Source organism: Bos javanicus, chromosome 5 (assembly GCF_032452875.1).
Source record: "Bos javanicus breed banteng chromosome 5, ARS-OSU_banteng_1.0, whole genome shotgun sequence".
Classification (NCBI taxonomy): Eukaryota; Metazoa; Chordata; class Mammalia; order Artiodactyla; family Bovidae; genus Bos; species Bos javanicus.
This window is the reverse complement of record NC_083872.1, coordinates 75,310,241-75,451,942: the sequence shown is the minus strand read 5'-3', so window position 1 is coordinate 75,451,942 and position 141,702 is coordinate 75,310,241. Positions and strand designations below refer to the sequence as shown.

General features: G+C 50.0%; 1 protein-coding gene and 1 pseudogene across 1 annotated transcript; one reads left to right on the top strand and one right to left on the bottom strand.

Moving 5' to 3' along the window:
- Nucleotides 1-12,140: 12,140 nt before the first annotated feature.
- On the bottom strand, nt 12,141-35,119 carry LOC133248750 (large ribosomal subunit protein uL22-like; annotated as a pseudogene).
- A 15,062-nt stretch (nt 35,120-50,181) lies between these two features.
- On the top strand, nt 50,182-136,340 carry MYH9 (myosin heavy chain 9). The gene is made up of 41 exons (XM_061417352.1): nt 50,182-50,392; nt 80,932-81,283; nt 85,075-85,231; nt 98,398-98,425; nt 99,421-99,514; nt 103,619-103,711; nt 104,193-104,256; nt 104,988-105,086; nt 105,447-105,590; nt 106,318-106,413; nt 107,177-107,295; nt 108,080-108,232; nt 109,402-109,575; nt 110,245-110,418; nt 112,256-112,370; nt 114,763-114,956; nt 115,284-115,405; nt 116,416-116,485; nt 118,259-118,419; nt 119,245-119,353; nt 120,364-120,495; nt 120,952-121,158; nt 121,711-121,848; nt 122,559-122,682; nt 122,936-123,107; nt 123,527-123,739; nt 124,477-124,621; nt 125,873-126,079; nt 126,285-126,389; nt 126,655-126,807; nt 127,890-128,138; nt 128,277-128,489; nt 128,647-128,859; nt 129,147-129,308; nt 130,832-130,960; nt 131,851-131,939; nt 132,040-132,163; nt 132,382-132,590; nt 133,250-133,358; nt 133,463-133,635; nt 134,795-136,340. Exons 2-41 carry the CDS (start codon nt 80,951-80,953, stop codon nt 134,925-134,927), a joined length of 5,898 nt encoding a protein of 1,965 aa, XP_061273336.1. The 5' UTR covers nt 50,182-50,392; nt 80,932-80,950; the 3' UTR covers nt 134,928-136,340.
- Nucleotides 136,341-141,702: the final 5,362 nt, after the last annotated feature.

The following is a 141,702-nucleotide window of genomic DNA, read 5'->3' as shown; positions in this document are numbered from 1 at the left end:
TTACAGCTGAGGAAAGGGAGACTCAGAGAGGTTAAGAGACTTGCTCAAGGTCACACAGCAGGTAACAGAGTTGATATTTGTTGTTTTTTTTTTTTTTTTCAGCCTTTAAAAACATCTAAATCCTATCACTTGTGACAATATGGATGTGCCTTGAGGACATTATGCTAAGTGAAATAAGCCAGACACAGAAAGGTAAATACCATATGACCTCACTCCTATGTGGAATCTAAAAATGTTGGACCTACAGAAGTAGAGAGTAGAATGCTGGTTGCCAGGAACTGAGGGGCAAGGGCGATGGGGAGTCAGTGGTCAAAGAGTACCAAATGTCAGTCATGTGGGATGAATAAGTTCTGGGGATCGAATCTATAGCATAGTGATTATAATTAATAAAACTATATTGTACACTTGAAATTTGTTGAGAGTAGATCTTGTGTCCTCACCACAAAAAAAGTTAACTGTGTGAGGTGATAGGTGTGTTAATTAACTTGACTGTGGTAATCATTTCACAATAAATGCCTATTTCAAAACATCACGTTGTCCACTTTTTAAATAGTTTTTAATTGGAGTATAATTGCTTTACAATGTTGTGTTAGTTTCTGCTGTACAACAAAGTGAATCAGTTGTGTGTATATATATATATCTCCTCCCTCTTGAACCCCCCTCTCATCTCGCTACCCTCATCCCACTCCTCTAGGTCATCACAGAGTACTGAGTTGAACTCGCTGTGCTATACAGCTGCTTCCTACTGCTACTGCTAAGTCACGTCAGTCGTGTCTGACTCTGTGCGACCCCATAGATGGAAGCCCACCAGGCTCCCCCGTTGATATTTGGACCTAGTTCTTCTACCTGGCTTTTTCCGCTTTACCCAGAGTGTCACAGTGTGGAAATGCAGAGGCAAGGAGAGGGGGTGGCCTGTTCAGGTGGTGGCCAGAACAAGCTGGGGCATATGGGCTGGGGCAGGGTCATGCTGAGCATTAAAGGTCAAGGGAGCGACCAGTGAGGGTTTGGCTTTCATCCTGTGGGCCACAGGGACTGCAAGTTTATTCCTGCTTTGGATCCTTACACAACTAAAGTAGTCTCAGGGAGGGGCCTTGTTGCAAGCATTCAGTTTTCTCATCTGAAAAATGGTACAAATATATTGATTTACTATGCTCAGTCGCTCAGTCATGTCTGACTCTTTGCAACCCCATGGACTGCAGCTCACCTGGCTCCTCTGTCCATGGGATTTCCCAGGCAAGAATACTGGAGTGGGTTGCTGTTTCCTCCCCTAAGGATCTTCCCAACCCAGGGATTGAATCTGCAAAGGTCTCCTGCATTGGCAGGCATACTCTTTACCACTGAAACACCTGGGAAGCTCAAATATATTGATGAGTATTAATAATCCCAGTGGAAAGTTGGAGTCAAACATACCTGGTTAAAATCCCAGTGCTACCCCTTCATGGCTGGGGGATGTTGGCAAATAATGAGATTATTTACCTTTTCTGTGCTCAGTGTCCAGCTGGGGAAAATGGGACTGAAGACATTCTTCTTGCAGGACCCTTGTGAGGCTCAAAAGGGACAAGTTCCATAAAGCACCAACAGTAGAAGTATCTGACAGGGTAGCTATTATTGTTATTATAGTTGTTGTTGTTATAACCACTAGTTGGGTCTTCTGAGGAGTCATACCTAGCACCAAACATGCTAGCCAGGGAGCTCCTGGGGATTCTGTGAACCTTCCTCCCCCTGAAGGGGCTTCCCTGATAGCTCAACTGGTAAAGAATGATTCCTGGTTGGAGAGATCCCCTGGAGAAGGGAATGGTACTCACTCCAGTATTCTAGCCTGGAGAATTCGCAAAGAGTCGGACACAGCTGAGTGACCTTCACTTTCACCTTTCTCCCCCTGCAGAACCTGGGGCCCTGTGCTTCAGGATTCCTGAGTGCTCCTGTGCACAAAAGCTCAGGCTTGGAGTAGTTGTTCTCGATCCCCATGATTATCCTACTGAGAATCATGAGAAGAAAACTGACTGGGAGATAGGAGACCCATGGCCTAACCCCTGTTCTGCCCTGACTTGCTGTGTGATCTTGGGTGAGTCATTTCCCTCTCTGGGCCACAAATAGAGAGGTAGTCTGGACAACTCTAAGAATCTTTCATTTCTCATCCTGGGAACTGAGGCCTGGAGATAGAAATCTTTCATTGCATCCAAACCCTTGTGCATGCACGATCCATGTGCAGGCCTCGGAATGGATGCCCACCGAGTTCAGGGGCTCAATCCACGAAGCCCACAAAGACTTAATAATAAAGAGTTCCCATAATCCAGCAAGGGAGGCTATATTCAGCAATGAAAATGGCCCTTTATGGGTTCATATGAAATGCTTGCAAAGACCTGTTAAGGAAAAAAGCAAAGTGAAGGACAGTGTTGGGTATCCTTATATGAAAAAGGGAGAAGGAGAGCAAGGATGTTTGTAGAAGCACCTGGAAAGAAACACGGCTGCTTCTGGGGCAGAGGGACAGGCGGCAGGAACAGGAGCATGGGAGGCTTTTCACGGTGCCCCCTTGGTACCCTTTGAATCTTGTTGCTGTTTAGTTGCTCAGTTGTGTCTGACTCTTTTGCTCCCCTATGGACTATAGCCTGCCAGGATCCTCTGTCCATGGGAATTTCCAGGCAAGAATACTGGAGTGGCCTGCAATTTTTTCCTCTAGGGGATCTTCCCAACCCAGGGATCAAACCTGTGTCTCCTGGACTGACAGGCAGATTCTTTTTCACTGAGCCACCTGGGAAGCCCTTTGAGTCTTGTATCACGGGAATATGTTATCTAGGCAAACAAATTAAATAAGTAACTTAATCAGGCAGTTTTGTCATGACCCAGCTCCCTGCACGCTTAACCTCCTGCATTCTAGAAATACTCCAGGGCTTGTGTTGTCTTTATCAAAATTCCTTTAGGCCTTTGACTCCTGTCTCAGCCTGACTGCAGCATCCGCCAGTCTGTGGGAGTGGGGTGAGTCACAGACACCCCGGCCAGCTGTTTGCCATGTGCAGACCTTCCTGGGAAGAGCCCTTTCCCAGCTGTGGCCCCCATCGCTGCAAAGACTTTCTTTGTCTTTCTTTTCTTTTTAAATCTTCCTCAAGGTTATACCTTTTTTTTTAAGATTTATTTATTTATTTGGCTGCACTGGGTCTTAGTTATGGCATGGGGTATCTTTAGTTGTGACACGCAAAAAAATAAACTCTTAGTTGTAGCAAGTGGGATGTAGTTCCCAGACCAGGGATAAAATCCAGGCCCCCTGCACTGGGAGCTCAGAGTCTCAGCCACTGAACTGCAGGGAAGTCCTTCATATGTAGTTAGTCGCTCAGTTGTGTCCAACTCTTTGCGATCCCATGGACTATAGCCCACCAGGCTCCTCTGTCCTTGGGATTTCCTAGGCAAGAATACTGGAGTGGGTAGGCATTGCCTTCTACAGAGGATCTTCCCAACCCAGGGATGGAACCCAGATCTCCTGTATTGCAGGCAGATTATTGTAGGGGTGGGATGGATAGTCATTCTATACGTGTGTCTGCAGGGAGGTGCCGCCAGGGAAGGCTTCTTGGAGGAGGTGGTACCTCAAAAAAAAGTACTTTTCTGAAACAAAGCCAGAATCTTTGGGAATTAATCAGTAGGTCCTGAGTGAGCAAAGTGATGTACAGATCTCAGAGCTAAGTGCAAAGGTGAAGGCAGATCAAAGAGACACAAACATAGGGGCTTTCCCTCAAAGCACTTATACAGGGAAGAAAATAGTACATCTCCTAGAGGCTGCGTGGGAGGCTCTGTTCATGACCATGCCTGGGGCACAGGCAGGGCAGCTAAGGAATGGTTACACAGCCTACGTGGGAAGGGTCTTTATGCATCCTTACATCTCACTCTCATTTTTCAGGTGAGGTTTCAGGCCCAGAGAAAGATAGGGAATTGTCCAGGTCACACAGAGAGTTGCCAGCAAAGCCACAGCCAGGCTTCGGGCCCCTGACTCCCAGCCCAGGGCTCTCTCCACAGGCCCCACTGCCTCCCACAGGGCTGCAGCTCAGGCCGGCACTGGGGAAGGCTTCCAGAAACAGGAGTTGCAGGCACTCAGACTCCAGGCAGTCCTTTGACAGGTAGTGCAGACGGGTGGCACTAAGCGCTGTCCCAGGAAGGGTCCCTACTTTATAACCTGGGGTGACCCTGCCCTGGTTGGGCTCCACTCACAGCAGCCTGCCAGGGCAACCTGGGGAAGGTAGGGCCACCTGATAAATGCTCTCTCATGGGCCCTCCCAAGGGAACAGGAGGTAGGAATCCTGCCTGTTTACAAGCAAGCAAATGAAGGTTTAAGGAAACGTCCGAGGCCCCTAGGCAGTGATGACCCAGCACAGCAGGGCCTGTGCTGTTTCCAGGACACCACTCGGCCTGTGTTCAGGGATCCATGGCCCTCCCACCAAAACATACAGACATTTTTAACAAGAAACCTGGAAGCCCCCCATGAGCTTTCTTTCTTCCTGGTTACCAGGAGCATCCCCTAAAATGCAGGAGGTACCTCTGAGGGCATTATCAACCATTTCTACTCGAATATAAATTGGTTATCAGACCCTGAGAATGCAGGGCCCTGTGCCAAATAACAGGTGAAGAAGGAGAGGTCCCTGGGCAGGGCCATGCCTAGTGGCTGTGTGGAGCTTCCCCCAGGAGTGCCTGAGCCCTGGGCCCTGGGCCCTGTGTCCCGGTGGCACTGGGAAGGGAGGTGTCCAGGGTGGAGGTGCAGGGTGATGTGGAAAGAGTATTGACTTTTCTCAGATTCCAACCTGAACTCTGTCATCTACCTGTGTGACCTTAGGTGAACCAGTTGCCTCCCTGAGCCTCACAACCTCACCTGGGCCACAGGGAAACTATTACTGGGTCTACCTTGAGGTGGAGGTCCTTGAGAAGACGCTCCATCCCAGAGTTCTCAAACTTGCCCGAACATTAGAAGCCCCTCGAAGGCTCCTTAAAACCTGAAGGTGCTCACCTAGAGTTTCTGCCTTAGTTAGTCTGGGGAGGGACCTAACTAACTAAGTGCTCTGACAAGTTCCCAGGTGGTCCTGATGCTGCTTGTGGTGCTCCCATATAAAAGATCCCTCTGAGAACAGATTTGTGGTGCCCAGAGGGTGGGGGAAGTGGAATGGGGGTGGGGTGGATTGAGCGTTTGGGATTAGCAGACACAAGTTTGTATGTAGAGAATGGATAAACGTCAAGGCCCTACTGTATGGCGCAGGGAACCATCGTTGATATCCTGTGATGAACCATCATGGAAAAGAATATATACACGTGTGTGTGTGTTTGTATGTATGAATAAAACCATCACTTGGCTATACAGCAGCAATTAACACAAATTGTAAATCAACTATACTTCAATAAAATACTTTTTTAAAAAAGGTCTCTATGAAACAAGGAGATCAGGAAAGGGGGCAGATGCAGAACAGAGCCTAGAAAAAAATGCCAAATACAAGCAATATTTTGCAGGGACTTCACAGCCTTGTCACAACGGCTGGATAGAGGGTACCCGGGAGGCAAAGAAGAAGTGGTTACAGGGTCAAGGTTTAAGGGTCAAGGCCCTGAGCTCTCTCCAATAACCTCTCCTTTAATCCCCTATCTACTCTGTAACACTGTGATGAAAGAAAGTGAAAGTGAAGTTGCTCAGTCGTGTCCAACTCTTTGCGACCCCATGGACTGTAGCCTATCAGGCTCCTCCGTCCATGGGATTTTCCAGGCAAGAGTGCTGGAGTGGATTGCTATTTCCTTCTCCAGGGGATCTTCCCGACCCAGGAATCAAACCCGGGTCTCCCTCATTGCAGGCAGACGCTTTACCGTCTGAGCCACCTTTGTGACCCTATAACACTGTTGTGAGCAGGTCTTTTGCACCAACTTCATATGTGAAGTAAGCACGCTGGGAGAGGTTATGGGGCATGTCCAAGGTCATACATGCAGCAAGCTGGGAATTAAATTGGAAGCCAGACCTCTGACCCCTGGATGCTTTCTAACACAGCACACTACCTCTCCTAACAGTCATCCAATGGATCTAAAAATATATTAAGAGCTGTGCAAATCTGTGGGAGTGGTTCTTTTCCCCTCCGGCTGGCCTGGAAGCCCCCACCTCTACAGAGATTTCTCTTTCCCCTCAGGCTTTGATCGATTCTTGCCACCCTGCCCCCTAGCCCCTTGTCCTTATGTGTCCTCTCTCTTCTTGGAAAGAGACTGTGACCTTTAATGCTCTCCCGCCCTCAGGACCCGGTACAGTGCCAACACCCAGGAGATGCTCAGTGAGCTTGGAGCTCTCCTCCCCAGATCCCCCAGCCCCAGCCTAGCCCCCTGCTCTCCACTTTCCTGGTAAAGGTTGTCTTCTGAGCCCCTCAGAAGTGAGATCGTCCATCCTGAGCCCTGGGAGCCTGCTCAGGGTCCCTGAGTGGAGCGGGTGGGAGGGACACTACAGCCCCCAAGGCCAGCTGACAGGGTCAGAGGGGAAACTATGCTTCCTGCTGGGCCCCTGGGGAGCCTCGTTTCTCAGAGAGGCTGCCTGGGTCTCCGTGCTGGAGCTCCAGTGGGGGCGGGGACGCAGAGGGGGAGGAAGGAGCAGGAGGAGACAAGGAGGGAGAGAGGACAAGGGGCAATGAGGAGAGGAGAATGGGACAGAGGGAAGGGAGGTGGAGGGACTCAGGAGAGAGAAAGAGAAAAGGAGGTGGAAGAGAGGACCAGAGACAGAAGGTGACAGATGGTGGGAGAGCATGAGATGCAGAGAGGAGGATGCGAGAGAAAAGAGAGAAACAGAAGAGGGAAAGCAAGTGAGACACAAAGCGGTAAGAGGTGTGAAAAAAAGGGAGACTTAGACAAAGGGAAACAGTCAGACAGAAACCCCAGAGAAACAGACCCGGCAGGTGAAGCCCAGAGAAAATACCTGAATCCCTCCAACCTTGCAGATTTTCTTTTGGGTTTTCTCTGTGTCTTTGCTGTGAGGCTTCAGGCCTAGGGTTAGCACCACATCAAGCTGACCAATAAACATCACCATCATGGCCACTGATGGCCTGGTCAGTACCAGTCCAGTCATAGAGCCTGGAAGAAGCTAGCTGGGCCCTGGGGGAAGTGATCAGCTCTCACAAGCGATGGGGAAGCCCCTGGGGCCCTGACTTGTAACAGACCGTTGGGAAAGCCCCTGCCCACCCCTCCCCCAAGCACATCCAGAAATTCTTTTCTTTCCCATTATAGTTTATTACAAGATATTGAATATAGTTCCCTGTGCTATACAGTAAGACTTTGTTGTTTCTCTCTTTTATGTATAGTAGTGTGTATCTGCTAATCCCAAACTCTTAATTTATCCCTCCATGCCCCTTTCCCTTTGGTGATAACCATAAGTTACACACACACACATACACACACACAATGGTATACTACTCAGTTATGAAAAAAATGAAATCATGACATTTGCAGCAAAATGAAGTCAGAGAAAGGCAAATATATATTACTTATTTGTGGAATCTAAAATTTGACACAAATGAATTTATTTACAAGATGGAAACCAACTCACAGACACAGAGAACATACTCATGGTTGTCAGGAGGGAGGGGCTGTAGGGGAGGGATGAACTGGGAGTCTGCGATTAGCAGGTGTAAAAACTAGTACACAGAGAATGGATAAACAACAAAGCCCTACAGTGTAGCACAGGGAAGTGTAGTTAATACCCTGTGATAAGCCAGGATAGAAAATAATTTTTAAAAGAAAGTATATATACACCAACCATTCAGGCTTTATTGTGGAAAGAGTCTGGGCTTTGACGGCAAGCCACTGTGCGTAGTCGCTCAGTTGTGTCTGACTCTGTGATCCCATGGACTGTAGCCAGGTTCACATCCAGACTCTAATTAATGTACTTGCTGGGTGACCTCAGGCAAATGACTACCCCTCTCTGAACTTTGCTCTCCTGAATGGGACTGAGCCCCAAGGAGCTATTGCGCTCATCTGTGTGCTCACCTGCAAGGAGCTTTCAGGGGTTTCATGTCTCCTTCCACAGACAGAAACAGCTCTGCGAGATTTTAGTAACGAGACTTTACTGAAGGTTGTGTGTGGCCGTGAAGAAGAGTCACGGTGCACAGAAGCAGGAAATTGAACCAAAATGCCCATTAATCCTCTTTTTTTAAAGAATTCTTTAAAAAGTTTTTGGCTGTGCTAGGTCTTCACTGTGGCCCTCAGGGCTTTCTCTAGTGCCCCGAAGCATGTGGGACCTTAGTTCCCTGACCAGGGATTGAATCCATGCCCTTTGTGCAGAGTCCCAGCCACTGGACCTCCAGGGAAGCCCCTGGTCTCTGGTTTCTGAAACCTTTCTACGTATCTGTCCTGTGACCCTGCTGTGTGGATGCTGTTGGAGGGACAGAGACTTAGAGGATGCAGACACTAGTGAGAGGCTGCTCCGCAAGTCAACAGCTGGACTCCCTCCCAGCTGCAGTCCTGGACTGCATGCATTGGGACCCAACCTCAGGGCACCACCTAAGGCTCCCGCATCTGGCTTAAAGTTTTTGGGGTGCTCTGTAGTGGCCCCGAGTGGAGTTGGGTGTCCTCCTTGGAGAAGGTGCTTGAAGCCATGGGAACTGGGGAAGGGCTTGAAGTGGGTGTCCTCCGCCTCTACCACAGGCCTGATAAGAAAGTGACCACAGTCCTTTTTGGGTCACTTTCTTGGTCAAAAGAGGAACATGGTCCTGAGTGAAAAGGGAAGATATGACGAGAACTGCCCCAAAGTGACTTGGTCAGCTCAGAGGATGGTACAGCAAGTTATCATCACAGGGCCCCGCCTTCTGCCACCACGGTTCCAGGGGTTCCTGTTTACTCCCTCCCTTTTCAGCTCTCCCACAAGATCCAGGTGCAGGCCCAGCGCTCCATGGAGGTCCCCACAGGACACTGCTCTCCCTCACACTCAGGTCTTCTTGCTTTGCCCCTGGGGGATCCTGACTTGATTGGAAGCAGATGGAGACACTAAGATGAGGATCTGAATACCCATCAGTTGTTTGGATTGTGTTCCAGGCAACTTGGGTGAAAGTGAGACCGAGAAGACAAAGTGAAGTCGCTCAGTCGTTTCTGACTCTTTGCAACCTCAAGGACTATAGCCTACCAGGCTCCTCCATCCAGGAGATTTTCCAAGCAAGAATACTGGAGTGGGTTGCCATTTCCTTCTCCAGGGGATCTTCCCCACCCAGGGATTGAACACAGGTCTCCCACATTGCAGGCGGATTCTTTACCAGCTGAGCCACAAGGGAAGCCCAGAGAAGACAAGACAAACTATAAAGTACCCGCTATTGAGCCAGGTGACTGGGGATCACCAGGTGCCAGTGTAGAATGAAGACCTCCCAGCCAGCCTTCCAAAAGCTCAGGGGGCTGGACTGTTTAACTACCAATTCCCATCAGAGGGCATTCATTTATAGGCACTTCCAGCCTTCCCCTGAGCTCTGGGGAACCTTGCAGTAGAATTTACAGGTGGTAAGTAAATCCCACTGGGGTTCACAATATTGGGGTGCCTAGGGTGCCTGCCACAGTGTCAGATCTTGAACAAAGGGTCTCCTGTGAAACAGAAAACTTTGTAAGTAAGATGTAAGCCAAACCCCCATTTCACAGATGGGCTGATAGAGTCCTAGAGATGGTAAGGGATTGGCCTAAGGCACAAGAAGGAAAGAACCAGGACGAGAACCCAGAAACCAGGTCTCTGGTCTAAAAGTCCCTTACTCTTTTTTTTTTAACACTGAATTTTGAAATAATTAGAGACTCACCCAGCCTCCCCCTACATTAACATCTTGCCTAACTAGAGTATATTATCAAAACCAGGAAGCTGACTTTACTACAATCCACAGAGCTTATTCAGATTTGACATGCATTCATGTATGTGAAAGTGAAAGTGTTAGTCTCTCCATCGTGTCCGACTCTTTGTGACCCCATGGACTGTAGCCTTCCAGGCACCTCCATTCATGGGATTTTCCAGGCAAGAATACTGGAGGGGATTGCCATTTCCTTCTTCAGGGGACGTTCCTGATCCAGGGATCGAACCCTGGTCTCCTGCATTGCAGACTCTTTACTGTCTGAGCCAACAGGGAAGCCCACTGTGATAACTGTCTGCAATTTTTCGCAGGTGTAGTTTCATGCAGCCACCACCACAATCAAGATACTTAATTGTTGACTTCCCTGGTGGTCCACAGAGAAGGCGACGGCAACCCACTCCAGTACTCTTGCCTGGAAAATCCCATGGATGGAGGAGCTTGGTAGGCTGCAGTCCATGGGGTTGCGAAGAGTCAGACACAACTGAGCGACTTCAGTTTCACTTTTCTCTTTCATGCATTGAAGAAGGAAATGGCAACCCACTTCAGTGTCCTTGCCTGGAGAACCCCAGGGACGGGGAGCCTGGTGGGCTGCCGTCTAAGAGTCGGACACGACTGAAGCGACTTAGCAGCAGCAGCAGCAGCTGGTGGTCCAGTGGTTAGGAATCCACCTGCCAATGCAAGGGACATGGGTTTGATCCCTGGTCCAGAAAGATCCCACATGACTTGGGGCAACTAAGTCTGAATGCTGCAACTACTGAAGCCCACAAGCCCTAGAGCCCATGCTCTGCAACAAGAGAAGCCTGTGCACCACAACTGGAGAGCAGTTTCTGTGTGATGCAACTATAGAGACCCAGCGAAGTCAAAAATAAACAAATATTTTAAAAAGATATACTTAACTGTACCATCACCACATGACTCTCCTTTACAGCCACCACTGCTGCTCATTTCTACCCCCTGGCGACCTTCATGCTCCATCGCTAGAGTGATTTTCATTCACAGGTATCATATAATTGGAACCAAGCATCACACATCCTCTTGAAATGTTTTTTTTTTTTTTCACTCAGAATCATTTTCTTCACATTTAACCAAGTTGTGTGTATCAATAGGCCATCTCTTTTTATTGTTGTGTAGTATTAAACACACATGGATGGAATGGATGGGCCACAGAAGTTTAGCCATTCATCCATGGAGGGACATTTGGCCATTTTTGGACTATTGTGAATAAAACTGCTGCTATGAACACTCACATACAAGCTTCTGCCTTGTGGGAGGTGGAATAATGTTTCCCAAAGACGCCCACGTCCTTATCTCTGGAACTTGTGAATATGTGACCTTACATGGCAAGAGGACCTTGACAGATGTGATTAAGTTAAGGACCTAAGTCATCAAAGTCTTAGCTGGACACATGCTGCTGCTGCTGCCGCTAAGTCACTTCAGTCGTGTCTGACTCTGTGCGACCCCATAGATGGCAGCCCACCAGGCTCCGCCGTCCCTGGGATACTCCAGGCAAGAAAACTGGAGTGGGTTGCCATTTCCTTCTCCAATGCCTGAAAGTGAAAAGTGAAGTCTCTCAGTCGTGTCTGACTCTTAGAGATCCCATGGACTGCAGCCTACCAGGCTCCTCCATCCATGGGATTTTCCAGGCAAGAGTACTGGAGTGGGGTGCCATTGCCTTCTCCGCTGGACACACAGCTATGCCCATTTCCCAGAGTCCCTTGCAGTTACACCTGACCGTGTAGCTAGGTTAAGGATGTGATGTGAGTGAAAATGATGAGTGCTACTTCTGGGAACTTATGCTAGTTAGCTAGTTGTTGTTGTTCAGTAACTCAGTCGTGTCCGACTCTGTGACCCCATGGACTGTAGCACACCAGGATTCCCTGTCCTTCACCAGCTCTCAAAGTTGGCTCAAACTCATGCCCATTGAGTTGGTGATGTCATCCAACCAGCTCATCCTCTCTTGCCCCTTCTCCTCCTGCTTTCAATCTTTCCCAACATCAGGGTCTTTTCTAATAAGTCAACTCTTCGCATCAGGTGGCCAAAGTATTGGAGCTTCAGTCTCAGCATTTGTCCTCCCAATTAATATTCAGGACTGATTTCCTTTAGAATAGACTGGTTTGATTTCCTTGTAGTCCAAGGGACTCTCAAGAGTCTTCTCCAACACTGCAGTTCAAAGCATCGGTTGTTCGACGTTCAGCCTTCTTTTTGGTCCAACTCTCACATCCATATGTAGCAACTGGAAAAACCATAGCTTTGACTAAAGGGACCTTTGTTGGCGAAGTAATATCTCTGCCTTTTTTTTTTTTAACTTTTATTCGCATTTGTTTTTTGTGGCATTTATTCCTGGGCCATAAGTTTTTGTTGCTTCAGTTTCTTCTGGGGTATCTTTTTCTTCTGTGCCACCTCCTCTTCTGGTTTAGGAACAATCTAAAGTAAGGGTCATCTCAATGCGGCAGGGAGAGCTCATGTAGGGTTGATCCGACCGTGAGCTCTGTAAGTCCTGGACCGCATTTTGGGGGTTTGTTCACCGGGATGTGCTCAATGACCAGAGAATCTACATCTAAACCCTCAAGTTCAACATTACTCTCTGCATTTTTGAGCATGCGCAGTAAAAATTCAGCACTCTTTGGGCCAGCGACCCTGCATCCAGCCCCACTGTTTGGCCTGTGCACACCTACCAACTCCACTGTTGTAACGACGGAGTGGCACAGAGTGCTTCTTTAAAGTGATATCCTTCAGATATTTGGTGGCTTTTCAGATATGCATACCCTTTATGGCCTGGTCAGTCTCACGAGTGTTCTTAAAGTGAACATGAAGATTTGAACCTCTTGATTTGCATGATTTTGTGGGGTTTTCTGGGACGAGTGAATAGCACTCCAATTTTAGAGGTCACCTCAGGCCGCTTAATGGAAAAGCTTGTCTCTGCTTTTTAATATGCTATCTAGGTTGGTCATAGCTTTTCTTCCAAGGAGCAAGCGTCTATTAATTTCATGACTGAAGTCACCATCCGCAGTGATTATGGAACCCAAGAAAATAAAGTCTGTCACTGTTTCCGTTGTTTCTCCATCTATTTGCCTTGAAGTAAAGAGACCGGATTCCATGATCTTAGTTTTTTGAAAGTTGAGTTTTAAGCTAGCCTTTTCACTTTCCTCTTTCACCTTCTTCAAGAGGCTCTTTAGTTCCTCTTCACTTTCTGCCCTAAGGGTGGTGTCATCTGCATATTTAAGGTTATTGATATTTCTCCCTGCAATCTTGATTCAGCTTGTGCTTCATCCAACCCAGCATTTCACATGCTGTATTCTGCATATAAGTTCAGGGAAGCCCTAGTTAGCTTGTACTGAGTAACAAATTTCTCCTACTCTTAGCAGCTTAAAACAGTAGACATTTATTATCCCATACAGTTCCTGTGAGTCAGTTTTTTAATGGCTTAGCTGCATGGTTCTGGCTCAGAGCCTCTTATGAAGTTGCTGTCAAGGTGTTGGCTGGGTCTGCAGTGGGCTTCTCTGGGGTTGGAGGATCTATTTACAAGATGCTTCCCTCATGCTGGCTGTTGGTAGAAGGCCTCAGTTCCTCACCTGGTGAGCCTCTCCAAAGGACACAGCAGCTGGCCTCCCCCAGAGCGAGTGATCTGAGAGAGAGCAAGGCGGAAGCTGCAATGGCATTTATAACCTTGCCTGAGAAGTCATATTCCATGTTTCCATGATATCCTATTAGTTATAGAGGTCATTCCTGTTCGATGTGTACTCAGGAGCACGAACAACAGAAGCAGAAATCCTGGCGACAATCTTGGAGTCTGGCTCCACATGCCCTTAATAGGAAAGGAATGTGACAGCCACTCCCCTCTGCCTCTCTTCCTTTAACCTGGAATGACAAGGGGATTACCATTTTGAAGTCAAGGGTGCTTGAATAATGGCAAGCCCTGGGGGGTGGCTGAGCAACGAAGTAGAAGGAGCCTGGGTGCCCCGCTGTGCCAGCCCAGGACCATCTCCCAGGACGGTTATGTGAGAAAGAAATACATCGCTGTCATGTCAAAGCAGCGCTGTTTTCCTCGCTCTTACAGCAGCCAGTCTGTCCTCTCACTAACACTGTCCCTTTGCTGACACAGTGAGCTTTATGTCCCCGCCCCCCTCAGCTCCCTGACCTCTGGGCTGAGAGAGGAAGATAGTAATGGGATTCCACCAGCTTCTGCTCCTGACCCTCCCATCACTCAGACAGTTTGTGTCAGTTTAGAAAACAAAAGGAGCAACCAAGGGCTCTCCTAGTGGAAAGCGGTAAAGAATCCATCTGCCAATGCAGGAGATACTGGTTCGATCCCTGAGTTGGCAAGGTCCCCTGGAGAAGGAAATGGCAACCTACTCCAGTATTCTTGCCTAGGAAATCCCATGGACAGAGGAGCTAGGCGGGCTACAGTCCATGGGGTTGCAAAGAGTCAGACACGATAGTGACTAGATAACCAATAGCAGCAAGGATGAGCAACCAAACTGGAGCCCCCTCCTCCACTCCCCACTGCCCCCACCCAGGGATCGGCTAAGAGCATCATTCCTTTCCTTGAAAGCTTCTTTCAGCCGTTAGATTTTAAAGTGCCCAGGAGAAAAAGCACACAAATCTTGAGCATCACTCTGTAAGTAGATCTCTGCTTTCCTAATACAGTCTGGGTCATCTGTTTAGAAGCATTTAGCAGTCTGGAAGTTTCTTTCCCACCGGTCCATTATCTTATTTGAACCTGAAAACAACTCTGTGAGTCCCATTTTGTCAGTGAGAAAAGTGACGCTTCAACAGAACTGAAAGGGACAGAGTAGATGCTTGTGTGGTCCTTCATCGCACTGTCATCCTTCTGCGCTGTGTCTGCAGACCCCTCCAGGGCGGGGTGGGTCCGGTTGTCACTGTGGCCTCAGTGCTCCTATGGGAGTTTGCCGACTGAGTGAGCGAGTTATGTAGATACAGAAGTCACAAGAGGAAGCCAGAAAAGCGAGGCCATAGGGAGGCCAGGCGGCCTGCCTTTTGCCATGCTCCCCTGGCCCTCATTAATGCCAAACCTGAGCCTTAGAGATGGAGAAACAGTGGAAACAGTGGCTGACTTTATTTTTCTGGGCTCCAAAATCACTGCGGATGGTGATTGCAGACATGAAATTAAAAGATGCTTGCTCCTTGGAAGGAAAGTTATGACCAACCTAGACAGTATATTAAAAAGCAGAGACATTACTTTGCCAACAAAGGTCCGTCTAGTCAAGGCTATGGTTTTTCCAGTGGTCATGTGTGGATGTGAGAGTTGGACTATAAAGAAAGCTGAGCACCAAAGAATTGATGCTTTTGAACTGTGGTGTTGGAGAAGACTCTTGAGAGTCCCTTGGACTGCAAGGAGATCCAACCAGTCCATCCTAAAGGAGATCAGTCCTGCGTGTTCATTGGAGGGACTGATGTTGAAGCTGAAACTCCAATATTTTGGCCACCTGATGCAGAGAGCTGACTCATTTGAAAAGACCCTGATGCTGGGAAAGATTGAGGGCAGGAGGAGAAGGGGACGACAGAGGATGAGATGGTTGGATGGCATCACCGACAAATGGACATGGGTTTGGGTGGACTCAGGGAGTTGGTGGTGGACAGGGAGGCCAGGCGTGCTGCAGTTCATGGGGTCACAAAGAGTTGGACACGACTGAGCGACTGAACTGAACTGAACTGAGCCTTAGCAAAGTCTCCCAAAACCAGGCTTACTACAAGCTGGGCAATAAGGTGGGCTCCATTATTGTACCCACTTTACAGATGAGGAAACTGAGGCTTCCAGCAGAAAAGCATCTCCTAGACCCAGGACAGGATAAGTGGTGGTCTGTGCAGGCCCCACAGGGAGACTTTTGGTCCAAACAGTTCAGAGGCATGTGACTTCCATTTCATTTCAAATTTTAAAAATAATAATAATAACAACAACACATGAGAAAGATCCCATTTGGTCCAACCACCCAGCAGCAAATGTCCTGTTTTCCTCTGACTTTCAATTCTGTCTGTGGGGACTCTGCCCTGGCAGCTCCTGCCAGAGTCTTCTGGGATCTCAGCAGAGCCTGTGTTTTCTCGATGAGCAGAGACACTTCTTTCCACAACCCCTGGCTTTTCTTTGGCTCTGTGGGAATGTTTGCTCTTTTGCATTCCTCCAGCTGTGTATGGGAGTCTCAAGGGAATTTCCTTTTGGCCAGTGACTTCTGAGACTTCAGTAAACAGCTCTTCCTATTTGGCTCACTCAACCCTCTCCCCTCCCCAAGAGTCAAGCTTGAGCTCAGGAGGGCTGTATGTGGTAGTAATCCATTCATCTGTTCAAAGGTAGAAATCGAAGTGCCTCATACATGGCAGGCACTGGTCAGGATGCTAAGGCCACAGATATACCCTCTGTGTGGGCCTGCCTCCCTCATGGACTTACAGTTCAGCAGAGAAGACAGATTCTAAGTTAACAATGATTAAAACAGTGAGATATAGGGATTTCCCTGGCAGTCCAGTGGTTTGGACTCCGAGCTTCTGAAGCAGGGAGCGTGGGGTCTATCCTTGGTTGAGGAGCTAGGATCCCACATCCTGCACAGCTTGGCCAGAAAACAAAAATACTTTAAAATAGTGAGATACCACTTTTGCACACACCACAGATCAGAAAGGTCAATATTCTCAAGTGTTGGTGACAATGTGAGGAATTGGGAGACCCCCAAGTACCACTGTGGACATGTGAATTCACGCAGCCATTCTGGAAGTACCAGGCGATATTTGGCAAAATTAAATCCAGGCACACCTTGTCACTCAGACATCTTATTTCTGGGTAATCATCTCAGAGAAACTCTCCTAAAAATCCCTAAGAGAAGTTGGGTAGGGATGTTCATTGCAGCCTTAATTGGTAGCAAAATGTAGCAGATCTAGGCTGGGGATGTTGGCGCAGCAGCAAGAAACAGCATATAGTCTACATACAACCATGCTGAGAGGTAGACCATGAAGTAGTAATGAGAGCAAAATATCATTTCTGAAAATTAAAATGCATGCAAGAAATCTTTACAAGGAGATTTACAAGACTGATACATATTTGGGGAAGGTGAATGGAAGAGGAAATCAGGGGAAAAAGAAAACATAAAATGAATGAGAAAGGAGTCTTAAATAAACTACCAGAGATTAATTGCTACACCCTGAAAGTATGTCAGCACCATGTAGCTGGTGGTTCATTGCAGCTAAATAAAAACAAATAACTAAGTCTAGTAGAGATCATCTGAGGGTCACACCCCAGGCTGCTCTGTGTTCCTAATTCTTCCTTCTGACTTTGGCCTGATGCCCTCAAACCAGCTTTCCATGTTTGGACTCTTTTTCTTTCCTAAAGATTTTTAAAAAACATATGAAGCATTTTTAAAGTCTTTATTGAATTTACTGCAATACTGCTTCTGTTTTATGTTTTTGGTTTTTTGGCCCGAGGCCTGTGGGATCTTAGTTCCCTGACCAGGGATCGAACCTGCATCCCCTGCACTGGAAGGCAAAATCTTAACCACTGGGTGTCCAGGGAAGCCCTTGGACTCTCTTTTACCTTCTAGTGAGTTCTTTCCCAGAACTCCTCTGGGCCCCATGCAGGTGGGACCATGTTGGATGTCCCAGAACCTCCAGTCTTACCTGAATCACAGGTGAAGTCAGCTATGTCTCGAGTGGAGACTCCAGCTGTACCTGGACCATGGACCAGTCCACTCCCCACCCCATTCTGTAGTCATTGACCAGGTGTCTGCTTGCTGCCAGGCACAGGGAGCATAAAGACGACTGGTGATGATGAGGGGGGCTTCTCTTTTGCATGCAGCACGGCAGACACTATCCTAGTGCTTCACTTACATCAATCCATTCAAATCCAATTAAACGCGCAGAGAATTGTGGCCTTGCCTAGTTGATCACCGCATCCCTAGAAATAATGGATGGGTGGTCTACTAAACGTTACTTGATCTATATAAGTGGCAGAATTCCAGCTCAAGTGAACAGAGCCTAACGTGAGTCACCAAAACCATTGTCACTCTCGACCAACTCCCGGACTTGAACCAGTTTACAGACCCAGACAGCTGGAATGAACAGGGTACCAGTTTACCTTGAGGAGGGACCCCACTACACTATCGAAGAGTTACCGTCTTTGTCCTTCTCCCAGCCTTCCCCCAAAGGGACTTCCAGACATTGACCAGGGTGACAGTGTGTTGCTGCTGCTGCTGCTGCTGCTAAGTCGCTTCAGTCATGTCCGACTCTGTGCGACCCCATAGACGGCAGCCCACTAGGCTCCTCTGTCCCTGGGATTCTCCAGGCAAGAATACTGGAGTGGGTTGCCATTTCCTTCTCCAATGTATGAAAGTGAAGAGTGAAAGTGAAGTCGCTCAGTCGTGTCTGACTCTTAGCGACCCCATGGACCACAGCCTACCAGGCTCCTCTGTCCATGAGATTTTCCAGGCAAGAGTACTGGAGTGGGGTGCCATTGCCCTCTCCGGACAGTGTGTTAAGGAGAGGGAAATAATCAGACTTTTTTGGCTCTGAATTGACCCTAATTCCAGGAGACCCCAAATGTCACAATGGTCCACCGCTAGGGTGAGGGCTTATAGAAGTCCGGTGATCGATGGAGGTTTGTTCAGGCTGGTTCCATGCTTGGCTAAATGGGTCCCAGAAACCCATGCTGTTGTTATTTCTCCAGTTTTGGAATGCAAAACTGGAACAGACATACTCAGCAATCAGCAGAATCTCCATAAGGCGGGCACTGTCATTATCATCTCTAACTTAGAGAGGGAAATACTGAGGCACAGGAGATTGAGTCAAATATCCACGGTCACAGGGCTGGAAAGCTAGAATTCAAGCCATGGCAATTTGGGTTCAAATCCATGTCCCTAACCATTATACTATTCCTACCCTTAAGTGCTTGCAGCTTAGAAAAGCAAGTACACAAAAATTGCAACACATCATAGAATAGCTGTGACAGAGATGAATGCTGGGGTTACAGAGTCTGGGTGGTGGTGGTGGTGGGGTCAATCATGGTTTGCCAGCAGAGATGGTGTCTAAACACAGCGGATGAGTTGGAGTTAGTGGGACTGAGGTGGGTAGGGTGGGCAGAGGGGGCCCTATAGAGGAGAGGGGCCAAAGCGGGAACAGCAGCGAGGGGGCACCATGAATGTCCATGCAGGTTGCCAGGCTGTGTGGTCTGGAATGTGAGAAATCCCAAGCTCCCGGACGTCAAGGTGCCAGCGTGCCCTGGAGGGCTGCCGCAGGCAGGGCCTGGTCCTGCCTCCTGGGCCCAGCCCAGCTGCTCCGGCCCAGCCCCTCCTCACAGCACTGCAGCCTGGGACATTGCTCAGCACCCGGGCTTGTGGTTTTTGTACACAAGTCTTTGTGGCTTGTGTTTAGCAACGTACTCTTATCCCAGAATAAACACTTTAGGGGTTTTATTTTTGCTTTTTCTTTATTTATCACCCTGGGCATCTCCCTGGCCCATATTTGAAGGCCTAAAAAGAGGAAGAAGGCTCTTTTGCAGACCTTGGAGGGTGGGTGGCCTTTTGTTGATGATGCTTGTCCTGGTCATGTGAACTGAAGTACCAGTCATTGGAGAAAACATTTATCTGGTTCTTTACAAACCAGGAGCAGCCTGGGAAGTGAGGGAACACAGAGCTGCACCCCCCACCCCTCATCCCTGCTATGGATCCAGGAAGAAGGAGGGATGGGCACGTGTGGAGTGGCCCATTCTTTCTCTTAATCCTCACTTCACTTGTGAGATAGGCAGTAGTTTACCCATTTCATAGAAGAGAAAAGTCTGACACAGAGAGGTCAATGAGCTGGCCCAAAGTTGCGCAGCAGCACATGGAGGGGCTGGGCTGAAATCTTCTGCTGACTGACAATGACATTTATTTTTAGCGCTGTTCACCCTGTGGCTGAGAGCATAGTCCAGTGTCTTTTTTTTTTTTTTCAATTGATTACTGCTTGAGGCTTGTGGGATTTTAGTTCCCTGACCAGGGATGGAACTCAGGCTTTTGGCAGTGAAAGCACAAAGTCCTAAACACTGGACCACCAGTGATTTCCCAATCTAGTGTCTTTAGCCTGTTGGAAACTGGGGAAAGAGACAGGGATTGTAAAGAAGAAAGAATCATCATTTTTCTTCTCTCATTTAGTCTCAGTCCTAAGTATCTGTATGAAAATAATAATAGCTAACCTTACCGAGTGCTTACAGAATTCCAGGCACAGCTCTGAGGATTTTATTGGTATGAACCACTTTAAACCTCACTGTGATTCTGTTGAGCTAGCTGTTATGATCCTCATTTGATAGGTGGGGAAACTGAGCCACAGAGAGGGAAAGCAACTTACCCAAGGTCACACAGCACATGAATGGCAGAACTGGGATTTGAGAGTGGGCTGTCTTTGGAGACTACTCTTTTTTCCCCTTAATTAATTAATTGTTAATTGTGGTAAAAAGCATATAATATAAAATTTGCCATTTAAACCATCTGGTGGGCTACAGTCTGTGGGGTCGCAAAGAGTTGGACACGACTGAGTGACTGACACACACACAAGTGTGTAGATCTGGGCTTCCCTGGTGGTCCAGTTGTTAAGAGCCTTCCTTGCAATACAGGGGACACCAGTTCAACCCCTGGTCCGGGAAGATCCCACATGCCTCCCGGAAACTAAGCCCATGGACCACAACTAACGAACCAGTGCTCTGGAGTCCAGGAGCCACTACTCCCGAGCCCACACACTGCAGCTACTGAAGCCTGTGCACCCTAGAGCCCGTGCTCCGCAATAACAGAAGCCACAACAATGAGAAGCCCACTCTCTGCAGCAGAGAGAAGCCCCCAGTCACCACAACTAGAGAAAGCCCACACGCAGCAGTGAAGACCCAGCCCAGTCGAAAATAAATAAATAAATATGTTTTTTAAAAGTGTATAGTTCTCAAAAAAAGAAAAAAATATATTAAAAAAAGAAAAAAAAAGCGTATAGTTCTGTGGCATTAAGTACATTTATATTGTGTCACCATCCATCTCCAGAACTTTCTTCCACAAAACTGAAACCCAGCCCTCGTTCTGCAATAACTCCCCATTTGCCCTTCCCCTCAATCTTTGGCAAGCAGCATTTTAGTTTTTGCCTCTATGAATCTGATGGCTCCAGGTAGCTCATATAGGTATAATCATACAGTTTTTATCTTTTAGTGTCTGGCTTATTTCACAAAGTAGAATGTCTTCATTCATTCTGCAGCAATGTTTTCATCCATGTTGTCTCAGAATTTCCTATATATGGCTTCCCAGGTGGTGTTAGTGGTAAAGAACCCACTTGCCAATGCAGGAGACATAAGAGATGTGGGTTCGATCCCTGGATCGGGAAGATCCCCTAGAGTAGGGCGTGGCAGTCCGCTCCAGTATTCTTGCCTGGAGAATCCCATGGACAGAGGAGCCTGGTGGTCTACAGTGCATGAGGTGGCAAACCACCAGACACGACAGAAGTGACTTAGCACACACACAAACACACATATATCAGATTTTGTTTATCCACTCATTTGTTAATGGACACTGGGTTGCTTCTACATTTTGGCTACAGTGAATATTGCTGCTATAGATGTCCATGTTTACAAATGTCTCTTTGAGACTTTGCTTTCAATTATTTTGTGTATATAGGAGTCTGGAGATAACTCTTTACCCCCTGCCTCTTAGCAGAATCCCCATTGACCTTGTTCGAGGCCTCCCAGAAGCGACTCTGGCTGGAGCCATTTCAGGAACATCAATGTGATCAGAGAAGATGCTCTCATCCATCTACCCTCGCCCCCCCCCCCCCACCTCCCCAGGTTGGTTTCTAATCAGCCACTCTCATCAAGGTGAGAAGAGGCTAGGGAGCCATCTGCTTAGATGTGGTGTAGCAAGGACAGTGAACTTCCAGCCACAGAGGGCTCAGGAGCCAGACTCCCTGGGCCACAATCAGACCTTGATGCTGCCCAGCCCTGTGACCTTGGCTAAATTCCCAAGCCCCCTTATTTGTTCAACTGTGCAATGTCATCATCACCATCATCACCTTCATCATATTCACCAGTATCTTGTTGTCCGGACCGAATAAGCAAAACATGGAAAGTACTCACAACAGTGTCTTGCACAACAGAAATCATCATTCAGATGATTCTGGCAAGTAATTCCAGGCCGAGTGAAGCCCAATGGAGCACCAAGCAGTTGGGCTAAATGTGGAAACACCTGGGCTAAGCCTCAGCTCTGCCACTTCCAATGTGACCTTGGGCAAGTGACTTCATCTCTCTGAGCCTCAGTTTCCTCATCATTCTGAGATGATTATGCTTCCCTTGCTTAACTCCTGGGGAGGAGATCACACGAGACCCTGGATGTCTGTGATGCCAGTCTAGGCATCCCACTGTCTTGGACACCCCAACTGCCTCGTGTGTTGGTCCTGTGTCCTGGTTTGTGAGGGGCACGGTCAGTACCTCACACTGGAAGCTCCCCAAAGTCCCTCAGTAGATGCTTGTTAACTGGATGTGGTGCTTCTGGCCCCCAGGGCTCTGTCCCCAGTCATTTATTTGGATCTACAAGGGCAGAACCGCAACCTCCAGGAACTGAAATGGAATTTACTGGCTCAGGGAAAAGTCCAGGCAGAGCTGGATGTAGGCATCTGAGGATGCTCTCAGGTCCCTTCTCCTTCCCTTATCTCTGTTTTTCTCTCTTCAGGGCTTATTTCTGGGCGCTGTCCCTTCATGACAGCAAAGACAGCCAGCTGCTCCAGGCTCACAGCAGACCAGGGAACAACCTCAGTGGAAAGAGAGTTTCTTTCCCTAAATAGTTCCAGCAAACATCCTGAGGCTGCCTCCCACTTTCTGAACTTAATCTCACACTGTCTCAGAACATATCCTGGGATTCTGATTGGTTAATTCTGTGTCATGTACCCATTCCAAGTTTGGGTGGGTCAGCCCCACTTGAACCCTGGGAACTTGAACTGTGAACCCTGTCTCCACAAAAGAGAATTAAAATGGTGTTATCAGAAGCTAGGGCAGAGACCACAGGTGACAAATACAGGTGCTAAAAGCAACGGCCAGGAAGCGTAGATTCTGATCTAAGATTGATCGTTTACTTCCTGTGTGGCCTGGAGAAAGTCACTGTCCTTCCCAGCCTCAGTTTCCTCATCTATAAAAGGGGGATTAACTCCATCAGTAGGTCTCCAGCCTGATTTCTGCTGGAATCTCCCAGTGAGCTTTAAAAAATGTAGATTCTGGTCTTTCCTGGTGGTCTAGTGGTTAAGAATCTGCTTGCCAATGCAGGGGACGCGGGTGGGATCTCTAATCTGGGAAGATTCTACATGCTTCTGGGCAACGAAGCTCGCGTGCCACAACTCCTGAGCCCATGTTCTGCAACAACAGAAGCCACTGCAGTGAGAACCTGGTGCACCGCAACTAGAAAGTAGCCCCTGTTCTTCACAACTAGAGAAAAGCCCGTGCACAGCAACGAACACCCAGCGCAGCCAAAAATAAATAAATTTAAAAGAAAACCAGTGTGGGTTCCCAGGCTCCAGACCGTTCTGATTCTTCAGGTCTGGAGTAGGACCAAGGACTCTGCATTTTGGACAACAACCTCAGAGGATTCTGATTCGCTTCTGGATGAAAGGAGTCCCAAGGTCTCTCCCATTCTAATATCCTCTGAGTCTAGAGTCAGTTAATATTGGCCAGAAGACTGAGAATGAAGAATGTAGCAGACACAGCAATGCTCCCTGAATACTCCAGTCACTCCCCAAGTGAAAGGGTGGGACCTGTGACTAGTCCTGGCCAATGAGATGTGTGAAAGTGACATGTAAATTCAGGATGAGGCAGTTAAAGCCCAGGCCCTAAATATGAGTCTTTCTCCTGCCTGCCTCGATCATCTGTGAAGCTGAACCTTAACTGCCAGGTGACTGCCACAGACAGCAAAGATGTGATGGTAGACACAAGGGAAAACGTGGGTTTGGCTTGTGATGTTCTATCTGCCCTTCATTCTCAGCTGCATGTGAGCAGTCGTGATCAGTTCAGACTGGGGCCCCAGGGGAGAAAGGGGCAGGGAGGCTGTCCAAGGCCGTCCAAGGCCAGCGGCATCCTAGGACATTGGAGAAGTCTGGCTGTGGATTGGGTGGATGGCCCAGAGCTAGCTGATATCCATGTAAGGCCTTAGGGTCGGGGGAGAGCTATTGTTCCCAAATGAGCTGTTCAACCTTATTGGGGTTGGAGGGCAAGCCCAGCAGGGAGGAGTGAGTCACCCAAAGTCCCGAATACCTCTGATGCAGAGGGAAATCCATCCTGAGGGTTTCCAAATCGAGGTCATTTCCTTCCATAGAACATGATTTCAAGCAGCTTGGAGAATGTTTACACCAATGTATGGTCAGTCCCTTCAGAGGTGACCCCTTGTTGGATTTGGCAATTTTCCCTGTAATCTTAGAAAAAAACATGACTCTGCCGTTCCAAGGTACATTCTGGCCTGTGTGGGTACCGGGTTATACTTTGCATTTGGGTATCTTCTTACACCAGACAAGGCCTCTACCCATGAGATTAAAATTTAGTTTAAAATTTTAATTTATTATGTTTTGTTATTGTACATTATAGACATAATGTATTGTATTTCCATTTTAAATTTAAATTTTACTTATTAAAAAAACTGATACATTCCCATAATACAAGTCAAAAGATACAGAATAATGTACTGTGAGAAACAAGTTCTGTTTTCACACTATTTCTCTCAGTTCCAGAAACAGAATTAGGGAAATTTAAAGAAAAACTTGCTAGTAATAATAGGAACCATTTATTAAAATTTGTTGTGTGCAAGTTTTATAGTAGGCACTTTCCATAGTCCATCTTACCAATGTCCAAGATGGCCCATATATATGGTCTATTGCAGGCAAGGAAACTGACCCTTCAATAGGGGAAGTCACTTGTCCAAGGACACACAGAGAATGAAAGGTAGAGCCAGGGTCAAGGTCAGGCTTTTTTCCAACGTGCTGACTGCCTTGCATTATCACTAATTAATATTGGTGTGATGTTTTTCTATTTATAACTGTGTCACAAGATATTTAAGCTTCAGAACAATCCTTTGAGGCATACGGGGAACATGATGGCTGTACCCAGAAGACAGATGATGAAACAGAGGATCCAGGAGGTGCCTTGGTTCTAGCCACCACAAGTGGTTTAGCCCTTTGCCAAGTGCCTTATAAACCTTAATTCGTTTAATCCTATCAACAGCCCATGAAAATTTTAACTTTAAAACTGAATAAAGTGAGAGTCAGAGAGGTAAAAGTGACTTCCCTAAGGCAGGTATCCCAAGCAACTGGGACAACCAGAATTTAAACCCTGATCTGTCTAACCCCAAAGTGATACTTTTTCAATTATAAAGGACTATGACTTGCAGAGATGGAAATGCCTTGCATTGTCCATTTAACTAGCCCATCAATCCTCACATCAAGGAAGGTAGTGTTATTAGTAGCCAGGAGGGTAGTGTTATTACTCCCAATTTCCAGGTGTGGAAACTGAGGCTCAGAGAGTTGAGGCGGAGTGCCACAGTCACACAGCAAAGATACAACAGCAGTACTTGAGACCACTTCTAATTCTCCACGGGGCTTTCCCCCGTATCTTTATTTTTTGGGCTCCAAAATCACTGCAGATGGTGATTGCAGACATGAAATTAAAAGACGCTTGCTCCTTGGAAGAAAAGCTATGCCCAAACTAGACAGCATAAAAAGCAAACACATTACTTTGCAAACAAAGGTCCATCTAGTCAAAGCTATGGTTTTTCCAGTAGTCATGTATGGATGTGGGAGTTGTACTATAAAGAAAGCTGAACACCAAAGAACTGATGCTTTTGAACTGTGGTGTTGGAGAAGACTCTTGAGAGTCCCTTGGACTGCAAGGAGATCCAACCAGTCAATCCTGAAAGAAATCAGTCCTGAATATTTATTGGAAGGACTGATGCTGAAGCTGAAGCTCCAATACTTTGGTCACCTGATGCGAAGAGCTGACTCACTGGAAAAGACCCTGATGCTGGGAAAGATTGAAGTCAGGAGGAGAAGGGGATGACAGAGGATGAGATGGTTGAATGGCATCACTGATACGATGGACATGAGTTTGAGCAAGCTCTGGGAGTTGGTGATGGACAGGGAAGCCTGGCGTGCAGCAGTCCATGGGGTCGCAGTTGGACACGACTGAGCAACTGAACTGAACTGAACTGAATAGCCAGATCTGGGACGTGCTCTTTCTCGTCAGCTGGGTCATGTCTGCAGGTAGTGACTTCACCAGCACCTGTGAGCACCTGACAGGAATCACGCGGAGTGAGGCAGAATGTCAGTCCAGAAGTCAGACAAAATGACCTCCAGCAACCCTTCAAGCCTCAGTTTCTGTGATTCAGTGCCATCGGTCTTACTGCGGCATTCCATTTATTCCCCAGTCCTCCTGTCTCCAGTTCCCGAAGTTTCCAAATTGTTTTTGCCCTTGGCAGAAATTTTACAGAACTCTCTGAGCTCGGTCAGAACAGGAACCTGGCGGACCTGTTGCACTTCTGCAACCGTTGGTTGTCTTGAGCGGGGCGGAGAGCAGGGAAAGGATCTCAATTTGCATAAACGTGCTCGATTGGCTCATGTGACAGAAGTGGGCGGACTCAATCCATCCACCTGGCAGAGGGTGGAGCGCGCAGGATTTCCTGTCAGGACCAAGTGGAAGGACCACCAGGCAGCGGTGAGAGAGGCCACGCCCTGTGTGTGGGTCAGAGGTGAGAACGCCTGCACCCGATTTACAGCCTCTATGCAAGTGTGGCCTTGCAGTAAATGTGAATCTGCTGGGGCAAGACACAAAATACAGTAACATTACTGCTACTGCTACTGCTAAGTCACTTCAGTCGTGTCCGACTCTGTGCGACCCCAGAGACGGCAGCCCACCAGGCTCCCCCGTCCCTGGGATTCTCCAGGCAAGAACACTGGAGTGGGTTGCCATTTCCTTCTCCAATGCATGAAAGTGAAAAGTGAAAGTGAAGTCGCTCAGTCGTGTCCGACTCTTAGCGACCCCATGGACTGCTGCCTACCAGGCTCCTCCGTCCATGGGATTTTCCAGGCAAGAGTACTGGAGTGGGGTGCCATCGCCTTCTCCGACAGTAGCATTAGGGGAGGACAGAAGCGGGAGGGAGAGTTTCATCGCAAAACCTTTTATGCCCAAACTGTGAATCTTGGGAGCCTATTAAAACACATATACATGTGCAAGTATGTATATGTGTGATTTTTTTTGTATGTGTAACAGCAGCATATATATAATTTTAATTTTATATTTAATTTTTATTTTACGTGTATATTTTAATAGGCTCCCATAGCATGTGTAAGGGGAGAAGGCAATGGCACCCCACTCCAGTACTCTTGCCTGGAAAATCCCATGGACGAGGAGTCTGGTGGGCTGCAGTCCATGGGGTCACTAAGAGTTGGACACGACTGAGCGACTTCACTTTCACTTTTCACTTTCATGCATTGGAGAAGGAAATGTCAACCCACTCCAGTGTTCTTGCCTGGAGAATCCCAGGGACGGGGAGCCTGGTGGGCTGCCGTCTATGGGGTTGCACAGAGCTGGACATGACTGAAGTGACTTAGCAGCAGCAGCAGCAGCATGTGTAAATATGTGTTCCACATATGTGTGTACAGATAGATAGGAATCAGATATATTTAGATGAATATAGATAAAGATAATAGATGGATGGATCACCTTAAGACACTGTCAGAGACTTGCAAACTCCAAACTCCTTAGCCTGGCATTCAACTCCCTTAGCAACCCACCCTAGCCATCTTCCCACCTGCCTATCAATCCTGAACCCAAACCTACAGGCCCTGTGGATTGTTCTATGTGCCAACCAACCTTTCCGCCCCTGCATCTTCCCTCTTGCCTTTTCCTTCACGTGGGATGCCGTCTCCATCTTTGCAGTTCCACCCAGCTTCAGGGATCATGTAGAGACCTCCTCCTCCCTGATCCACAATCAGAATTGATCCCTGCCTCCTTTGTGCTTCCAGGGAGCTCCCTTTGTACTTGTCTGAGTCCATTTGTTAGAATGTCCACCAGAATGGCTCGCTATGGTCTGCATTGGTTTATAAGCCCAGCTCTGCAGTCTGAGTCCAAAGTCATTGACTGATTCGACTAACATTTATTGAGTACCTCCTCTGTGCCAGTTACTGTTCTAAGCACTAGGGACAGAGCAGAGATCCAACTCTAATAGTTCCTACTCTCCTGGAGTTTATGTTTTAGCAAAGACAAGAGTTAATGGATAAACCAAGATAGCGTATAAATTGTCAGGCCAAAACACACACATGAAAGAAGCTAAAGCAGGAGAAAGGGGCGGTCCTGGAGAGGGGGTGTTTATTCTCATTCAGATTAGGGGTTTAGGGATAATAGTATGGAGGTGACATATTAGGGGTGATTTGAATGAGGTAGGGAGGGCAGTATCCGTAGTGTTCCAGGCTAAGAGAGGGAATGGCCATGTGACCAATCAGTTCAGTTCAGTTGCTCAGTTGTGTCCGACTCTTTGCGACCCTATGAACTGCAGCATGCCAGGCCTCCCTGTCCATCACCAACTCCTGGAGTTTACCCAACTCATGTTCATTGGGTCGGTGATGCCATCCAGCCATTTTATCCTCTGTCATCCCCTTCTCCTCCTGCCCTCAATCTTTCCCAGCATCAGGGTCTTTTCAAATGAGTCAGCTCTTCGAATCAGGTGGCCAAAGTATTGGATTTCAGCTTCAACATCAGACCTTCCAATGAACACCCAGGGCTGATCTCCTTTAGGATGGACTGGTTGGATCTCCTTGCAGTCCAAGGGACTCTCAAGAGTCTTCTCCAACACCACAGTTCAAAAGCATCAATTCTTCAGCATTCAGCTTTCTTCACAGTCCAACTCTCACATCCATACATGACCACTGGAAAAACCATAGCCTTGACTAGATGGACCTTTGTTGGCAAAGTAATGTCTCTGCTTTTTAATGTGCTGTCTAGGTTGGTCATAACTTTCCTTTCAAGGAGTAAGCGCCTTTTAATTTCATGTCTGCAGTCACCATCTGCAGTGATTTTGGAGCCCAGAAAAATAAAGTCAGTCACTGTTTCCACTGTTTCCCCATCTATTTCCCATGAAGTGATGGGACCAGATGCCATGATCTTAGTTTTCTGAATGTTGAGCTTTAAGCCAACTTTTTCACTCTCTACTTTCACTTTCATCAAGAGGCTTTTTAGTTCCTCTTCACTTTCTGCCATAAGGGTGGTGTCATCTGCATATCTGAGGTTATGGATATTTCTCCTGGCAATCTTGATTTCGGCTTGTGCTTCTTCCAGCCCAGTGTTTCTCATGATGTACTCTGCATATAAGTTAAATAAGCAGGGTGACAATATACAGCCTTGACGTAGTCCTTTTCCTATTTGGAACCAGTCTGTTCTATGTCCAGTTCTAACTGTGCTTCCTGACCTGCATATAGGTTTCTCAAGAGGCAGGTCAGGTGGTCTGGTATTCCTGTCTCTTTCAGCATTTTCCACAGTTTCTTGTGATCCACACAGTCAAAGGCTTTGGCATAGTCAATAAAGCAGAAATAGATGTTTTTCTGGAACTCTCTTGCTTTTTTGATGATCCAACGCATGTTGGCAATTTGATCTCTGGTTCCTCTGCCTTTTCTAAAACCAGCTTGAACATCAGGAAGTTCACGGTTCACATACTGCTGAAGCCTGGCTTGGAGAATTTTGAGCATTACTTTACTAGCGTGTGAGATGAGTGCAACTGTGTGGTAGTTTGAGCATTCTTTGGCATTGCCTTTCTTTGGGATTGGAATGAAAACTGACCTTTTCCAGTGCCGTGGCCACTGCTGAGTTTTCCAAATTTGCTGGCATATTGAGTGCAGCATTTTCACAGCATCATCTTTTAGGATTTGAAATAGCTCAACTGAAATTCCATCACCGCCACTAGCTTTGTTCGTAGTGATGCTTTCTAAGGCCCACTTGACTTCACATTCCAGGATATCTGGCTCTAGGTCAGTGATCACACCATCGTGATAATCTTGGTCGTGAAGATCTTTTTTGTACAGTTCTTCTGTGTATTCTTGCCACCTCTTCTTAATATCTTCTGCTTCTGTTAGGTCCATACCATTTCTTTATCGAGCCCATCTTTGTATGAAATGTTCCCTTGCTAACTCTAATTTTCTTGAAGAGATCTCTAGTCTTTTCCATTCTGTTGTTTTCCTCTATTTCTTTGCATTGATTGCTGAGGAAGGCTTTCTTATCTCTCCTTGCTATTCTTTGGAATTCTGCATTCAGATGTTTATATCTTTCTTTTCTCCTTTGCTTTTTGCTTCCTTTCTTTTCACAGCTATTTGTAAAGCCTCATCAGACAGCCATTTTATTTTTTTGCATTTCTTTTTCTTGGGGATGGTCTTGATTCCTGTCTCCTGTACAGTGTTACGAACCTCCGTCCATAGTTCATCAGGCACTCTGTCTATCAGATCTAGTACCTTAAATCTATTTCTTACTTCTACTGTATAGTCATATGGGATTTGATTTAGGTCATACCTGAATGGTCTAGTGGTTTTCTCCACTTTCTTCAAATTTGGTCTGAATTTGGCAATAAGGAGTTCATGATCTGAACTGTCATAGTTCAGCTCCTGGTCTTGTTTTTTCTAACTGTATAGAGCTTCTCCATCTTTGGCTGCAAAGAATATAATCAATCTGATTTTGGTGTTGACCATCTGGTAATGTCCATGTGTAGAGTCTTCTCTTGTTTTGTTGGAAGAGGGTGTTTGCTATGACCAGTGCGTTCTCTTGGCAGAACTCTGTTAGCCAGTTAGTGCCCAGCAAATGGATATTAAACTAGACAATGGAGCAGGGGGAGAGAAGACAGTCACGAGCTCAGGAGAGAGTAGGAATAGCTTCTTATATTCTCCAGGAGAGGTGAACTCGGCCGCTACCCAGGTGACTGAGCTGTAACCAGTAGTACAACCTTTGGAAGCCACACCCAGCAAGTTAAGCTTCTCTAGGAAGGCAGCTTAGAATTGCAGAAAAAAGAGCCTGATTCTGAGTTCAATCCTGATTTTGGCCCTTGTCTGTGAGACCTTAGGAACCATTTAATCTCCTTAAGCCTCATTTTCTATCCTATCAGTAAAGTGATAACATCCATCTTGCTGATGTATTATAAGGACCATTTCTTCCTTCCTAATCCATAAACTAGGTCCTGTGTTAAACTGTTCACATACCTTATCTCATTTACTACTCACAACAACATTTTGAGGTGTGCCAGGTGGCTTACAGAGGTTCAGTAATTTGCCAGAATCTGCAGCATACATAGAATTCCACAAATGTGTCATGAAGTCAATGTCATGACTAGTATTTTCAAAAATGAAAACGATTGGAAGATATTAGCGTATTGGGGGGACACTTGTTTCATTTATCTGAGGCTGTTTGTATTATAAAATATATTTCTTATAGTGGGCTGAGGGTAAAAAATAAAAACTCAACCTTGTGCAAATCATCGGCTTCTGAACTGTAGGATTTGCTCCATGCAGGGTTGCTGTGGGAATGTAATGAGTTACGCAGCACACCTGAAACTGCTCAGGGACCCTGGATCCTAGGAACTCCGTGGTGGATAGATGCTGACAACAGCACTGCAGGAGTCACAGGATTCACAGTTCTTTATACACACGTGTGTGTATTTATATGTTTTTTCCTATGTATTGGTTGCACTGGGTCTCCATTATTGTGCATGGGCTTTTCCAGTTGCAGTAAGTGGGGACTAGTCTTTGTTGTGAGTGCGGGCTTCTCTTATTTTGGTGGCTTCTCTCATTGCAGAGCACAGGCTCTAGGCGCATGGGCTTCAGTAGTTGTGGCCTCCGGGCTGTAGTTGCTCTGTGGCCTGTGGAAGCTGCCTGGACCAGGGATCAAACCCATGTCCCCTGCCTTGACAGGCAGATTCTTATCCACCAGAGAAGTCCTGGATTCCTAGTTCTTATTACAGCTTCATGATGGTGATGATGATGAAGGTCCTAGAAGGCCATACCCAGTCTGGTCCCTCTGCTGGGGACTCTCAGGCCAGCCTCTAACCACTGTCCCCATCTCCAGACTAAAAAGCAATATAAGTGAAAATTATTTTTCAAATAAAAATTTTCAAATAAAAAAATTTTCAAAGCAGAAAAAACTGCTCATAAATGTTTACTGCAGCTTTATTCATAATTTCTAAAACTTGGAAGCAATCATGATGTCCTTCAACAGGTGAACAGATAAATAAACTGCTACCTCCAGACCATGGAATATTATTCAGTGCCAGAATGAAATGAGCTCTCAAGCCATGGGAAGACATGGAGGAATCTTAAATGCATTATTACTAAGTAAAAGAAGCCAATCTGAAAAGGCTAAATTCTGTATGATTCCAGCTATATAACATTCTGGAAAAGGCAAAACTATGGAGACAGTAAAAAGATCAGTGGTTGCTGAGACCTGGGTGAAATAGGGGGAGAGAGGGATGAATTGGTGGAGCACAAGGGAGTTTTCGGGCAGTGACAAAACTGCATGATACTATAATGAAGGATACGTGTCATTACACATTTGTACAAACCCACAGAATGTACAACAGCGAGAGCGAACCCCGAGTGTTCAAGAGTGAAGTATGGATTTTGGGTGATTAAAGGTATCAGTGTGGGTTCATCAGTTGTAACCAATGTCCCACTAATAGGGTTCAAGTCACCAATTCCTCTGTGTGTGTATGTGTGTTTCCCCACATCAATAAGCACTGCCTTGGATACCAGCTGGGTACCCTACAATTCAACCAAATTCTGGCACTATCTACCTGGAGATAGCGTCAGATCCCACAGGTTAAGGGTTCAGTCTTACACAACTAACTCCTTCCCTCACTCTGGATGCCAATCACAACTCCAGGTTGCTGCCTGTTCTTCTGACCAATTAGCTATAGACTGGAGGTTCCAATGACTCCCTCCTTAGGTTCAATTGATTTCAAACTCAGGAAACCCATTTACTCACTAGATCACTGATTTGTTATAAAAGGATGTAAGTCAGGAACAGCCAGATGAAAGAGATGCATAGGGCTGGATGTGGGGAAGGGAGTGTCATTCCCATGCTTTCTCTGAGCACATCACCCTCCACATGTTTCCCAACCTGGAAGCTCTCTGAACCCTGTTCTTTAGGGTTTTTATGGAGGCTTCCTTGCAGAAGCCTGCTTGATTAACTCACTGGCCTGGTTCTACCTCTAGTCCCTCTCCCTCCCCTCTAATTGCAAGGTTCACTCCACTCATAACTGGTCCCATCCTTTTATGATCTTTGATCTTTAGTTGTGGCACATGGGTTCTACCTCCCTGACCAGCAGTCAAACCCAGGCCCTTTGCATTGGGAGCGTGGAGTCTTAGCCACTGGAACACCAGGGAAGTTCCAACCAGTCCCATCCTTAAGTGGAATCCAAAAGTCATGACAAAACTTTTCTGCTCTGTTAGGAAATTCCAAAGGTTTTAAGAGCTGTGAGCCAGGAGCTGTGGATGAAGGCCAAATATATACATGAAAAGTATATTTTGATTATCTGAATGACCAAATTCATATTTCTTATAAACTAAAGTATCTCAATAAGTCTCATGGGGGATGTCGATAATGGGGAGGCTCTGCATATATGGGGGCAAAGGGTATATGGGAAATCTCTGTAGCTTCCCCTTGGCTTTTCTATGAACTTGCTGCTGCTGCTGCTGCTAAGTCGCTTCAGTTGTGTCGGACTCTGTGCGACCCCATGGACGGCAGCCCACCAGGCTCCCTCGTCCCTGGGATTCTCCAGGCAAGAACACTGGAGTGGGTTGCCATTTCCTTCTCCAATGCATGAAAGTGAAAAGTGAAAGTGAAGTCGCTCAGTCGTGTCCAGCTCTTAGTGACCCCATGGACTGCAGCCTACCAGGCTCCTCTGTCCATGGGATTTTCCAGGCAAGAGTACTGGAGTGGGGTGCCATTGCCTTCTCCGTCTATAAACTTAGTGATGCTCTAAAAAATAAAATCAATTTTTAAAATAGGGGCAGGTGAAGGGTTACTAAGAACTAGGACCCTAGAGTCAGATGTCCTGGGCTGGAAGCCTGACTCCATCACTTGTTAGCTCTGTGATACTGAGCAAGTCATTCAGTCTCTCTGTTCTTCAGTGGCCTCATTTGTAATGTGGGGAATCTAAAGAGACCCACCTCAGAGGGCTCTTGAGAGCATCATGTGAGGGAATATACAAAATGTTCTCAGAAAATGTCTGGGACGTATAAACATCAGTGGTTATTGTCTTCCTAAAGGCCATGGGACGCTTATGGACTATAAGCAGAGGAGGAATTTCCAGCCCCCTGGAGGCCACCTTAAATCCAGACACTGCCATCTGCCCCCTGCACAGGTGCTTCTAGTAGCTCAAACCTTTGCCCTCTGTTTACAGGGAGACACCAGCTGTGACCCTCCACTGCATGGTCCTTTGCTGGCACCTCCCTATCTTACCCAAGCACTTTGTGGTTTTTTTCTCCATTTCCTTTGGTTAAATGTCTTTGAGGTGCAGGGGCTTCTCTTGGGCAAGAGCAGTGCTTCCTCAATCACTCTTCTCTGCTTGCCAGGGTCTTTAGACCCCGATGCCCCTCCACTCCAGAGAAGGCAATGGCACCCCACTCTAGTACTCTTGCCTGGAAAATCCCATGTACGGAGGAGCCTGGTAGGCTGCAGTCCATGCGGTCGCTAAGAGTTGGACACGACTGAGTGACTTCACTTTCACTTTTCACTTTCATGCATTGGAGAGAGAAATGGCAACCCACTCCAGTGTTCTTGCCTGGAGAATCCCAGGGATGGGGGAGCCTGGTGGGCTGCCGTCTATGGGGTCGCACAGAGTCGGACACGACTGAAGCAACTTAGCAGCAGCAGCCCCTCCACTACTTCAAACCCTCTCTTATCTCTAGAATCTTGCAAGTCACTGTCTCTCCAGTTTGGCCAAGAGAACCATGTCCACACTTAGGCCTTTTGCATTTGTAAAGCGCTTTCTCACACATTTTTGTCAGATGAGCCACATAAAGTCTTGTTAGATAAATGGGAGATGGAAACCCCAGCCCCCAGCATAGTCAAGGGACTAGTTTAAGATCACACAGTGAGGCGGTGGCAGACCAGTTCAGCCCTCTTTCTAAGTAACAGTAAAACACCAAGATTCACGTGTGTGGCACCTGTGGTGTGCCAGGCACTCCGACAAGTTTTTACCTTCATAATCTCATTTAATTCTCCCCAGTGCTTCTCAGATTTTACCATGTATCTGAATCCCGTAGGTGGGATGCAGATTCTGATCCAGCAGGTCGGGGTGAGACCTGAACTTCTGCATTTCTAATAAATTCCCAGGGGATACTGAAGCTGCTGGCTTCAGTAGACTTACACTTTGAGTAGCTAGAGTCCTCTCAGCATCCTTGGAGCTAGGGATCATCCCCCTCATCTTTTTAGGTGAGTGAATGTTGGCTCCAGGTGGTTAAGAGACAGCTGTAGACCACCCAGTTAGCAGGTGATGGAGCTGAGATTCAAACCCAGGCGTTCAGGTGCCAGATCCAGGATGCCGGCCTTTATATCCCAGCTGCTTCACCCTGTAGGTCAAATCATTGGCTCCAAATCGCTGACATCCTATGATGTCACCTGACTCCATCACTACCTGGCTGGGCTGGACAGCTGCCATGGCTTTTTCATCTTGGACTTTACAGTACGTGGCCTGACCTCCCAGCAAGGGATCTGTCATGACTGTAAAGTCCTTTGTCACACAGAGAAGGCTCAATGTTAAGAGTGCACCTTTGAAGGGAAGAGAGGTTCAGAGACACCCTCACACCAAGTCAAACAGGCCATGCTTGGCAGTGGGTACTATCCTGGGCCCAGGGAGCAGAGGCCATGCTCTGCACAGCATGGGTGTGGGACCAGGGCACTTTCAAATACCTGTTTCCATGAAACTTGGAAAAGGCAGAGACCATTTTTTTTCCTCTTTTTATAACGACTTTATAGATATATAATTCACATACCATAAAATTCGCCCTTTTAAAGTGTACAGTTCAGTGGTTTTTAGTGTAGGCACAGCGTTGGGCAACCACCAGCAATTCCAGAACATTTTCGTCATCCCCAAAGAAACCCTGTACCCATGAGCAGTCACGCCCCTTTCCCTCCTCCCCTCACCCCCTGGCAACCACTAATCTACTTTCCCACTCCATAGATTTGCCTATTCTGGACATTTCATAGAAATGGAATCATACAATATGTAACCTTTTGTGTCTGGCTTCTTTCACATAGCATTAGGTTTCCAGGGTTCCTCCATGTGGTACCATGTATCAGAACTTCATTTGTTTCTATTGTCAAATAACAGGCCATTATACAGAATGCCACATTTTGCTTATCTGTTGATCAGTTCATGGGCATTTGAATTGCTTCCTTTTCTTGGCTATTATGTATCATGCTGCTATGAACATGCATGCACATTTCCTGTACACATTTTTGTGTACAGTTGTTTCATTTCTCTTGGGTGGATGCTTAGTGGTGGAATTTCTAGGTCAGCTGGTAACTCCATGATTAGTACTTTGAGGCACTTGCCACCTTGTTTTCCAAAGTGGCTGCACCATTTTACAGTCCCACCAGGGAGGCATCAGGGTACCAATTTCTCCAATATTTACATTTACTTATTTCCTTGTAAAGCTTCTCAGTGGAAACTGAGACTCACTTGGGCAAGGCAGTGTGGAATCAACACCCGGCAGCTGTGCTGTGCTGACGCAGGTTTGCCCTTGGAAACAAGCAGGCTTGGCCTTGAAGGCTGGTCTTCCTACCGAGCTGTGTGGTTTTGGAAGTCTCTTAACCTCTCTGAGCTGTTTTTCCTCTCTTGAGACCAGAAGTGAGATCTAATAGTAGAGATTACAGGCAAGAGTTGGTGAAGCTATGGGCAACCTTATGCTTTATTTACTTATTTATTTTTTAATGTGATGCATATTTTATTTTTTAATTGAGGTATAGTTGATTCATGTTGAAATTTGTCTTGTTTTATTTTTATTTTTATATTATCCACTTCCAAAGGCCTGATTCTAAATTCACACTTGCTGCAAGAGGGTGGTAAAAGCAGCATATTGCAAGGCAAATAGGTGTAGATTTAAATCTCTGCTTTGTCTCTTATTGTCTATGAGGCCTTGGGCTTATAAACTCTACCTTTCTGAGTCCCCACTTCCTCTGTGAAAAGGAGATAAGACACCATATCTGAGGGTTGTTGTCAGGATAAATGTCTTATGGTCAGCATTCAATAGATGATAGACACAACTTTTTTTTTTAATTAAGTAATTCATTTTTTATTAGCTATGCCACATGACTTGCACAATCTTAGTTCCCTGACCAGGGATTGAAACTGGGCCCTCAGCAGTGAAAGTGCCGAGTCCTAACCACTGAACTGCCCAGAATTCCCAATAGGCACCATTATTAAAACAGGGAAGACTGGGACTTCCCTGGTGGCGCAGTGGATAAGAATCCACCTGCTGAGGCAGGGGACACAGGTTCAATCCCTGGTCCGAGAAGAACCCCCATGCCGTAGAGCAACCAAGCCCATGTGCCACAATTACTGGGCCCACACTCTAGAACCCTCAAGTCGCAACTATGGAACCTGTTGCTGCAATTACTGAAGCTCGAATGCCCTGCTCCACAAGAGAAGCCACAGCAATGAGAAGCCCAAACACAGCAATGAAAAGTAGCCCCCTCTCACTGCAACTAGAGAAATCCCTTGTGCAGCAAAGAAGACCCAGAGCAGCCAAAAAAGAAAAAAACAAAGGAAGACCCATTCATTCCACCAACACTGACCCAGATCCTAATAAGCGTCAGCTGCTGTGACACTAAGGTGATTTTCAGATCTGTGCTCCCAGGTTTGGAGGAGCAGACAAATAAAGAATTGTGTGACAATGTGACTAGTGTTATCAAGAGGTGTGTTAATGTTCTCTGTGGTTAGAGAGGAAGGGGTACGGCAGGCAGAAGGAAGTGGCCACAGGAAGATCTGGGTGGCACTGGAGCAGGTGGGGGAGGCCTCTTTCTGCGGAGTGGATGGTGGGGTCATGTCCTCCTAAAACTCCATCTCCTCTGGGCTACCCCGCCCCCACACCCAGGACCCAGAAGCAGCCCATCTACACAGAGGCTGGAAGGACGGCAAACCTTTGGCTTATAAATCCAGATCAGATACAGACTTAATGCCCTCTCTGAGCACACATCCAAACCTCTGTGTATCCAAGGCACAGTAGCCTGGGGCATTGTGGACACCATGAGGAGCAGAGTCATTAATATAAAGGGAAAAGGGGCTTGTGACAGAAAATGGACTGAGGAGGGAGGCAGAACAGCACAGAGAAAAGGGCTTCAGATTATAACTGTGCCTTTTAATAGCCTGTGATATCTGGCAAGTCATACCTGCTCATTCTAGCCTCAGCTTGCATGCTCAGTCGTATCCGACTCTTTGCGACCCCATGGACTATAGCCCACCAGGCTCCTCTGTCCGTGGAAATTTCCAAGCAAGAATACTGGAGTGGGTTGCCACTTCCTACCCCAGGGGATCTTCCCAATCCAGTGATTGAAGTCGAGTCTCTTGTGTTTCCTGCATTGGCAGGTAGACCCTTTACCACTGAACCACCTGGGACAAACACAACCTTCCTCAAACAGTAAATGTCAAGATGAAGTGAGGTGGGATGAGAATGCAGTTGCAAAAGCTAAATGTTATAAACCTACAGGAAAGTTGATTATTGTCATCTGATGAGTGGATACATAGAATATGGTATATCCATACAAGGGGATGCTGTGCTGTGCTTAGTCAGCTATTGTGTCCAACTCTTTGCAACCCCATGGGCTGTAGCCCACCAGACTCCTCTGTCTATGGGGATTCTCCAGAGTATTGGAGTGGGTTGCCATGCCCTCCTCCAGGGGGTTCTTCCCAACCCAGGGATCGAACCCGGGTCTCCCGCCTTGCAGGTGGATTCTTTACCATCTGAGCTACCAGGGAAGCCTATACAAGGGATGATCACTCAGCAATAGAAGGAATGAAGTACTAATACAAGCACCACATAAATGGACCTGGAATACTCATGCTTGGTGAAAGAAACCAGATGAAGAGGACTGCATATTATATATTCTGTTTACATGAAATGTCCATAAAAGGCACATCTCTAGAGACAGGCAGTAGACTGGCGGTTGCCTCAGGCAGGAGGAGGAAGTTGGGGGGAAATGGGGAGTGGCTGCTAACAGATATGGGGTTTCTTTGGAGTGATAAAAATGTTCTCCAATTAAACAGTGTTGATGGTTGCATAACTCTGTGACTAGATTCAAAACCACTGAATTGTACACTTTACAGGGGTGAAAGGTATGCAAATTATATCTCAGGAAAGCTCTTAAGAAAAACAGAAAGCATAGTTATTTATTCTCTAGCACCCATCTGAGGAGGAGGGGAGGGAAAGTGCCAGAATGCAAGGAGATGCTGCTGCTGCTGCTAAGTCACTTCAGTCGTGTCCGACTCTGTGCGACCCCAGAGACGGCAGCCCACCAGGCTCCCCTGTCCCTGGGATTCTCCAGGCAAGAACACTGGAGTGGGTTGCCATTTCCTTCTCCAATGCATCAAAGTGAAAAGTGAAAGTGAAGTCGCTCAGTCATGTCCGACTCTTTGCGACCCCATGGACTGCAGCCTACCAGGCTCCTCCGTACATGGGATTTTCCAGGCAAGGAGATGCTGAGGAGAAGGAAAGGAAGGCTGGGTGAGGAGGTTGTGAGGGTGAGGGAAGTGAGGAGTGAAGTCTCCTTGGAGTCAGGGGAAGAAAAGGATGGAGGAGTAAGGAGAGGCCTCTGGGTTGAGTCTGGTTGGCATTGAGAAGCTGGGAATGTGAGCAGAGTTGGGAGTCAGGCTTGAAGACAGGTTTGGCAAGAACCAAATCATTGGACAACTGAACAATAGGGAAACGCACTGAGAATCTTGGGTAATAAAACTGTAGGTGATTTACATGTTTTTTTTCAGTGCTTGAATTTTTTTCTAGGTTAAAAAAATGAGAATGTATTATTTTATATCTATATTTTAATTTCTAGCATATCTTTTATATTTAAATTTGATTTTTATTTAAATAGGTAATGTATTTATATGAGTATAAATTTAAGGGAGAGAGAGTGGCATGTTTGTAAGTGTAAGTTTGTGCTGAAGTCCACGGGGGACGTGGCCGGAGGCCGGGCCCTGTATGAGGGGTATGAGGCGGTCACCAATGCGCCCCCCGAGTGCTTCCTCTCCCTCAGGGACACGGTGCTGCTCCGCAAGGAAGCCCGGAAGCTCATTGTTCAGCCCAACACTCACCTCGAAGGCTCAGAAGTACAACTTCTTGAGTATGAGGCCTCGGCTGCAGGCCTCATCTGATCCTTCTCTGAGCGCTTCCTAGAGGATGGGCCCGAGTTGGAGAAGATCCTCACCCAGCTGGCCACAGCTGATGCCCAGTGCTGGAAGGGGCCCCAGTGAAGCCCCACCTGGCCAGGCTTAAGGCACCTGTGAGGCCCTTCCCCGACTCGATCAAACCAAGGCTGTAAGTGGCCCCCTTTTTGTGGGCCCAGGAGAGGGGCAGGAGCCTGGACCTTGGTACTACCTCAGCCAGGGGTGGTGACACTAAGCCCTTCCATTTGTCAGCACTTTCCAGCTTATCAGTGGTTCCCTTGTGTTATCTCATTTGATCTACACTGCCTTCTGCGGGGTGGGCAAGGCTCCTTGTCCGGATTCCCAGAAACAAAAAAAAAAAAAAAAAAAAGAGAGAGAAAGGGTTTTTTTCTTCAGTGAAAATTCTCCCACTCTTATTTCCCCATCACCCAGTTCTTCTAAGAATAGCCAGTGTTACTTACTTCTTGTATATCCTTCCAAAGATATTCTGTTTAGTCTAAGATGTATTATTTTAGCATAAAATATTATATGGGTTAAAAAAAAAAAAGACTGAAGGGCACATGCAACAAAAGAAAAAAATAGGCAAATTGCACTTCATGAAAAAAAAATTTTGTGCATCAGAAAACAATATCAACAGGGTAAAATAATAACCCAGAGATTAGAGGGAAGTGAAGTGAAATGAAGTCATTCAGTCGTGTCCAACTCTTTGCAACCCCATGGACTGGGATTTTCCAGGCAGGAGTGCTGGAGTGGATTGCCATTTCCTTCTCCAGGGGATCTTCCCGACCCAGGAATTGAACCCTGGTCTCCCGCATTGCAGGCAGATGCTTTACCGTCTGAGCCACCAGGGAAGCCTTGCAAATCATACATCTGATAAGGGATTAATATCCAGAATATACAGAGAACTCCTGAAGTTCATCAACAAAAATTCCCAAACAATATGATTCCAAAATGGGCAAAGGAGTTGAATAGACATTTCTCCAAAGAAGACATACAAATGGCCGATATGTACATGAAAAGATTCTCGATGCCACTAATCATCACAGAAATGCAAATCAAAACCACAATGAGATATCACTTTATATCCATTAAAATGGCTACTATCCCAAACCAAAAACTTTTCACCTATTTTCCTGTTGTATGTATCTTCTTTGTTAACAATATTTTTTATTATGATAAATAAACAGAAGAAAGGATGTGGACAAAACTGGAAACCTTGCGCACTGTTGGTAAGAAGGTGAAATATAGCTGCCGTGAAACAGTATGATGTTCCTAAAAAATTAAAAATAGAATTACCTTGTATGATCCAGTGATTATACTCTGAGCATATACTCCCCCAAACTGAAAACAGAAGAGATGTTTGTGCATCTATGTTCATAGGAGTATTAGACACAATAACTAAAATGTGGAAGCAACCCAAGTATTCAACAATGGATGAAAGAATAAGCAAAGTGTGGTATGTACATATAGGAGAATCTTATTCAGCATTAAGAAGGAAGTTCTGATGCATGCTACAACATGGATGAAAGTTGAGGACATTATGCTAAGTGAAAAAAAGACAAATGCTGTTTGAGTACACTTACATGTGAGAAAGACCTAAAATAGTCAAACTCATAGAGACAGAAAGTGGCCCTGTGGTTTTCCAGGAGGTGAGTGGAGCAGGAAAGGAGGATGGGGGAGGTACTGTTTGTTGAGTGGCTATAGCGTTTCAGCTTTGCAAGATGAAAGGATTTTGGAGCGGGATAGTGGTGATGGTTGCACAACAGTACATGGCCTTAATGCCAGTGAACCATACACTCAAGCATGATTAAGATGGCACATTTTATGTTATATATGTATTCTAACCACCATAAAAACAAACTGGAAAAAAAAAAGAAAGACTGAACATCAGGAAAAGGCTGGGGTTGGAGATATGGATTTGAAAGTCATTCACATGAATATACTCCAGTATTTTTACCTGAAGAATCCCCTGGACAGAGGAGCCTGGCAAGCTACGGTCCATGAGGTTGCAAGAGTCAGGCATGATTTAGCAACTAAACCAGCACACGTGAATATAATATTTGAAAGTGGGGGAGTAGGTCAGAAGCCAGATCTAGGAAGGAGGAGAAGAAGGGAGAAGAGAGCTGAAAACACTGGGCACCTCTGTGTAGTACTATGTAGCACTTGGACTCTGAAGCTCTACCGACATCGGCTGAACTCTGGCCCCAGCACTGTGTGAACTTAGCAAGTCAACCTAAGTTCTCTGAGCCTCTGAGTCCTCATCTGTAAAATGGAGACAATATTCATCTCTAACCTCGTAGTGTCCTTGTGAGGATTAAATGAGATGATGTTTAACCAAAGCACTTGGCACCATGCCTGCCACATGGTAATCACTCAGTCAATGGGAGCCTCTGGCAGAGGTGCTATTAAAAATACTGAAGGATCAATATAAACCAGGTGCCAGCCAGTTGAAAGAAACACCACCTTCCACAAACAGTTATAGCCCAAACTGGTGCAGTCCAGCTGCGTGTCCACCCTGGACTGGGAAGCAATCATGGAAGGGAGAACAGGGAAAGCAAACAGCCCTTCTCGGGAGTTTCTAGAAAGTCTGTGTTGGGAGGAAGGGATGTTGAGCAGATTCAAATGCCATCTAGGAAGGCAAGACCTCAGTGAGGCTTTGGGCTTGTGGACATCTGAAGAGCAGATTCAGAGGGTGAGTAAGAGCAAGGTGCGGTATCTGAGGGCCTGATGCAGATACTGTGAGTTAAGGCTCACTTTCTGGATAAATCTCCTGATGAGATGTAGGGCAGAAAGTGGTATACATCACTCATGAGAGTATTTTTTTTTAATTACAAAAATTTTTAATTTAAACTGAAATTTTTGTGGCTGTGTTGGGTCTTCCTTGTGGCTCACAGACTTTCTCTAGTTGTGGCCCGTGGGCTTCTCTTATTTTGGAGCAAGGACTCTAGAGCATGTGGGCTCAGTAGCTGCGGCAGGAGGGTCTCTCTAATTATGGTGCATGGACTTAGTTACCTGGAGGCATTGAAATCTTAGTTCCCTCACCAGGTTTGAACCCCTGTTCCCTGCATCGGAAGGTGGATTCTCAACCACTGGACTACCACGGAGGTCGCTAGAATATTTTCACTGCTCTAAAAACTCTCTGTGCTCTGCCTGTTTGGTCCTTCCCCTTCTACAACCCCTCAAAAACTACTCATCTTTTTTCTCCATAGTTTTGCCCTTTTTCAGAATGTCATATAGTTGGAATCATATTAACAGGCAGTTTTTTTCATATTGAGTCTTTCACTTAATAATATGTTTAAGCTTCCTCCATGTCTTTTCATATCTCCAGAGTTCATATTTTTTTAGCACTAATATTTCATTGTCAGGATGTGGAGCAGTTTATTCATCCATTTGCCTACAGAAGGACATCTTGTTGCTTCCAGGTTTGGGCAATTATGAATAAAGCAACTGGAAACATCTATGTGCAGGTTTGGAGGTGTACATGTTTTCAACTCCTCTGGATAAACACTGAGAAGAACTGCTGGATAATATGGTAAGAGTATGTTGAGTTTTGTTAGAAACCACAGCACTGGCTTCCAAAGTGGCTTTGCATGCCCACCAGCAATCAATAAGAGTTCCAGTTGCTCCAGATCCTCACCTGCATTTGGTGTTATCAGTGTTCCAGATTCTGGCCATTCTAACAGGTGTGTAGTGGAGGCTCATTGTTTCCATTTGCTTTTTCTCATGATATATGATGGTGAACATCTTTTCATACACTTATTTGCCCTCTGTATATCATTTTCCTGTTAAGGTTTTTTTGTCTTTTTTTTTTTTAATCATGTGGTTTGTTTTCTTCTTGTTGAGTTTTAAGAATTCTTTGAATATTTTGGATAGTAATCCTTTTTCTGGTTTGTTTTTAAGACAGTGAAATCCCCAAGTATGGTTATAGGCAGATGAGCTGCCAAGATGTTGAAAAGAAAAAGAATTAGCAGGAACATAAACTATGTATACACAATGACTTGAATTGTATTTTTTTAGTTATTTGTTATCAGTTGTTATTGTTAATATAAATAACATATACATGTTATTTATGTTATATGTTATCAGGGCTTCCCTGATAGCTCAGTTGGTGAAGAATCCACCTGCAATGCAGGAGACCCTGATTCGATTCCTGGGTCAGGAAAATCCACTGGAGAAAGGATAGGCTACCCACTCCTGTATTCTTGGGCTTCCCTTGTGTCTCAGCTGGTAAAGAATCCACCTGCAATGTGGGAGACCTGGGTTCGATCCCTGGGTTGGGAAGATCCCCTGGAGAAGGGAAAGGCTACCCACTCCAGTATTCTGGCCTGGAGAATTCCATGGACTGTAAGGTCTATGGAGTCACAAAGAGTTGGAGATGACTGAGTGCCTTTCACTTTCATGTTATTTGTAACTTTTAATTTTATATAGTCACAAACTTAAACAAAATAGGACAAAGGACTCCCATATACCTTTTATCCATCTTTGCCCATTGTTTATAGTTTGCTTCAGTTTTACTTTATTATCTTCCTTTTTTATTGAAATACAAATTTAGCATCAGTACAGCACAGAAGTCTTAAATGTACAAATCAATGAATTTTACATGTGGAGACCCAGTTGGAACCACCAACCAGATTGAGACACAGAACCTCCCAGTACTTCAGAAGTTTCCTTTGGTTCCTCTCCCATTCACTAACTCTCTTCAAAGAAAACCTCTATTCTGGCTTATTTTACTAGAGTTTGATTTTGCCTGTTATAGAACTTCACAAAAATGGAATTATACAATATCTACTTGTGTGTGTGTGTCTAAACTCTCACTTAGCAGTATGTCTGTGAAAGTAATTCATTAAAAAAATAATAGCAGCTTAAGATATGTTATATACCATAAAGTTCATTCTTTTAAAGTAAACAATTCAGTTGTTTTTTTCTTTTTTAAAATTTATTTTTAATTGGAGGATAATTGCTTTACAATACTGTGTTGGTCTCTGCCATACATCAACATGAATCAATCATAGGTATACACATGTCCCCTCCCTCTTGAACCTCCCTCCCACCTTCCACCCTATCCCACATCTCTGGTTTGTCACAGAGCACCTGACTGAGCTCCCTGCATCATACAGCAAATTTCCACTGGCTATCCATTTTACATATGGTAATGTACATGTTTCCATGTTACTGTCTCAATTTGTCTAATTTCTCGATTTAGTGTATCAGAGAGTTGTGCAACCACTCCCACTATCTTATTTCAGAATATTTTCATTGTCTCAAAAAAAAAAAAAACCTCATCATACCCATTAGCAGTAAATTCCTATTGTTTCCTTTCCCCAACCTGTGGCAACCATTAATCTATCTTCTATCTCCAAAGATTTGCCTATTCTAGACATTTCATACACATGAAATTATATACTATGTTGTCTTTTGTGACTGGCTTCTTTTACTTAGCATAATGTTGTTAAGGTTTGTCTATCTCGTAGCACGTGTTAGTGTGTTCCTTTTTGTTGCTGAGTAATATGCCATTGTAGGCATATACCACAGTTCTGTTCATCCACTTATCAGTTCATGGATATCCGAGTCACTGTGTCTTTTCACACATAATACTAATTTCTTCCTTTTTATTTCTGTATAGTAGTCCATTGTATGAACATTCTCAGTTTATCCACTGTACTGTTGGTGGGCTTTTCTATTCCTGGTTCTTGGCCATGTTAAGCTGCTATGAACATTTTTGTACATGTCTTTGTCAGGTGTGAGCACTCACTTCTGTTGGGTATGTAGTTAAGAGTGGAATTGTGGATCACAGGTTATATAAGTATAGTGTGTTAGTCGCTCAGTCGGGTCCGACTTTTCATGATCCCATAGAGTGTAGTCCACAAGGTTCCTCTCTCCATGGAATTCTCCAGGAAAGAATACTGGAATGGGTTGCCATTCCCTTCTCCAGGGGTATCTTTCCAACCCAGGGATCGAACCTGGGTCTCCAGCATTGCAGGCAGATTCTTTACCATCTGAGCCACCAGGTAAACCCCTATACAAGTATATTCAATTTTAGAACATACAGCCAAACACTTTCCCAAAGTGGTTATAGAAACTTACATCCCCATCAGCAATTTATGAGAGATTCAGGAAGTCCCATCTTCCCCAACACATGTTATGTTAATTTCAGCCATTCTAGCTGGAGTGGTGCTAACTCATTGTGGTTTCAACTTGCATTTTGTGATAACTAATGAGGGTTAGCACCTTTTCAATTTGCTTCCGGGCTAGTTATCCTTTCTTATGTAGTACTCATTCAAGTCTGCCCATTAAAACAGAAAAAAAAAGTTGGGTTGACTGTCTTTTTCTTAACATAGATGTTCTTGATAAATTCTGGATAACACCCTTGCTTTGTATATATGTATTGTAAATATTTTCTCCCAGTCTATGGTCTGATTTTTCACTCTCTTAAATACATCTTTTAATGGATGAAAGTTCTTTATTTTAACAAAGTTCAATTTAACAATCTTTTCCTATCATTTATACTTTTTGTGTCTTAAAATTTTTTTGGCCTACTTCAAAGTCATGAAGAACTTTCTTTTAGAAGTTTCACTGTTTAATCTTTACATTTAGGTCTCAGATTCATCCTAAGCTATTCCTCTCAATGGTATAAGAGAAGGAGAAAAAAAATCTATTTCAATGTGCAGATAGGCAGTTGATCTAGCACCATTTATTAAAAAGACCATCTTTGGGACTGCCCTGGTGGTCCAGTGGTTGAAACTCTGTGCTTCCAATCCTGAGGGTGTGGGTTCTATTTCTGGTTGGAGAACTAAGATTTCACATGCTGTGTAAGGTGGCAAAAAAAAAAAAAAAAAAGAATAAATAAAATGAAAAAAAGACCATCTTTTCCCCTTATTTACAGTGGCAACTTTGTAATAAATCAGATGACCATATACATGTTGATCTGCCAATTTTATTTTACATATGTATGTGTAGAAAGATTTGAAGGAAATAAGATTTGTTAATAGGTGCTATAGTGAGTTTGTAAGGTTGTAGATACTTTTGATTTATTTTTTAGTATTTTCTCTACCAACCATGGGCTGGCTTCCTGGGTGGTGCTAGTGGTAATGAACCTGCCTGTCATTGCAGGAGATGTAAGAGACGTGCGTTCAGTCCCTGGGTTGGGAAGATCCCCTGGAGGAAGAAATGGCAATCCACTCCAGTATTCTTGTCTGGGAAATCCCATGGACAGAGGAGCCTGGCAGGTTACAGTCCTTACATAGGGTCGCAAAGAGTTGGACACAACTGAAGCAACTTAGCATGCATGTACACCAACCATAATACTATTTTAATACTCAGATAAAATAGATAAAATATTTTTCTAAAATACCACTAGGGTGTAGGTTCTAGGAGACAGAGGAATGGTTAGGTTGGGCAGTAAGCAGGAGGGCTTCCTGAAGTAGGAAGGCATACAAGCTAGTAGATAATGAGGAGAGAATTCAGAGCTCAGCTGACAGGCCTTCCATCTTCTTAGGGACCTCAGTTTTCTGGAGAAGGTGGTGTAGGAGGTTGAAGGTGAGGAAAATAGATATGATCATCATCGATAATGCTCTGTTGTTAAGTACACATTGCTTAGCAGTTTATAAAACACTTACAGGCCCACTTCTCCTGTGTTCTCCCCAACAGTCCTGCAGGCAAGGCCCTGTGATTACACCCATTTTATGGGTAAGGAAATGGATGTTCTCTGAGTCTTGTTCAAGCATCCATTAAAGACCATTTTATGTCAAGCCTTGTGTCAGTTCTGGGTCCACAGAGACATTTAGGGCATATTTCCTATCCGCTCTCAGGCAGCTCCTAGCTCAGGCAGAGGAAACAGTAAGTATATGGACAATTAAAAGCTAATGTATTAGTGCTCAACAGAATATTACTCAGCTTCAAACGCATTTGAGTCAGTTCTAATGAGGTGGATGAATCCCTAGTCTATTATACAGAGTGAAGTAAGTCAGAAAGAGAAAGACAAATACTGTGTATTAACACACATATATGGAATCTAAAAAGATGGTACTGACGATCCTATTTACAGGGCAGCAAAGGAGACACAGGTGTAAAGAACAGACTTTTGGACTCAGTGGGAGAAAGAGAGGGTGGGATGATCTGAGAGAACAGCATTGAAACATATGCATTACCTTTTATGTAAAATAGATAACCAGTGTGAGTCTGATGCTTGAAGCAGGGCACCCAAAGCCGGTGCTCTGGAACAACCTAGAGGGATAGAGTAGACAGAGAGGTGGGAGGGGGGTTCAGGAAGGAGGGGACACATGTATGCCTATGACGAATTCACACTGATGTATGGCAAAAACCATCACAATATTGTAAAGTAATCCAATTAAAATAAATAAAGTAAAAAATATTTTAAAAAATCTAGTGTGTTAGTGCTATGAGAGATAAATGCAAGATGATGTTGGGGTGGGTCTCTCCCAGTTTTAGAAAAATTATGCAAGTTATATATGCTGCAAAGAAGAACTATTAAACTCATCTTGGTGTGCTTTTCCAATGATTACTTTATGATTAATTATCAGAAAAATTGATCAACTTTCTCACCTGTAATCTCTAAACCTGGCTGACGGTGGACATTTTTATTCTTTTTTAAAAAACTTCATAGGTGAAAAATGGCATTCCATGTAGTTTTGTTTGCATTTCAGATGACTGGACATTTTTATTTCTTCTTTTTAACTAGACCGTTCCTTTTTGGACCACTTTTATTTTAAAGCATTTGGGGTTTACCTTATGGATGCATATTGTTGATATTCACATATTGTTGATAATTCTTTGTCACAGAGTTGCAAAATCTTTTTTCCAGTTTTGTCTTGCCTATAGATCATACTTTTTTTGAAGCTCATTTGGAAGACTAGTTTAGTCATAGTAGGAAGAACATTCCAAAAGGAAAGAGTAATGAGAAATTTTCCCTCTTTAGATATAAAATGTATTGTAGAGCTACCATCCTTAAAGTATTGTGGAACTGGCACAGGAACACACAGAAAGACGAATGGATACAACTCAGAAACAGATTCAAGAATATATGAGTTGGTAGGTGATGATGGTGTGTGGACAGTTGGCTATTAGAAAAATTATATTCGATTTCTTTCCCACTCCAAAATTAAAATGAATTCCAGATGGGTTAAAAATGTAACAAAATCTTTTAAAAATTAAAAAAAAAAATCTGTAATCCTCTTGTTGTGGGCAGTAATACACACACAGATACACACACACAGTGCGCTTTGCCAGCCTGAAGAACCCCAAGAAAACATTTTGCAAAAAATATCTGAAAGGAAATGTGCGAGTTAACCACGTGGAGGTAAAGAGAGGCTCGGAAGGGCACTCCAGGCTGAAGGAACCCACCGGAGCAGACGTCTGGAGGCTGAAAGACTGCAGCGTGCGCACTCCAAAGACAGGGTCAAAAATGGAACTCAGGGCGCCCACCAGGGATCCGGGACTTGAGTCCAGGTCCGCCCCCACAGGCCATCTGCATTGTAAAATAGCACTTTTCCCATATATGGTACTTAATATCTGTTCTGGTATCAACAGAATGACATGGGTCAGAGAAAACAGCTCGCGGGGCGGAGTGTCAGCAGCCCGGACTTTCCCAGTCGGCTCCCGCCGGGCCTCGCCCGAAATCAGGCAATGCACCAAAATCCCTGCCGGGAGTCCGCCGAGACTCTACTCCTCCTGGTTGGATTCTCTCTGTGTCAATCCTTCTCCTGGAACCTGGCGGTTCGTTGCGCCCGCCCTAGGGGGCGGGGCTCCCGCCTAAGAAGAGCGGGGGGAAGGTGGAGGGGGTGGAGATGGGGGCGGATGGGGAGAACGTATTCCCACCCTTCTGGGCCTATAGGCTCCACCCACTGCCTTTCCACAGGTCAAGCTGTCTGTTCATCATGACCAGCAGCTGGTTGGAGTGGGTGAGACAGCTCAGGGGCGGGCTCGTCTCTTCAGGCTCCGCCCCGCAGCCGGCGCTGGGCTCGGAGTGGGCGCGCTCTGAGAGGGGCGGGGCGGCAGGGCGGCGAGGAGCAGCGCAGGGTGCGGTGAGGCGCGCAGATCCTAGCTGTTCCTGGGCAGGGCACTGAAGGCTGAGCGAGGCTGACCTGCTGCAGCTCCCGCCTCGCGCGCTCGCCCCACCCCGCCGTCGCCCGAAGCGCTCGAGGAAGCCCTCTCGGGAGAAGCAGCGCCTGTTCCCCGGGGCAGATCCAGGTTCAGGTGAGCGAGCCCCACCGGCGGGTCCCGCCCCGAGCGGGCGAGCGGGGGTGGCGGGTACCGGACGCGCGGAGTCTGGGTGAGCTGGGCGATGAGTGGTTCTCGGCCTCCGCGCGGCCGGCGACCAGGCATGGGCGGGGGAGAGCGGGCTGGGCACCCTTCACAGAGGGGCCCCGGGACTCCCGCGCGGATGCTCGGTGAAGACGCCGACGGAAGCGAGACCTGGGAGCCGAGGAAGGCTTGGGGCCGGGCACTTCCCGGAAACCCTCCGTACCCACTCCCTGCCCTCCCGCCGGCACACTCCGCAGCCCGGGCACCCGGGAGCCTCGACCTCCCCCTGCTGCCGGGGCACGCGCCCCGCCTTCGCCTCGCCCAGTGCCCAAGTTGGGCAAACTTTTTAACCCCTTCTGGGCAGCCTCTGTCCCTTGGACCCAGCCGCTTGGGCGAGGTTCAGATGGGGGGCTCGGGGCGGCGGCTCCTTGGGAAGTTTCCGGGCGTTTTCGAAACGGAGGTAGCGGGCACCAGGGACCGTTTGGCAGCTGTCAGGGCGTCCTCCTGAGTCAGAATCGGACAGTCCTGCAGCAGACATTGCTCTTGGCCCGGTTTCCGCCCTCGGCTCCCGACTTCCTCATTCGCCCGGGTGCGATCGGCTGGGCGGAGGAGGGGGACCGGGAGAGGTGCGGCTGGGTGCTTGGGAAAGGGGACCCGGCGGGGATCCCGGCTTGAGGCAGGAAAGACTTTCCCCTCCCTCACAGATCCGCATCCTTTGACTTTTGGCCTCTGCTTCCTGGGAGTGGAAGGCCGGGTAAGGCCCGCACCAATCTCCGCGACCCCTGCGCGCACCTGATTCCAGCGCACCTGCGGACCGCCCCGGCAGGGTGGGGGCGGGGAGAGCTGGGCTCTGCTCCTAGAGGATCCAGCCTGGGCTATTGTATCGTGCCCTTTTGGGCCAGATCCAGGGTTTTCTACTTACCCCGCCACCCCCCCCCCCCCCAAATGTCTCTGTTCAGGATCCTGATCTCCTGCTGTCCGGGGCCACGCCCAGGGCAGGACTGCACCCCCCCACCCTCCTACGCCTCCCCACCACCCCCCACCGCGCCCCCAAGAGCCCAAGTGTCTCAGAAACGGAGTGTCTTCCTGGACCAGGTTGCAGATTGTCTTGAGGTGGGGGCAGGGTGAGCGCCCGGGCTGCTATCTGTGGCCCCACCCAGCCGGTGTGGGGAAAAGGTTCCCGGGAAGTCCCAGGTCCTAGGCACTGGCGGATCTCTCTCCGCTGGGCAGTTGAGGGACCCAGCCACTTCTGGGTTCACTGCACCCTTTCCTGGGCTTAACAGGATTGCAAAGTAACTGTTGAGTAACTGTTGAACGGGAAGAACCTGAGCGCCTTACTGCAACACTGTGGCCATTTCTGAGTGCTGTCTGAGCCTGTAACCTCACCGGGTGGTTTATTCCCTTTATGGTAAGGAGGGAGGCTGGTTTAAGGCCTATTTAGACAGTCACTTGATTAATATTAGTCAATTTATATACAAGGCTGCTGGGAGTGGGGGGAGGGTACACAGATGTGTAATTGAGCAAATATTTAACTGGCTCCTCTGTGCCAGAGATTCTGCCAGGTGGTGGGGGGTGTGAGGTTGAGTAAGACCTGGCCTGTGCCCTAGGGCATTTAGGGGAGAGCCAAGACAAATCCGTAGATGACTCTAAGGTGAGGCGAAGATGACAGAGACCCTAGAAGGGTGCTGTGAGTCATGGGATTGGGAGAAGGGAGCCAGCCCTCCCTTCTCCTCTGGCCTATGGGAGTTTACAGTCCTCAGGGGGAAATAGTGGCCCAATGACTGAGATACAGAAGCTGCCTGTGATGAGTGTCTCAAACAGGCCTCAGACAAAGGACTCGAGGAATTCTGAGAGGGGCCACTTCTGTCTGGGATGAGAAAGGAAGCTGCCTCGAGGAAGGAGGACATGGCAGGTTTGCCAAACCGAGGCAAGCATTCAGTGTTGGAAAGTGAGGACTCATTTATGATAATTGAGGTGTAATTAAAAACGTCAAGAGATTGCTCAGTGTAATTTGAGAGCCGCTGTGCCCCCCAGATGGCTGCAGGGTGACACTAAAAAAGCTCTGTTCTTCAGATTCAGCAAGTCCTGGCAGTGCCCATGGCAGATCCAGGTGCTTGGATTGGCAGGCAGTGTTTGGGGAAGGGCAACCCCCAGAGGTGCGTTCTGTGGGGCTCCTTGTCTGAAGGGCAGGTGAGGGTAGAGGAAAAGAGAGGGGCAGGGCTTTCTGACATTTATTTTTTATTTTTAAACTTTTAACCTAAGGGGTTGGAGATGGGACAACTTCCCTCTCACTGGATGAAGGACGCATGTTAATCACAGCCTGCCTCTTGCCCGTTCTTGCTCCAGAAAAAAACAAAACACGGATCTGTTAGCTTTTTAAAAGGAGAAAAGCACACTTAAAAATTGCTGCATTGTTGTGTCGCCTGGTGGAGGGTATTGCTAGAAGCCAGGCTAACTGTGCTTTCTTCACTTCCTCTTCTAGCTAATCCTTCCATAAAGTACTTAAGACAGCCCTTACCAGCTTGACATCTTTATTTCAAAAGGAGAGGAGGGGTTGGCTGTTGTTCTCCTCTGAGCCTGGCCCTACCCTTCTCTTGGTGGGGGGGTGGGGAGAGGGGTGGAGAGAAACCCCAGGCAAAGGAAAAAAAGAAAAAACAAAAATCCAGGCCTTGACAGCTTCCTCCCAAGCATCATGTTCCAAAAATATTTAGAATAACAAAATCTGTGTGTCGTCTTAATTAAACAAACGTCCTAATTTGCTGAGCATAAAACAGCATCTCTGCCCACAGGGGCAGGAAGTACATTTTCCCTTTGTGCAGCCCCAGAGAGTCACTGCCTCTTGGCTTTAACCCTTGGTGTGCTGAGCCCCTGGGCTTAAGCCCTCCTGTGACAACGGAGTGGAACCCCGGCTGCCCCCTGGGAAGCAGTAGGCTTGTGACTTAATGGGATCTGGTTCTTCATTAGAGCTGGGAAGAGTGGAGTCCTGAGTTTTGGCACTAGACAGTGTTCAGATCCTGACCCTGCCACTTAGGACTGTAGGCAAGTCACTTAACCCCCCAAGCCTCAGTGTCCTTATCTGTAATACAGGAGTCATGATATCCATCCTACGGGGTTAGATGTGAGAACTAAAAGAAATTAAGTATGTAAAGGGCCTGATACATAGTGACTGTGTATATTTTTAAGAAAATATATGTGATCAGTCTTCATTCCCTGGGTTGTCAGGTAAGGAGACAGGATAGGAAGGGTGGATGGTTCTCCTGGCTCCTAGCTCAATGCTCTTTCTGCTTCTAAAAATGATGTTCTCTGTGTGTGTGTGTGTGTGTGTGTGTGTGTGTGTTTGCTCATGGACCACAAAGCCTGAGTGGTAAAAACACAGGTGGTTCTGGGGCCCATCTGCTGATGCTCTTGGATGCTCTTGGTGATGAGCTTGTGCTCATTAGCCTTGTTGCAGGGCCCCGGCTCAGGCAGAAGATACACAAACTCACTGCGTTTTAGTTCTCAGACACAGCTTCCGTGGTCTAGGGAGAGCTAAGGGGTGACATGGAGGTACACTGGACTTAGTGTCTGGAGGCCTGGCTTCTGGGTCTGGCCCTGGTTGGGGGTACATTTGATTTTGCTAGAAGGCGCGTACTGCTTCACAGAGACACCATGCCAGTTTATGTGTCTGCCAGTTATACCCAAGAGTGCTTGGGAAATTGAGACATGCAGGAATTTAAATTTCTCCATAATGCCCCAGTTTCTTAGGTGCCCTCATGCCCTACTGATGGGGTCTAAGTTGTAACAACTCTCTTTATAGAAGGTAGTTGGGCAATATCTGTCAAAGCATAGTCCTTCTGACTGATTTCTAGGAACTCACCAGCAGATAAACTCAAACATGCAAAAGGAAATGTCCAAGGATATTCTTTGTAGCATTGTCTAGAGAAAGACAGGAAATAAGCTAACTGCCCATTAAGAAGGTCAAATAAATCATGGTACAGCTGCACAGTGGGAATTCTTGAAGCCTTTAAAAAAATCGAGACTGACCTATAGGTACTGATTGGGCATGCTCTCCAAGAAATATTTTAAGTGAATAAAACTTGATACAAAGTGGGATACGTATTGCTCCCTCCTGTGCGAATCATGGTATGATGCCTCTGCTCTGTGCATGGATAGCTACAGAAACCCAAGTAACAGTGGTTGCCTCTAGAAAGGGCCCAGGAAGCCAGAGCCTGGGGTGAGCTTGAGCATTGCTTTTTCCACTAAATGCCTTTTTACATGTGTTGACTACTTAAATAGTCAGAAATTGAAAATTTTGTTAGTTTTATTAACAACAAAAATATGTGGTTGGCTGGCCAGTCTTGGGGGTCTCTGTTTTTAAAATGCATTGCTTGAGATCTCAGATTGCATACTGAGTGCCTGCCACGTGCAGGGGAAGAGGAAGGGTCTTAAAAATGGACTGAATTGCTCTGTGGTTGGAACATTTTGGGGCCTGCTTTCTTCTCCATGATGTCATATTATCACCAGAGTAACCCCTTTAAACAAATGTCTACTCTGATCCTTTCCCTTGGTTTCTGGAAAATGGTAGATGCTTTGATTGCCTTTTCTCTGCTGTATAAGAAAAGGAAGCCCGCGGGACGTGTCTGGAATGTATTCTAGGAAGCCCTTTTGCCAGTTTTCCCACAATCCCCCTGGCTCCACGCTGTCCACTTGTCCTTTCCTGGGGAGCCCATCCTGACCAGGAGGCCAGACCAGACCTTTATTCTCTTGGGTCTTCCTCATTTGTAAACTTGGGGTCATTGCAACCCACCCTATCTCCAGTTGTCCCTCAGAGATCTGGCCTATGGTTTTTATGTATTAATAACATTGGAAAAGCCCAAATTCTCAAGAAAATGTGATCAGAGGGGGGTTTTGAATTGGAGAGCCCCGCTAGCCTTCTCAAGGAGGACTGCCATAGCCTTGCACAGTGTGGGCCCCAGAGAAGACTCAGGCTCAGCTCACTCCTGAGCTGGCTCTTTTCTGTAGCACAGCTGGTTAAGACCCCTTTAGGGTCACAGGCAGGCCTGTGTCCCTGCCAGGCAGCTCTAGGCCTCTTGAAAGGTGATGTGAGTCACACATGAGTATGCACAATGAGCCTGGGTCTAAAATGGGCCTGCCACCCCATGGGCCGGTGGTTTGAAGGCGGGATGCCAGCCTGTATCTACCCCTTTCTGTCTGCCCCCACCTGCCCCTCAGGCTTTGATGGCACTGGATATTTGGGGAGCAGGCGGGGAGCTGCCCCCTTGTGTCTGATGCAGGTCTCTTTAAAAAGTAACTGAGTCAGGCTGGCTGCTGTCAGAAAGCCTCAGGCCCCGAGGTGATTTCAGCACCCGGGGTGGACACAGCACACCCAGGCCTGGGTAGGTGGGCGCAGAAAAGGCTCCTGGCCAACCTTTGGCTGAGGGCCAGGCCATCTAGGGAGTTCTCACGACAGTGCCCTCAGCAGCTGTCTTCATCTGCAGCCCTGGGTGGGGAAGCCTTCCTCTGTGGCTAGAGAGACCCTTGCAGGGTCTTCTGGAAGTTGCCACTGAAAGGTGTGGCTTCCTTCCTGGGCAGGTGGGGCTGCAGCCTGCAGGGAAGTTGAAGTGCTCTTGAGCTTCCCCTCCCCTCCCTCTCGAAGGTCACTTCCTTGATGCCTCTCAGGGTGCCTCTCACTTCCTTGGTGCCTCTTGGTCCTTATGGTTCTTACCCTGCTGCCCAGAGGAACAGGGGCCTCTGTGAGGCGAGTCCCTCTCTTACCTCCATGGATGTTATTTTGGAAACTTCCATCTCATGTTTCCTTTTTCTTTCATTTAACTCTAATTCTGAATGATGCCTGGCTTAAAAGAAAAATAAACAGGGACTTCCCTGACGGTCCAGTGGTCCAGACTGCCACTGCAGGGGGCACAGTTTCCATCCCTGATCCAGCAACTAAGATCCCATACGCCAAAAAAAAAAAAGAGAGAGAAATTGTACAGTAGCAACAGTACAATCCTCCCTACTGAATTTACTTAGGATCGTAGAGTGTCTGAGATGGAAGGGATCCTGTGTGTATGTGCTCAGTTGCATAGTCGTGTCTGACTCTGCGACCCCATGGACCATAGCCCGCCAGGCTCCTCTGTCCATGGGATTTTCCAGGCAAGAATACTGGAGGGGTTTGCCATTTCCTTCTCCAGGGGATCTTCCCCAGCCAGGGACCGAACCTGTGTTTCCTGCATTGGCAGGCAAATTCTTTACCACTGAGCCCGCTGGGAAGCTCAGAAGGGATCTTAGGGATATTGTAATTTTCACTCCTCCCACCGCTCCCCCCGCCCCCGCCCCCCATGAGAGGGTCGAGTCAAACTCATTCTGAGTTGGTAGAAAGCTCTGGCCCCTGGTTTCCCTCAAACCCAGTGCCTTTCAGAATCACATGGCCTCATTTAAAAGTGTTTCTGAGCTGTTATCATGCCTTTCCTCGCCTTAACACACTGTTCAGCCCAGCAACACGTACTTAGCTCCTTTCATCTTTGCTTAAGTCTGTTCTTCCACACCCTTAATCGTTTTCTTTTGGGGGCTGGGAGGGTGGAGGGGCCCAAGAGTTAAGAAATGGGGTGGGAAGTGGTTTGAGTTTCTCTGAACTTCTTCCAGTTGGACAGTTCGACTTGGGCTGGAAGTTCCTGCGGCTCAAAAATCAATATTTCACATGGGGCAGCGCCAGGCGGCGGGTGGGCCACTCAGAGCCACATCGGCTTTCCACTGCCCTGCAGCTAGTCCTGGTTTCTAGTAATTTTAAGTCACTTAAGGTCTTGGGTGATTGATTAGTTGTATTTTCTATACAAAACCCATGTAGAGGGAACCACACAAGGGCTTTGGGCTCTGGCAGAGCTGGGACCAGCCCCCTGCCTTTGCTCCTGCTAACTGTTAGGCTGGAGTCTCGGCTTCCTCACTGGCCACGTGGAGATGCTTCTTTCATAGGCTTGTTGTAACTTGCATAGAAACACACACCAAGTGGCTTAGTTCTTGTCCTCCTCTTCCTCCCCTTTTCAGGTTGTCACCAACATCCTCTGTCTTTGGGTGGTAGGAGATGTATGTTCAGGTTTTAAAGATTTTAAATTAAGCCTGTCCCTTAATGATAAGGTATGGTGAGATGACTGAGGAACCTGTGGGAAGATTCCTTGAGCTTGGAGACTGAGGTTTTCTAAGCCTATGACCTTTGCTTTCTTCTTCCCAGATCACACAGTTCAGCTGGTGACGCACATCTGAACCGGTTTAAGCATTTCAAAAAAAGCTGTTACAAGGCTGCCAAGGCACCTTTATTTCGAGTTGTCTGGTGTTCAAAAGCCACCGAGTTTCCTGTGTTTTGCATAAGGCCCTGGGCTGGAGAAGGCAGCTTCCTGTCTGATAAACATAAAGAGGCGTTTGGAACCATTTGGGTGACTTAATCTAACTGGGCTGAAATGGGGGCAAAGGCTGAACTGGGAGGTCAGAAGTAGGGTCTTGTTTCATCTCTTTATCCCCAAGTCCTCACCAGCACCCTGCATGGACTTGATCCCTTGTCCTTCTTGCATGAGTGGAGTTCAAGTCCCACTGGTACTTAGCTGTAAGCTTGGGATGTGAAGGCCTGGGCAGCTGAAGCTCAGAATGCCACTTAGTGATCTCTCTGTCTCACAAAAGGCGGGTGCTCAGTACTTATCTGAAAATTCCTGGGATAGGAGAGTTGGTAGCAGGGAGCTCTTTTTCTTTTTTTCGTGTTGCAGAGAGCTTTTTTAAAACTTTTGTCTATTTTTTAATATTGAAGAGTCAGCTATTGGGTATTGATCCCAAATTTCTTGGCCAAGTCAATCATCAAAGGACTCCTTCCTGCTGCATGACCTGCCCTGTGCTGGACCTGCTGGGCTTTAGTGGGAACAAGGGCAGAGAGCATGCCTCTAGCTCAGGAGCCTGACTCTCTACTAGGGAGTTGGGACACAGGGACAGAAACCTGGGACACGAGGCGGCTTGTGTCATCTTGAGCTTCCTGGAGGCTAGAATTGCCTGGTGGGTAGGAGGGAAAATGGGGAAGGAAGGAAGGAGCTCTGGTGGGAGGGCGCTGGCTGGGAATCACGATGTCTGGGCTGAAGTCCCAGCTTTACTAATAATAGTAATAAGACTAAAGTTTTATTGACCACTTGTTATGTACCAGGTACTGTGTTAGTGTTTTTACATGATTCTCTTATTTAATTCTTCCCTCATTTCTGGGAGGTAGGAAGTTTGCCCCCATTTTACAGATGAGGAGACTGAGCCTGATTCACACTCCTATGCTCTGACCCCTGTGTGACCTTGCAGATGCCCTTCACTCCTGGGCTTGCCTGTTACTTGACAGTGAGGGGTTGGACTGGTTCCCAAGCCTCCTCCCTCACCTGTGGCCAAGAACTGATGAGAGGAGCAGAACTTTTGGAGCTGCAGCAGAACCAGGCTCCTCATCCGTAGTGCAGTTGGCTGCTTGGAGCGAGGTTGATAGTGTTGCCTTGGCTACTGACTTTACCTTTAACCTCAACCGGCCATTTTTCAAGTGTTTGTGGAGAGCCCCGGCTGCTGTGCCTGCCTGCCATTGGAGGGGCCCTGGCTGGTCACTGGGGAGCCTGCCACCATCTCCATAGTGGGTGCTTCTTGTGTCCACTTGCAGAGTGCATTCCTTCCTGCTTCATGTGTCTGTCTGTCTACTCATTTGGTAACGACTCAGAGCTTTACATGGAGAAGGAAATGGCAACCCACTCCAGTATTCTAGGCTGGAGAATCCCATGGACGGAGGAGCCTGGGGGCTACAGTCCACGGGGTCGAAAAGAGTCGGACACGACTGAGCGACTTCACTCATTCACTCACTCACTCAGAGCTTTACAGTGTGTGCTGGGTGCTTGACTGGGCTCTGGAAATAAGGAGGGGAAGGAATCAGGGACTCTTGTTTCCAGGAGCTCTTAGTGTCCCACTAGAATGCTGCGGGCCCAGGGGGATCTGAGAAAGCTTCCTGGAGAAGGCGGCATCTGAGCTGGTTTGCAAGGTGGGGACATGGCACAGCATGTCCAGGGAACAGGGCTGGGAGCTTGTTCAGTTGCTCAGACTTCAGCGGAGCTTTGTACAAGGGTGATTCAGGTCGCCAAGGCCCTCTGAGTCACTCTGGGCTAGTAAGAGATTTCCTTTCCTCATAAGTGGCTCTGGGCCCCAGCCCCATCTCGAAGCCCCTAAAGCAGCCCAGATGGCTCAATAAGGCTTGTTCCCCTGTGCTATTTCCTGGGAAATGTGGGGGTACAGGATTCCACTCCCAGGGCCTTAACCTCAGGATGCCTGCTGGGAATTCTGCCTGTGCTCTCTGGTTATGTGGTCAGCCAGCTGAAGGACTTGGGATGAGATTTTTTTCATGGAGTGTTGAGAGAGACATAATTGTTACTGAAATCAGTTTCTTTTTTAAAGGAAAAGAAAAGGGGATGGAGGTTTGTTTATAGCGCAAATAATGTAACAGCAAAACTATCAAGAAACAAATTTGCCTCTCACCCTATCCACCCTTTGCATTTTTCTAGGTTTCCTGTCCATAGACATGCATACTTTGCAAAATTAAATACTAAAATTAAATATTAAATTAGATATTGTCGTGTGTTCTAACTTACTCAGTGCTGTAATATAAAGTTTCCTATGTTGCAACAGGCTCCACAATTATTATTTTAATGGCTATGTTATGGTCCACTGTGGGAAAGAACCATTACAGACTTTGCCAGAAAGTTCCATGGGTTTTATTGAGTCTCTTGGAAATTCATTAATTCAATAAATGTATCCTGAGCATCTGTTTTAGGAAAGAAACTCCTGGATGCCTAGGATGAGACATTCCAGGCCCTGCCCTCAAGGGGCTCACAGTCTATGCCCAGGAAAGAATCACTTCACTTGGCTGTTATGGGTTGTGATAGGGGTGAGTGTGGAAGAAAGTGGCTGCTTAGACGCCTAGGTTGAGTTGGTGAAAAACAGGTAAAACCACTTTGTCATCAGTGATGAGAAAGCACAGGAACTTGGACTTGGGAGAGCTTTCTGGGCTCACTGGAGGAATATCTTCATGTCTCCCCCACTCCCTGAGTGGTTCATACAGGTCTGGGCCAGAAGACACATGGGGAGTTGGGCTGGGATGGGGAGGAGTGAGGGACAGAGCCTCCAAGGGACCTTGTCAACGGAGAGGCTGGGGAACTAGCCCCTGGCGTTCCGGAGGGAGGCCCCTTGGTGACCACGAGTGGCAAGCAGCTGAGGGTGGGGGCAGTGTGGGTGGGGTGGGATGTCCGTGAACTGTCCAAAGCCAGGCAGGCCACCTGGGGAAGGAACCAGTTGCAGCAGCAAGTTGCAGCAGTGTAGTTTTGTTGTAAAGAGGAAGTTTCAGAATCCCAGTGGCTGCTTGTGAGCAGGAAGATGTTTACAACTGTGAAGGAGCTATTTGGGGCTCCGTGCAAGCAGAAAAGATGGGTGGTCAAGGGCCTGGAAACTGGAATGCTGTGTCTTTGCTCTGGCATTCTCTTTCATTCCAGATAAATGACTCCCTTGCTGCCATTTCTTCACTCTTTCCATCTCTTTGCTGTCCTGGTACCCCCTAGCCCCAGCTCCCAGCTCAGGGGACCAACTTGGCAGGAATTCTGCTATCTTCCTGCTGCTGCTGCTAAGTTGCTTCAGTTGTGTCCGACTCTGTGCGACCCCATAGACGGCAGCCCACCAGGCTCCGCCATCCCTGGGATTCTCCAGGCAAGAACAGCAAAGATCCTCCTGCCCGGAGTGAGAATGCCAGGGTGCAACGTGGTCACTTGGACACTTCTGTGGTCCTGTTTCAGGTTTTGCCAACCTCACCATTTCCCCACTCCAGGCTGTTGTGGGGTTTTGGATCAGTACCAGGTCTGCAGGGTTGAGGTTTGAGTAGAAGAGCTCTGTCGTGGTCCTCAATTCCCTCCCTCCCCGCCCCCCTCCGCCCACCATTAAATACACACTTAAAAAACCAAAAACAAACTCTAAACCTAACCTAACGTTATTTTTTACATATTGACTTAAAATTACTAATAAGAACAACACGTTAGCCGGGAATTTCAGCACTTAATAGATGATGATGTTCCCTAGTGGCTGAGATGAGGTCTGTTGTGTATCTTTTTTACATCTCCTGTCACCTTGTTTATACTACTGTTTGGTGGTGATTATAGGCTAGAGATTATCTTTGGATTTATACTATTTAAAATTATTTACCGGCTTTTATATTGGAGGAGGAGAGATGGGTACAGGAATAGAGAATTGGATAAAGCAGAAGGCAGCAGTGGGGCATGGGGAAGGGAGTGGGTGACTCTAGAAGCAGCAGCTGGGTTTAAATCCCATTTTCACTCAGTTTATTTATTCATTAAATATGTATCAAATGCTGGCTGTGTGCTGGAGACTGTTTCGGTTCTGTGGATACATGATTGGATAGAAGAAACTGAAGCCTGCCTTTGACATTCCAGTGGGGAAAAGCAGATGGCAGCCAGACAGACAGGCTCACTGTGGCAGGTCATTATGCTATGGAGAAGGATAATCAGGTGAAGGCTTGTAGGAAGAATCACAGACCAGGCCACTTAAACAACAGAAATTTACTTCTCACAGTTCCAGAGGCTGTAAGGTCAAGATCAAAGTACCCGTAGGGTTGGTTTCCACTGAGGTCTCTGTCCTTGGCTTGCAGTCAGCCGCCCTCATCCCTGCTGTGTTGCTGTGTCTGAACCTCCTCCTCCTCTTAGGACACTAGTCAGATTGGATTAGGGCCCACTCTTACTGTCTCCTTTTCACCTAATATGTCTTTAAAGACCCTCTCTCCAAATGCAGGACATTCTGAGGTCCTGGGGCTTAAGGCTGCAGCAGGTGAATTTGCGGGGAGGGCATGGAACAGCCCATGAGAGGAGAGAAGGGAGTGGGAGTGTGTGTGTCGGAGGAGGCCTCTCTAACTAGGGACCCACTGATGGACACTCAGTTGTTTCTTTAACTGCTGTGAACCCCAGTTTGCTCATCTGTAAAATCTGGGTAATACTGATGAACCTGTCTCTTGGTGCCTTCGGGCAGCTAAAGTGTGGAAGGCCCTCTGTGCGCTGATTTGGGGGGACCCCAGTAAATGTGTCCCCATACCTTCTCCTGCCTTCCCTTTTCCTTCTGTCTGCTTTCATCCTCTCCAATGAGTGCCACTCATTGTCATCAAAGTGCTTCAGTAACTGGACCCATGGAATGGACCGGGGATGGACCAGTTTCTAGGTCTCTTTGCCTTTCTTATAAGAGTGATGGCACACCGCCCCCGCCCCTTCTCCTGGACCAAGTGTTCTTGGAGATGGCCTCCCCTCTGATGAGCCATAAACACCGCTTTTATGTGAGGAAGGGGAAAGGCTTGTGGCAAACTGGTGCAGAACTATAAATCTAGAGTCCCAGCTGCCGTCCGAAGTGTCGGATGGCTGCCTGGAGAGCTTCCCTTGCTCTGGCAGTTCCCCTGCCTTCCCGCGCTGGTCTCCGTCTTAGCCCTTCTTGACTATACTTGCTGGTGTCCCTGCCTCTGTTAGAAGAGTTGCCACTGGGACCCTTAGCACTGCACGTGGCCCATGATAAGCACTTAGTACTTGCCCAAGAAACAGCTGGATGTCTTTCATTTTGTCCATTTTTAACAAGCCAGTTTTCATCTATTTTTTAAAAAGGTATTTATTTTATTTATTATTTATTTGTTTGGTTGTGCTGGGTCTTAGTGGCAGCATGTTGGATCTAGTTTCCCAACTAGGGATCAAACTCAGGCTCCCTGAGTTGGGAATGTGAACCAATTCTACTGGACCACCAGGGAAGCCCCAAGTCTTTTTTTTAATCACTATGAAGGTTGAAGTCACACTCAGGTTGCAATAACCTGAAGTCTCCTAATCCCACCAAAGTGATAGTATTAATGGTCCCATTTTGCTGTTGTTCAGTTGCTCAGTCGTGTCCAACTCTTTGTGACCGCACGGACTGCAGCACACCCGGCGCCCCTGTCCTTGACCATCTCCCGGAGCTTGCTCAAACTCCTGTCCATTGAGTTGGTGATGCCATCCAACCATCTCATCCTCTGTCATCCCCTTCTCCTCTTGCCTTCAGTCTTTCCCAGCAACAGGGTCTTGTCTAATGAGTCACCTCTTCCAAAGTATTGGAGCTTCAGCTTCAGCATCAGTCCTCCCAATTAATATTCAGGATTGATCTCCTTTAGGACTGACTGGTTTGATCTCCTTGCAGTCCAAGGGACTCTCAAGAGTCTTCTCTAGCACCACAGTTCAAAAGCATCAATTCTTTGACATTCAGCCTTCTTTATGGTCTAACTCTCACATCCATACATGACTAAGGGACTCTCAAGAGTCTTCTCTAGCACCACAGTTCAAAAGCATCAATTCTTTGACATTCAGCCTTCTTTATGGTCTAACTCTCACATCCATACATGACTACTGGAAAAAACATAGCTTTCACTAGATGGACAATGTCAATTTGTTGACAATGTCTTTGCTTTTTAATCTGCTGTCTAGGTTTTGTCATAGCTTCCAAGGAGCAAGTGTCTTTTAATTTAATGGCTGCAGTCACCATCTACAGTGATTTTTGGAGCCCAAGAAAATAAAGTCTGTCACTGTTTCCATTATTTCCCCATCTATTTGCCATGAAGTGATGGGACCTGATGCCATGATCTTAGTTTTTGAATGTTGAGTTTCAAGCCAACTTTTTCACTCTCCTCTTAGTTCCTCTTCGCTTTCTGCCATAAGGGTATTGTCATCTGCATAACTGAGGTTATTGTTGTCATTTTAGAGCTGGGGAAATTGAGGCTCAGAGAAGCTAAGTGCCTTGACGGAGGTAGCAGGTGAGAGATCCCAAGTCCTCTCCCTGCTCCTCTAATTTTCAGGCCAATCATTTTCTATATCTGCTTCCATTGCCTTTTCTGCCCTGTTGTCCTACTCGACCCTGTAAGTGTTTGTGAAGCTAGGGGCTTGTAGACTTTCAGGCTTTTGTATACAGTGGCTGTCGGCCTGGTGACTCTCTGGCTTCTGGTGTCAGGTGTAAAGAACAACCACCTCTGCTCCGTCTAAGATAGGGCAGTGGGCAGCAGGTTGGGGTGGATGGCCAGTGTGTGACCTGGGCACAGCCTGGCTTCTGTATGGATCCATAGCTGCTTCCCCCTCAGCCTTCCAGCACCGCTACCACCTCCTAGCTATCTCCTGGCCACCTCCGAGCCCATCAGCCTGCTATTCTCAGCCTGCCTTCTGCCCAGAGCTGGGCCTGCCACCCACCAACCGTCTCCTGTGCTTGCCAGGGTGAGGAGGAGGTAGCTGCGGCTTGCCAAGTGCTCATGAAGAATGCCTCATCATGGGATTAATTACTGGCCGCCGAGCATGGTGGAATTCATCAGGCCTTATCCTCGTTGTGGCTTCACACCTCCAACCTTCTTCCTGCACACCTGAGACAGATCCATGTGTTAGAGGCTGAAAAATGGTGACTCTCTTCCCCTTTAAAGCAAGTTGCAGGCTTTAATTATCCTTAGGTTGAAATGGCAGAGAGCCCCCCACTCCCTACACCCCCACCTCCACCCCCGCCCGCCTGCCTGCCTTTCTGGCTTTCAGACAAGAATCTGAAGAATGTGATACTCCGTTTTGGACCTGAGCAAGGATCAGGGATCAGGGGCTGGAGCAGGATTCTAGGCCTTTCCGGGGCTTTAGCAGGCGGCCTTTGTGCTCTTGGACCCGGGACATTCCACACTGGTTGTGTGGTCCTGAGGCGCATTAAATTCTTCCCTCCTCAGTGGGATCCTCCGGGGACAGCTGGGAGGGGCTGGGGGAGAAACCCCCCTCCTAACACACTCAGAGAAATCGGGTTAAAGGAGTTTGCAAGGGGCTGGGCACAGGGGGTCGGTGGCAACCATGAGGACCACGTCTGCCGCTTTGCTTCTGGAGGTTCTGGAGGGCACAGAAGACTGTGGGTCGTCCCACGCTCCCTCCTGTTCCTGACCCATTGCTCACTGCTGGTCACCAAGTCTTCTTACCAACCTTGCTGGCTGGTCCAGGGCACCAACAGCTACTACTCCCTGTGCCCTGGAGCAAGTCACTGAAATCTCCTGGGCTTTGGCTTTGCAAAGCAGGACACTCATGGAACCTGCCTCCAGGTCCGGGTTGTCATGTGTGGTCGTGAGGTCTACCATGAGAAGCACGGTCCTATGCCATGGGCTTTGTGATTCCCATGTACAGACGAAGAAAGGGAGCTGCAGAATGGTGAAATTACGTTCCCAGGATCCCTGGATACGGAGACTCCAGTGGCCACATCCAGGTTGGCCTGAAGTGTCCCACCCTGCGCTGATCCCACAGTGTGTGTGTGTGTGTGTGTGCGCGTGCGTGCGTGCGTGCGTGCACGCGCACACTCACGTCTGCATGGGGGGAGGGGAGGCTCCGCTCTGGGCAGGCTGGGTGACTGAATCTGGCTTCTCCCTAAGGTAGGGGCTGCAGCTAATTCTCTCACCAGCGTTGGCTCCCCTAGGTCCAGCTTGTGGCCCAGGCAAAGCAGTGATTCTCGGCAAGCGGTAAAATAAGCAGCGCCTAGGTTTCTGGTGACGGATGTGGTGGGCTCATCCCTGCGGCCAGCTGCCTGCTCATACCAGCCAGACTTTGAGACACAGATGCTACCACGACCTGTTCTAGGAACTGTTAGTTAATTTTTGTGTAAAGTGTGAAATATGCAGGTTTTATCTTCATCCTGTGCATGGCTCCTATTTGGGTCATTTCCCCTGGAGAGGCTGCAGGCCCTGGAATGCTGCTTGTCCATCCTGGCTTCTCTGGAGAGTGTGACTCTGCCTGCCCTGCAGCCGGTGTGCAGGGCTGGCACATGGCTGGCTCAGTAGAGAACAGGCCCAAGGGATGCAAACAGAAGAGAGACAGTTTGCTGTTCAGTTTTGGATTTTTTGTTTCTGCTGTCCAGAGTGATGAGAGCACCCCAGGGGAGATGGCCTCCTGCCCCCACCATCCCAGGTCCTCCGCTTCCCATGCGGACTCTCACTCTTGGGTCGTCCCGACCACAGCTCTGTTTCCTTGGACCTCTTTTTAACCTTCTGGAGGAAAATGAAGGAAGAAAATCCTTTCAAAGAAGTTCACATTGCCTTGGAGGAGGAGGCCACTCCAATGCCCCTTTGCCTTTGAGCTGGTAACCAGGGGGCTCCTAAAAGTCCCAGGACTGCTTGAGGGTCTCTGTAGATGTACCTCTAAGATGGTACAAAGGGTTCACGGCCTTCAGGCAATTCTCAAAGGAGTCTTTGATGGCTGAAAGTTTTCAGAACCACTGATCTAGAGAGATGGGAACTTTGGGTTTCCTGTTTATAGAATGTGTGTATGTGTATAAACATATGTCTCTGCATATCTGTTTATACACACACACACACACACACACACTCACGCAGGAGGGTCTGCTCACTATGGGATTAGGTGACACTGTCCTAAGATGTAATGTGTGCAGAGCACGTTCCTGGGGCAGTGGCCTTCCTCTCCCATCTGATCTGTATTAAGCCTTTAATATCATAGCACTTCTGGGCATCTCTTCCTTGTGGGGCCAGACCTTGAGCTTTAAGTGGTGAGGTTTTGAATGAAGTGGATTTGATCAGTTGTGGACTCTGCGTACAGAGGAAACTGGGCTCTTTCTTTCTGTCCTTGTGATCTTTCAGCAGGACTCCAGGTCCTCAAAGGACATTTCCTAACCCCCCAGATCCAGTCAGGTCACTTCATCTCCAAGTGTCAGCCTCTTTCTTTTTTAAGGGAAACGGTGGGGAGCAGGGAATGTGGCAGAGGCCTTAGGATACCTGCTATGGCTTTACTGAGGTATGGATCAAAGGATGGGAGTAGCGGGGGACCAACCATCCAACCCATGTCAGGCGACTGGGCTACTACAGCTGCTGTCTTACCTGCCTGAGGTTTGACAGCCCCAGAACCTTGCTTTGGCTTTGGACTTGAACTTCTCCTTGTGAACTTCACTGTGTGATCTTGGGCAAGCTGCTGGCTGAGTCTGAGACTCATCTACCCAGTGAAGGCTGAGTCAGATGGGTGTTTTTCAGGCTATCAACGGAGACTCACTGGTGGGTCCTGAGCTTATTGGTGTGGCAACCAGTAGTCTTAGAAATTAAATAGATTTGAATGGAAAATATCAGAGTGCCTAGGGTGTATACATCATTTTGTGAAACTTTTGTTTGACACTTTTGCATATTTATGATAAAGCTTTTAAATTAATTATTTTCTATTGTGGCTTGAGATTAAAAAAAAAAAATGGCGCCCCCAGGATGAGATGCTCCTTAGGTGGAGGGGCGGTCTTTCAGCGCTGACTTGTGTGGTTCCCACCCATAGGTCTGAGCAGAGCTGAGGTCCCCACCCCCCCACAGCTGAGCGGTAAATGGAGCTCTCAGCAAGATCAAACTCTTTAACTAAAGTTCTTTACAAAATTCTGGGAAATGAGCTGCATTCCTGGGGTGGAATAAATCATGTCAAGTGAGGCGAGGCAGGATGTGACTTCAAACCCCTCCAAGTGGGCTCTGTGAGGGCAGTGCTTGTGACTGACTCATTATGAGCGAGCTCAGCGGCACCGACTCCTTGAGAGAAGAGGCAAGACTGTGGGCGGGGAGCCAGCAGGCCTGGGGCGCCACCAAGCACCACTCCTGCCTTAGTTCATTTGGGTCCTCACAGTAGTCCCGTGAGTCGAGCTGGGCTCTGACTGCATCGCAGAGTCAGGGCTGTGGGCTGTCAGCTTGCTCTGCTGGGGGAGCCCTCCTGTCCTTTGGGGCAGCTTGTGGCATCTCCAGTTTACAGACGGAGAAACGGAGGCCCAGGGGCCCTGTCAGCCTGGCCCAGTTTGTCCTGTTAGTAAAGCAATAGGTCTGTATTTCCCTGGCCAGTCTGGCTGCCTCCTGAGTCTGATTCTTTCTAAGATGCCTTCCTCATAAAGGTCATGAATAAGCTATTAACCATTGGAAGGTCTCTCTGGGAGTGTTAAGTGACCGCCTGATCAATTCAGGAAGATAACTGTTGACCAGTCATGGGTCTCTTTGGAAACAACATGGAGATTAGTGTACATCAGATTTAGCTGGAAGGGCGATGGAGAAGAAGAGGTCATTGATATGGTCCTGAATGGCCACAGATCAGCTCACTGTGGGCCTTTCCTGCCTCATCTACCAAAGAGAGTCACTGAGGTTTGGGGTTATCCTTAGGCACTTTAAGAATGGGTGGCAGAGAGTCAGTTGGGCTTGGTCCTTGGAGTTTGGACCTTTTGGGAGACTGGAACCTTCCCCATTCCTAAAGTTCATCAGGGGTTACTCAACATCTACGCAGATTGGTCATCAGACCCAGGGGTGCCTGGGCCCCATCGTGGCCTTAGAGCTCTGAGCTTGGCAGCAATGGGATCAGGATGGCTGTTGGTAGTAGAGGCTGTGATATTCAGGGATTTTGTTTGTTTTTGGTGCCATTTAAACATCAGTCAGCGGAGAAGGCAATGGCACCCCACTCCAGTACTCTTGCCTGGAAAATTCCGTGGATGGAGGAGCCTGGTAGGCTCCAGTCCATGGGGTCGCTAAGAGTTGGGCACGACTGAGCGACTTCACTTTCACTTTCCACTTTCATGCACTGGAGAAGGAAATGGCAACCCACTCCAGTATTCTTGCCTGGAGAATCCTAGGGACAGAGGAGCCTAGTGGGCTGCCGTCTATGGGGTCGCACAGAGTCGGACACGACTGAAGCGACTTAGCAGCAGCAGCAGCAGCAAACATCAATCAGAATAAGAAGCTGCCGAAGGCCTGGTGGGTCCTGGATTGAGTGGTCTTCAAAACTGTCTTTTGTTTCTGATCTCCGGTTGGGCTTCTCAGCTGTTCCTGATGTGGGCTCCAGAATCCAGCCTGCCGCACTTTCCCATTGAGACTGCGGCCGTATAATTACATCTTCTCAGTATGGTTATTTTTCTGTGTTGGGTTTCAGCAAACTGTGCTCGCAGGCTTGGGGAAAGAAAAACCAGGCTATCATCAGCAGAACCAAAGGGAAGGAATAACTTCACTGCAGGAATCTGAAGGTCAGAGTTACCCCTCATGTGAGTGGGGAGCTCTCGAGGCTCAGAGATGCTGTCCGCAGGAGGGCAGGGTGGTGTGTTCCATGCACAGTTCCTGATGGAAGGAGGCCAGGCAGTTCTGTCAACCTTGTCAAACCTAGGGGCATGTCTAGGGGTGTCACTTGCTCCTTGCTGTTTGGGAGGGGACCCCACCCCCATGTCTGGAACAATTTGCTTCTCTGCAGTTTCTCCTGGGCAGCCAAATAGAAGCTCATTACCAAGCAGGAGAGGCTCAAGTGTGATCTCACTACACAAATATTGAACCAATTAAAAGCAGAGTCAAGGTCCAGTGCTGATGACTTACCCAGCAGCGTGCGTGCCCAGCCTCTTACCTTTGAGTGAGAGCTACATTGCTGATGTGTCTGCTCCTCTCCCTTGACACCAGACAGAAGGGGTTAGGAGGGAATGGTAATTCTCCTGGACAGCCAGGTTCCGGAAGACACAATGTGGACTGTAAAGCCTTCTCAACAGTCAAGGTCACGTCCACAAGTGTTGACTGACTGAGGAGGACTCGCTGTCTGAATCCTGGGTTTAGTCAGCACTTGAAGGAGTTCTGGGGACGACAGGGGCAGGCAGAGAGAGGTTCCAGAATAAGGCAGGCTGTGCTGGAGCAGGCCTGGGGAGAGGAGAAAGAGCAGTAATGTATGGGTGTTAGGAAAGGCTGCCTGGGTGAGTGGAGGGTCATGATGGTGCGAAGACTGTCCTCTGGGGAGCCATGGTTAGAATGAATGTCTGGCAGGGGACAAGACAGATGGGGCTGGAAAGATGGAGGCATTGGTTGAGGGAGTTGGTTAATCTCTAAAGGCCATGGGCAGCTTTCTCTTTAGGTAAGAAGGGCTGTCGTTCTGAATGGTGGAAATTCTTTTTATTTAAGTTGCAGCATGAGCAACTGAACTGAACTGATGTGGGATCTGGTTCCCTGACCAGGAATCAAACCCAGGCCCCTGGCATTGCACGCTTGGAGTCTTAGCCACTGGACCACCAGGACAGTCCCTGGAATTCTTAACAGTGGAGTTGTCCTTAAGCACTAACTGCTTCTGCCCTGATTAGCCGCTTGATTCATTCGTTACCTCGTGGCCCTGAGGACAGGATGGTATCTCAGTGGAGGAGACTCACCTGGGTGCATTGGTCTCCGTGACACCTGATACAGATCTATGCCCGAGATGCTTTGGTAACACTGACCGCAGAGTTCCTAGGATGCCAGGCCACTTCTCACTTAGGAGGAACTGATGGAGCTGGGCAGGGCTGCCAAGGTCCCCCCTGAGCCGGGCTGTTCCAAGTGGTAGCTCACAGGGTGAGGTCTACCTCCCTTTGTCCCCCTCATGTGGCCTGGGATCCCTTTCTCCCCAGCCTTGTCATGGAACTATTTCTTCTCTCAGGTTGGAAGCCCCCCTTGTGGCTGGTCCAGGGTATTTTTTCAACTGCTGACTTCTCTTGCTGCCCTCTTAAATGGAGGTCAGGGAAGGTGATCTCTTTAAAATACAAATCTGATGATGTCACCCTCTCTTGCCTTCCCCTGCCCTAGAATAAAGTCCACATTCCTCAGTGGCTGATAAGATACTGGTGAGCAGCTGTGCATCCCCCCAACCCCGCTGCCCCCACTGCCAATCTCTACTCTGTCTCACGCCCCCTGCCCCACCCCCTATTCCTCATGTAGGAGGAGGGCATCTACATACTCCTTTCTGGTGTCACTCTTGAGGTTCTGGGTCCCTTGGGTGCAGGCCCTGCGTCTTCGTGTTCCCTGGGGAACTCAGGAGTCCTGGGAAGCCCCTCTAGATGGTCTCTGAGGAGAAGATCAAAGGGGGAGGTTTCTGGGGCTCTGGTGCTAAATTCCTCTCTGGCCTGTCTCTGGTCTGGTTTTCTTATCTGCTGAACATCAACACATGCCTGGGTTGGAATACTGCTAATGGAAACAAGTCCCGGCTTCTACTGTAAGCAAACAACATTCCTGAGGTGGGGAGGGGAGGGTCCCCTCCCCGCTTCATAGCCTGGGGAGAGTGAGCAAGCACCTCAGGGTGGGGGGCTGCTGTGAGGGTGGCCCTGGGCAGCAGAGAAGCTGAATTGCCTTGTTTATATTGGGAGGCTTCTGTGTCCATTTTCTTGTTTGAGCCTGATCACTGCTGCCCAGCAAGTCCACAGGGTCACACCCAGCTGGTCAGTGCCACACCAGACTCAAAGGCCAGCTCTTCTGCCACCTGCCTCATGCACACATCCCACCAGACCAGCATATCCCAGGCCAGCACTGAGACATATTTTTCTTGAAGGATATGGGACTAAACAACAACAGCAATAACAACAAAGCCCGAGGGGACAAAATGCAGTGGGCTTCCTTATTGCAGGCATCTCAGAATCTGGGTGTCCAGTGCCTCTCAGCAGGAGGGCCATGGGACAGAGCATTTCCAACCTGCCTTGTCCCCTCGTGCAATCACTGTCTGGGGGTCACCAGACTGTACTCTGTTGTTCTCTGTGGACTAGTAACCCAGAGAGAGTCACCAAGCTTTTGGAAGGTTTTTGTAAGCCCCGATATCCTTCCAGGAAGGATTAGGATTAATCAGATCAAGAGGACAAGATAGAGGAGTTAGGAGGGGAGATCCTAGTAAGTGTTAGAGTGTTTTCTTTGTTGGGAAGTTGAGTTACAGTTCTTCCAATTGTCCATGGTCAGTATTTTTTTTTTCTCTTTCTAAAGTGAGGAAATTGAGGTGTTCCCAGCTTCAAGATCATAGGAGTGATACCTGGAGGATTCAGACCCAGGGCCATCTGGCTCCAAGTTCACACCCATTCCACTGCATTCCATCACAGTGCATTACAAACACTTATCTGAGGATCTGCAGAGTTGGTGCCCTGCGTGGCAGTGGTTTCTCCAAGTCCTGTCTCTGTTCTGAATTGGTACCAGAGAACATGCCTACAGCGCTTGCTCAGCAGATGCAGACTGAGGGCTAAGAGAGGCAGGAAAGGTGACTCAGGCCTTTTCCTGGGTCCCCATGAGGGTAGAAGCCATGCTACCTCAACTGAGGTCCTTTCTGCTACATCTGGTGGTAGATGGTAGGCACCTCCACCTTGCTTACTCAGGGGGTGCTAGGTGGTTCCAGAAAGCTGTGATGGTTTATTCAGCCGTATGCAGAGCTTCTTGGGGACCAGTAACTTAGCTTTAGTACTCTTTCTCTTTGTGGACTGAAAGCCCTGATATGCTTTCTTTCCCTTTTTGTTTGGGGAGAATATAAAAATTAGTCCACAAATGGCTTGGGTTTTGTAACAAATTAGGTAGCTGTGACCCTGATGTGTGCTTTCAGCTTGGCTTTCCCTGTCACTTCAGCTCTCTTACTCTCTGGCTTCTTTGCAAAGCTCAACGGGATTCTCCAGCCTCCTTGAAACCTTCCCCATTACTCCTGCCTCCTCTTCACCTTGTTTCATGTTCATTCATTCTGGAAACTTTAATTGAGCACCTACCCAGAGTCGGACCTTGAGCTGTTTGAAATTGAGATGAATGAAAGCTGGTCCTTATCCTCATGATGGTCCAGCTGCTGGATTACTGCAGTGGAGACAGGGACAGAGCCCAGAGGGGAGGGACACGAGGGAAGTCTTTCTCAGCAGAGAACGGAGCGTGGAGCTATTTGAGAGAGGGTTCCTGGTGCAGAGGGCACCTCTTCTTCAAAGGCCTGGAGGCATAAGCCGAGTGGGATGTGTAGGAATTGTTTCTGAGGAGCTGGGAATGGCTTAGGCTGAGCGAGAAAGAAAGGGCAGATGGGGGAGAAGGGCTGGGAGCATGGGGGAGATTAATGGGGATTACAAGGGGTCTACTCACCGTGCACAGATGATTAGGTTGTATTCTGGGGAAGTCTTGAACTATTTTGAACAGGCAAGTAATATCAATAAAATAGAAAGGAGCATGCATAGAGATGGAGCTGCTGAGTCATCCTGAAGGCAGTGAGGAGGCTGGATTTGAAGGAGGTAGAAGACTCAGGGGAAGAAGAGCCAGTAAGGAGGCGGCTATGACAGCCCAGAAAGGAGGGGAGGCAGGCCTGGTCTGGAAGCAAGGGGTGCCGGCCATGAGGTTGGCGGCTGCGGCTGCTGCTGCTGCTGCTGCTGCTAAGTCGCTTCAGTCGTGTCCGACTCTGTGCGACCCCAGGGCCGGCAGCCCACCAGGCTCCTCCATCCCTGGGATTCTCTAGGCAAGAATACTGGAGTGGGTTGCCATTTCCTTCTCCAGTGCATGAAAGGGAAAAGTCAAAGTGAAGTTGCTCAGTTGTGTCCAACTCTTCGCGACTCCATGGACTGCAGCCTACCAGGCTCCTCTGTCCATGGGATTTTCCAGGCAAGAGTACTGGAGTGGGGTGCCATTGGCTGAGGGCCTGCTAATCCACCAGGGAAGAGTTTACAGTGACTGTCTTGGGTGACCAGAGGGCCAGCGTCTTAGCCAGAGATGGAGACCCAGAAAGGAGTGCAGATTTGGGGAGAGTTCAGGTGTGATGATGGTTGTGGTTCTTCCAGGTGGAGATAACCCTCTGGTAGGTGGGAAACATTCACCCTGGGTATCATCCCTGGGACTGATCCTGATTTGCCAAAACCGTCCAGTAAATAGCATTTGGTGAATTTCCCAGGATGTGATGGAGTGAGCTGACCCAGCCCTGGCAGCGCTCCCCAACATGGCTGCTTCCTGTCTTCCGTTAATTACCTGGGCCTCTTGATTGATGCTGGTGAACTTTGCTTATGAGTCACTGGCTGAGCTGCCATGTTGGAGACTCCAAGGGAGATTTGTGTCCTGCCAGGGCGGGTATCGATACATCAGCCTCCTTTGCCTGATTTTTTTCTTTTTTTAATTGGGCATTTAGGAATCTTTAAAGTACAGTCCAGTAGTGGTCATATCCCTTAATTTACAGTGTATTAAAAGGGACCGTCCTTCCTTGGTGATGATGCCATCCATGATGGTCATTGTTCGGATGCTGGGCATCGTTTTGCTGAGGACTTCAGTTTTAAGGAAAGTTGGCTTGTGCACTTGAGAATTTGGAGAAAATTTACTAAGGAGAGGTCTGGGTCCCTGATGCAACATTTACTCATGTTTATCCCTTAACTCAGCAGTTCTCAACTGGGGGTAGTCCCCCTCCGCCACTCCCTACCTTTGGCAATGTCTGGAGATGTCTTTGGTGTCAAAACTGGGGACAAAGTGCCCCTGGCATCTAGTGAGTAGAGGTCATAGATGCTACTAGACATCTTCCAATGCACAGGACAGCCCTCGCAGCAAAGAATTACCGGGCCCTACGTGTTTACAGTCCTGAGGCTGAGAAGCCCTGCCTTGTGTGGTCACATAATTTCATAGTTCATGTGAAACTATACCTTCTTCTCCCCTGGCCTGGAATACCTTCTGACCTTCTCTCCCCTCCCCCTTCAATATTTTACCCATCTTCACAATCCAACTTGAATGTTATCTCCTGCGTGAAACTCCCTTGGGCTTCCAAGTTTTCCAATGAATTACCTCTTTCTCTTTTCCTATAAACAAGTTGCTGTTCCTCTGTCTTCCTTCACGGAGTCTTGATCCATGGTTGGTGGAATCCACAGATTCAGAGGGCCGGCTCTACGTCCTCTTCATCCATATGACCAACCTGCCTTTTAGACGCTCACCATATTTGATGCTGGGCACAGCAGTGAAAGGGAGAGAAAACCAAGGAGCTTGCTCTCTGTCCATTCTGTACTCAAAGTCTCAGATTGGCACTGTCCCGAGTGGTACATGTCTGTCCTGTCATCTCACTACATTAAAGCTCCTTGGGTCCTTTGCACCTTTGTCACAATATTTTTGCACGTAGAGCCTCAGTACGTATTAGTTGATTGAATAATTAAATCTCATGGGTTGGAAAATTTCTATATTATTTCAGCAGCTACTTTCACAGACCCTTTGTTAACAGTGGTGCTAGGGCACCTTTTCACTCAGCAGTGGCTGTAAGGAGAAAGAGAAGGGGCCTGTTTACCTGTGTTCTCTGGGATGCGGGTGGGGATTGAAAGAAATCCAAGGGGGCTGCTTGCAAACTTCGGTGACTAAGCTGGAACAGGGCTGTGGTCTGGGTTGAGGCTGCCTGGGTCTCTGAACTGGAACCTTGGCTTAGAGATCTTGAATGGCTCCCCCAAGGCCCTCACCTTACTTTTAGCTCCGCCAATTTAAGGTGGGGGAGATGGGGTTTGCAGCCTCGAGTTGGCATCATGTCTGTTTTACTGGTTTGCTTCCCCAGGGTGGGTTCTCAGGTCATGTTCCCCCTGGAGAACTCCCGGGAGAGGGCAGTCTGAGTAGAAACTGAGCAGGGCATTGCTGCTGAGTGGCTCTGAGTTTGAACTTGGGTTTTGTGACTTGTCTCAACCTCATTTCCCCCACCATCAAATGACTATGATGACATGCATGCGTGCATGCTCAGTTGCTTTGCTTCAGTCGTGTCCAACTCTTTATGACCCCGTGGACTATAGCCCACCAGGTTCCTCTGTCTATGGAACTCTCCAGGCAAGAATACTGGAGTGGGTTGCCATGCCCTCCTCCAGGGGATCTTTCCGACCCAGGAACCAAACCCATGTCTCCTGCATTGGAGATGGATTCTTTACCACTAGCACCACCTGGGAAGCCTATGATAACATACCCCTTATGAAATGATTATGAGGCTTGAGAAAAATGAAGACCTTAGTAGCAGGCCTGCAGTACTTTGAGTTAAGTACAGTGAGTTAAGACGGTAGCTTTCAGATGAATTGCAATGACTTTGAAAACTCAAGCCTAGAACTTCGTCCATGGAAGGCTTACATAAATCCTACTGTCTAGGAATGGAAAAGTTCACTGTGTTTGGACCACTGATTTGTCCTAGTACAATAAATTCTGTCTTTAAGGGGCTGGCAGTTTCTTTTCCTGACAAACACACAAACAAGTATAACAAAAAGAGAACCAACAGAAGGGAGGGAGAGAAAGGGTTCCTTGGGAAAACAGGAAGGAGTAATAGATCCAAATGGGTCTTTAGGGGTAAGGGGAGAAGGCAAATAATCGAGGAATGACATTTTGGGTTGAAAGCAGAGGTTTTTGGTCAACCTATTTACTTTCAGTTTCATCATTTCCTGAGAATCCTAATTTAGCCTCTGGTTGTGTCCTCTCGATTATGGCCTAAAAAGGCAACTCCTTGGGCTTCTTGGAGTTGGACTGGCACCCGCAGGAAGCCAGCATGGGAAGGGCTGCAGCGTGCCAGAGCCGCCTCCTTTCTCCTTAACCCCTTGCTGGCCTGGTCCTGCTGCTTCCCAGGACTTCTGAGGTTCCCTATCTGACTTTCCTGCAGACAGTTCTCTTAGTGCTGGTGTGCCTGCTGCATGTGGGTACCCTAAGTGGCCAAGCACATCAGTTTGCTCTTGTGGAAAACATGTTGATAATACATCTGGCGACCATAAAAACACTTGGATGTTCCTTTGCTCCCGTAACTCCACTTGAGAATGTATCTCAAGGTGGTCCAATAGATAAGAGGAAAAGACCTAGTAAGTGGTGGTTTTCTTTTTTTCCTTTAAACAAAACAAAATAAAACAACCGCCCCACTTTGAAATATTATGCAGCCATTAAAAGTGATTGCCAGTGAGGCTTTGGAGTCCGAGGTCCTAGGTTCAAGTCCCCACTCCTCCAGCTGTGTGCAGGAGTGGTTCCTTCCCTCTCAGAGCTCCTTTGTCATCACCTGCAACAGTGAAGCATTTGGATAAAAGTGATCAACAAGCAGGCTCTGTGGGGCCCTGTGGGGAAGTGGTCAGAGTCAGAAGGGAAAATACAAAATGTGGAATTCTCTGCTTTGCCTGTGATAATTGAAAATAAAAATCAAGCGTTTCTGTGAACCAGGACTAGAAGGGACCATTAAAACAGAAAACTAATTTTTGTGGGGAGAATGTCAGGAATTTAAGTGGTGGTGGGGGTAGGGGGGATATTTTTCTTTCATTCTGTAAATTGTTCTGTTACACAGAGTTTTAAAAAACTTTCCGAGGCCATTTAGCACGGTCCCAGGACAGGGCAGGGAGAAATGGCGGTGTGCTGGCTGCTGCCATCAGGCAGTCCCTCCTAGTGGCCTTTCTGTAACAGTCCTTATTTCACTGCTCATAGCTCTGGACAGGGGTGGCTTGCTCCACCTGCCTCCTAAGAGGTGAGCATTAACCTGTCTGCAGCACTGGCTTCCCCTTTGGGCACTGGGGCCCAGGAGCCTCTATCTAACACAGGTGAAAACAGGAGCTCAGCTGCAGCCCCCTTGAACCCTCAAATGAGGACGTTCCCTTCCGGGTCTCAGTGGGAGGGCTTGAATAGAAACTCCATTGTTTATCATGACCCTTGTGGCCCTCCCCACTGGTCAGGCCCATGTATTGATCTTGGCATTGCTGGTAATGCATATCATTCCAGCAGAGTTGCTGAAGCCAAACAGCTCTGTCCTTGGCCTGGCCAAGCGGGAGTGTTTAATGAAAACTTCTGAGGTGCTGAGGCCAGTGGGGATTCCTCAAGCTCACTGTCTATGGGGGCTTGGCCCTCCCTGGAGGCTGAGGTCTGAGGGTGCGGGGTGTACCTCTCTCTCTTACAGGAAGTGTATGCCTGGCCTGCAGGTCTCTGATGGCTGTCAGAGGTAGACAGTGCAGACCTATACCTGCTCCCTGCCCTCCCACTGAGGCCTGAAGGTAGGGCAGAACCAGGAGCTTAAGGTGGAGGGGTTGGGTGGAGTCTTCCTCTGCTGCCTACTGTAAGTTCATGGCCTCCAGGCTCACTGAAGAAAGCGCAGTTTACCCACATTCCCGGGGAAGGTCCTGTGCCCACGGCCTGCAGCCTAGGTAGCCGGCTTGTTGCTGCCCCAGGGTTGGAGTTGCTGGGGTAAACTGGAGTTTGATGAGAGCCAGGAGTCATTCTGACATCACTGATGCTGCTGGCTGTTGAGAGTCACAGGCCGAGGAAGCAAGAATGCTGTTTCAACCTGCTCTGTTTTTGACAGGCTATCGTGTCCACACCGGAAGGCTCATTCTCAGCCTCCCCACCTGCCTGCTAATGCCCAGTAGATATCTGATGAATGTTGTGGAATGGGTCCCCCTGTACTCCCGGTATTCTACTCAATTTACTGGCAGTTTTAGCCCCACTAAAATGTTGGACGGATTTCTTTTGCAAGACCCCAGGCATAAGTGTGCTGGGAACAGCCCAAACCTAGAGATCAGGTAGATCTGGGTTAGCCCATGATGAGGTTGAGCGACTGTGGGTGAGTGACGTGCCCTCTCTGGGCTGTTTCCTCATTTGTAAACTGGGATACAAAGAGGTTTTTTTTTCCCCAGGGTGATTGATGGTTAAGTGAGGTTGTGAATAAACTGAGCTTGATGTTGGTGGGTAGGTACTTAATGGTTGACCCCCTTCACTGGGCTGGGTTGGTGGAACTCTTAACAAACAGTGGGCTTGGGGTTGGGGGGAAAGGGTTGAAGTGAATCCCTGTTTGCATCCCAGTGGGAGTCTGTCTCGTCCCTTACCTATTTGAGGTCTGCGAAAAGGCGAAGAACCAGCAACCAGTGAGGCCTGTGCCCAGTGATTGTTGCAGGCTCTTGAGCTTGGTGGTGACGTGACTGGGGAGGTTGGTTTGGGGAGCCTGAGGGCTAGGGTTTTGCAGAGGATGACTGGCCTGTGGTCAGATGGACAGCAGAGAGGCAGAGGACAATTGGTATTTGCTCTGGCAGAGGGAAGCCTCTGATTTGCTTGAGTGGCCAGTGTGGAAGTGAGGACAGCTGGAAGTGGGCCTGTCCAGTCCCCCATCCTCCAGCCCCACACAGAAGATGAGGCCAGCCAGGTGGTTTGCAGCCATCCCATTCCTGCATTGTTCGCTGCTACCTAACTCTGGGCTCTGCCTGTTTCTTCTGGGGGTGGTCCCTGCAGGTGGATGGTGCCCCTTGGTCCCCTGAGAGGGGCTGCCAGGGTTTGCTGGGAATGTAAACAAAGCCACTGACTGAGCTTGCTGGGAGGCTGCCAGGCTCTGCTCCTTGGACTTGCCTTCTCTTTGTTGGGGGTGGGGGTGGTGGGGAGCTAGCAGATTTCCTGGAAGACAGCCTCTCCTGGAGTGAGTCCAAGGGAGCCCCTCAGCCTTGATCTGGAAACCATTTAATGAGCCCAGATAAGAAGGCCTGGATGGCCCAGACTTTTCCTTTTGTTCTCTCCACTCCAAGCGTCCCTGGCATCGCAGTTCCTGCTGGGACCTGGAAGCATGAAAGACTCTGTGACTCTAGATGTGGATCTGGGGTCCTCCTGGCTTCCTGGACCTGGGGAGGGGGCCTTGATCTCACAAGGGAAAAACCTTTCTGTGTTGTAAGCTAGGCAGTGAGCTTCTGGGCTATTCCTCTGGTGGTTCTGGCTGGCTCTGTTCTAGATCAGGGCATCTAAGTCCTGCTTTTGATTCACTCAAAACAGCTGTCCTCCCAGCTGATCCCAGCTGAGCCTCTGAGCAGGAATAAATACTGTGGTTAGGCAGTGGGAAGCGGGAGTTAGAGCAGGGAGCATGAGTCCTTCCTAGGTAACTTTGGACAAAGCCCCTTACCTCCAGAGCTTCTGTTTCCTCATCTGTAAAATGGGATAATAACACTTACCTTACCCACCTTACAGAGTTGTTAGAATGAGGATCTTCTGAGATAGAGAAGTGTGTGTGATAGTATTTCATAAACTATAAAACCACTCAGATGTGAGGGGTTCTTATTTTATCATCTTTGTTTTGCAAATGAGCTTCAGAAAAAGCAAACACACACGGGCTTAAGTTCTCCTGAGCTATGAATTGTGAGGGTTATGTTTTCACATTAGGCCCCAAAAGGGAAGTAGTCACTACTTACTCTCCACGTTTCCTGGAGCCTGACTTCTTTCCTTTTCACCTGATTTCTTGGGGCAGTGGAATTAAAATCTGTTGGCAACATACTGGTGGTATGTTTTCTTCTCTTGGTTGACTCCATGAAATAAGAAAGTTTTTTAAACTGGAGACTTACACTTTGCACTTGTAGTCAGTTGCCTGTTTTGGGCTAACTAGAAATCTGTTGTTGTTGGAAGTCTTCTTAAACTGTGTGGTCACTTTCCTGGCCTTAGTGGGTGTAGCCTAGTGTGACTATAATTACATCTGTCCAAGATTCTTATTATGCTCATCATTTGGCACAATTGTTGTTTATAGATTTGATTATACATTTACCGTAGGATACATCTTACCATTAATTCCTTACAGAATCCTTGATCATTTTTTTCTTCAGCAACGTACATCTTTCTCCTGCAAAGAGAGAGTGATAAAATTTTGACAAATTGTACAACCTGGTTATCTATAATTTACTTATTATAATGCTGTACAATTTACAAAGATATGAGATAAGTGATCTTTATGTAGCTGGTGTGGTGTATAGCTAACCTTTTATCCTTTTTTCTCCCTTAGGTCCTGGCTGTAAGTCACCATGGCGCAGCAAGCTGCCGATAAATATCTCTATGTGGATAAAAACTTCATCAATAACCCCCTGGCCCAGGCCGACTGGGCTGCCAAGAAGCTGGTATGGGTGCCTTCTGACAAGAGTGGCTTTGAGCCCGCCAGCCTCAAGGAAGAGATGGGTGAGGAGGCCATTGTGGAGCTGGTGGAGAACGGGAAGAAGGTGAAGGTGAACAAGGATGATATCCAGAAGATGAATCCACCCAAGTTCTCTAAGGTGGAAGACATGGCGGAGCTCACGTGCCTCAACGAAGCCTCGGTGCTGCACAACCTCAAGGAGCGCTACTACTCAGGACTCATCTACGTAAGTGGGCGGGGCTCTGTGTGGGTAGGCGGTCCCAGGACTCATCTACATAAATGGGCGGGGCTCTACAAAGGTGGGCGGTCCCAGGACATATCTAAATAAGTGGGCGGGGCTCTACACGTGTAGGTGGTTCCAGGACTCATCTACGTGAGTGGGTGGTGTTCGCAGTTGGTAGGATAAGGAGATACTTTGACCTATCTAAGTGGAAAAGTCCTTAATGGACCAGCTTCACCCAGCTTTCTAATATGTAATATGACAAGTGGGAAGGATTGAGGCCCAGAGAGGGCAAGGGATTTACACACACAGCCAGGTGTTGGCAGGCCTGAGATTGGAAATCAGGAGTTCTTGATGAAAATATTGTATGGACCAAATTAAAAGCCCCCTTATCTTGGGGTATTAATATTGAAATTCAGAATTAGTGACTTGCAGAAAAACAAACGGCCTTAAGGAAGCATTGCTTGTCTGTGGATGGGAGATGGGAGTAAGTGCTGCTGTCTGGGCAGGGGACTCTTCCCTTGGTATCCTTGATGATTTATGTTAGAACCACTCTGCTGGCCTCTAAGAAATGGTCCTGCTCAGTAAAGCAGAGTGATTCAGGTCATGCGAGTTGGAGCCTCCAGCACCTGGTTCGCATCTTGGCCCTCCCTGAACATTTGACATGGCTACGTGGGGCCTCACTTCCCCATTTACAAGGAGTTGTGAGAACATTGTAACACACCAGCCAATCCTGGGCTCATTCAGGCTTGGGCTCTGTAGCTGCTGCCATTTGTTGTAGGTGAAGGTAACTCTGACCCTCTGCTCGGCCTTTTGTACGTGTTGCAGTTAAGCTTGGGTCCTGTTAGAGAACCGCTGAGTATGAAACAAATTGATGGCCTGCACTTGCCTATCAGCATACTGCAAATGGGAATATTAGTTATGAAAGTGTGTTAGTTGCTTCATCTCCCAGAGCATGTGTTTTGCTCTCTAGGCAGGCATGGACCCACGCCTATAAGCTCAGGGGTAGAATCTGAGCCTTTTTTCTGAAACTCTTCAGCTGGAGGCATCAGGCATTAACTCCTGTTTTTGCATCTTTGCTGGCCTTCCCCAGGCACAGACCCTCGTGCCTCCGTCTGGCTGGCCTCTTTCTCAGCATCCTCACCAGAAGGAAGCTGACTGTGCATTTGCCCTAATGGAGACCCCAGCAGGTGCAGGGCTTCGGGAAGATCAAAGCTGCTTGGTGGGGCTGCCTGGGCAAGGGGGCGCCACCTCATTCACAGGCCCCCTCGCCCCCTGCACACGAGGTTCCAAATTGCAACCCTGGGAGCCTTTGTGTGGTGTGTTTGCCTGGCCTTGTGGGCGGCGTGGGGTAATTCTGCGCCACAGCTGCTCTGTCTGTTTCTTCAGTGGGGGGAGGCCTGGGGACAGGGGGCGATCGGGCACAAAGAGCCTCTGTGGCCTGTGAATGGAGCAGCTCCCTGGCGTGGCTGGGTGGAAACAGAGCCACTTGCTCAATGTCTGTGCCTCCACGGGCTTCCAGCGCCATGGGCTCGAGGTACAGCCCCTTGCCTCCCACCTGAGCTGCAGCGCTCATTCCACGGGGCTTAGTTTGGTAGTCCACTGATTTGATGGGATTAGCTCAGAGAATTTTGAGGTCCTCCTGAACTCCTCTCAGGACCATCTGCCCACCCAGCTGTCAGAACGACTTGTCTTAGTAAACCCCAGGCTCCTTCTGCTGTCACCACCAGCTGTTTCCAAACATCTGGCCCCACTGCGCGCCCTAAATGTGTGGCCACGTGTCCTTCACTTTCATCAGGCTGGATTTCCTAGAATGTGGGTTTTCTCAAACCCCAGGAACAAAGCGCACTTGTTTCTGAGCTCCTGGGATGACTTCGCTGCTGCCTGGTCTGCCATCTCGCCCCCACCCGACAGTAGTGGAGGGAAAACCAGAGGTTACCCAAGGCACTCCTGTCTTCTCGTAGTAGCGAGCCAGAGCTTGCTGATACCACGTGCAGACGGCTTTACTTTAGAGCTTTCCTGGTCCCTCCTGAAAAGAGTAGTTGGAGGGAAAACAATTGACTGATTATCCCAGGAAGAAAGGAAATTAAGGGCCTTGCATCTCCTCCTCCAAGCAGAAGAGGCAGCCAAACACACTTGTTCATATCCCAAGCTCAGCTGCTGTTTTGCATGCGGGCCAGTGCGTGATTGGTGGGTCCCTCTGGAGTTCTGCTTTCAGCCTAACTGCTGCTTGGAAAGTTCAAGACCTGTAGCCCTTGGCCAGTGGTGGGAAGGAGCTTTGTCCTCACGACCAGTTCCCATGTAGATCCTGTGTTTGGATTTGGCTACAAGATCCACCCTCATTTTTGGCGAGACTGGAGAGGGCAGGGGTGGAAGGGACTGGACTGACACAGCCCCTCAGATGTGGGCTGCTGTTGGATCCAGAGGCAACACTGTGGACAATGAGGGTCAAGGGCACTTGTAGAGAGGGAAACAAAAAGACGGGAGGCTCTTGGAGAGTCAGCCTCCACAGCCAAGGAGGTCTGCACTGGCTGGGGAGGGGGGTCGTGGGACCTGGGTCTGTTTCCAACTCTGCCAGGAACCTGCCCCGTGGTCTTCAGCTGTCACTCAGCAGAGTCGGGGGCTGCAGGTGTGCGTGAGTCATGGCTTGTGGGTCTCGCTTTGCCTGGCTTCTTTGGGGCCTCTGGCCTGTTTTTCTTGGGAGAAGGTGCTTGTGTTGCTCCAGCTGCCTAAAGAGAGCTGTGTCCCTCAGTGAGTACCCATGTCCCCTAGGTGGTCTTGGGAGTCTTATCCAGGTATTAGGAGTCTGTCTTTTTTTGGTGTGTTGCAGGGAGGGGGAGGGGGATCTTGGAAGAAAAAGAAAATAGCAGGGAAATTATTAGAAAAAGAAGACACCAAAGAAAGGCAGGTCTGCCTAGACTGTTGCTGCTGGAAACTGCTTTCCTGAACTACTCTGAGCCCCTCACTCAATGAGGATCAACTAGCCTGCCTGTGCCCATTTTACAGATTGAGAAATGGGGAGGGGGCAGTTAAGAAACTTGCCCTTGTTGGGATTTGACTCTGGGGTCTGGTCTAACCTGGTGAACTCAGACTTGGGGTGTCAGGTGTGTTCCCAGGAGTCTCACTGTGAGTGCTGATGAATTGAGTTCCCCTTCAGCGGAGACCTGAGTCTTGGAGAAAGTTCATGGGGGACAGGATAGTGGTCTTTTTTTTTTTTTTAAGAGATCTTCATGTTATTGTCTCTGGAAGATTCCAGGGAGGGGTTATCTGTCTGTGATCTACTCTCCCACAAAGGATCTATATGGTTGAGGAACATAATGAGTCTTTCCCAATGCTGGAAAAGTTTTGGCTTAAATATCTTGGAAAGTCCCTCAGGATAGAATAATTTGTATCTTCACACAGTTAGCTTGCTGCAGCTGCATCCTTTTCCCTTTGTGCGTCTCTCACGAAGGCAAACACATCTCTTATTGTCCTTACATCTCAGTTTCACAACTGGACTCCTACTGTCCATGAAGCTTGCCCCGTATCTTGCCCAAAGCACATGCTTGTTGACGCGCACAGCTGGCAGCAGTCTTGCAGTCAAGGGAGGCCCCCCACTGAAAAAGCAGAAATGTTGGTGATGCCCCCATGCCTCAGCAGGTCTGCTGGAGCAGGACCTGGAAAACCAGGGGCTCCAGGAGGTGCTTTCACATCAGGCTGACTTGGGATCCTTGGAGGCAGCAGACATTTTGCTACAGGATTTCCATGACATTGTGAGTCAAACTTCCTAACCCATTCCCGTTTGTCACTCTTTTCAGACCTATTCAGGCCTGTTCTGTGTGGTCATCAACCCTTATAAGAACCTGCCCATCTATTCCGAAGAGATCGTGGAAATGTACAAGGGCAAGAAGAGGCATGAGATGCCCCCCCACATTTACGCTATCACAGACACCGCCTATAGGAGTATGATGCAAGGTGAGTCCCTCAGCCTTCCAAGGGTCTGTCTTTACCTGCAGCCTCGTCGGCAACTTTGCAGGTGCTCCTTCATGTTCAAAGCCCTGGTGATCCTGTGGATTGGTTATCACTGGTGCTGGTGAGGGGGCTGTGCATCGAGGTCTGTAAGCCACTGCATGAGAGCCAAGACTGGTGGCTGTCAAAGGAGATGTTTATATGTTGATAGAATATTGTAGAAGCTTTAAAAAAAAGTGCATTTCCTAATTATTTTCCCAATTTCTCATTCTGATCAAGAGCTCCTGTGCCAGTTCTCTGACTTCCAGGCCGCCTTTTCTACCTGTTATTCCCTTTCCTCCATGATTTTAACCTCTTCCTCTCTTCTCCACAGTCTGGAAACATGTGTGAGTTATTACGTCTTTTAAAAAAAACAGACAAAGTCTCTCCTGGATTCTGTGCCCTCTGTAGGTTGTCTCTGCCCTCCTCCATCACAGTGAAACTCTTTAGGGGAAGTATCCACGCTCAGTGCCTCCATTCAGCACTTCTCAGCCATACTCCTGCCCCTGCATGTCATCTGCTGCCCTCCCAGACTGTCTGGTAAAGCCCATCCTCCCTTCTGTGGAGCTCTGGCTTCTTATCTTACTTAACCTCTCCTAGGATTGGACAGTCTTGACCACTTCCTTTTGAAAGCCCTTCCTTCCGGCGATTTTATGGTTCCCTAATCTTACGGCCCCATTCACGTCTTCTCCCCTATTAACACCTGTTGCTTCTCAAGGTCTCATCCTCTGGACCATGGCCCCACCTGCTTCAGTGGCTTTGCCATCACTTTCCTGCTGAGGACCAGCTCTATTAGCTGATTGCCGCCAGCCCACTGCTCCTAGATGCCATTTCTCCATCCACCCGATCACCCAAGCCTGGAACCTGATTCATCTTACACTGTCCCTTTTTTAATTGGCCTGCTGCCTACCTCTCCAACTTCCTGGTTGCATGGAACTCCTTATATTTCTCCGATAGGCCTTTCTGCTTCACACCACCATGGCTGTTCCATCTGCCTTGCAATAGCTGGCAAGTCTCTACTCTTGTTAAAGACATGACTGAAGTATTACTGCCAGCTAGGGAGGATGTCTGGGCTAACCCTGGTAATACTTTGACTTAGGTGTGGACCAGGCCCATGTTGCCTTTATATTCTCAGAGCTTAGCCAACTACTTAGCATAGGGTTACATTCTTATATCTTATACTGATAGTGGTTTTTCATGTCTTACTTATTACATGGGCATCCTGTTTTTATTTTTTCTTTAATCTTAATAGTCAATCTAGGCAGTGGTGGTGATGAGTCTTGCGTTAATTTTATCCCTGGTTTAGTGGTTTAAAATGGCAACATGTGGGTCTGTCTTGTACCATCCACACAGTGCTGTGGAAGGTGTTTCATCACCAAACTTGGTGAATTAGGTAGGATGTACAAGTTTGACCTCCCCTTTGGCTCATGTTCACGTCTATCGAAATTCCTTGAGGAAGCCAGCCTTTTAGTTTTAAAGTAGGATATTGGTTTCAGAGTGCTAACTAGAAGAGTCTGATGGGAGAACATTTTGTGGATTCCAGAAGAGCCCGAGTCTGTCTCCAGAGGTTATGAGTCAGTTTTCTCCTGGCTCTTATAATTGGCCTCATGCAGGCTGGAGTCTTCTTGAGCTCTGCATTGCTGAGTTAGAGCATGTTCCCATACCTGGATCCTGAACCCAAAAGGTTTTTTTTCTAGCAAGTGGGCTTTTTCACTTCTCGTCAAGCCATTATGATAAGAATAACGTAGTGATATACTATAGCATGGCTCCAGGAATTGGAATTTCTGAAATTAGACTGCTAGCCTTTTTTTTAACAACCTGTAGGACTTCTTCCTAAAGAGATTTGCCCAAGTTATGTGTTCAACTGTGATAATTTTGAGGGACAAAAGTCAGCTCTACAGGTTGGAAGCAGCTGGGGAAAAAAGGAAAAGGGAACTTGCAGAGGATTGGAGCTTTCCTTTGTGTTGAGCAGGAAGTCTTGGCTGTAATGGAATGGCCTTGACAGGAACCAAGGAGCTGCCTCAAATTATGAGGGCAAATGGGTGGGTGTTTTCATCTTTTGGAGAACAGGGATAGGAAATACATCTGCAGGCATGAGGAACCTAGGGTCTTAGTGCTTCTCTTTAGTTATCTGTGTAGGTGCTGGGTCCATGTATTTTCTGAACCTCAGACTGAGAAGTTTTCACCCACTCTCTGCCTCATGCTGGACTCGGTGCAGCTCTTCAGCCCCCATGTTAACCAGGGACATTTCCAAGTTCCCTCTCGTTTCACATAGTTGACCAGCAAAGCAATCGGCAACAGATTTCTTGTTCTTGAGACAATAGGGAGGAAGTTAATTAACAGAAGTTGCCCTTTTATGACAAGATGGCTCACCAATAAAGAAAGTTCCCAGGAGGAGTCTTTTGGTTCTTGCCCTAAGTCAGGTAATAACAGTGGAGCATTGGGGTCCTCAGGTTGTTAGAATCAGCTTCTCTCTTTTGGAGAGAGTGTTTTACTTAATACACGCAGCCCCCCTGGCTTTGAGAAACACAAGTCTGTTCTCTGACACACACATCCTAAAAGGCACAGCCAGACAGTTCCTTTTCTGCTTTTTCTTTAAATGAGAACTAGAAAAAGATTTCGTCCCTCAGCTGGCTGTGGCTTATGACATACTGGTATTTATTCTGCCAAATAGGGGAGTTGGTGGCTTTGTCTGGGGACTTTTATGAGAGGAGCTCTTTGACTTCTCCTAGGGACCTCCCTTGCCTTTCATCTCTTAAATGCTCTGGTCTGCCTGTAGGCCTGATTTATGCCTGCTGCTGTCTTGCAGTTAGTATTGACACTGCTGTCTTACTTTCAGAAGCACCCCAGTTTGGATGATAAATTATATGGTTTTTCTATCTATTTGTTAGACTAAGCCAGAGTTTCTCAAACTGGCACCACTGACATTTGGGCTGGATACTCTGTTGTTGCAGGCTGGGTGGGGGTGGGACTTATCCTGAGTATTATGGGATGCTTAGCAGCATCCTGGCTTCTGCCCACTCGATGCCAATAGCACCCTCCCTCTCCAGTTGTGACAATCAAAAATGCCCCCAGACATAACTATTGAATGTTCCCTGGGGGCGCAAAATTGCCCCCACTTACTTCAGAACTTTTGGACTAAGTATTGCAGATGGATTTTGTTCCAAGTGTCAGCTCCGATCAATCAGTAGTGCCTTGCCTAGCCCTGTGTTGGCAAGGCTCTGAGACTCAGTGCCAGAGAATGCTGGGGTAGATTAGTGCAGTCTGCCTTGGGCACAAGATGAGGCATGGCGGCACATGGTACTCAAGATTAGGCTATGGAGGTAGGAGATGGAAAGTGCCAGAGTACTTGAGTACATTATTCTGGCACTGGAAGTGCTGGCAATCTGGGCAGAGAGACTGACATGTTTGTACACAGAGATCTGTGGGCAAAGCTGGATAACAGGATGAGATGCCACCTATACCTGCTGTCAGCACGACTGCAGCAAGTGTCAGGTGTCTTGAGAGTTTAGAAGATGTTGCCGCTGGGGCCTGGGGTGGTCAGAAAGTCACCTCGGAACTCCCCGTGGAGGTCAGATCCTGTGGAAAGGCTGGCAGGTATGTGTCAATAAATGGTTATGGCACTGCCCAGGTGTGCCTGGCCCAGTTTTGTTTGTTTTAATCCTCAGCCTTGGGTTTAATTAAAGTTGTGGTGACTTGGTAGGTTCACCCTCCCAACCTTGGCTTTCCCATTGGGTTAATTTGTTGTACTGGGCATTACTGGGTCTTCCTACCTGTGGTTGACGCGTTCCTAAGGATTCTGTAAAAAGCGGAAGGTTTTGAATGATCTGAGGCCGGAAGGATGAGAAGACTGAAGGCGTATATCAGCTCTGGGGGACAGGGTACCAGGGGCTGCCCTGGGGGGAATTTGGGAGTCTCCCTCTGTGGGAAAGACTGCCTGTGTTTTCACTGGAGACCCAGCCAGTTAAAGAATTAGAGCTCAGTTATCTCCCCCAGGAGGAGAAGAAAAGGACTCCCTTCTCTGTTAATGAGTTAGAATACCGGGTTTGGTTCACTTTTGGTGACTCTGGTGTTCTAATGAGCTCGGACAGCAGGGTCTGCTCACATTCCAGACCTGAACTCATCCGAGAACTATTTAACCCTTTGCTCCACGTTAGTCCCACCTCTGCTCCTCAGTGGAGGCTGCCCTAGGGTGGTTGGTCACCAAGGGCTGGGTGAGTGTCCACCTGCCTCTCGGTGCTTGAGTAACCTTTCTAGGTAAGCAAAGAAGGGTAGAATTTGATCATTCTCTTCACATTTGAGGACAGTCCTCCTGCCTCACAGGTAGAAGGACAGGCCCAGAAATGTTAACTGACTGTCCAAAGGCCCCCAGAGAGACAGCCCCAGAAGCCAGTTGTCCCACTCCCACCCTGGTACCCCTCCTCCAGGGCTCACCACTGGTCCTCCTCCCTGGCTGGAGTTGGAGGGATGCTCTCTGTTGGCTTGGTGGGTTAGGGCCCTCTTTCTGCCTTCACCCAGCCTTGGCGACTGTTGTTCCCATGGAGCTGTCCACCCTCTAAGGTCTTCCAGAGGTGCTGTGTTGGAAGTGCTTCAACAGTCCCTGCATAAAGCAGACTCACAGGACAGGCAGCCGAGGAAGCTGCAGATATGACGATTCTACTTAGGCAGGAATGTGCCGGCCAGGAGGCTCGGGCCCTGCCAGGGAGCCCCGCCAGCCGGCTGCACACAAAGGCCCCGCTGTCTGCAGGGAGGCCTGGAGGCAGCGGCTTACCCTAGGGCCGCACTCTGTCGCCCCTGCCACCCCACTGTCACTCCTGCCAGCCGGCTGTGCTGGATGCAGCCCTGCTGGGGTTGGGGGCCTGAGAGGCAGGCAGATACACCACAGCAGGAGGGTGGGGGGTCCAGCTTTGACAGATGACACGGCGCTTCTGGAGCAGATCATCAGAGGAGTCTAGTCTGCTGGGTCTCTCTGGGCCTTAGCTTGAAGGAGAGACTTGCCTTGTGAGCAGAAAGTGTGTGGAGAAGAGAGCACGGGGTTTGGGCTAGTTGGAGTCTGGCCCTGTTGTGTCCTGACCGATTGGGGTCGACTCTGGGCCTTCATTTTCTCGTCTGCCTCTTGACTGGATAAAGGAACTGGCAGGGTTACTCCAAGGATCGAACGAGAGGCTGTGTCCTGTGACGAATGTCCAATAGAAGGTAGCAGTGGGGCCTGGAGATGCAATGTCTTGAATGATCAGTCCCTGCCTTCTGCAAGAACTGCTCATCACACACTCTCCCACTTGCTTGAAGAAGGTGATAAGCAAACGCTTCCTCAGGTGGCTTCTTAAAGTCTCCTCGGTGAGCCTCCTCCGAGAGGCCAGGCTCTGGGTACCGACATGGACAGGAAGTGGCTCATCTAGCTGCCATCCCCGCAGTCACCACGTGATACACAGGCGTGTGCTGGCAGATGCAGCCCCCGGCTTGTCTGATCTGGTCCTTGGGCCTTGGGGTTGATGAGGCCTCGAGGGTGGGTCTTCCGGAGGGTGTCGTGCACACGAGAGACAGTTCCTCCCTGGCTCTGGAGCAGTCCTCTGTTTATGTGCTGGTGGGCTACCAGAGGGGCATCGTGACAGGCAGCCCTGGGCCTGCCACCCCAACACCAGAGCCCCCGCGTAGAGGATGCTTGGTGAGGCCCCCCGGGAAGGAAAGTCAGCTCCTGAAATGAGGCTGCCTACTTACAATGTGGTCACGCCTGTCAGTCTCATTTCTATAAAATGTTCTTTTTAGAAGAGGAATCTGTGGTTAATGAGTCCTTTTCAAGGATTCAGCTCTTGGCTTGCTTTTTTTGTTTTGTTTTTGATTCAACCCAGCAGGCCGGCTTTGCTTTGCTTTGGGCTGACTGAAGTGGGAGAGAAGAAAGAAGTGACCTCTCGGAACCTGAAACTTTGCGGGTGGCCGAGAACTTGGCCCCATGTCTCTGTTACTTCACATCTCCCTCCCCGCAACATGCAAACAACAAAAACTCACCTGCAACGTCTCTAAAGGCTAAGCTGCTTTGTGCTTTTAACCTCTCTGCTGCCTACAGGCTTGTTTTTCCTGTTTTCTCAAGTTCTTGGCTGGAGACCTCGAGTGTGTCCCGATATGTCAGGGCTGGACACTGGTGCGCTTGGAGGAAAGGATTGCTTTCCTTTGCTTGCCTGATTTCTGGAATTAAGCTATCAGAGGAGAACAAGATAAATTCCTCCAAACTAAAGAGATAAGGGAGCTGAGAGTCTGCAGGCGTAAAACTTAGGATAACATCAGTGGCTTCTGTAAAATTCCTCTAGTCTTGACCAAGGCTAATGGCCCAGTGTCGACCTTTGTAATAACTCCGTGCTTCTGGCAGACAGGTGGTGCTGATTGGGGCTCGGGGTGTCATTCCAACTGGATTTCCTGACTCTTATTGAAGAGCTGTCTCTCTAACCCAAGATGGACTGCAAACACAATAGGGCAGACCTCTAATCTGAAAGCCAAGAACAGAAGCTATGTTGTGGGGGCAAATACTGGACCCACAGTCCCAAGCCCATCTTTTATTTCATTTGATTGTCCTTCTCGAGACATTGGATCCCCTGGCTTCTGCTGGGCGCATCTTCACGTGCCACTGCAGTTTGTCTCCTTAGCATTGGTGTTCCTGGTTCTCTAAGTTGGACCAAACCCATCAATGGGACATTCGCAAAGCCCGCTGTCTCCTGGGAGGGCTGTTTGTGCTCCAACTTGAAGCCAGGTTTGTCCTGAGCTTGCCTGGTGGTGTCCATCTCATTCCCTGTTTGTGTCCCTTTGTCTTTGCCACCTGTGCTCTCTGCTGCAGAGCTGTGACCTGTGGCTTAGTGCACTCTGTCCAGGAGTCCTGCCTGTCTTTCCTTTTCCATGAGGGGTTATTTCAGAGGGTAAAACTGGCCTCAGGGGTTGTTAGGTCTCTCCAGATGTCCTCATGACCTTTGCTGTGGGCCATCTATACCCACATGTGGCTTTTGAGTCTCCCTCCATCCTGGCAGACCCATGAGAGCTGCCTCAGCAGCAGCCCCACTCTGAGAAGTTCTTGCTTCTAGCCCTGTCTGCCAGAAGCAGTGGTTTTGGCAGGTTTACCTGTGCACAAGGAGCTTACCTGCGTGAGCCACCAGAAGCATTTTGACCAAGAGGGGCTTATCTGGGGCCTCCTAACAGAATTCAAGAGAAGTCCCTTGAGTTTCTTTCTAATTGTCAGGGGTGCTAGTTGGGTAGGCCTACCAGACCTCTGGCTCCTGTGCCTGGGGACTGGGGCCTCTGCAGAGTTCATACCCTGACCCTACAGGGGGAGAACGTGGGCAGAAGCACCGAGTGGGGTTCTCTGGCTTCGAGTGTCTGCTTGGTCTGGGCCCACCTTTGTTCCTGAAGAGAACACGGCTGGTGACACCACCATGTGCTTGGGAGCCACCAGTGGGTTTTTCTCCTCGCTCACTGACTGCATTGGGGTGCTGGTAGGTTCCCCTGGGTGCCGTGACACAAGGCCGCCGAGGCTTGGCAGCAACCCGCTAACAGGAGGCATTATTTTGCCCCCTCTCTTCCTCACCTCTGATTGCTTCCCATGCACTTAAATAACCCAAGCTCATAACTTGGGCTGGCTTTGGAAAAAGTAGCAGACAGCTTGCAAGGCTGGCGTGACCCTTCGTGAGTGGGAATAGCATGTCACGGGCAGCCCTGAGGCCCTGGCCTAACGGAGCAGTGTGGGGAAGAATCTGGAGGCCTGGCTTCTTGGTCCAGCTTATATGCTTTGACCAAGTCATTGGGTTTCTCAGGACTTGGTGTCCTGACTTCTAGATGCAGTTGATGGGACCACCTGTTGTCTAGAACCTTCCCAGCCCCCACATCTGAGCTCAAACCCACAAGTCTCTCCACATTTTACACCCGGCAAAGTGCCTGGTGTTTTTGCCCACTGGGACCAAAGTGCTGTCTCTGAGAGGGTCTCAGGAGAAGTAACCTGCAGCCCTGGAATTTGTCCCCACAGCTCGAGGCTTCTGTCCCAGGCAACACCGAGCAGGGGTCTGACAGCGGGTGACCTGGGGGTCTGCTGTGCAGTTTTAGCAAAAAAAACAGCCGCCTTGGTGTGGACAGTCGCAGGCCCACTGGTTGTGCCATCTCTCACCCATTCAGGTGGGCTGTCGAAGCTGCAACTGCCCTGTGAATTCATTTTTGCTTGGGCTGTATCCACATCTCAGTCCGTTCTGGAGAAAAACCCGGTTGATCTGAAGACGGGTCCTGTAGGCAGAACCCTGTTCCAGGTGCCCCCAGAGGGAAGCCCTGCGGAAGACCAGCAGCCGTTATCTGAGTGAGCGTCCAATGAGTCAGTCCTGGGCAGCCGCAGTGGGTGAAACAGACCTGTTCCCTTCCTCCCATACTTCCTGTCGGGGCTGATGTCACATCACGGCTGAGCGAGCCGCATGGCCTTTTATGGACAAGAATCTGCAGCTCCTCTCTCAGAGGAAGTGAGCGAGAAGGCCCCTCACAGAAGCCTGTAAAGCCTATACCTGGCCTGAAATACCTGTGGCTGGGGCTCCCCCCCCGCCCCTCTCCACAACCTGCGATGGGGCCTCCTGAGCTGGCTGGAAACACCTGTCCATGTGGACATCAAAATCGGCTCCAAAAGGCCTCAGGGCATTTGGGGTTTAAAATAAAATCCAGGGAGGGAATGGCCTCATCACTGGATATGTAACTTAAAACCTTTCTCATTGTCGTTGTGAGGAGGCCATGCATTTGGGAGAGCTGGAAGGTGCAGAGAGCTGGGGTCATTCTGGTCAGTCTCCAAACCCTGCCCTGTGTCTCGGGCTTTAGGCACCCGCCTCATTTGATCCTTAGAGCGGCGCTGCCAGGGAACCCTGCCCTTGCATTGCCCGGAGGCTGAGGGGCCAGGCATCCTGTGGGGACGTGCAGAACGAGGGTGCTGCCCTGGGCTCTAGGGCACCAAGCCAGCGGCTTTATTCTCTCCCCCATGGCTCCAGACACATGGACCAGTAGTTGTAAAGTGTGTTCCCAGGAACCCTGTCTCCACCTTCCAAGCAGCTATGGTTTTTATCTCCTACTTTTCCAGTCCTCTTGCCTGGAAAATCCCATGGACGGAGGAGCCTGGAAGGCTGCAGTCCATGGGGTCGCTGAGGGTCGGACACGACTGAGCGACTTCACTTTCACTTTTCAATTTCATGTGTTGGAGAAGGAAATGGCAACCCACTCCAGTGTTCTTGCCTGGAGAATCCGAGGGACAGGGAAGGTTGGTGGGCTGCTGTCTACGGGGTCGCACAGAGTCAGACACGACTGAAGTGACTTAGCAGTAGCTTCATATGGGGGACTCAGGAAGATTTTTTCCTGAGGAAAGGCTGCTGCTGCTTTTAAAGTCTGTATTGAATTTGTTACAATATTGTTTCAACATTTTGGTTTTTTGCTATGTGAGATCCTAACTCCCTGACCAGGGATTGAACCAGAAACCCCTGCATTGGAAGGCAGAGTCTCAACCACTTGACTACCAGGGAAGTCCCTGCTGCGGCTTTTAAAAGAGTTGAAAATCACTGCAGAGATTCGTGTTCCTGTCTCTACCCTGTCCCTGCCGAAGCAGGACCAGGGCAGGAGAGGTTCAGCGGCCCTAAGTCAGGCTACTGTCTTCATCCTATGGGAGCCTGTTTCCCAGAACTGGATTTTCTCTGGTGGGTGCACTTCCCTGGTTCTGGGCTGTCAGATTCCTATCTGTCTGTCTGTCTGTCTCCTCTATAGTGGAGGAAGGAAGGGTGTTTTCAAATAAGCCTTCATTCCACACAGGCTCAAATAAGGACTTGAGCAAACAATGGAGTGGGCTGGACTCTCAAGGATCCGTGTCCCTAGAGAGGACCGTATGGGGAGAGCTTATGGAGTGTGTGTTAAGGAGAGTTCTGGCCGGAATGCACTGGGGCCCCAGCACAGTAAACTGAGCCAGAGGAGAGTCGCTGAGAATTCCCTCCAGCCTCCCCCATCTCCTGCCTGACCCCTGGTGGCTCAGCAGTAAAGAATCTGTCTGCCAATGCAGGAGCCCTGGGTTTGATCCTTGGCTCAGGAAGATCCCCTGGAGAAGGAAATGGCAACACACTCCAGTATTCTTGCCTGGAAAATCCCACGGACAGAGGAGCCTGGTGGGCTATGGTCCATGGAGTTGCAAAGAGTTGGGCATGACTGAGCGACTAAACAAAAACAATAGCCCTACCCAGAAGAGATGCTTCTGAGCGCAGGAACAGAGCCAAATGCGGTGAGACAGGCTTGTGCAGACCAGGGGCAGTGCCTGCCTCCTAAGAGGTGCCGATCCAACCTTCTGTAAAAAGAGAGAAATCGACAGATTCTGGGGGATGTGGGCAGGTGGATTTAGGGACACCCAGTGGTTGGGGCAAGAGTTGAGGAAATCAGAAACGCCTCCTGTCAGGTTTCCTCTGCAAAAGTATTTGCCTCAGCCAATGTTCTGGTGAAGCAAATTAAGGTTTCTTTTAAGTGTAAAATTCAAGGGTTGGAGGGTTTCCTTTTAGGCTGGGTTGGCAGTGGTACCTTGGCTTCAGGAGTTGGAGGTGAAAAGTCAGAGAGCAGGGAGAGCTGGAGATGGTGGAGTGGATGAAGCTTACACGAAGCATTTGGTTCTGGAAGTGGGATGTGAAGTGTGTGCAGGCCTCTGTGTAAGTGTCTATCTGTGTGTGTGCACCCACAGGTGTACATGTGCCTGTGTGCGCACTCATGGCTCTGCGCATGTGCCCAGGCACGTCTGCTCTCTGCATTCATGTGTATGCATGTCCACATGCAACTTGTGCACAACCCTGTGTGTGTGCGTGTGGGTCTGTGTGCACAGTGTGACTGTGTGTGTGTGCCCACACGTGTGTGTCTGGGGCCTTTGCTTCCTGTTGTTCAGCCTTTCAGCATCTGACTCCCCCTCACACAATCAGAGGAATTCCAGCCGTCCCAGGGACCAGGCCCGGACAGCCCTGGGAAAACGGCTCCTCTGGAAGGGATGGGAATGTTTCCTTTTATGGTAGCCTCAGCCGCCACTGCCTGCAGACTTGCCGTGCCGCGCAGGTACATTCTTGCCTGCTGCCAGGGAGCGGGACTGAACACGCTAGCTGCTGGGCAGCCTCTGAGATGCAGCAGGGGGTGGGGGAGGGAGGCCTGACCCCATCACAGCTGTGTTCTTTCTGTTCTGTGCCACGTCCCACCCCCCAGTCCCCTTATTCTCTTATTCTACCCTGGCTTCCCCCACCTTTAGCACCTCCCTCCCGCCCCTCCCCCTGCCTTCCCTTCCCTGCTGCCTTATCGGGGACCCCTCCCGGTTTGTCTCAGGCCCTGCTGCACAGCCTTGAAGGGCCCTGTTCTTTGGGAAAGTCTAGAGCTGGAAGCAAGGTCATCCTCCGGGTCTGCTCTGAACCCTTGCCCAGTGGGGGGCAGGGTGCGGGCTGTGTCCATGTGAGTGGCCGGGTTCCCTCTCCACCCCCGCACTGTTGATATTTCTCAGGGCTGGAGGGGCAGCTGCAGCTTGTGTTGGACTCGAGCTTTCTTGTTGCTCCTTCCTGGCTGGACTCCCTTTTTCCGTCCCAAGACAGGAGAAGAGGTGATTGTCAGAAATGTGCAGCCGAGTGGGCTGCTGGGATCAGCATGCAGGAGGGTCCCCTCGCGGAGAGGCACGTGACCATGCTGTGCAGTATCTGCTGGTGCCCAACAGCTAAATCCATCTCTTGAGGCCGAACACACAGGCTGCCCTGAGTCTGCCTCGAGCTGCCGTGTCCTGCAGGGTCTGGCTGGGCAGTCGAGCCCGTGGGGGTGTTCTTCCAGAAGGCTGATGTCAGTTTCTCTCTAGCACTGAGGCTGCTGACAACTGCTGGAACCCTGGTTACTTCTCAGCTAGTTCTTCCACCTCCCTGACCGAGTCAGCACCACCCATCATGGCGACTTCTTGATGGGGAGGTAGATGGACAGCAGCTGCCTGTGGAGTTCATTTCTTGCACAGGCTTCCAGGCTGAGTCCTTTGCACATTCTTTCTGTTTTTCAAACTAATCCTGTTAGGGAGTTAGTAGCATGTTTATGTATGGATAAGGAAACCAGGACTTGGGAACCGCAGACCTCACTGCAGCCAAGTGTCCATTAGTAGCCTGGTCCTGGATTCAGGCTGACTTGACCTCAAGGAGGTGGGTGGGGTGTTCCATGCGATGGGATAAAAAGGGAAAAGAAAAAGGTTTTATTTTTAGCTGTTGCTTAAAATTGCGCACCCAGGACTGAGCCAGGCCAACCCTGATATCTTAAATAAAGCATTTCTGTCAAACTTTGCTTTCAGAGCTGAACATTACTATTCTGCCTGCCTTCAAGGGGAGAGCATTGTTTACATCCTTGCTGGCTGAGTGGCTCACAGAGCTAGGAGAGTGGCTGAGAGTTCCTGACCCCCAGGCTGGGAGACCCCAGTTGTCACAGAAACTGGCCAGGAGCTGATTATGAAGAGCTTCTGTTCTTTCCTGCCTGCCTCCGAACTCACATTCTGAGCACTTTCCCCATGCCAGACACCACACTGGTGCTTTCTCGTGTGTAATTTCCACGTACACTCTTATCCCCCATCACCGGAGGAGGCTGGGCTCTGGGAAGGCCACACCGAGGCAGCATCTTAGCCCAGGGCTGTCCCACTGCAAAGCCAGCCTTGACCCCACCTCTCACCCAGCGTCTTACTTGTGCCTCTTACCTGGATGGGGACAGTGTTTTTAAATATCTGCCACAGACCTTGTTTTCAACAACCCCAAGTTAGAAATGCACAGGGCAGCCTCCACCTTAGCACTCAGGAAAATAGATTTCCAGGGAGCTTTCCAGAGGTTGGCTTCCTCAGAGGTGGACAGATGGAATTGGGGCTGGGTGGGCAGCCAGGGCGGGCAGTCTGAGCCCCTGGAGGAGGGAGCAGCTGCCACCAGGGAATGTCCCTCCTCCCAGTGAGGCAGGGGATCAGCGTGTGTTGGTGGTGTGGAACCCCCAATCCTCCTGCAAGGCCAGCGTCTGAGGCTTTCTGCTCCTGGAAGGTGGGGGTGGGGGCAGTGGGCAGCCCTTCAGAAACTGGAGGGGGATGCTTTACTCCCCTGGAGGTTAACCCCATGTCTCTTTTATTTCAGACCGAGAGGACCAGTCCATTTTGTGCACGTAAGTGTTTCTGTCTGGGTGGTGGGGCCTTGGTCACTCTGTTCTGTTCTTACTCTTCGGGACTCCTACCAAAACCTAGGTCCATGAAATCCATTCCCAAGTCAATCCCCTACCCCTTCCCCAAAAAGTGAAAAGTGAAAATGTGAGTTGCTCAGTTATGTCTCTTTGTGACCCCATGGACTGTAGCCCGCCAGGCTCCTCTGTCCATGGAATTCTCCAAGCAAGCATACTGGACTAGGTTGCCATTCCCTTCTCCAGGGGATCTTCCTGACCCAGGGATTGAACCCGGGTCTTCTGCATTGCAGGCAGATTCTTTACTGTCTGAGTCACCAGGGAAGCCCCCACTTCCCCAAGGAACAGGCTTAATGTTTGCTACTCAGTGGTCCCACAGTAGAATGAGCTTTATTTCATGGCCAAAGATTTAATCTCCTTCCTCAAAGGAGGGGGTGGGGCTGGGGTTTATAGCCAAGAAGAAAAGCAAGCATTTTCTCAACAAGGCAGGGTTGGGAGCTGATGGCCCCCAGAATGCATTCTCCTGCTTTGAACCTCAGCTTTCTTTACCTGGGCTTCTCACCTCCGTCCTCTGAACCTAACGAGGAGCTGATAAATCAACCCACTGCCGAGGAAGTTAATGGTACAGAACATTCCTTCAAGTGAAGTTTCAAGGAAAGATGTATAAGTGCCTTTGACCCCTGAGTCAACAGCTGCTGAAAACTGATTCCTGAGACTTTTGGAAGCAAAGGCTGCCAAGTGACCAGGGCTGGCAGTGGACCGAAGTTTACTCTTGTCAGGCCTCTGGAGGGCCATGGGAAAGGACCCCAGTGAGGATTCCAGAGTTAGCCTGTCCCTTTCCTGCCACGGGCTGTTGCGGGGGTGGAGGGGTGTCCTGCGTTGGCACCCACAGAATGGGAGACAGTAGAGCCTGCAGTGGGAAAGGGGAGACACCAAAGATTTGGCCACTTCTCCCCTGAGAACTACTCTGGCTCTCCTGGCAGGGGTGAGTCTGGAGCTGGCAAGACGGAGAACACCAAGAAAGTCATTCAGTACCTGGCTCACGTGGCCTCATCACACAAGAGCAAGAAGGACCAGGTGAGTGTGGTCTTCCTCCCCACGGACGTGCCTGGTTTCCCTAAGGGAGAGCATTTAATGATCCATGGCTTGGCGTTTGGGGGACTGAAGTAGAGGCCAGGCCCACTTTCCTTGAGACTGCGTCCTGGCCTTCCTGGGAGTGGGTCTGGTGAGAGCCAGCCCATTTCCTCCTTGACCGGCCCTAACTGTGAGTTGCTGTGGAAACTGGAGACTGCTGGAAGTTTGCAGCCCATGCTGTGTGTCCTCCACTTCTGAGGTTGGAAGACAGATTCCAAAGCTTGGTTCTCAAGTCAATGGAGACTTGAAGGATCTCGGGCAGGCCGGCATTGGAACCCCTGCTTCTGTTCCCTGGTGTTGAAATGCCTCTGGGTGGACAGCCCCCAGCGAAGAGAGAAAAGGCAGCTGCAAAGTCATCTCACTTCCCTTTTTTTCCCCCTCTCCCCCTTGGTGGACTGTGGTCGAACCCAGCGGTGTCCTCGCTAGGTGAGCTGCACGTTTACTGCACGTTGTACACCAGGAATGTGTGTTCTGCCCATCGTGTGCCCTTGAATTACGATTTTTTTCTAAGCAGCTTTTCACTCCACACCATTGTCACTCTCTGCGGCTAGACCTCTTCTTATAGGCTCGGTTCACTGACTTTCTTGGGACGAGGGGCTGGGTTGTGACACACGGTGATCTCGCGTGCACTCTGCAATGACAGCCCCAGCAGGAAGGGGACCAGTCTCACCACCTAGCTGTTCTCAGAAGCTCAGAGTTCCCATGCGCATGAGGGCCAGAAGTCCCTGTGCGGAGCCCTGACCGAGGCACAGCGGAGTGAGCATCTGCCTGACCAGACCCCCACACGTTCAGCGTGCTGGACCAGATGGGGTGGGCGGCCCTTACCGCACTGGCTGGAAGCAGTGCCAAGAATCTGCTCACTGGGCTTCCCCAGAGCGGGGTGTGGTCAGTCTGAAGCATGCCCGTGTGGTGCTCTCTGTTTCTCAAGTACACACTCTTGAACTTCCCTATGAAATCTAAGTGCCACTGGGGTCCCCTACAGCCATCTGGGCGCCCCCCACTTCCCAGAGCGCCATGTGCAGCTTGTGTAAGTAAGTAGCGGTGTGTGTCTCCTTGCATGCAGACCTGGGGTGTGTCCTGCAGAATGTTCTAAAGAGCATAGTCTTCTGGAATCAAACCAGAAGTGACTTTTCATGTGCCAGACTTTGCCAGACATTCTGAATCTTTTTCCAAGGGGTGTCAGGAGTTATATTTAGAAACGAGTAAAGTTTTCTTTTGCTGTCTCTCTCTACCCTCCCCTTCCCCCATTTTCCATTCTTTTTTAAGGGACCTATTTTAAAAACAGGCCTGGGGAGGTTAGGAGTTCTCTAGCTGCGGTTTTCCATCTCTGGATTTGCAGGAAAATCCATTTCCCAACTACTGGTTGAATGCCTAGTATGTGTCTGGATCTCCAGAGGGTGGTCTTGGTGTCGCTGCCCTGTGGGACAGGACGGGGGACCACAGTTACAGAGCAGTGACGCCGACCCACGTGCGTTATGTCTGGGGCTGATCCATCTGCAGGTGCGGGGAGAGGCAGGCCCCCAGCACTCAGGACGGCATGTGAGAGCTGTGACGAGTGGAGGCGAACTTGTCACGTCCTTGTTCTCAGGCTGCTGTGTGATGGGCACCCAGTACCCAGCTCCAAGTTCAACTTGAATGATCGAATAGGCTGCCCTTGGCTTCCCACGACCGTCCAGGCCCTCAGTTGTAAAGGCCATTGACCAGTTTGTTTGATTTCCTCGCCTGAAGCTGTGCAGTGATTTTGCGCACACACCTAGGCCACGAGACACTCTTGACTTGGTTTGTGCCTTGTGTTCTAGGCCTGTTGTGGCATACGCTGGGGAGCTTGCTCCCCGCAGTGACCCAAGTGCTCATCCCAAGAACACCCATTCGGATACCCCAAACCTCAGCTTATGGGGGTCCAGGCTTTGGCCAGATGGCAAGCTGGCAAAGCAGCGCTGGGTGAAGGGACTTTCCAGATGGACTTCTGGAGTCTGAACAGCGACCTCTGATGCTCTTCCTCCCTCTGGTTTTTGTGTACTAGTTGGAGGCCCCTGGCAGAAACTCCATCCAGGGAAGCCCTTCAGAGAGCATGCAGATAATCCCAAACCTCACAAGCACATGCTGCCTATAGCAGTGCCTCATAATTTCACCATATGCAGGTTTCATTGACAAATAAAGGTCTCTGCTGTGCCCGGTTAGGCATCAATGAAGAGAAACCTGTAGGTTAGCCGCCACCATTCAGTTCAGCTGAGTTCAGCTCGGGACTCCGAGCTGGTCGCTCTTGGGTTGGCCTGGTGGCCCCACGTTTCCACAGCAGCAGCCTGTGTCCCCAACAGAGGCCTTAGCTTTGCGTCTAAGCAGGCTGCCTGCTCCGGTGGGGACCAAGCTCCCACCTGACTGGGAACAGGAGTGGCTCGGCCAGCCTGGCCGCCTGGCCTGTGCTTGGAGAAGGTGTTTTAGTGAGTGGGGGAGCAGCGCTCAAACCAACTCTGGATCCGTGGGCTGCCTCGCTGTCTTCCCAGCCCGTCTGAGCCTAGGGGATGGAAGCCAATGTCCTGTGACTGCTGGTGCCCTGCACTCCTGTAGGGCCTGCTCTGTGGGCTTGACCTCTGCCCCTTGACCTGGCTGCACTGACCCTCCTCCACATTATCTATACAGTCCAAAATCAAGACTCTCCAACCCTGGGAGGATCTCTGACCAGGGATGGCTGTAGTGGGGCCCCCTCCAGTCGCTGGTGGCCTTTCCAGACCCCAGAGCATCCTCGGTGTTCTGTAGACTTATGTACAGAATGGTGTGCCTGAGCGGCCTTGTGTGCCGCAGGCGTCCCTGGGACGCTGTAGCTCATGGCTCTTTGGGGAGCACCTGCCGCCAGTTCTCCCTTTCATCACAGATTACAGGCAGGCAGCCTTTATTCTCAGAAAGTCCTGGCTTGACTCCAGCCCTGCCGATAAATTAGAAAACCCCACCTGGCCCTTGTGTGATGTGCTGTCTCCCTAGAGTACCCAGGTATTAAGGTGAACAAGAGCCGTCTTTTCCTCAGGCAGTGTCAGTTATTACCTGGCCTGCCAGGAGGATGATAACTGCTTCCAAAGTCCTGCCCACCTGATAGCAGGGAGATCCCCAGGTAGGGCTGGGGCGTGGCGAGAGATGGTGTGGTAACTGACAGGTGTGAGGTAGAAACCTTGAATTCGATGACCTGCTTTGCTGGATGATGGCTGGATGACCTCGGGCAATTCATTCCCCTTCCCTCAACTTTAGTTTTCTCTTCTGTGGAATGGGGCTAGTCTTGTATTTCCTACTCTAAGTATCACGAGGACCCAAGGATAAGAAGGCGTAAATAAGGGGACATTTTTGCCAACCACCAAGTATCATGAGACTGTAGTAGGGCTTATTGATGTTATCAGTAAATAATTAGAACTGAAAGTGGGCCTTGCTCATCCCATGCCCAGACACCTGACTTGCTGGGAACAGGTTTGGGGGGTGGGGGGGCTTGGGGAGTAGCAGGACAGGGGACCAGCAGGGAAAATGCAGAGTTTATTAGGACACAGATGTGACAAGGTGGGGTCTTGCAGATCTGGTTCCCTCTCTCCTTGTCCTATGAAAAGGGAAAATTTTTTTGTGGGCTGTTGGGTGGGGAGTAGAGGTCCGGGGGGCAGAGGAAGGGCAGCGTCCTGGATGGAAACGATCCAGGGGAAGGATTGATGCCTCTGTGTCTTTTCTTATTTCAAGTGCTGCTTCCCAGTGCATCCTCCAGGGCTGATCCAGGCCGTCCCACCAGGTCCCCGAGCTGGATGGGCAGCCTGCTTTCCCTTTTTAGGGCTGCTGGTTGGTTAGCCCAGGAAGCAAGTTCAAGTCAGGCAGCGTTTCCAGACATCTGGCAAAAAGGTTGCTCTGGAGTGACACTGGGGACCAGGCCAAGGCCGGTGTGGTTGGAGTCCGGAAGCCCCCATCCCTGGCACGTGGGGTGTGTGGACACAGCTCTGCCGCCTCCCCTCCGCCTGGCAGAGCACGTCTGGCAGCCGCGCCACTGCCTGGCCCTCACCACGCCTCTGGGTTCCTTTCCAGGGTGAGCTGGAGCGGCAGCTGCTGCAGGCCAACCCCATCCTGGAGGCCTTCGGGAACGCCAAGACTGTCAAGAACGACAACTCTTCTCGATTTGTGAGTGGTGGTGCTCACGGGCACCTTCCCACCGAGTGTTTGAGTGTTTGACGCAGAGAAGGGTCAGACTTGGTGCTTCCGGGCCTGTTGTAGGCAGTAGACTGGGTCACACACCTGCGTAAGGAGCTTCCTCAGCTCAGGTGACGAAGACAGCGAGGCAGCGGGGAGTCCCCACCGGTCCCCTGCTTGTCCTGCTGTAACCGCAGCCAGTTAGAACCCAGAGTCAGACCAAGCAGGAGGAGCGCCTCCAGATAACTGCTTCCCTCCTGTCTTCTGTGGAGGAATTTGGGCACCCCGAAGATGGTCCTGACTCAGGCTTAGCCCTGTGGCCCTTTTGAGTCCTGAGTTCCTGTGCAGTTGGGGTGCTGGGTCCCTGGCTGCCAGACGCAGGCTCAGTCTCTTGGTTTCCTGCCTCCAGGCTGTGCCACTGGGGAAGGGGCTGGACGATGGGGCTCTGATCTCTTCATCTGTCTTTCCTCAGGGCAAGTTCATCCGCATCAACTTTGATGTCAATGGCTACATCGTGGGAGCCAACATTGAGACTTGTATCCTTGTGGTTAACTGTAAAGAGTGTTCTGGGGTTGGGACAAGTGACCTTGATGGAGAAGAGGCTGCTTCCTGATTCCTGCGGTTTCCCCTTTACCGGCCTCTTGCGACACCTTGTCTATGGCACCAGGGAAAGGACCAGGATAAGTTGATTTTTCTTTATAGGAGGGATAAAATTGAGCTTAGGGTTTTGCAGGTGGCTCAGTGGTAAAGAATCCGCCTACCAATGCAGGAGATACAGGAGACATGAGTTTCATCCCTGAGTCGGAAAGATCCCCTGGAGAAGGAAATGGCAACCCACTCCAGTATTCTTGCCTGGAGAATCCCATGGACAGAGGAGCCTGGCGGGCTACAGTCCACGGGGTCGCAAAGAGTTGGACATAACTGAGCATGTGTGCAAAATTGATCTTCGAATAGGATGGAGCTATAGAAGGTCATTCAGTGTGGTTCCCTGAGGGTAGAGTTGGGTGGATGCTCCTTTATGTTAATAGCCTGGGGAGGTGTTCTTAGCTCCCTTCTCTTGTGAGAAGGGGGCCCTTTACACAGACGAGGCTCCCAAGTGTGAGAGCTGCTGTTTGGACAGGCTACACGCCATGAGGGACAGAGCCAGGATAGTTTGCCTTTGTTTTGTTTTGCTGTTTTCTGCTGGTGAAGTTCCATGGCTTTTGAATGGGGGAATGTGGCAGGCTGCCTTCCCAACAGTGTGCACAGTTCCTTAATGTTCTTGAAGATCTTCTGGAGAAATCTCGTGCCATCCGCCAAGCCAAGGAAGAGCGGACCTTCCACATCTTCTACTACCTGCTGTCTGGGGCTGGGGAGCACCTCAAGTGTGAGTTGTGGGCCCACCTTGGGGATCCCCCTGCAGTCAGGCCACACTGCAGTGAGGAAATGAAATCTCAGCCTGGGGGCAGGCAAGGAGAGCCTGACTTCTGTTCCTGGGCCAGCTGCAGGCTTGGCCCCTGTTTTGAACCAGGCCAGAGGGAGCCTGCGCAGGTCACTGTGCAGCTGCAGGCTTCTGGGCCTTGATGCTCTTGGGAAGGGGGCTCTGTGTGTGCCCGTCTCTCGTGCTGGGGAGACTCAGCATTCCTGGGGTGTTTTGGGGTGCTTCTCCATCTCCCACACCTTTGAGGTCACAGGGTTGACTGGAGCCTCCTGACCCTCACTGAACTTTGCCCTCTGCTCCCTACAGCTGATCTCCTGCTGGAGTCATACAACAAATACCGCTTCCTGTCCAATGGGCATGTCACCATTCCCGGGCAACAGGACAAGGACATGTTCCAGGAGACCATGGAGGCCTTTCGGATTATGGGCATCCCAGAGGAAGAGCAGATGGGTATGGGCCAGCCCTCCCCAGGGAGGCTGGGGAGCGCTTCCTGTTGGCACTGGCCATTAGGAAGTCCATAGAGACCAGAGGAAGGCTGAGTGGTGGGAGGTGGGCCCGCAGATTTGAGGTTCAGGGTTATTTCTTCTTGGTCATATCTCCCGGGGACATATGAGGACAAAGAACAGGTCCCTAACTTCCCAGAGCCTGGGTCTACTGCTCCTGTCCTTGCCATTTGCTGGAAGTGGAATATTCCGGCTTTGTCCGAGCCGAGTGTGGAAGGGGCTGGGGCTTCTGCACTGGTGACACCCAGAGTGACAGTGGTGTGGCAAGGTGTCCTTGCCTGTGTCTTCCTGTTTCTCTAGAGGGTGGTGAGGGGGCCTTGATGCTGTATTTTAGGAAGATTAGGGGCTGGGGTGTGTGTACCCTGTTCTCCAGCATTAGAGTCAGGGTCACTTTTGCTCTCCCACCAATAGCATGTACATGGACAGGCCTGACTGTGTTCCAATAAAACTTTATTTTTAAAAACAGTGGGCCCTAGGTAGAGGCACGTCTGAACTTAGAAGCATTAACAGAGCTTGTATCTAAGCACAAGGCTGCCCCAGCGGAGGTCAACCAGAGGCCCTGGAGATGTGCTTTAGGCCAAGGCCTGGTGCCCCACATGGTTTATCTTACCCGAGGGCCTCTGAGGGGGGTGACACCCCACCTGGTTCTGAGCTGCCTTTCATTGCACCCCAAGGCTTGCTGCGAGTCATCTCGGGGGTCCTCCAGCTCGGCAACATCGTCTTCAAGAAGGAGCGTAACAGCGACCAGGCCTCCATGCCCGACAACACAGGTAATCCCATGGGCCCCTCACCTGATTATGTGGGTAGGGGCCTGGGTTAGATGGGTCAGGAGAAGGAGTCTTGGAGAGATCTTAGACACTCTTCTTTTTTACTGCATGTGTGTGGCTGCCTGTCACGCCGTATTTTGGTAAAACATTCGTGAACGTGACCCTGCTGCTCCTTCACGGAGTAAGTGTCAGAATGAGCTAGAAAACCCATGATCTGTGGCCCCGGATTTCTCTCATTTATGCTGAGACCAGACCAGTTGTCTCTGTTTGTAAAACAGTCATTTCTGCTGTCGTTCAACTTGCCTGTGGACTTGGGAGGACATGAAACACTGTCCTCACCCTAGCTCTTTGGCCATTGCTGGTCCTCAGGTCATGGCAAGTGACCCTACTTTAAGTTAGCCTTAACATGTGCTCCGGAGGGGCTTTCGATAGAATTTAATGTGTGGGCGTGTGAGTTGTCCTGTTCTGTCCCTGTGTCTAGGGCGGTGCTGTTTGTGTTCAGGACCCTCTTTCACACTCAGGACGTGGCCAAGGGTGTGCAGAGGTCCCGCTGTGGGGCCCTGAGTTGGGAGCCATGCCCGCTGGCCTGTCTGAGGGGAGAGCCGACTGTTCTGTGCCCTGTGGAGGAAGGGCCGGGCCGGGTTGATTGTCCTGGTAACGGTGACTCAGTTACCATACCTTTCACAGGTTGAGCAGAGGGACTCGTTCTCTTGGGTTTAATTAAAACCTTTTATCCCTTCCTTCCTTACTCTTTGAAAAATATTAGCTGCCCAGAAAGTATCCCACCTGTTGGGTATCAACGTGACCGATTTCACCCGAGGAATCCTCACCCCGCGCATCAAGGTGGGACGGGATTATGTCCAGAAGGCGCAGACGAAGGAGCAGGTGAGCCCTCTGGCTGGGGGGTTGGGCCACCTCCTTGGCGAGGACTGTTGCAGTGGCCACGTTGAGGCCTGCCCTGGGGTGTCCCCTGTGTTAGCACTGTCACCTCTCTGAGTCCTCACGGCACCTTGGAGAGCAGGTGGTGTCACCCCACTGAGAGCAGGAGGAAGCTGGGCCCAAGGTCCAGGCTGCAGGAGTCACTGACTCATGGCTGGTCTTGGCTCCTGGTTAATCTGGTCTCCATACCCCTAGCTGTGTTACTTGAAGCACATCTCAGATGTCATTTCTTCTGTAGCTACTTCAGTTCATATCCATTTATTTTTAAAAAAGTCTTTGCAAAGCTCTAAGTTCATTCTGGGGCTTCCCAGGTGGCACTAGAGGTAAAGAGCCTGCCTGCCAATGCAGGAGACCCAGGTTTGATCCCTGAGTGGAAGATCCCCTAGAGGAGGACGTGGCAATCCGCTCCGGTATTCTTGCTTGGAGAATCCCATGCACAGAGGAGCCTGGGAGGCCATAGTCCACAGGGTTGCAAAGAGTCAGACATGACTGAAGCAACTTAGCGTGCACACACACAAGTTCACTTGGCATGTAATGTTGAAAGTTTGGGCTCTTGCAACTTTCTTCATTATAAATAACACTGCAGTGAACGTATCTGTGCTTGAAGGTTTTTTCTCATCTTTGAGGCTGTTTTTCTGGGGGTGGGCCCTGCAGGTGACATTGTTGGGGTAAAAGGAATGAGACACTCCCTGTGTCTGACCCTTCCCCCCCGCCCCGGGTATCCCCGCAGGCTGACTTTGCCATCGAGGCCTTGGCCAAGGCCACCTACGAGCGCATGTTCCGCTGGCTGGTCCTGCGCATCAACAAGGCTCTGGACAAGACCAAGAGGCAGGGTGCCTCATTCATTGGGATCCTGGACATTGCTGGCTTCGAGATCTTTGATGTGAGCTTCTCCCTTGAGACCCCTCTCACCTCCTGAGCCTCTGGGGCTGCCTTCTCCTTGGGCTGGGGTCCTCTCTCACCTGGTCCCACAGCGATTTGAGCTGGCCACCTCCTTGCTTGTGTGGAGACAGGAGACAGTAGTTAGGTGTATTTAAAGCTTAAACAAAGTGCCCTTTCCCAAGCAGAAATGCTGGCGAGAATGGTACCATCTAGACGGTGTCCTAGGAGGCCTCACAGGCAGGGGCTTTCTGTTCGTTTATTGTTTATGTTTTCTCAAATATTTATTTTGAGTGTTGTGACATGACTTTGTCCCTGCCCATAAAGACTTTGAGGTCAGGTAGCAAAAACTTGTAATTGCAGGATCTCAGAGATTCTTCAGCCTAGCCTAGGGTCCATGGCTGTTTTCAGAGGAGCTGCGAACTTGCGTGGGGAGAGAATTACCTCTTTATTTTCACTAACCTCTCAGTATATTCAGCAGAGTACGCAAACCACAGCTGCATTAGCAATGCTTGTGTTCTGTCTTAGTAGAAATCAGGGATTTTCACATCATAGCAGTCGTTGGATGTTGTATTGTTTCAGTTCCCAGGTGGCGCTAGTGGTAAAGAACCGGCCTGCCAACGCAGGAGACATAAGAGATGCGTGTTCGATCCCTGGATAGGGAAGATCCCCTGGAGAAGGGACTGGCAACCCACTCCAGTATTCTTACCTGGAGAATCCTACGGACAGAGGAGCCTGGTGGCTACAGTCCGTGGGGTCGCAAAGAGTCGGACACGACTGAGCGACTTGGCACACACGCATACTGTTTGCATTCACCTCTACTTCAAATTCTAGGTGTTACGAAGCCGACGGCTTGGACTTGTGCTTGTTAATTAAGAAGCACTATAGATTTCTATGTTACCACGTTTGATAATTACATTTCCAGATAACTTCTTTCTCTTTTGATCAATTTTATGCATTTGAAAACATCATCTTGATACAGGGGCTCCACCAGACTGCTGGCGGGATCCATGGGCCCCAGCAGTGCAGCCACTGCTGCGGGTGTGATGAGGGAAGGCCCACGGGGGTGGCACAGTGGGGCCCCAGGAGATTCTGCCTAAGTACCCCTCCGGTCCTTCCTGGGGGCTCGCCAGCAACAACAGGGATCTGTCTGACCCCATCTCCCTCTTGCAGCTGAACTCCTTCGAGCAGCTCTGCATCAACTACACCAACGAGAAGCTGCAGCAGCTCTTCAACCACACGATGTTCATCCTGGAGCAGGAGGAGTACCAGCGCGAGGGCATCGAGTGGAACTTCATCGACTTCGGCCTCGACCTGCAGCCTTGCATCGACCTCATCGAGAAGCCGGTAAGAGCCTCGAGGCTGCGCCTCGCCCCACCTGTTTCTCCACCCCTCTGGTGATCCTAATACCGAATGGTTTACTTTGATGATGAGTTTTTTGTTTAAATCAGTTTTGTTTTCCAACAAACAAGTTGGTGTTTGGTTCCCAGGCCTGTCAGCCAGTCCCACAGTGCCCGAGTCTGCTCTCTTATAAACTCAGAGTTTGAAAGGCTTTGGGGCTCCGGGGCGCTTCCTCTTCCTCAGGAGCCTTATCCTCAATGTCCCCGCTCACCACATAGTTGTGTGGACACACTGTGTGTCGAGTGGGGTCCCAGAGGGACTCGAGGGGCCAGGACCCCTGTTGAGGGGCAGCCTCTGGACGTGGGTCAGGGGTCTGCATGGCCCATCAAGCCACCACGTGATTTCCAGTGTTCTCATGGGAGAATCTTGCAATGGATCATCGGATTAAGGTGTGTTGGACATAGCCTAGACCTCAGAAATTTCTTTTTCAGCTAGAACTTGTAATTGGAGTGCTTTCAGTCATGCTCCTTATTTTTTTCTTGTGTGAGGAAAGCACTGCCCACCTTCTGGTGAGATTCTTGAGTTTCTGAAAACCAGGCTGTGACTTCTTTACGAGGGTGAGAGTCGGTGGGTTTCCAGGTCAAGCTGACCTGCGCGATGCTATGCTCCCTCCAGGCAGGCCCTCCTGGCATCCTGGCCCTGCTGGACGAGGAGTGCTGGTTCCCCAAAGCCACGGACAAGAGTTTCGTGGAGAAGGTGATGCAGGAGCAGGGCACCCACCCCAAGTTCCAGAAGCCCAAGCAGCTGAAGGACAAGGCGGATTTCTGCATCATCCACTACGCTGGCAAGGTGAGGCGTGCACACCCTGGTGTCATGCGGTGTTATTATTAAGCGTGTTTTCAGGGTGTAGATGTGCTGTTTGTGCTAAAGTCATGGACTTTGCAGTCTGAATTAGGGCTCCGCTCCTATGTGACTTTGGGCCAGTTACTTCACCTCTCTGAGGCTTAGTTGCCTCATCTGGAAAATGTGGGTGACCACCACTGTACTGGGGAATGTGTATTAACGGAGCTCACAAAGCCCAGTGCTGGGCAGTCAGTGCTCTTGGGCAGGGCCTCTCAGCCTCCACACTGCCCACCTCAGTGGCCAGATCAGTCTTTATTGTCAGGGACCCTCCTGCATGTTGTAGGATATTTAGCAGCAGACCTGGCTTCTCCCCACCAGAGGTCAGTAGCACCCTCCCTACCTGCGACAACCAGAAATGTCTCCAGACATCCTGGAACATCTGCTGGGTGGGATTGAGGGGTAACATTGTCCCCGGGATGAGAGTCATGCCTGTAGGTGTTGTTGGCTTTGTCATTGCCAAGACCACCGGCCAGGAAGTAGCAGAGCTGTCTTCATACCAGCTGTCAGACATCCTCCAGTGGGCTTGATCCCAGGGCTTGGACCTGAACAGGTGTGTCCTGAGTCTGCAGAGGTCCAAGCTTAGACTATAAGCTGGTTCTTCTCAGGAAGTTGTGTCGCCTGCATAGAATGTCTAACACTTGGAGGTGTGATGAGCTGGTCGGTCCTCAGCCTTCCCGTCAGTGAGGATCGGCGATGAGTGAGGATCGGCGATGAGTGAGGATCGGCGATGAGAGACTTGCTGTCACAGTGGTGCTCCCAAGCCACCCCTGGTCCTCCCCCACCCTTCTGCACGTGGCCCTGCGCTGTTCGGCCTCCCCTGCTTAGCTCCTTTGTCTCCTAAGGCTGTTGAAGCCACTCTTGATTTTAAACTACGTGTTAAGGAGATCTCTTTTTTCTAGTTACCTGAGGCCATGCCCCCTTCCGAAAGCCCACATTCTCCCGCCATCTTTGTTAGAAACGCAGGCAGGCTTCTGTTGCACTGTTGTAGGTGATGCCAAACTTGGGCACGCCTGAAAGCCCAGGAAGGGCTGAATGGTGAAACTGGCATCGCCGTCCAGCCTGCACTGCAGCAGCTCAAAGGACAAGGATTCTGGCCGTGCCCAGGGGGACACATGCCAAGACACCCAACTCTAGGGTTTGTCCTCTCCCAGGAGGTCATTCTGCCTCTAGGGAGAAAGACGCCACCATCTTGCACCTCATCATTGGCAGCCTTGCGTGTGGGAAAACCTGCAGAAAGGGGCCAGGAGGGGACCACAGGCTGAGTTACGCTGTGTTGGTTAGGAAGCAGGCTGTGGTGGCCAGTCGCTCTGTTTGTATTGTTACAATATATGATGTTTTATTACTCTTGTTATTGAGAACATATTTTAAAAAAGGTAAGAGAATGTATGCTCTGAGAAAACCTGAATATCCTGAAAAAAACAAAACAAAACAAAAATTACTTTACCTGTTGCTAAAAGGAATTATTAGGATTTTCCCCCCTAATGTTCATATTACCGTGAACATTTTTAAAAACAGAATATTCTACTATGTAGCTGCAACATAGTTTTCTTAGCCTGTTCCCTGCAGCCAGACGTCGGTGCTGTTTAAATATTTTGCCTTCACCTAACTCTGCAGAGAACGTCTCATGGATGCTTCTCATTATTTCCTTCTTGGGGATGAAAATACCAGGTTGAGGGTCTTCGCTGTTTTTGATGTTTCCACCTATGGGGTCAGCCTGCTGCCATAGAGCCTGCGTGCGCCAGTGTGCCCTGAGCAGCCTGTGACTCGAGGTCTGATCTTACAGGTGGATTACAAAGCCGATGAGTGGCTGATGAAGAACATGGACCCGCTGAATGACAACATCGCCACATTGCTGCACCAGTCCTCTGACAAGTTTGTCTCGGAGCTGTGGAAGGATGGTACGCCCTTGGCCCTCATCCTGCCTCCCCGTGCCCACAGCTAGGCCCCTTCCCTTCCTGGCCCTGGCTGAGTGCAGGGCTCAAGCCAGAGGGTTTGTGCTCACTTAGCTCCCAGGAGCGTGGGCTCCTCCAGCCCTGAGAGTCACCCTGTCCCTGAATCCTGGTGTCCTTGAGCCCCAAGCATCCTTGAACATGGCACACGGCCACTTCTTCTGGGGCAGAGGCTCTAGGCCCTGAGGCCACAGACCTTTCCCTTGTAGGGGGCCGTGCGGTGGCCCAGCACTCGGCCACCTGGGTTCTGTCCAACTCCTTACTGCCTTCTTGCATCTCCTTGGTAGCCAGTACCTCCCAAAGCCGTTTTTTTCCTTGTTTCTGCCAGTTTCTCCTTCCCTCTGCCTGGGTTTTGCTTTAACCTCTCTGTTGCAGAGATGCAGAGCACCCAGAGAGCCTATTTCTATCAGCGCTTTCCTATCCTCCACCTAGAACCAGGTGACTGGCCGCCTGGCGCGGCGCCAACGTGTGCTGCACCCTGGGCTGCGTGACTGGTGCTTCTGCTGAGCCTGCCTGCTCTGCCTGGCTGCTCCTGCCTGCCTGTGCTCCTTCCCTGGTCTCTGCCCTAGGCTTGTGCGCAGGCTCCAGTCCCCTCCCCATCACAGGCCTCCAGTAGAAAGCCAGGCCCATCTGGGCGGTGATTTGATATTGACAGCTTCATGTTATAGATCTTAAAAGGAGAAAAAAAAAATTGTTTCACAGTCCAACATCCCCTTCAGAACTCCCCTCATGAAGGCGGCATCTCACTGCTTGGATGGCTGCTGTGTCTCAGCACAAGGTGCTGTGTGTGCGTGCATGCGTGCGTGCGTGCGTGTGTGTGTGTGTGTGTGTGTGATGGCTGCTGTGTCCCAGCACGGTGCTGTGTGTGCGTGCGTGCGTGCATGCATGTGTGTGTGTGTGATGGCTGCTGTGTCTCAGCACAAGGTGCTGTGTGTGCGTGCGTGCGTGCATGCGTGTGTGTGTGATGGCTGCTGTGTCCCAGCACAGGGTGCTGTGTGCATTGCTCTGTGTGTGTGTGCGTGTGCGGGCACTGCCATGTGTGTGCGCGTGTCGGCCCAGACACTTCAGTGCTGACAAGGGCACCTGTGTGTCTATGCAGCAGTTACCTCTCCTCCTGGGCAGGGTCTTTTGGGGCCAGGACACCCTCACATGAAATGACCAGTTGTTTTGGGGGTGTGTTCAACCTTCTCCTGGGCAACCTGAGTGACTTTCACAAGCCACCCAGTCCCAGGACACCTTTGGTGGCCAGAGGGGTCCTGTGGGGGCTGCAAGAGGTACAGTTGCCTCCTGTTTTAACTGAGGGGTTCATGGGTCTATCCTCACTCCTGGCTTCCCTCTTGAGCAGCTGTCTTTTCTGTTGCTTTCAAATAAATAACAGAGATCTGGCTACAAAGGAACAAGAACTTGACTTTGTCATAGAATTCTTAACTTTTGCATCTAGCAATGAAAGTCTTCAAATTTAATCCTTGCTCTGGTGTAAGCCTGACCTCAGATGGCTGGCCACTTAGGTTGGGCTTGTTCACCATTTGGTTTTTGCCCGGGAGGAGGCAGTTCATTTCATTGTTCTGGGCAGGAGCCACTGTGATGAGGGCTGCTTCCTTAGAGGGTTGGTCTAGATGAGAAAGACCCGTGATCTTGGAGACCAAGTGAGACCTGAGAGGGAGAAGGATCCTCGGCCTTTGGGGTAGCCGTGGGCAGCAGTGGTTCTCTGGAACTCTCTGCCCTGGCACCGTGCATGTTGCTCTAGGCCCCTGATATAGAGAGCTCTGCATGGGGGGATTGCTGACAGAGAGAGGGTGTGCCAGACTCCTGTAGGCAGTGGCCAAGTAGCTTTAGAGCTCCTGCCTCCTGACCTAGCCCAGTGCTCTCAGGTAACGGTCAGTGTGAGTTCAGGATACTGGTCCGCTTTTTTCAAATGACTGAATGGACTATCGGGTTCCTGTCAGTCAAGTCTGAACACCTCCTCAGAGCCAGGCTAGTGGACCAGCTCTGCTCACTCCTCCAGAATGCATCATCAGCTCTTGTGTCTCTGGGTTAGGAGCATCCCAGGGTGGCTGAGATAAGTGACAACGTAGAGTCAGCCTTCACGAATGTGCTTCCCCACTTTGCGGCTCTGCAATCTTTCCAAACCCTTTCCTCCTCCCTCCTCTCTGCTCACAAGGTCACCTTTGCTCTCAGCCTTTGGAGATGACCTTAGCCTGCTTTGTAAGCTCCAAGTAGAAATGGTCTGCCATTCTGTAGTCTCCTCTTTTTCTAATCAGATTGGCCTGTCTGTCTGTCCTGCCCCTCTGCCCTGGCCTGGACTGCCGGGTACTCACGTGCTCTTGCCTGCTCTCTCCAGTGGACCGCATCATTGGCCTGGACCAGGTGGCTGGCATGTCGGAGACGGCAATGCCTGGGGCCTTCAAGACGCGCAAAGGCATGTTCCGCACGGTGGGGCAGCTGTACAAGGAGCAGCTGGCCAAACTCATGGCCACGCTGAGGAACACCAACCCCAACTTCGTCCGCTGCATCATCCCCAACCACGAGAAGAAGGTGCGGCTGCTTGGCAGTGTGCAGCGGGCCTCCCAGCCCTTGTCTGTCTCCCTGAGCAGAAATCCCTCGCCTGTGGCACACAGAGCCCTTGGTTCAGTCACCCTGCGGGGTGGCTCGAGCAGTCTTAGGGTACAGCCTGCCTGTAGAGCCTGCGTTTCTGCCTCTCAGACCTGGACCATGTAACTGAACTGTCACTACTATGTGTGGGCGGGCAGTGACTGCTCCTTCCTGGGGGGGCGTTTGTCCTGTTGCGTTCAGAGGGGCCCGTCCTCTCTCCATCAGTCCCTGGGCATACAGAAAGAGCACGTGCATGGATTTCTTTCCTAGGCCGGCAAGCTGGACCCCCATCTGGTGCTGGATCAGCTGCGTTGCAACGGGGTTCTCGAAGGCATCCGGATCTGCCGTCAGGGCTTCCCCAACCGTGTGGTCTTCCAGGAGTTCCGGCAGAGGTGAGTGGAGAGCCTTTAGTGGGGGAGTCATCTCCTCATCCACACTGAGCTGGGGTCCTCTGTGCCATGCTCCACGTGAGGAAGGACTTCCTGTTTTGTCTCTAAAATGAAAGTCATCACGTTGGCTTCCACTCCCAGTCACTGTGGGGGCCAGGTGCTGTTTGCTATAATTAGACGAGCTCTGAAAAGACATTAAAGGAGGATCAGCTGGAGCCTTGAGTATGAAAAAAATCGATGGAATTGGATGTCTGCTGTGTGTGCGGAGCGGGGACAGTCGTGACACGGGCCTATTTGCCTAATGACGTGTTTAGCCCTGGTTGCTGTCTGTCACAGCCCTCTGGTTAATTTCTTGGACTACCCCGTTGATTAGCGGTTCTCTGCAGCATCTCAGCAGAGACGGGCCTGGCCGTGTTTACCAACTGTGGTCTGTTACATAGACAGAGATTGTTAGGAAAATGTTCTGCAGCAAAAGGTTTTCTCTTTGTACTCAATATATGCCATTTATTTCTTTTTTTTTTCTTTTTGGTAACAAATAGGGAGGACATGTTTAGAAGTGGGAAATGGTGGCTTTAGACATATCATGACTTGGTTTTTTTTCTGATAATGCCTGAACTCCACATATCTTTCTAACATGAGGTCATGAGGCATTTTCTGATTTGTATCAGATGATATTTGTGAAACTAGACATTTAATTTAAAAAACTTCTGGGGCTAAAGACGCAGGTGCTGGTTAGCAGTTAGTAAGCCCACTTCAGAGCTCACCCATAAGTGAATGAAAAGTCTGACACAAGTTTCCATTCGCTTTCTGGAAAACGCCAGGCCTTCCTCGTGCTGTTCAGCCTCAGGAAAGAGCAGGATATAATTCACTGAGTGTCCCCTTTCCCTCAGACACTCTGTGGAAAGAATCCTACACCTGCTCCACTGTAGGGACGGCCCTCGTCTCATGGATATCCCAGGCCACATAGAATCCGAGCAAGGGGTGTACTGACCTGCCGCCCTTTTCCTCCTCAGATACGAGATCCTGACTCCAAATTCCATTCCTAAGGGCTTCATGGACGGAAAGCAGGCGTGTGTGCTCATGGTGAGCGGGCTCTTCTGGTGGGTGACGCGTGGCTGGTGTGCACACCTGAGTGGCCAGCGCCCATGTGCCTGGTCAGGGCCCTTTGGATCTGTTGACGCCTGTGCTCTCTTGTTCCTCCATTGAGCCTGTTCTGGTTCTGCCAGGCGCACTGAGCATCAGGTGGTCAGGATGGTGTGTGGGAGTGGGGAGGGGAGGAGAAGGCCAGGTCTCAGATAGCAAGGCTGTGGTGTGAGGCAGAGACTCTTCCTTCTGGGCATATTTGGTTCTTTATTGCTCCCGTCTCCTCTATCTTCACAGGGGGCAGCTCACCACCATGGCCCCACGACTAGCCCAAAGCTAGCAGAGTCTGAGTTTCTGGCCCTTTCCTCTCTTCCCCACCACTGGCCAGTGTTCGACCGGCAGTGGGCACTGGATTGTGCTTAGTGAATGAAGGCCTCGAGATGACTCAGTGGCCAAGGTGGGGCTCTACCCACTTGGTCATTTTTCTGCTTTGCAGACAGGCATCTGGCTGGGTCTCATGTGTCCACGGTCAGCAGCCAGCGCCCCCTGCTTTCTTTACTTTGCATCTTTGCCAAACAGTCAACAGAGGATGGGCTGGGGTGGGCATCGGGGAGGAGAGAGAAAAGGGAAGAAAAATTCAATACCACCTTTGTTCAGAGCAGCCCTGTAAGGGGCAGGGAGGTGGAGCCTAGAGAGGGAGGGAGGAGACACGGGTCTGTGCTCTGCGATGCTTGTCACCCGGGGGAAGGGAGGTGTGAAGGACAGAGGTGCCCCCCCAGATTGTGTTTGGGCCACTGTTTCTCCGGAGACTCAGCTGCTGGTCTGTGAGGGATGTCCCCCTTTTAGACATAAGCAGGTCTCCTCCGTCCAGCTCTGTAGGGAAGACAGTTGGCCAGGCTCGTCATGATGGGAGGTGGGGCACCCAGTGATGGCTCTGCCCTCCCTGGCCTGCCCTTCTCCTGGGGCCTCTTCCAGACCTGCAGGGCCTTTCGTTGGGCATCAAGAGCCCGAGATTCCTCTTACCCTATTCAAGGCTCTGCCTTTTGGAGTTTGTTCTGAATCCCCTCTCTCCCAGGCAGACAGATGGACAGACAGACTGTTACCAGTGGGCTTAATAAGAGAGCCTTGTTACTGTACCGAAACAGCCCTGTGATGGTAACGACACATTGCCTAAAGCTCGTTCAGCAATGGTCCCACGTGTGACCCCATGCTCAGCGCCTTGTGTGCCTTCTCTGGTTTCATTCCCACAGCTCTGCTAGGAAGGAAGTGCTATTTATTTGCTTTGTTAACTTATCTTTTAATTAAAGAAACCATTATTTCCATTTTACAGCTGCGGAAATGTGGGCCCACAGAGGTTAAGGCCTGGGGTCACCTAGTTAGTATTTGATCCTGGTCTGAGCTGGAGTTGGTGCTGGGCTTGGACAAAGCAATGATGCTTGACCCTCTGCTCAGAGGGTGACCTGAGTGGGTGCTTATAGAACAGGCCTGTAGTGAGGGGGTGGGGCAGAGAAGAAAGAGGAGACCTACAGGGTCCCTTCAGGGCTGAGATCCTGTGTTTCTCTGCAAGTCTGACTCCTTACCTGTCCCTTGCTGGCCCCAACCTTCCCCATACCAGCGTTTCCCCAGCTCCACTTTCCTTTCACCAGGAGAAGGCTGCCCACAGAGCAACAGGGCCGGCCCCGGCTCCAGGCCCCTTCCCTGGCCTTGGCCTTGCTCCAGGGCGCTGTGGTGGCTGGGGTGCCCCGTGCTCAGCAGCTGGCTCTCCTCCTCTAGATCAAAGCCCTGGAACTCGACAGCAATCTGTACCGCATTGGGCAGAGCAAAGTCTTCTTCCGGGCTGGCGTGCTGGCGCACCTGGAGGAGGAGCGGGACCTGAAGATCACGGATGTCATCATCGGCTTCCAGGCCTGCTGCAGGGGCTACCTGGCCAGGAAGTGAGTCCCAGGACGCTCACACCTTGCTCGGGACCCCCAGCTCTCCTGTAGCAGAGGGTACCGAGGAAGCAGGGCCTGGGCACCCTCATGGCAGGAGGTGTCCCTGGGGAGACCCACATAGCTTTCCTTGCCCCCTGCTTCCCGGATTTCTGCCTGAGGTTTAAAGTGAGCAGGAGGGAAGGGTGACTGTTCAGATTTTCCCTCCAAGAAAACCCCTGCCTCCCACTGTTCCTCCCTGTGTCCCTCCTGTAGGGGTGACACCCAGAGCCGGCTGTCCCCAGAGGACCTTGAGTTCCGGCAACTCCTGTGGGGTCAGGGGCTGACTTATGTAGGATAGTGGGCGGGGCAGCTTCACATTTGCCCCTTGACTCCTCTGTGTCTGGGCTCTGGGGCATCTGTTCCAGCCTGAGCTCTGAGCGTTGTGGAGAGAGCATGAGTGTGGGTGTTTGGATAGATGGACGTTTGCAGGACATCATCTGCTGACATTCTCTCCCCAAACAAAAGCCCCAAGATTGGGGGTGACACGAGGGTGGGGAGCTGCAGTCGACAGGTGGCCTTAATGACCAGTGGTTACACTTGACTCTGTAGCGACCTCACTTACCCTTTAGTGAAGGAAGGTGGTTGTGACCTTGTCCTGGTCACCTCTGCGAGGTCACCTGTAGGACTCAACGCCAAGCCTGCCTCCTTCCCCCCACATCTATTTTGAAGTGCTCCCAGCAGGGGTCGGTCCCTCCAGAAAAGCCCCCAGGAGCGAGGTCAGGACTGTGGGCAGGGAGGTTGGCCGGCCCCCGCCTGGAGGCGCTGACCATGACCCTCACCCCACAGGGCCTTCGCCAAGCGGCAGCAGCAGCTGACGGCCATGAAGGTCCTGCAGAGGAACTGTGCCGCCTACCTCAAACTGCGCAACTGGCAGTGGTGGCGGCTCTTCACCAAGGTGGGTCTGGAGGGGCTCCGCGTGGCACAGGGACGAGCCGGCCTCACGCTGGCCTCCTGCGGGGCTCAGGCCCCAGGGCTGGCACTTTGCCCTCGTGTCCCCGGGCCCAGCACTTGAGCCGGGGATGGTCCTGCCCTGTGGGGTCTTGAGGGGCGTGAGCTGGGGTGTGTGTCCGGCGTGGATTGCCGAGGTGCTGCGGGGCTGGGCTGGGGCGGCTCCAGGGGCAGCTCCTGGGATGTCCAGGCCCTGCCTGCCCACCACGGCCCCGTGAGGTGACAGTGCTGCCCACTCAGGAAACCGTGGTCTGTACCCGGTGGCTAGGTCCTCCCCAGCCTATACAAAAAAATTCTCTTGTATTTAAAGTTGGTCAAGCTACTTTTGTTTATGGTACATAATTTGTGGTAACTGCAAAATACCATACCAACAAAAAGGATAAACAAGAAAGTAAAAATTCACCTATAATCCCTTCAACCTTGAGCCAACATCAATATTGAATAGATGTTTCAATATTTATTCCATTTTTTTTAAACACTCCCATTAAATCTCTGCTGTGTAAACCATACATCTTCTTACATAGCTGAGCTTTTTGACTTGTGTAAATATTTTTTTTTTTTGCGTTTTCCATTTAAAATTTTTTCATAAGCATAATTTTTTAAAAGTCAGCATACTGTTCCCTAGAGATGTTTTATAATTTATCTGGCTACTTTTCCGGCGGTGGATCTTTATCTCTTTGCTAAATTCTCACTGTTGTAAACAATGCTGTCCTGAAAATCTTCATGCACATACAGGGCTAGTTTCCCCGAACTGTAATTAGTGGGTCAGAGGCCTATGGCGCACAGCACCAAATTGATTTCCTGAAAAGCTGTACCCGGGCATACCTGCTCTGCCCAGGGTCCTGCCTGCCCCTTGTTCTCATGCCCTTGCGCTTCCCCAAGTGAGGAGAAAGCCCCCAAATCTCAGCCTGGACGGGGCTCTTTCTCTGAGCTTGTCTCCTCTACCTCCTCTCCTAGGTCAAGCCGTTGCTGCAGGTGAGCCGGCAGGAGGAGGAGATGATGGCCAAGGAGGAGGAGCTGGTGAAGGTGCGGGAGAAGCAGCTGGCTGCTGAGAACAGGCTCTCAGAGATGGAGACCCTCCAGTCCCAGGTGGGTGTCTGCAGACTCTGCCCGCGTAGTGCTGCCTCCTGCTGGCCACCAGGGCTCCTGCTTAGCTGCTTCAGTTGTGTCTGACTCTCTGCAACCCTACGGACTACAGTGTGCCAGGCTCCTCTGTCCATGGGATTCTCTAAGCAAGAATACTGGAGTGGGTTGCCATGCTCTGCTCCAGGGGATCTTCCCAACCCAGGGATCGAACCCGGGTTTCCTGCATTGCAGGCAGATTCTTTAAAACTGAACCACCAGGGAAGCCCCAGTAGACAAAGCATAAACTTGGCATTGAAGGGAAATTGGGGGGTAATTTCCTCGATGCAGGATGTGATGTTTATACATGCCTGGCAGCTTAAGCATCCTGAGATGGAGCCTTTGCTGGGGACCAGCTCTCCCATGGGGACAGGCAGCCCACAAGCAGCCGTCAGAGTTCACATTTCTCCCGTGTTCCCGCAGCTCCTGGCTGAGAAGCTGCAGCTCCAGGAGCAGCTCCAGGCGGAAACGGAACTGTGTGCCGAGGCTGAGGAGCTCCGCGCCCGTCTGACAGCCAAGAAGCAGGAGCTGGAAGAGATCTGCCATGACCTGGAGGCCAGGGTGGAGGAGGAGGAAGAGCGATGCCAACACCTGCAGGCCGAGAAGAAGAAGATGCAGCAGAACATCCAGGTGCCTGCAGGAGGGGCCGGGCCGGACCCGGAGGGGCGTGGGGGACAGGGTAGGCGGGGAGCGGGGATGTCCCAAGTGCTATGGGAGGACAGGCTCTGTCCTGGGAGCAGCCTTGGGGAGTGTTCTCTTTGAGGCAGGTTTTTTTTTTTTTTTTTTTCCGTTTGTTTGTTTGCTATGCTCTGTGGCTTGTGGGATCTTAGTTCCCCGACCAGGGATTGAACCCTGGCACTTGGCAGCGAGCGCTCAGAGTTCTAACCACTGGACTACCAGGGAATTCCCTGGCTTAATTTTTCTGACACGTGTCAGGTGTTCCTGAGCACTGTCCCGCCAAGCATTGAATCTGATTTAATTCCCCTCTTCTGTGATCACTCCAGCTGGTCTGAGAAGCTGAGGGTGGACGCTCACTAGAGGTGGCCCCTCAGAACACATGACCCTGTGTTGGAATCGGGACCTGGGGTTCTCATCCCCGCACCCCAGTTTTAAATACGTGACCCCACACGTGGGTGCTGGACCCCATCCTATCTGCTCACGGTTGCCCTGGCTTCACGGCAGGAGCTGGAGGAGCAGCTGGAGGAGGAGGAGAGCGCCCGGCAGAAGCTTCAGCTGGAGAAGGTGACCACTGAGGCCAAGCTGAAGAAGCTGGAGGAGGACCAGATCATCATGGAGGACCAGAACTGCAAGCTAGCTAAGGTGAGGCCGGTGGCTGGGCCCCTGTCAGCGTCTTCCTGGCCACAGATGATAGCTGGGCATCACTTTAGAGGAGTGGGAGAGACCCCATCAGGATGCTGACCTTCATCTCCGGAGGAGATGGGGGTGGCAGGCTTCACAGGGCAGGACGGCTGTCCAGAACCCTGTGACATGGGGAGTAAGCGGGCTGTGTGGTCGCTGTTGTGGAATTAGGACTCCAGTGGTGGCCACACAAGCAGGTCTCCTGGGGCCTATGGCATCCAGCCACTGCCCTCCAGACATGGGACATGGCAGCTGCTCCCTGTGAAGACTGGTATTTTATGTAAGATTTGAAGACAAAGTGAGAAGAGCAGGGGCACTTTAGGGAATGAGAAGGGCGAGGTCACAGGCGTCGAGAAGGTAACGCCCTCCTGCCCCAGTTCCCTCACTGGCACCGTCACCTGGGAGGTGTTTTTGCCTGCGCAGAAAGGGGTAATGCAGGAAGGGCTTGGGCACCCCGCTTATGGGCCCAAGGAGGCTTACCCCGCTGTTTCAGAGGAGCTGGTGGCTTAAAAATGACCCCTTTGGTTTGGGAAATCCTAATGCACTTGGCCAGGTGTTTCAGGCCCTGCCCCTCCATTCAGACCTCAGTGCCTTGGTGGGTTGTGCTTGAGGAGACCCAGTGCCTTCTGCACTCAACTAACTTTAAGCCCTGACCCATCCTCGCACCCCAGGAGAAGAAGCTGCTGGAAGACAGAATAGCCGAGTTCACCACCAACCTCATGGAAGAGGAGGAGAAATCGAAGAGCCTCGCCAAACTCAAGAACAAGCATGAGGCGATGATCACCGACCTGGAGGGTAAGTAGTGGGACGCAGGGACTGTTGGACTTGGGGTTTCCGGGGCACCCACCACTCGAGGACCAGCATGGACCTTGCTGCCAGGAGCTGGGGTGGCAAGCAGGTCTCCCGGGGCCTGTGGCATCCAGCCACTACCCTCCAGACGTGGGACATGGCAGCTGCTCCCTGTGAAGCCTGGTATTTTATATAAGATTTGAAGACAAAGAGAAGCCACTGAAGACTCTGTTGGCCTCTCTCCACTCTTCCTTCTCAGAACGCCTGCGAAGAGAGGAGAAGCAGCGCCAGGAGCTGGAAAAGACCCGCCGGAAGCTGGAAGGAGACTCCACCGACCTCAATGACCAGATCGCTGAGCTGCAGGCTCAGATCGCCGAGCTCAAGATGCAGCTGGCCAAGAAGGAGGAGGAGCTCCAGGCAGCCCTGGCCAGGTGAGGGTCAGAGTATCAGGCTGGATGGCCAGTGCCTGTGTTCTCAGCAGGCTTCCTGCTGTGGTTCTTGGTGCATCAGTGAACTGTGGGCATGTGCTCCACTGTTGTCTGGGAAGCTAGTTTACAGCTTTACTTTTTTTTTTTTTCATTTAACATTTCAATTTTTAAAAAATGTTTAAAGCATTGAAGCTTAATTTGGAAAATGAAATTTTTACTCTATGAGGCTTTTGAATTCTCCAAGTGGAATAGCCCTTAAGTCTTCCAGATGCCTCAGTGTCTTTGCCAAGAAGAGCTCCTAAGGGGCTATGATGGTCACCAGCAGGAGTGGCTTCGGCCGCACCTCTCTAAGTCTTTTCTGCAGACTCTGCTCTCTGACGGTGACAGCTACCTCCTCCTGACGTTGGTGTTCTCTTTGGCAGAGTGGAAGAAGAAACCACCCAGAAGAACATGGCCCTGAAGAAGATCCGGGAGCTGGAATCTCAGATTTCGGAACTCCAAGAAGACCTGGAATCTGAGCGTGCTGCTAGGAATAAAGCCGAGAAGCAGAAACGAGACCTCGGGGAAGAGCTGGAGGCTCTGAAAACGGAGCTGGAGGACACTCTGGATTCCACAGCTGCGCAACAGGAGCTCAGGTGTGCCTTGGGGCTGACTGCCTGGTCACTGAGGATGGGGGTGGTGCAGGGAAAGAGGGGCCCTGGCCTCAGAGGGGGGACCCCAGGGCCTCTGTACACACACAGTGTGGCCTGTTGTCATGGAGCCTGGAAGCTCCAGGAGATAGTGAGGGACTGTGAGGCCTGGTGTGATGTAGTCCATGGAGTTGCAAAGAGGCAGACACGACTTAGTGATGGAACAACAAGAACAGATGGAAGCTGATGGGGCCTCGCAGCTTCTCTCTAGAGTTGAAGAACCTGGCTTGGAGTTGGGCAGAGGCAGGGGTGGGCTTTAAGGCTGAAAGGCTACAGAAGCCCTACAAGGCGTGTCTGTGGGGACTTCCTGGCTCTCTAGTGGTTAGGACTCTGCGCTTCCCCTGCAGGGGGCATGGGTTCAATCCCTGGTAGGGGAACTAAGATCCAGCATGCTTTGTGGTGCAGCCAAAAAAAAAAAAAATCTTATAAATTACTCCTGGCTCCCCATATTTAGAATAAAATCCAATTCCTTGCATAAAAGGCCTATATTACATTTTTTTTTTTTAAATAAAAGAAAAAAAGTGTGTCTGTGAGCCTGCGCTATAGGACGGACGCTGAGGAGGGAAGCCAGCAGGCAGAAAGCTGCCTGGAATGGCCAGTGCTCCCTACTGTGGACTCTGTGCCACCAGGGCAGCGTTGCTCCTGGGCCCTGGCCTCCCTCCTGAAGGCGTTTCTCTGTTCAGGTCCAAACGTGAACAAGAAGTGAACATCCTGAAGAGGACCCTTGAGGATGAGGCCAGGATCCATGAGGCCCAGATCCAGGACATGAGACAGAAGCACTCGCAGGCCGTGGAGGAGCTGGCTGAGCAGCTGGAGCAGACGAAGCGGGTGCGTGGGCCCCCTGGGACTGGCTCCGTGAGGCTTGGCCACTGTGGGCCAGGGGGAGGGTTGGGGGACCCTCGCGTAGTCCAGGCTCCAGCCGTTCCTGACTGTGTGAGTTGGGGGCGCATACAGGTCCATCTCTGCTTCAGTTTCCTCTTCTATGAGAGAGGCTAGTGAGAGCCCGTTTCAAACAATTACATGAGAGTTGGAGTTGGTAACATGTGACAGTGCATAGTCGGTAAGGGCTCAGTAAGTTGTTCTAGTCTTATTATTACCATCATTATCCTGTTCAACACCCTGCCAGACTAGAAAGTGTCATGGAATTGGAGTGACTCTGAAGCTGAAGTTTCAGAGGGCCATTGCGTCCCTTTTCTGAAGCCCAGCCCTTCTCTAGAACACCTCCAACACATGGTCAGCTGGAATCTTCAGGGAGAACCCTGGGGATGTTGACCCGGCTGGTTTCTCAGCCAGGGGACTGTGACCAGGCAGTTCCTGAACAAGCCCAGTCCTGCCTCCTGTGGTTTCCAGCTCACGGCCACCCTTGTTGGCAGCCTGAGAAGACAGAGGCTCTTCTGCGTGGCAGCCTGTACAATATTTTCAGAAACATGCCTTGTTCCTCTGTTTCCCTTTGACTTCCTCCTGGTTCTGGGCAGGTTGAAGCCTTGCCTTTTCCTCTAGCTGTTTTCACTCAAAAAGCTTTTTGCATGCACTTGGGGTCCAGTTTACCCTTGAACTTGCCTTTGATACTGTGACTGGCTTGATATAGAATAGATTGGAATTGTGTTTGTTCTGTAAACTTGGCTTTTATATCTTTTGGAAGAACATTTCAGTGTTACGGTAAACATCAAATTTCTAAGAGGCTTTTTTGGAAGTCTAACTATGAACAATTATAATTTCCCTAAGCTTATAAAAATAATTCTAAAATCTTAACATCAGCAATGACAGTGTCTTGCCCTTGGACATTCCCTGTGCGGGAGGCCAAGCAGGGATGGTTTGAGAGCCAGGGGAGCCGTGGTCCTCAGAGGTGAGGCCACGCGCCAGGCGTCCTGTTCCAGCTGGGAGATGAGTCCACATCAGGCCTGAGCCCTCCAAGTCCATGGCCCTCGCCAGCTCGCTGCCCCCTGGACTTGCCCAGTGTTGCTTTTGCTGCCAGGCAGCAGATTCCAGGTCTGGCTCCACCGGCTCTTTGATGATGTTGGGAAAACCAGCCTCATGTCACAGGCTCCCCCTTTTATGTCTTTGCTTCTCCCCTCGCAGGTGAAAGCCAACCTCGAGAAGGCCAAGCAGACCCTGGAGAATGAGCGAGGGGAGCTGGCCAACGAGGTGAAGGTGCTGCAGCAGGGCAAGGCGGACACCGAGCACAAGCGCAAGAAGGTGGAGGCCCAGCTGCAGGAGCTGCAGGTGAAGTTCACCGAGGGAGAGCGTGTGCGCACAGAGCTCGCCGACAAGGTCTCCAAGCTGCAGGTGAGGCCCCCGCCGGACTGCCTGGGTCCTAGCCATGCTGCCAGGGCCCCTGGTCTTTTCTCTCTCTCTCTCTCCATGACCCGGCCCATCTGTGAGCCCCCCGGGGTTCAGCCTGTGGCTCAGGTCCAGCATGGCTGAGAGAGCCGAGGTGGGCCCCGAGCAATCCTGGTCAAGCTCACGGGGCTTTGTCTCCGTCCACACACAGGTCGAGCTGGACAATGTGACAGGTCTTCTCACTCAGTCGGACAGCAAGTCTAGCAAGCTCACCAAGGACTTCTCTGCTCTGGAGTCACAGCTGCAGGACACGCAGGTAAGGGCAGCGATGGGCCCCCTGCAGCTGTTCTTATCTTGGAAGGACCTGTGCCCACACGGCGTCAGCTGCCAGGCCTCTGGGTCTTCCTCACAGTGTCCTCCCCAGCGTCCCCAGGCTCTCTGGGACCTCTTGGCTCCCTGCCAGATCTTTGCTGGCTGCCCCCTAATCTTGGGCCTGCTTCTCTGTCCCACCGAGACCATGGGGACCACAAGGCTCCGACAGTGTGGGTCCTGAGCCCTGGCCCCCCTTGTCCGCTGAGCAGGAGCTGCTGCAGGAGGAGAACCGGCAGAAGCTGAGTCTGAGCACCAAGCTGAAGCAGGTGGAGGATGAGAAGAACTCTCTCAAGGAGCAGCTGGAGGAGGAGGAAGAGGCCAAGCGGAACCTGGAGAAGCAGATCTCCACCCTCCACGCCCAGGTTTGGAGCTGGATCCCCTCAGATCGCCCCGGAAACGGTGGTCAGAGCCTGCAGGCTGGGGAGCTTCTGGTTGGGTAGCCACTTGGACCTGGAAGCACAGCCAGGCCTCCCCAAGCTGGCCGCCCTCCCTCGGGGAGCTCCTGCCCTCCCCAGACCAGGGCTTACTCCTGGGGTCCCCGAGGAGAATTCAGGGATCCTTGAACTTGGCTGGAGTTCATCTTCATTTCACCAGTCTCCAGCTGACCGTCAGCATTCTGTTCCCTTATGAATGTGGGCAACAAGCTGTGACAGTAGCAGTGCCTGTGGCCTGTTGAGTGGAAACCACTGGTCATTGTGTCTGAGCTGAGGCCAGGCTTTGGGAAGGTCACTGTGCTCCTCGCTGCTCAGGAGCCTGCTCTCTGCTGTGCTAAAGAAGCACACTGGTTACTGAACCATTGTCTTAAAAAAGTACCTGACAACTGCACTCTTTTACAGTGGTTTCTTGGTAGTCCTACATATTTCGCTTTATGCCTGTTATAACATCATCATGGAAAGGAGGCCGTGGTCTTCTCTAGACCCTAAAAGGATCTGGGGCCAAAGATAGATGGAGAGCCCTCTTGTGGATCCTGTCTTAGAACTTAAATGTGCCCAGAGATCTGCACCAGCTCAGGGGACGGCGTGGAGTCGGGTCCACATCTGGGTGGGGACAGGGAGCACGTTCCTGCGGTGCCAGCTGTGTGTCTGGGTGGGAGGAGGGGGCTGCAGGGTAGACACCTGTGGGCGGGGGATGCCAGGCTGCTGCCTGGGAGAGGGGAGGGATGGAGGCTCCCTACTCTGGGCCTCAGTCTTGGTACAAATGGCTGGTCAGGTCAGGGTTGAGTGGCCTTTCCAAGCTGACCTGTGTGTCCACCTGCCTTGGGCTCTGTGTGCTAGACACCTGCACTCTGTGGAACGTCCCATTTCCCTGGTCCCAGAGGAATAGAGAAGCGGCTGGGAAGCTGTTTCCATAACTGAATTGGTGCCCCATAACTCTGCTTGCAGTGGCAGCCCGGCTCCCGGAGCAGGTGCCAACTGGATGCTCCTTACCCCTTGCTCCCACCCAGGTCACCGATATGAGGAAGAAGATGGATGACAGCGTGGGGTGCCTGGAGACGGCTGAGGAGGCCAAGAGGAAGCTGCAGAAGGACCTGGAGGGGCTGAGCCAGTGCTATGAGGAGAAGGTGGCTGCCTACGACAAGCTGGAGAAGACCAAGACGCGGCTGCAGCAGGAGCTGGATGACCTGCTCGTGGATCTTGACCACCAGCGGCAGAGCGTCTCCAACCTGGAGAAGAAGCAGAAGAAGTTTGACCAGGTGGGTGCCGTCAGTGCATCAGTCCCTCCTCCCGTCCTTCTGCAGACACCCTGCCTCGGGCAGAGGCTGTTGTCTGTCAGGCTCTGACCCTTTCCGAGAGCCCGTTGCTCACACTCATGGTGCCTGCCTGTCTCCCAGCTCCTGGCCGAGGAGAAGACCATCTCTGCTAAGTATGCGGAGGAGCGTGACCGGGCAGAGGCGGAGGCCCGGGAGAAGGAGACCAAGGCGCTGTCTCTGGCCCGGGCGCTGGAGGAGGCCATGGAGCAGAAGGCAGAACTGGAGCGGCTCAACAAGCAGTTCCGCACCGAGATGGAAGACCTCATGAGCTCTAAGGATGACGTGGGCAAGAGCGTGAGTCCCTGAGCCCGTGGCCAGCTCTCGGGGTGGGGGGCGGCCTCCAGACACCAAGAGTTAGGGCCTCACAGACACTGGGGCCGGGGACCTGGGGGCCCTGGCTCCCCTCGGGGCCTAGCACCCTTCTGGTCCTTACCGGAACCCCTGGTGACAGGTCCATGAGCTGGAGAAGTCCAAGCGGGCCCTGGAGCAGCAGGTGGAGGAGATGAAGACGCAGCTGGAGGAGCTGGAGGACGAGCTGCAGGCCACTGAGGACGCCAAGCTGCGGCTGGAGGTCAACCTGCAGGCCATGAAGGCCCAGTTCGAGAGGGACCTGCAGGGCCGTGACGAGCAGAGTGAGGAGAAGAAAAAGCAGCTGGTCAAACAGGTGCGGAGGGCCTGCCCGCTCCCTGGGCAGAGGCGCGCAGGGGTGCCCGAGTTTGGGTGCTCCTTTCTCCTTCCACTGGTCTGTGGGAGTGTCCTCCACATCCTTGCATCCTAGTTCTCTGCCTGGGGGTCAGTGACCCCCTCTACTAGGGTTTTATGGTCAGTAATCCTCACTGTGCCCTGGAGGCCCTGTGGACACCCTGGGACTGGATCAAGCCCACCTGGGCCCTGAGCTGAGGCAGTACCTTTGGGTCCGTCCGGCCCCCTGAGCTGTCAGCACCTCCCCAGGTGCGGGAGATGGAGGCCGAGCTGGAGGATGAGAGGAAGCAGCGCTCGATAGCTGTGGCCGCTCGGAAGAAGCTGGAGATGGACTTGAAAGACCTGGAGGCCCACATCGACTCAGCCAACAAGAACCGGGACGAAGCCATCAAGCAGCTGCGGAAGGTGCAGGTGAGTTCAGGCTGGTCTGATCCAGCTGCACACGGCAGCATTGGGCCCAGCACGGGACTGGACACTGCTGGGCTGGCCTGTGAGTGCTACCCTGAAGGTCTTGGGTGTGGCGCAGTGGTAAAGAATCTGCCTGCAAGGTGGGAGCGGAGAAGGCAATGGCACCCCACTCCAGTACTCTTGCCTGGAGAATCCCATGGATGGGGGATTCTGGTGGGCTGCAGTCCATGGGGTCGCTAGGAGTCAGACACGACTGAGCGACTTCACTTTCACTTTTCGCTTTCATGCATTGGAGAAGGAAATGGCCACCCACTCCAGTATTCTTGCCTGGAGAATCCCAGGGACGGGGGAGCCTGGTGGGCTTCCGTCTATGGGGTCGCACAGAGTTGGACACGACTGAAGTGACTTAGCAGCAGCAGCAGCAGCAAGGTGGGAGACCTGTGTTTGATCCCTGGGTAGGAAAGATCCCCTGGAGAAGGGAATGGCTACCCACTCCAGTATTCTTGCCTGGAGAATTCCATGGGCAGAGGAGCCTGGCGGGCTACAGTCCATGGGGTCGCAGAGTCGGACATGACTTAGAGACTTAGAGACTAATACTACTGCTGCTACACAGATGCAGACCCAGAGGCCGAGTGGAGACAAAATATTATAGTCAGAAGCAAACTTGTAGTAGTCAAAAATTGTTGACTTCACATCAAACAAAGAAACAAGTGCAAAGCTAAAAGTGCAATGGCGTTATAGTTACTTAGTCACTTGGTGGCAGTTTTCTAGAATAAGCCAGACATGACTCAATCCAGCCTTAATGGACAGTGACAGAAGGTTCCAAGCTGATGAATCAGTGCAGCAGTCCAGAAACAGAACACATGCTTGGCTTGTCAATAATTAAAAATAACAAGTTAAAAAAAAAACAAAACCCAGCTCTGAGATGCCTCATTATACCCCGCAAACCAGCAACGATAACACATGTCAGCATCTGGTGCTGGCAGAGTCGTGCGCCGTAGATGCATTGATGGCGGTAGTTTAGTTGGTACCACCTGGCCACACACAACGAGACTTGTACCCTTGGGCCTGGGGAATCCCAGTTTGGGATTTACCTACAAAAGAAAAGGAGGGGGAAAAAGTATTTCCCAAGATCTTTAGAGTTAGAATGAATCACAGGAGAACAAAGGACATAGGCTTATAAGTCTTGTGGCTGGAGCTAACCTGGCAGGTGGCCCTTGACCTGGAGCGTGGGATCCAAGACAACCAGAAGTGGTAGAAAGTAAACAGAAATGCAGCTGGACTAACACACACCCAGGGCCTAACAGGTGTCCTTTGTAAACCCTAACGGTCAGAAGACTGTCAGTGGTGTAGAACAGAGACGCTTTGTCTTCCCTCCTGCCCTTTGATAACTGTGTGAGCTGAACGTGGGTGCAGGCTGAGAACCAGCCACCGGTCCCTGTTGGTGAGGTGTCTTCTGGGGCTGGGGTGGGGTTGGTGGGGTGTCTTCTGGTGGGTGGTGCCAAGCCTCTCCTCCCCGCCCCCAGGCCCAGATGAAGGACTACATGCGGGAGCTGGACGACACGCGCGCCTCCCGCGAGGAGATCCTGGCGCAGTCCAAGGAGAACGAGAAGAAGCTGAAGAGCATGGAGGCCGAGATGATCCAGCTGCAGGAGGTGGGCCGGGTGCAGTGCACCCTCTGACCAGCAGGTGGCAGCCCAGAGCCTCCACTCACCAGCCTGGGTCACCTGGGAAAGCCTTGAAAAATGGGCCAAGCTCCAGGCGTGGGCAGGGCTGGTTCTTGTTTTCTGAAAGGTTGCCGTGCAAGGTTTCATTAAGTTGGAAGGCTCCCTGGTGTGATTAAATTGTGTGTGAATTAAATTGTCACCATTTGGGGCCGACTCCGTTGCACAAGACGGGGCTCTGTGGTAACCACCGCTGCCCACTGTGACTTGCCGCCTGGCGAGCAGGGGGCCCTTCCAGAGGCTTCCTGCACTGAATGTCCCCTGGCGGCCTCTTGCCTCATGCAAGGCTGGTTGTGAAAGCATTCCCCAGGCTCTAGGCCATCTTCTGCAGAGAGGATGCTGGCAACCGAGTTCTGCTCCTGACTGGGCCAGGTAGCCAGGTTTCCTGTCAAGACTGGCTGTGCCCTCTTGAGCTTGTGGGTTTCTGATGAGGCCACCTCAGCCTCAGGTGCAGAGGCCACCTCTGCCCTTCTGGCTTTCAGAGCCCCGGCACCCTGGCCTTAACTCATATCTCTATCCTGTCGCCCCTGCTTCCTGTCTTGTTGGAAAGCAGAGGGACCAGCATTCCATCAGGCCAGGGTGATTTCTTATTTATTACAACACCCCTGGCTTAGTTTTTAGCACTTAGGTGTGGGGGCTATGTAAACATATGGTGCCTAAGCTGTGACCTCAGAGGGGCTCATGAAAATGGGCTTCATGGAGGAAGCAGGCCTGGGAAAGGGGTTTCAGAAGAGGCCAGGGGCTCAGAGTACTGGGAATGGAGAGTGGAGGCTGTCGGCTATGGGGACCCCCATGGGTCACGTTCTGGGTTCCCGTGGCAGGAGCTGGCAGCTGCCGAGCGTGCCAAGCGCCAGGCCCAGCAGGAACGGGACGAGCTGGCCGACGAGATAGCCAACAGCAGCGGCAAGGGGTGAGCTGGGGCGTGCGTGGCGTGTCCACTGGAGGAGGTGGTGGGTGTGGGGGCTCCCAGCTCCAGCTTAGCCACTCTTACCTTTCTCCACCCTCTCCAGTGCCCTGGCATTGGAGGAGAAGCGGCGGCTGGAGGCCCGCATTGCACAGCTGGAGGAGGAGCTGGAAGAGGAGCAGGGCAACACGGAGCTGGTGAACGACAGGCTGAAGAAGGCAAACCTGCAGGTGGGCAGTCGGGCCTCCCTCCCACCGGGCCCCCCAGCAGAAGCCATCCATCCGATGCTCAGAGGAGGACATCCTGGTGCCTGCACCGTCTCCTTGGTTCCTCTCTTTTGGGGGTTGAGCTGCTTCTGAACCCTTCCCATTGGGCAGCTCCCTCATCCAGGAGGATCTGGTGATGAGGGTCCCTGCCTTCCTTGAGTTTACCAGCCCTTCTTCCACAGATCGACCAGCTCAACACAGACCTGAACCTGGAGCGCAGCCATACCCAGAAGAACGAGAACGCAAGGCAGCAGCTGGAGCGCCAGAACAAGGAGCTCAAGGTCAAGCTGCAGGAGATGGAGGGCACCGTCAAGTCCAAGTTCAAGGCCTCCATTGCTGCCCTGGAGGCCAAGATCGCACAGCTGGAGGAGCAGCTGGACAACGAGACCAAGTGGGTGTCCCTCGCCCACCACCCAGCACCATCTTCGGGCCTCTCTGTGTGCCCATCCCCTATCCTAATGGGGCTCTCATCTTTTCTCCTGGGGCCTTTTGCTAGGGCTCTAGAGTTTGAAGAGGAACCCACGGCCCGCTTCTAAAGTTGGGCCTGGTGACTCTCTTAGGGCTGAATCAGAGAGGTGGTAGTTCCCACTCCCTGGGCAGCCCATCTGTGGGCTCAGCAAGACAGACTTCTTTAGGGGTGAAAGTGAAAGTCACTCAGTCGTATCCGACTCTTTGCGACCCCATCGATTGTAGCGTACCAGGTTCTTCTGTCCATGGGATTCTCCAGGCAAGAATATTGGAGTGGGTTGCCATTCCCTTCTCCAAGGGACCTTCCCAACCCAGGGATTGAACCCGGATTGTAATGGGCATCAGTCATTCTTTTTTTCTAGCTTTATATATGCTTTCTGTGATATGTCACTTCCTTGAGCCTCAGTTTCCTCATCTGTGAAATGGGGCCAATCCTAATGCCTTCACAAGAGCATTGATCAAGGCCTCCCTACAGGGGACAGGCCAGTGAGACCCAGACATGGGTGGCCCAGTTTGTGGATTTATCCACCAGACCCTCCAAAAGAGCGGGTCCCCCTGAGTCACTGTATTGGTGCCTCGCAGGGAGCGCCAGGCAGCCTGCAAGCAGGTGCGTCGGACCGAGAAGAAGCTGAAGGATGTGCTGCTGCAGGTGGATGACGAGCGGAGGAACGCCGAGCAGTACAAGGACCAGGTGAGTCAGGGTGGAGCAGGGCCCTGCCCTGAGGCAGCTGAGAACGGGGTGGGCCACCGGCATGTGGGGTCCTGACCTGGGCCCCTGGCCTTGCGTCTCTCCAGGCGGACAAGGCGTCCACCCGCCTGAAGCAGCTCAAGCGGCAGCTGGAGGAGGCGGAGGAGGAGGCCCAGCGGGCCAATGCCTCCCGCCGGAAACTACAGCGCGAGCTGGAGGATGCCACTGAGACGGCGGATGCCATGAACCGCGAGGTCAGCTCCCTCAAGAACAAGCTCAGGTGAGCCCCGCCAACTGCCCCCCGCCCGACTCCCTCTCCCTCACCCATACCCACCCCGCCGTGTGACCCTTTCTCCTCCAAAAAGTTGCTTTGTCCTGAAAAGCAGAATTCTGACCATGAGGCTATTGTAAAACTCAGTCCCCTTTCTCAGCCCTGTCAGTGGGCAGGGCACTTACTGACACCAGAAAAGTGCTTTTCAGAGAGTCCTTCCTGGTTCTCCGGCCTCCTAGGCTGTAGCCCAGCCTTTTGAATAATCTCTCTGGGTGATTGATTCCCATCCTGCCTGAAAAGTCTGTTCCTGTCATGGCCCTTAAACCCGCTGAGAACGTTTTCAGGTTTTGTGAACTAGAAGTTGCTCAAAGCCACCCAGCCAGGCCCTGGCACAACTCCGGTCAATCTTCCAACCCTGATCAGGTGGAGAGGGCTGCTTGGCATTTCTCGAAAGAGTGTCCCGATCAGGCAGCATGAAATGGTTGAGGCAGAGGGCCTTTTTGGTCGAGATTCTCATTGTTGACTTCCTTTTCCCAGTGATCCTTTTTGTTTTTTAAGCATAAAAGCAACAGTCTAGTCAGTGTTTATGTTGTTGGTTTTCTTTTCTGGGACTGGAAGAGGTGCCTGTTTGTGTACACTGCACTGACGGCCTGTCTCTTGATCTCACCTGTTTGGTACCAAGTGTGACCAGAGTGTGGTGTTTTGCAGAGGTGGCTCCTTCTGCTCTTGGGGCTCCTTCTGTTGTTTAGTCGCTCAGTCGTGCCCGACTCTTTGCGACCCCATGGACTGTAGTCAAGCAGGCTCCTTTGTGGGATTCTCCAGACAACAATACTGGAGTGGGTTGCCATTTCCTTCTCCAGGGGATCTTCCCAATCTAGGGATCGAACCCGTGTCTCTCATATTTCCTGCATTAGCAGGCGTTTCTTTACCACTGGGCCTCCTTTTAATCAGCCCCTATTACCTGACAGTTTTTTGCTGGTGTTTGGAGTGAAAGCAGGAAGCTTCAGTCACCCCCCTTATCGTGAGCCCTCCTGTCCCACCCTGAGGCCCCCCATTGCTTCTCCCCGTGGGGTGTCAGGAGCTAGTCTTCCTCTGAGGTTGCTTTGAAACACACGAGCTGTTCTGTGGCCGCCTGGCCGGCCCTGCTAACCGCTGCCTCTGCCCCCAGGCGTGGGGACCTGCCATTCGTTGTGCCCCGCCGAATGGCCCGGAAAGGTGCCAGCGACTGCTCGGACGATGAGATGGATGGCAAAGCCGACGGGGCTGAGGCCAAAGCCGCCGAGGCCAGAGCTGCCGAGTAACCGGCTCTTCTTCTCCTGCTGCCCGGAGACGGACATCAGTGACTCCGCCTCCCCTCCCCAGCCCCCACAGCACCCCCTCCTCCCTCTGGGGACTGCTGTGACTGTGACCCCACCTCGTCCCCCCAGGCCAGGGACCTCAGGCCCCCCTCACCACCCCACCCGTCCCCCAGGCCTCCCTGAGGGCGTTCGGCTTCCTCTGCTGCAGCCCCCCTGCTCCCCTCCCACCCCCATCCCGAATCTGATACCAAAGAGTCAGGGTCCTGGGCCCGGGCCCAGGGACAGAGCGACCAGCCGGATCTCCCGCCCTCTCGCCACAGAGCACAAGATGGTGAGGCGAGGAGGGCAGGAGCAGGCCTCCGGGGATGGGCAAGAGAATTTTCTATGAATCTATTTTTCTTCAGACTAAGGAGTTTTGCTAGCCCAATGCCCCAGAAGAGTTGTCACCTCCCCCCGCCTCCGCCACCAGCTCTTCCCTCTCCTTCCTTTGCTGTTGGCAATCACACTCGGTGACCTCACACCCTCTGCCCCACTGGCTCCCCTGCTCCCGTGGACTCTGGGTGGTCCAACATGAGCAGACCCAGGGGGTCCACCTCTGTGCAGGGCACAGGATGCCGGGGGCGGGGAGGGAAGGGCCTTCCTCCCTACCCCGCTGGGCAGCGCCACTGTCCCCTCCTGCTTCTCAAACGTCTCAAGTGCAATGATGACCCCTTCCCCTCCTTGGCCCATCCCTGCCGCAGCGGGGCTGTTGGGCCGAGCAGGCAGGGCCTAGGGGCCAAGCTGGAAAGGCCAGCAGTGGCCTCTCCCAACACTCTTGGGGACCAAATATATTTAATGGTTAATGGACTTGTCCCGAGTCTGACAGCCAGAGCAGTGGAAAGGGCCAGGACTGGGGCCCGAGGGTAGTTGATCAGCACCGTTGACTCAGTATAACTCAAGACGCTGCCGTCTGCACAGACATTTTTAAAAGAAAAAGAAAACATTGTTGTCTTTTCTCCCTCTCACTGTAATTAGTGATAAAATTCCCAGTCTTTATCACTGCCTTTCCTTCAGAAGCACGTCTAGAAGAGAATAGCTTGTCCTACACTGGTCTACACTGGTGGCTGAATTTCCTTGTATTCCTAACTATTTTGTATATGCTGCATTTAGACTTACTTATGGCAAAGAAGGCATTTTTTTTTTTTTTAAGGAAACAAACTCAAGAAATCATGAAGATATATTAAAGCTACATAGGCCTAAATAGCTCTGAATTCAGGTCCCAGTTGCTGTCACAAAGGAGTGGACAGAACTCCCACCCCCGCCCTTTTTTTATATAATGAAAGTGCCTTAGCATGGTTGCAGCTGTCACCACTACAGTGAGCTGGTTTACAGATGTTTTCCACTGAGCGTCACAATAAAGAGATCCTTGTGCTATGAGACACGTGTCTGGGGGCTGTCTGTGCACTGGAGCAGGTGGCCTAGAAGGCACTGTATCTGTGCTCCCTGGAAGGACTGTGCTTTGCTTCTGCAGCAGGTACCTCCTTTGTGCGATTTCTGGAAGCTTCCAGGAGTGCAGCATGGTTGGGGCCCAGGCTTTAATAGGGGGTGGTGGTCAGGCAGAAAGGCAGGCTGGCCAGATTTAAGGATGCTACAAGTGTCTTATAAATCTCGATTCCTTTCAGTTGCTGAGCACCTACTATGTGCTGGACACTGAGCTGGCTCAGGGGCTAGAGATGCCTGCTTCTCAGAGGTTCCTTAGTCATCAGACAAGGCAAAGCCTGCCATTTGGAGGCTCGTCCCAGGGGCTGCAGAAGCAGGAATGAGGGAGTTGGTGCCTAAGCCTGTGGGTGCTGGGGCAGAGGCTTTCCATAGGACTGTCAGCTTTTGTTCCTTCATTCTTTCAACAAAGGCTGGGTGCAAGCCAGGCCCCTCACCAGGCGCTGGGAGTGTGAGGGCAGGAAAGACAGGTGTCCCTGCAGTTGCAGGTGAGAGGGGAGGGAGAAAAAGGCTCTCCTTAGAGAAGGGATCGGGCTCGCGCTTGATTCAAGGTGTGGACTCAAGCAGCCTATCTGCATGCAGGCCTCCTTTCCCCCACCAACCCAGGTCAGTGTTTGGCCAGCCTGGTTGCTCAGGAGAGCTGCAGGCTCCTAGACCGGATGCTTGCCAGGCTTCCAGCAGCTGGCCTGTCCAGCCTCCGAGCAGGTGTGCTTTCAGGCCCTGGGAAAGGAGCTGCAGGAGGTGATGGGAGAGGTGGGTGGGGGCCAGCACTGGAGTCTGGGGCCCTTCTTGCTGTCAGCGGGAGCCCACTCCCATAGAAGTTCTGGGGGGCCTTCCCCGCCTCTCCCAGCTGGTGGTGCCTGCAGCGTTCCTTGGCTGTGGCTGCACCCCTCCATCCTGCCTCTGTCTCTTCGTGGACTTCTCCACCTACTCTCTGTTGTCTCTGTGTCTCTTATATGGATGCTAGTTATTGGATATAGGTAATCAATGTTGATCGCAAGATATTTCACTTAAAGGATTTTCGGAGACATTTTTCCACCTAAGGTCAATACACAGTTGCAGAGATTAGGTCGTAGACACTTTTTGGGGGAGCCACCATTTAACTCACTACAGGACCCACAAATATTAGTTCTCCCCCTTAAAGTCCTATGGATTGGCTGTTCACCTTGTGCCTGGGAAGTGCTGGAGGGTGCCCACCTCTGCCCATCAAGAGGAAGGGAGCAGTCCGCTGCCTGACCACTCACCATGCATGAGCATGAGAGCCCAGGGTCTACAGATTCCAAAGTCCCTTGTGGAAGGGAGGGGTCCTGGCTCCCTCTCCAGGCATCCACATGTATCTGTGGAGCCTAAAGCATGCTAAGCCTCCCATCATCCAGCCTCTCTTGTTACCCCTGCTCATCCCTCCTCACTGCTGGCCCCTGAAGCAGACCATCCACCCTGGTCCCCACAAGTGCTCACCTCTTCATTTTCCTCCACTGAGGAGTCAACTTGCCCACTGGTCTCTGATTGCTGGCATCAGAGACCTCTTCATCCCTAACTGCTCAGTTGCTTATTTTTTCCAGAAAATTCCAAATCGTGCATCCAGAGTATGGTAATGAGCACAAAAGCCAGCTTCTGCACATGGCTGGCAAGTGTCTGGCCCAGTGGTTCTGTGCTGAGAATGTTAATCCAATGTGCTACGTGCAAGGCCACTGCACAGGGCCTTCTGTACCCAAGTAAAACTACACTAATCACAGAAGAGGGTAGACCTAATCACCTAGATTCCGTCTTATTTTTCCTGGGGACCCCAGTGGGCTTTGCCAGTGACACTGGTGATTTCTGATATTGGAAGAGTCTGTTTTTAGAAGTTAATCAGTTAAATCTTGACTACTAATGGAAAGGATGGGCATGTGGATAACTAAAATCGATGAACTACTGGAAGGGTTGTAGACAAGTTGGTAAAGTAGAATGAACTTTGAACTCACCTCCCCTCAGGAGCACACCAACAATCACCGCTAACTGCTGAACAACTATTGACAAAAAAGACTGGAATCTACCAAAAAAAAAAAAGATACACCCAAAGACCTAAGTTAGGAGAAATCATGAGACAGTAGGAGGTGTGCGCTTACAATATAGTCAAATCCCATCTCACCTGGGTGAGCACTTCACAAATTGGAGAATAATGATATTGCAGAAGTCCTACAGGAGCCCTACGCTAGTCTTCCCAGCATAGGGGTCTGGCATCAGGAGGAGGAGCCCCCAGATCACTTGGCTTTCAAGACCAGTGGCGCTTGATTGTAGGAGCTCCACAGGACTGAGGGAAAGACTCCACTCTTAGAGGGTGCACACAAGATGTCACACACCAGGACCCAGGGCAAAAGCAGTGACTCCATAGCAGCCTGGGCCAGACCTAGCTGCTGGTCTTGGAGATCTCCTGGGGAGGTGGGGGCAGTTATGGCTCTCTCTGGGGTCATAAAATCTGGTGGTGCACATAGCGGGGAGTGTTCACCTATGTGAACTCACTGCAGGCAGGTATCCTGGGTCCTTGGCACTGAGACCTGATCTCACCCTGCTACTAGAAATCCTCAGGTCAGACAGTCAACAGGTTGGGAACACAGGCCCACCCATCAGCACACAGGTTTCCTAGACTTTCTGAGCCCACAGCCACCTCTTGACAGAGCCCTGCTCACCGGAGGGCCAAGACCTGGCTCCATTCACCAGTGGGCAGACGCTGGCCCCTCCCTGCTGGAAGCCTACACAAGCCTCTCCACCAGCCTCACCCACCAGGGGGCAGACACCAGAAGCAGGAAAACTGATCTTGTAGCCTGTGGAAGCGCGTGTGCAAACGCAGGTCAGAACTACCTGCACCAGCTGGTTCCTGGCCCTTGGGTGACGAGAGGGGAGTATATTGCTGGGACTCAGGACATTTCAGTTCAGTTCAGTCACTCACAAAGGGCCAATTCTCCAAAGTCGAGAAACATAACTCACCCACTATATACAAGTAGAAATTTAAACAAAATGAGATGGCAAAGAAATACGTTCCAGATGAAGGAAAAAGAAAAATCCCAGAAGAACGAAGTGATGTGGAGATAGGCAATCTACCTGAGAAAGAGTTCAGGGTGATGATTGTAAAGATGATCCAAGAACTTGGGAAAAGAATGGATAAACAGAATGAGAAGTTACAAGAAATTTTTAGCAAAGAATTAGAAAAGATAAAAAACAGAGTTGAAAAATACGATAACTGAAATGAAAAATACACTAGAAAGAATCAATAGCAGAATAAATGAGGTAGAAAAACGAATCAGTGAGCTGGAAGAGAGGTAGAAACCACTGCTGTGAAGCAGAATAAAGAATGAAAAGAAATGAGAGTTTAATAGACTTTTGGGACCATATCAGATGGACCAACATTTGCATTGTAGGACTCCCAGAAGGAGAAGAGAAAGGGCCTCAGAAAATATTTGAAGAGATAACAGCTGAAAACTTCCCTAACATGGGAAAGGTAACAGTTACTCAAGTTCAGAGTGAAACATAACTCACCCACTATATACATAAAAATACAAATAGAAGTTTAGAAGTAGAAATAGAGAGTCCCATACAGGATTAACCAGGAGAAACATGCTGAGACACATAATAATTACACTGAAAAAAATGAAAAACAAAGAGGAAATATTAAAAGCTACAAATAATATACAAGGAGGACATCCCTGATGGTCCGATAGTTTAGAATCTGCTTTCCCATGCAGGGGACGTGGATTCAATCCCTGATCTGGGAAGATTCCACTTGCTGTGAGGCAACTGAGCCCGTGCACCCCAAGTACTGAGGCCATGCTCTGCAACAAAAGCAGCCACTGCAGTGAGAAGCCCACGCACCACAAGGAGGAGCAGCCCTTGCTCGCTGCGACTGGAGAAAGCCTGCACACGACAACAAAAACCCGGTGCAGCCAAAACAATGATCAATTTTTAAAAAGACGACAGCACTGCTGTCAAGGAGCCACAGTCTGAGGGGAGACAGGAGAGACAGACCTGTCTCAGGAGGCATCACTATGAGAAAAAATGTGTATACACTAGGGAATATCCATAAGATTATCAGCTAATTTTTTAGCAGACACCCTGCAGGCCAGATGGGAGTGGCACCGTATATTTAAAGTTGTGATAGGGAAAACCTACAACCAAGGATACTCCTCCCAGCAAGGCTCTGATTCAGATTTGCTGGAGAAGTAAAAGTCTTCACAGACAAGCCAAAGCTAAAGGATTCATACCAACAATCCAGCTTCACAACAGATACTAAAGCATTTCTCAAGGGAAAGCAAAAGACCACAATTAGGAATTAAGAAAAATTATGACATGGAAAAGCTCACTGGCGAATGCCAACATACAGTAAAGGCAGGAAACTATTCACATACAAATATGATACCAAAATGAATAATCAGGAGGAGCGTGTAAACGCAAGGTATTTAAATGCATTTGAAATTAAGAGACCACCTTAAAATGATTATATATATATATATACAGACTGCTATACCAAAACCTAAAGGTAACAAATCAAAAATATATGAGTTTACACACAAAAAATAAAAAAAAATCAAAACACAAGACTGAAGATAGTCATCAAATCATAAGAGAACAAAAGAGGAAAAGGGAAAAGAAAGACCTATTAAAACAAATTCAAAACAACAAAACAAGAACACTCATCTCAATAATTACCTTGAATGTAAACTGATTAAATGCTCCACCAATAGACATAGATTGGCTGAATGGATAAAAAAACTGGATGCTTGGGGCTAGTGCACTGGGACGACCCAGAGGGATGGTATGGGGAGGGAGGAGGGAGGAGGGTTCAGGATGGGGAACACATGTATACCTGTGGTGGATTCATTTTGATATTTGGCAAAACTAATACAATTATGTAAAGTTTAAAAATAAAATAAAATTTAAAAAAAAAGAAAAAAAAAAACAATAGGAGAAATTGCATGCATACCAAATTTAAATAAATACCAAAAGGCATTAGGGAATAAAAAATATGTGCATTTCAGCCTTAATACTAATAAAAATCTTTGCTTTTACATTCAAAAAAAAAAAAAAAACAAGACGAATATTTATGCTGTCTACAAGAGACCCACTTCAGATCTAGAGACACATATAGACTGAAAGTGATGGGATGGAAAAAGATATTCCAAGCAAATGGAAAGCAAAAGGAAGCTGGAGTGTGGGGCCTTCCCTGGTGGCTCAGTGGTAAAGAATCTGCCTGCCAATGCAGGAGACACAAGTTCAGTACCTGATCCTGGAAGATCCCACATACTGGGAAGCAACTAAGCCGGTGTAT

What these genes read in the sequence shown, in the direction of transcription:
- MYH9 (XM_061417352.1), top strand. Translation starts at nt 80,951, where the DNA reads ATGGCGCAGCAAGCTGCCGATAAATATCTCTATGTGGATAAAAACTTC. An exon ending in AGGCGCAGACGAAGGAGCAG is followed by an intron (nt 107,296 to 108,079) that starts GTGAGCCCTCTG and finishes GTATCCCCGCAG; the next exon opens with GCTGACTTTGCCATCGAGGC. An exon ending in GCCAACAGCAGCGGCAAGGG is followed by an intron (nt 131,940 to 132,039) that starts GTGAGCTGGGGC and finishes CACCCTCTCCAG; the next exon opens with TGCCCTGGCATTGGAGGAGA.